The following is a 110323-nucleotide window of genomic DNA, read 5'->3' as shown; positions in this document are numbered from 1 at the left end:
AGTATACAAAATGTAATTTTCAAACAATAAAAAATTTATATATAATTACACAAAATTTTAGACGATAATAACGTAATTATCCCATAAATTTATGTTCAATAGTGATATTGATACCCCACGATCCTGTTGTGGGACTCGGAAAGTTGATTAGCCTGACAAGACTGCAACAAATAAAATCCTAATTGCTGGAAAACTACTCATCCCCTTTTCCGCAATAGCCTCCACCCATCTAAGTTATTTACGTGAACGTCTGGCCAGAAGCCCACACGAAGGCCCATTTGGAGGTCTGACCGAGGAACGTCGATTTGGAGGCCTATCAACCCCAATTCCAACCGTATTTTAAAGTCTATATACCATATAAGCATTTCTTAAATTACGTAATAATTATCGAATTAATTGAAAAAAATACTAAACTAATATCTAATTATTTTTCGAATCATTAAAAAAATACTAAATTACCTTAACACATACTAATCTAACTTTTTTCTTTTTTTTTTTTTTAAGGAAAAGTGCAGCTCTTTGGCGATTTTATTTTTCTTTTCTTTATGATTTTGCATCTTTTTTCAAGATTTTTCTGCTGACGGTAATTATAAACCTCTTTTTTTTAAAAAAAAAAAAAAGAAAAGAATTGCTTTATGTAAATAAATCCATGAAATTAGACCCACAACAGTCTGCAAGATAATTATTTTCTTCTGGATAAAAAAAAGATAATTATTTTCAATTTTTCAAAAAAAGAAAAAGAGAAAACCCAAAATATTACTTATTAACAATATAAATTGCATTAAGACCCAAAATTTATGTAACATCAACCTTCACCGACACTCTTTAAAAGCTCATCCTCCTATTATTTTCCCAAAGCGTGGTTCAATCGTTCTGTTAATTTTTAACATATTAAAATTCAAAAAAAAATAATATATTAAAATTATATTAATTGTATAAAAATACAATATATTATACAAATATAATAGTTCATTGTACAATTAATACAATTTCTTATTAATTGTTATAAAATTAATATATATTGTTAATTTTAAAAGTGTTCGGTGAGGATTGATATGACTTAAATTTTGAGTATTAATGCAATTTACATTATTGATAAGCAATAGTATATTTTTTAAAAAATTATATAAAAAAATATACACTATTAAGTTTATATAGTTTATTATATTTTTAAAATTAATACGATTTTAACATTATAATTTTTTTTATTTAAAAATATTGTTAAAAATTAATTGAATATAATTATTTTATAAAAATTAAAATTAAATAAAAAAATAATAATATTGAATTCAATCCACGTGGTGGATGGGATCCATATCGTGTATTTTTAAAAAAATATATATTTTTCTCCACCACTCCACATATTTTTATTATATATTATTAATAAATTATATTTATATAATTTTGTTTTTATAATAATAAAATAATTAAGCCCACGAAATTTTGATAATTGCGAAACCCAATTTGAAAAACGAACAATCATGAAAGGGGAATGGAGGCTCAGATCTGGAACCGAGATGGGGCAAGAGGAAGCGAACCCGCCATGGCTGCAAACACCGGTTGCAAAAGTGGACCTGCCATCCGGGTTGCCCCGCCAAGATACGGGCCGGATTTGCCCTACTTGCTCCATCATTTCACGCCAGAAAAATACCGAAATCATCATAGCCTTCTGTCTCACACACACACATACATACACATACACACATCACCGACGCAGAGCATAGGTGGTGGCGATTGGTAGAGTAGTACAGCGCATACTTCACGGAGGGGGTAAAGTGTAATTATCCCTAAAACACAGGGGAGTGAAATTGCAATTTTCCCAAAGTAAAAGGGCTGTTGGTGGAACAACGAAATCATAGGCAAAGCAGAGGGGGGCAACCACCCTTGAAGAAATCCCATAGCCTCTCTGATGCCTCATTCATTCTTTCACCTTCTCAGATCACTGTCCAGCACTTTTTATATGTAGAATATCACTGTTGAGGGTATATTGGTCATTTCAGAGGGAGGGCAGTGCATAGTGGGCTGCAGGCTTGGGTTTGACCAAATGGGAGTGTGGCCCAACTCCAGATGACGTCTAATTATTAATATTTGAATTTTATAAATAAATATTTTAATTATTAGGGGGAGGTAGGGATGGTAAATAGAGTAGGTAGGTTAGGAACCTGTTGCAAATACAACGGGTTGGAATTCAAACTATTGGGTTTAAATTTGGATCAGAGAGTCTGGCTCTTGACCCAATCTATTTTGTATATAAATATATTTAATTAATATAAATTTTTAATTTTTACTTAATACATATATCTGTAAGATAAGTCGAGTTTAATATAATATTTTATTATATGTTTATAAATAATAATTTTTTTATTTTTGAAATAAAAAAAATATTAATCGCATTCTACAAGTTACGCTCGTTGTGTCTAGAGTTAGAGCGGGTTGAGGTGAGTTTTAGACGGGACGAAAGTTTCAGATCCAACAAATGTCGAGTCGGGTGGGGTAGGTCCGAGTTGGGATGGGGCGTCCGATCAAACTCAGCACCCACATCGTTGCCATTCCTAGGAGGAAATAAATCAAATATGGAAAGCATGCACTATGTTTGGATTCATGTTTTCTTATTTTTTGAAACAAGATAAAACATACTCAATATTTATTTTTTTATTTTTACACCTTATCTGGGTATTTTTTTATTTTTCGACTTTCTATATAACAATATATATAATATAAAAGAGACATAATTTGACAATAAAAAGTAATTTTTGTCTTCCAAAAATACAACATTAAACATATAATATATTATATATATACATATTTAATATAAAAATATAAATAAAAGAGATATGATTTGATAATGAACAATTTATTTTTGTTTCCCAAATTCCAACATCAAACCTACATCACTTCTTTAAATTATCTCAAAACACAATTCAAACATACCATCTATCATCATCACACTTACTTATCTTTGTTTTTATTTTTCTATCTCCAGAACACAAAAAAAAACACAAATTCAAAATATATGATTACGTTTATATTTTTCTCATTTTGATTAATGGTATTTTTATAAAATTATAAAAATCTATTAGCCTCAGCTGTTTCAAACTGCGAAGAGTAAATTGCTTCTGTGACAAAGTACTCACTGATTCCCATTGCAATAATTTCAACTTCAACATAAAAATCCAAAGCTTCTGAGCAGCAAATAATGGGAAATGTATATAGAGTTTCTAATAGAGAGTATCTATAACATTTTCATCTGCCAAACCTTCATCTTCCTACCTCTGTCAACAGGCCATTATGCTATCATTAACCCTATCCTGCGAATCAACTATACACGCATCGTTATATGATGAATATCAAGTATGAAACTAAGATTCTCCCCACCAATTCCATAGCTAAGAACTCAAATACTAATACAATTCTGTACTTCAAATTTCAAGAATTAACAAACTCGATCACCTTGGCAACCAGCTCCGCGACCTCAACAGGAGCAGTAGTGTCGATTACAAGCTTAGGCACCTCACCCACGTCATAATCCCAACAACCACCATAACCCTCCAACAAGACCTCCATCTCCTGCCATGTTGACGGCTTGTGCCACCCTGAGCCGCCACCACCTCCACCTCTACTCTCAACCCGCTTGCGCCACTGTGCCTCATCCCCCGGCTTACACTCAACTACGACAACTCTAGCACCACTGTGGGATGCCATCTCCAGAAGCCGGTTAAGGTGGGCCTGCCTGGAAAGCGGAGAGTCAACAACTACGCTTAGCCCCAGGTTGAGCTGAGTTGAGATCACCCTCCACATGGCCTCATATGAGAGGTCGTTCAACAGTTTAGTGGCTGTGGCGGATGAAGTATGCATGAGGACCTGTTGAATTGTGTGTGTACAATCACGGAAATGATCCTTGTCTACTAATGGGAACTTGAGGGCCCTGGCCACTGCGTTTGCCAGTGTGCTCTTCCCTGTTCCTGGATGCCCTTTCATTGCTATCAGCATCTGCCTTTCTTCTCCTTTTCTCTCCATCATATGCGTGTATTCTTTAGTGTAGAAATGGTGAAAGTTGTTGAGAATGCTGTAGAGGCTTAGATTACCTGTTTTCTATTGGTGTGTGCAACGGAAGATGACAAAGACCGGTGGATCTTATCCATACCTTTGATAAGAGTGAGGTGTCTTTACATGCTCTTATCTCTACTAGTAAATTAGTCAAGACTCAAGAACATAAGCCTGATTGAAACACGCGATAAAATAGTAAAGTAAATTGAACTTTTTGCATAAAATAAAACTCAGAGATAGCATGGTTTTCATCAAAACTCTTGGTAAAATTAGAACCCACAAAGAGTTGATGACTATACAGACATTCAGACTCTGGGTGATCTTTCAAAATCCATTTGAAACGACTATCCAAAACTAAAGGAGACGGAATTACCAAGAAACAAGTCATTTTTTATTGAAATTTAAGGGGAAATATTACTTGGTTTTGAGGCTCAGACCTGTTGTCGGTCGGAGAGAGGGAAGTTGACACGTTATGCCAGCAAAAAATTTCATCTTCTCTACAATATTTCACTCTACTAATTTTCACTCAACTCTCAGTTGCAATGTGAGAGTTGAGTGAATTGCAGCTCACCCATTTAAGGGTGAGCTGCAATAGCAATACTGGCCGCGGCCAGGCTGCCAGCCCTTTAATCAAGAGTTATTTAATAATTTATTAATAAAAAAAAATTATATTATTATAATTTTTTTTAAATGCATAATAAAAATATGACGAGTCGCGATTTGTCAATAAATAAACTCAGAAAAATGCAAATTTAGCCAAGTCGGGATTTTAAATCCCGACTTGGCCACTTTTCCTTTTTTTTTCTTTTTCATTTAAATGTATATATATATTTATATAATATATATTGTAACTTATATATATGTATATATACATTATATATATTGTAATTTATATATAGGTATATATATATTTAAATAAATTTGTATAATTTAAATTATATATAATTAATTTTTAACAATATATTAAAATCCAAAAAATTATAAAATATTGTATTAATTGTAAAAAATTACAATTAAATGTATAAATGTAAAAGTGTACATTTTTGTATAATTGTAAAAAATACAAAAAATATACAATTAATCCTAACAACCCGGTACTGGCACATCTGATTGTGTTGAAGAATTTCTTTGTTGGGCTTGTTGTCGGGCACGCATTTGCGTCCAATCAATCTCGTTGTGAATACGTGTTGTTTCATTTCGACCAAAGCGCGAAGAGTAGGATCATGGACCAACTCAAATCCCGGTACATCCCAATAATCTTCGGAATGCACAAGTTCAAATGACTTAGAATATGTATTCTTATAAGTCATTGTATCGTAATAATCCTTCACTATTGATGCAGTATTAATCATGTATGTAGTGCATACCTTTTGAGCGTGACTGCAAGGAATACCAAATTGAGTCCATTTGCCGCAAGAACATTCTCGGTTCGCAATTTTGACAACATGAGTGTTGACTCCATTCCACTGTGACGTCTTATAATAATCGAGTCGGACTGTTGGAACTGATGGTATTTGGTGACGGTATGTTCAACAGAATTTTGATGCTAACGTGTGAACATCTTATGTGCAAAATCCGTCCACAGTTGTTTGTTGACCAACATTACAACACTTCTCCCTAACCTCTCACAGAAATAATGGACACTTCGCTGAAACGTCATCTCAACAATTGCTGTCAACGGTAGGCGGCGAGCCCCTTTCAATACTCCGTTAATGCATTCCGATATAGTTGTCGTCAGAATTCCGCATCGCCATCCACCATCATATGATGCTGTCCATTTTTCCTTGTCGATCCTACCTAACCACTGAAACGCCTCTAGTTTCTGGCTCTTTTTCTCCTCCATAATGCGATTGAATTTTCTAATCTGATATTCAGAGCCAGCTTTCCAACAAAGATCATTCAACACAACATTTTTGTATTTACTGTTGAAATTGCAGCACACATGCAACAAGCAATATCAGTGCAGGCCCTTAGGAGGTACGAAATCCGGATATTCACGTACAGCTCTTGTGATACTAGCATGGCGGTCAGAAATAAGGCAGATACCCGTCGCCCCCGTATAATGTGTCTGCTCAATTGTCTAAGAAACCACTTCCAAGATAAATGTGATTGTTCATCGACAATTGTAAAAGCAAGAGGGAGTACCTATTGATTTCCATCCATGGCAGCAGCTATCAACATCTTGTGCTTGTTTTTTGTGTATAGATGAGTCCCATCTACACTGATAAGGTTGCGACAGTGTTGGAACCCTTCAATACACGGCTTGAACGCCCAGAATACGTACCCTATCACATATGCACCAGTTGATGTGTCGCGGGTTTTGTGTTGTCATTTAGCAATCGTTCTTGGATTATATTTTTGGAGAGCTCCCAAGTATTCGGGTAGCTTTTGAACGGAACTCTCCCATGTGCCATAAACCATCTCACGTGCCATCTTCAAACTGTACCATGCCTTTTGATATGGTATATCGTATCCAGTATAGTCTTTCACAGTCGGGATGACATGCTTTATTCCGTACGACGAATTGAATTTTACATGTCCTAACAGTAAAGACGCAACATAAACTCTATCTAAATTACCGTGTTCAAGGATATTTGATTCAATATACATGTATGGTCTCCTCCGTATTTTGTTATTGTCCACCTTCCCATTTTTTGTTTGAAAATGCCTCGCAGCTCCAATATACACCACATATCTAAAAAAAATAAATACGAATCAGTCGAATAATTTTGTATGTTTATACATATACGACAAAAATATATATATATACCTTCGGTGCTATGCTTACACAATACTTTCCACTTGGCTTTTGAATTCTCAGCTACCCAATACTCGCATCGGGCATATCGTATTGAGTGATCTTTCACCGTCTCGATTAAAGCTTCTTTATTTTTTAAAAGCATTCCTACATCAAGTCTACCTTTGTTTTGGTCATAAAATTTTGCATATCTTAAGTTCGATACATCAATGGAATCCACTGGTACCTCCGAAAATATTTGTTCGAAAAATGGTATAGAGCGGTAAAATATTTGCTGAGTAGTTCGATGTGGCATAACCAGCTGAGAGGATGTTGACGTACCTTGTGCAAAATTTCGGCCACAACATTTATGTCAACATCTTGTATTCCATCATCCGGTGGAACTGGATAATCCACTTCATCCGGTTTAGAAGCTGCATCTGATTTATTAGTCAAAGTGTCCACAATAGAGTCTTCTGGCTCGGCAGTGTCTTGTGCAGAATTTGGTATAAAATGAAAAGTGGATGGAATATGTGAGTGGGCTCTATGTAATTAAGTTCAATATTATCGAGCCCTTGCGTAACAGACACCACATTGGGAGTATAACACTCTGTCTCATAATTCGATGTGTCTGCACCAAAATCGATGTTAGAAGTACCTGCACTGGAATTAGTATTATACGTACCCGTGAAATATTCGTAGTTGGAAGATGACGAAAACCCTTGGCTTGATAACATCGCCATGTATTCCCCCCACTGTTGACTCATCTGTGAGTTGTCATCGAAAGCTTCCCAATCTCGACTAATTTGTGGAGCATCGTCGTGGTGGATTTGCACAGTTTCGACAAAAATTCCATAAGTGGGAATCCAGCTGTAGGATCAGTGAAAAATGACAACGTATCGTCATCCTTTATTGATTTGAGTGTTTCCTTTATTGGCTCGAGGTATTGGCACGAATGTTTTGCAGATACATTTAGCGAAAATTGGGAGCTATCAACACCAATTTTTTTGAAGATTTTTTATAGAAATTGATCCTAAGTGGATGAATGAGGGATTCTCATCGCTGCAATGGGCGTCTGATCATATGTAACAGACCATCCATCACTCGACAATTCACCACCAAAATACACAAAAATCTCAATGTCAGAAGTTGAAGTACACATTTTTGTGCAAGTTTGTACGTAAAAATTTTGAAATGTATTTGATATGAGAATGGCGTGAAATTCTGTTGCTTGAAACACGTCGCTAATAGCATATTTATACATGTCCAAAATACCGCAGCCAGTAATGAAACCTACCATATTTATTTTTACGCGGGTACTCAGCGCAAAATGCGCTATAAAATTATTATTGGTACGTCACCTATCAGCCTTTAATAAGGTTGGTCGCCTACCAGCCTTTAATATATTATATATTTGTATAAGTATATATGACATATATTATATATAAGTTTATAATATATGTATATATATATTATATATATATTTGTATATATATATTATATAATATGTATATATATATATATTATATATTAATGGTTGGCAGCGCACCAGCCTTATTAAAGGCTGGTAAGCGACCAACCTTATTAAAGGCTGGTAGGTGGCGTACTAGTTTTAATTTTGCAGCGTATTTTGCGCTGAGTACCCGCGTAAAAATAAATATGATAGGTTTCATCACTGGCCGCAGTATTTTGGACATATATAAATATGCTATTAGCGACGTGTTTCAAGCAGCAGAATTTCATGTCATTCTCATATCAAATGCATTTTGAAATTTTTACGTACAAACTTGCCAAAAATGTTTACTTCATCTTCTCGCATTGAGATTTTTGTGTATTTTGGTGGTGAATTGTCGAGTGATGGATGATCTGTTAAATATGATCAGACGCACATTGCAGCGATGAGAATCCCTCGTTCATCCACTTATGATCAATTTCTATAAAAAATTTACAAAAAAATTGGTGTTGATAGCTCCCAATTTTTGTTAAATGTATCTGCAAAACATTCGTGTCAATACCTTGGGCGAATAAAGAAAACACTCATACCAATAAAATATGACGATACGTTGTCATTTTGCACTAATCCTACAGCTGGATTCCCACTCATGGAAATTTTCATCGAAACTGTGCAAATCCACCACGACGATGCTCCACAAATTGGCCAAGATTGGAGAGCTTTCGATGACAACTCACAAAAGAGTCAACAGTGGGGGGGAATACATGGCGATGTTATCAAGCCAAAGGTTTCCGTCATCTTCCAACTACGAAAATTTCATGGGTACGTATAACACTAATTTCGGTGCAGGTACTTCTAACATTGATTTTGGTACAGGCACATCGAGTTATGAGACAGAGTGTTATACTCCCAACGTAGTGTCTGTTACGCAAGGGCTCGATAATATTGAACTCAATTACACAGAGTCCACCCACGCACATACTCCATCTATTTCCCATTTTATATCAAATTCTGCACAAGACACTACCGAGCCAGAGAACCCTATTACAGACACTTTGGCTAATGAATCAGATGAAGTTTCTGAACCGAATGAAATGGATTATACAATTCTACCAGATGATGGAATACAAGATGCTGACATAAATGTTGTGGCCAAAAATTTTGCACAAGGTACGTCAACATACTCTCAACCGGTTACGCCACATCGAACTACTCAGCAAATATTTTACCGCTCTATACCATTTTTCGAACAAACATTCCCAGAGATACTAGTGGATTTCATTAATGTACAGAACTAAATATATGCAAAATTTTATAACAAAAACAAAGACCAACTTGGTGTGGGAATGCTTTTCAAAAATAAAGAAGCTTTAATCGAGGCGGTGAAAGATCACTCAATACGATATGCCCGACACGAGTATTGAGTAGCTGAGAGTTCAAAGACCAAGTAGAAAGTATTGTGTAAGCATAGCACCGAAGGTATATATATATGTTTTTGTCGTATATGTATAAGCATACAAAATTATTCGACTGATTCGTGTTTATTTTTTTCAACTATGTGGCGTATATGGGAGCTGCGAGATATTTTCAAATAAAAAATGAGAAGGTGGACAATAACAAAATATGGAGGAGACCATACATGTGTATTGAATCAAATATCGCTCGAACACGGTAATTTAGATAGAGTTTATGTTGCGTCTTTACTGTTAGAACAGGTAAAATGCAATTCATCATACGAAATAAAGAATGGCATCCAGACTGTAAAAGACCATAGCAGATACGATATACCATATCAAAAGGCATGGTACAGTTTGAAGATGGCACATGAGATAGTTTATGGCACATGGAAGAGCTCCGTTCAAAAATTACCCAAATATTTGGGAGCTCTCCAAAAATATAAGTCAGGAACGATTGCTAAATGGCAATACAAAACCCGCGACACATCAACCGATGCATATGTGATAAGATACGTATTCTAGGCATTCAAGCTGTGTATTGAAAGGTTCCAACACTATCACAACCTTATCAGTGTACATGAGACTCATCTATACACAAAGTACAAGCACAAGATGTTGATTACTGCTGTCATATATGGAAATCAACAGGTACTCTCTCTTGTTTTTTCAATTGTCAATGAAAAATCACATTTATCTTGAAAGTGGTTTCTTAGACAATTGAGCAGACACATTATACGGGAGCGACGGAATATCTGCCTTATTTCTAACCGACATGCTGGTATCACAAAAGCTGCACATGAATGTCCAAATTTTGTGCCACCTAACGGCGTGCACCGATATTGCTTGCGGCATGTGTGCTCCAATTTTAATAGTAAACACAAAAATATTGTGTTGAAAGATCTTTGTTCGAAAACTGACTCTGAATATCAAATCAGAAAATTCAATCGCATTATGGAAGAGATAAAAAGCCAAAAACTAGAGATGTTTCAGTGGTTAAATATGATTGACAAGAAAAAATGGACAATATCACATGATGGTGAATGGCGATGCGAAATTCTGACAACAAATATGTCAGAATGCATAAACAAAGTATTGAAAGGAGCTCACCGTCTACCGTTGACAGCAATTGCTGAAATGACGTTTCAGCGAAATATCCAATATTTCCGTGAGATGTTAGTGAAAAGTGCTGTAATGTTGGCCAACAACCAACTGTGGACGAATTTTGCACATAAAATGTTCACACATTAACATTAAAATTCTATTGAACATAACATCATCAAATACCATCAATTTCAACAGTCTGCCTCGGTTGTTACAAGACGTCACAGTGGACATGGAATCAATACCCATATTGTCAAAATTGCGGACATAGAATATTCTTGCAGCAAATGAACTCAATTTGGTATTCCTTACAGTCACGCTCAAAAGTTATGCACTACATACATGATTAAACTGCATCAATGGTGAAGGATTATTACGATATAATAGATTATAAGAGTATATATAATTTAAGTCATTTGAACCTATGCATTTCGAAGATTATCAGAATGTACCAAAATTTGAATTGGTCCACAATCCTATTATTCACATCTCTTCACGCTCTGGTCAAATCAAACAACACGTATTCACAACGAGATGGGTTGGGTGCAAACGCGTGCATGACAACAAGCCCAACAAAAATTTTTTTCAACACAATCAAATGTGTCAGTACCGGATTGCCAGGATTAATTATATACTTTTTGTATTTTTTACAATTGTACAAAAATGTACACTTTTATATTTATACATTTAATTGTAATTTTTTACAATTAATACAATGTTTTATAATTTTTTGGATTTTAATATATTGTTAAAAATTAATTATATATAATTTAAATTATACAAATTTATTTAAATGTATAATAAATATATATACACATATATAGATTACAATATATATATAATGTCTATATTCATATATACATATATAAGTTACAATATATATATAATATAAATATACATATATACATTTATACAAAAAAGAAAAAAAAATGAAAAGTGGCCAAGTCGGGATTTTGAATCCCAACTTCGCTAAATTTGCATTTTTCTGGGTTTATTTATTGACAAATCATGATTTCAAATTGCGACTCGTCATGTTTTTATTATGCATTTAAAAAAAATTATAAAAATATAATTTTTTTTATTAATAAATTATTAAGTAACTCCATTCCGAAGATTATTAAGATATACCAAAATTTGAATTGATTCACAACACTACTATTTGCATCTCTTCACACCCTAATTGAAATCAAACATTACGATTCACAACGAGATAGATCGGGCGCAAACGCGTGCAGAACAACAAGCCCAACAAAAAAATTATTCTACACAATCAAATGTGCCGATAACAGATTGTCAAAAATAATTGTATACTTCATTATATTTTTTATAATTGTATAAAAAAAATTACACTATTACAATTATATACTTAATTATAATTTTAATTAATACAATTTTAATATTATAATTTTTTGAATTTTAATATGTTAAAAATTAATTTTATATAATTAATTTATAAAAAAATAATTAAATAAAATTAAAAAAATAAAAAAAATGATCAAGTCGTGATTTCAAAAGACAAATTGACAATTTTTTTTAACTGCGACTCGTAATATTAATATTAATATATTAAAATAAATTATATTAATATAATTCATTTATTTTTATTAATAAAAAAATAATTAACCCTAAATATTATGGGTAATAGTTAAGGCTCAGATCTGTATTTCAAATCTGTGGCAAAAGGCGCAAACGACTCCGCCATGGCTGCAAAATCAGGCAGTTGCATTTAGGGGAAGGAAATGAAATTAGTAACCCTACCTCCCCACAAGATGCCATCTGGGTTGCCCCGCCAAGATACGAGTCGGGTTACGCCCATGCCCCCGCTTCTCCTGCCCTCAAGAAAACATCATCATCACAGCCTTGTGGATACAGAAAAGATGAGCGAGGAAGAGTCATACATAAGCTTAGCCAAACACACCCTTAAGTACACCCCAAAAGGGCCATGGAAGATACAGAGCTGTACGTACATACACACACACACACACTCTCACAGAGTGAGTGAAAAAAGGGCTGTTGGGTTTGAGGAAGAAGGCGAAATCATGGGCGAAGCAGAGAGGGGCAACCACCCTTGGGAAAATCCCTTTTCTCTGACGCCTCATTCGTTCGGAGCAGGATGCCAAAAATTAAGAACCATTTTCTCCTCATAAGCGCCGCCCACACACACACACAAGCCGACGGTGAGACCAAGACTATGGGATGTAATGGCAAACCTGGTCGAGCTTCTTGCTTGACCGACGACACAACAGCAACAATCGTCTTCCTTGTTGCCGATGGTAGATGGATTGGGGCTTGCAATCGTTGGTTTGGGGCTAGGGTTTTGCCTTTTAGGATTTAGATCTGGGAATTGGGGAATAAGAAAAAAAAGAGTGGGAAAAAAGGAGATAGAAATAAGAAGAATGGGAAAGAAATTAGAATGAAACAGACAAAGAGAGGCTCAGATCTGTAAACAGCAGACATGAGAAGGAGGCGCCGCCATGACTGCAAAACTCGGTTGCAATGAGAGATGCCATCCGGGCTTGCCCAGCCAAGATACGGGTCAGATCCGTCCCATGCCGACCCAACTCGGAGAAAATTCATCATCACAGCCTTCACAGTGAAAAAGAAAAGGGAAATTCGTGGTTGAAGGGTGCATAGTGAGAGTACAGTTGGGAGCAGGCAAAATTGCTATTTCCCGATATGGATTTCGATTTGGATTTCTGTTCTGTGGTACTGGAAAAGTCATTGGAAGCAAACTGTTTGTTTATGTTGTTGTTCTTGATAATGGTATATATATATATGTTTTTTTCTATATGTACACACACACAGTTACACACACTGGGAAGAATCCAGGGCATATACTGTGTGTGTGCGTGTGGAGAGGGTTGTTGGTTGAGGCGTCTCTTTGATGAAATCACTGGGAAGACAGAGAGGGGCAACAACCCTCCGGAAAAAAGTCCCGGCTCTCTGCTTGCCCTCATTCTTGAGTTGGGGATTTTTGGTAGGAGGAATCAATGTGATTGTTTTCTCATTTATGTGGGTGATGGTGATGATGATCAGTGCCTAAAGGGCTTTTCGGTAAATGCATTGAGAGAGATTGTAGGTAGGGGAATAGGGAAATATATTAGACAATGAGTGATTGTACGCTCAATTATGTAACGTTGTATTTGCATTGAGGAATTTGGATAAAAAAAATTTAAATAAATAGTAATAAATTCAGCAAATTTGTTTGAATAAATAATAGGTTGAATACATTTTGCATTGAGTTGTATTTATCCTTTAAAGTATTAAAGGTAATAAAAAAATTTCTAATTAAATAATTTGGCATTAATATAATTAAAATGCACTTCTCACTTACTTTCCATATATTTTATTTTACTCCATAAAATATATTTTATTAAAAAATTTCTCCCAAAATTACTTTTTGTCATCTCAATTTTTATTCAAAAAATAATATTTAAACTTTTAGCTTTTTAAAATTATGTAATAAAAAACTTTTACAAGCTCAATATATGTAAATATATTTTATAAAGTAAATTATTTATGTTAAAAATACACGTAAATATGTGTAAATCGTGATGTAACTATATTCATAATGTATATAATTTTATAAAGAATTATGTTATATATTTTATATTCAATTACATGTACACATAATTAATTAAAATATATCATTACTCAAAAATTACATAATATTATAGATTCATTATGGGTAATTACAAAAACAGGCCCATAACTTGGAGGGTAGCATGTAAAGTCCTCTAACTTTGACCCTAACAATTTATACTCCTTTTAAGTTCAAAAAAATTCAGTAATTTTTTCCCTCTGACTAAATCTAAATAAATTATAGATAATTTTATCTCTTTACAGCTCGAAAATGAGCAGTTTACTCCTATTTCACTCTTCTCACATTTTGATGCACCATGCTCAGCCAGAATGGTATCAAAGCCTAAGTTTAGTAAAAAAAATATTTGTTTATATTACATATTGATATTTTAACCACTGATGAAAGAGATATCCAAAAGCATAGAACCAAATGAAAGTTCGAATTACAATGATGACAGGGAATATTTCTAGACTCTAAAAATACAAAGAAGGAATTTCCTTGTGGAAATGCTTGAAAAAATCGACAACAATTAAGGATTGACTGGAATCCTCTTACAAATGAAAAAAGAGAGAAATTATTGCAAAATTACCAAGTCCGACAAATACTATTAGGGAATGTGGTGAGACGCCTACAAGCCACCAAGTTCCATGGTAGAATACCAATCAGGAGAAATGGAGTGGGTAAATTTTTTAAAACCTACAATTCTACAAATAATTATTAGAGGAACTAATTGGAGGAACTCTAGTCGAACACTTCAAAAATCTCTCAACATCTAAGAGAGATTCAAAAGACCATTCAGGACTATAGACATAATTTAATCAATTTACCAATGAAAATATATCTTTTAAGCCAGAAGATGGAAGAGATCCTTAAGATCCTTCCAAATCTATACAAGGATCTTATAGATCTGAAAGCCAATGTCACAGATCTAAAGAAAAGCCAAAAGAATATCCATGAAATATCCAAATCTCACTAAGAGTGTATCAAGACGCCTTCCAACCAGTACCCTTCTACATTAGAAGAGAAATGCGATGGAGATTCTGAAGCTAAAAATCAAAGAAGACCTAATCCTTGAAGCCATCAAATCATGACGATGAGGAGCGCATGGCCCCGAGGGGGTTGTCCCACCTTTTCTGGGGAGGAGGATAATCCTATGAGGGCTTCCCTCTCGGAAGAAATGATGTCGGTTGGAAGTTTTAATGGGAATACTACTACTACTCTAAGGAGGAGTACAGTGACATTCCTCCTCAAAGTGGGACCGACTAAATGATGCCAAAAAATACATTCAACCTAAGTAGAGGTCCAATTTGAAAGGAGAAGAAGAAGCCCCTGAATGTGCAAGGTCTAAATGGGAAGACCTCTTAAAAGTACCTTGCCTGGAGGCTGCTAGCAGGGTGAACAAATATGGGCCTATTATAAGCTTGTTGGCTTATGAGGGCCCCTCACCAGCTTGACTACCAAGTAGGACACCTCCATAAATGGCAAAAGATCATTCATCAACAAGAAAGAGAAGTTAGCCACATAGGTTGTGACAAAATGAGGAGATATAGACGAGTAACCCCGTCTCCCAACCACCCCATTGGGAATTCAAAAAATTATTTTTAAAAAGGTTTATTCTTTCAAGGTCCCCCTAGCTGGAAAGACTAATTGAAGATTCCCATTAATGGTTTTCGTGTTTGATGGGACATATCTACTGCAAATCACCGGTCCAAGTCTGAAAGAGACACACTTCGTCATCCGATGTGGAACCAAGGCTATAAAAGCAAGCCTTAGCCCTTCAATTAAGGGTAACACAAGTTTATACTAGCACCCATACGAAAGCACTATATTTAAAGCATTCAATTAATCATATTAAACCTTTATTACTATCTTGTCTTACTTAAATTCATCTTTCTACAATTGTTTACTGACTTGAGATCGGAGCGTTAAAGTTTTCTTTTTTTTTCCTTTTTACAGGCTCGCAAAGAATTAGACCCAAAGCTTTAAGTTTAAAGACTTTTCTAACGAGCGATTTCTGCTCGCATCAACATCAAAGAAACGAGTAAATTAGACATTTATAAATATAGCATAATGTCAAAAAATATAAAAAATGAGAACATACTCATATTTTTGGCGTGTGATATGCACTCTCTGTTATCTAACGAAGAGGGTGTATGTTGCTGCTTTTTTCATAACATAAGGGGATTTTTTATCTATAGAAATAACACAAGTAAATTTTATGTTATTTAACCAAAACACAGGGGTGTTATGGAATTTACCGAAAGAAAAATAATAATTGAAACTTAGTGGTCATAAAACTATTTTAAGTTGTAACGGCACTTTTAAAAGCAAAAGCTTTTAATATAAAAATAAGATTTTAGTTTGAGAAGAACGAGCAATAATTTCAACATATATTCAAGGGATAATTACACGTTCCTTTCAAAAATTTAGTCTAACTACATATAAATCTTTTGTAATTTGAAAAACTATATTTATTATTTTTGAGATTTTATTTCATTTAACAAATAAGTCCATTTGATAGTCAGAATTAACTGAATTTATTAACATTAATAATAAAATTTGATAATTACCCTCGGTTGACTTATTATGCACTTATTGTAGGTCTAATGATTATTTTCTAACTAAATTACCCTTATAACCGTAAAATATACTTTCATAAATGCATGAACGTTGAAAATGTATAAAAAGATGTATAATGTGTGAAGATATATACCATCTCAAATGCATTAATGTTTTCTAACTAAAGTATATTTGATCATAAAAGAATTTATTTAACATGTAATAAATCGATAATATGTGAAGATGTATAATGTTAAGTTAATCATTAAAAGATTTATTTGACATGTAATAAATTAGTAATAGATTCATCTAGGGTGAAAACAATTATTTAATTTTTTTATTAATATCAATAAATTCGATAAATTTTAACTAACGAATGAACGTATTTATTATACAGACGTAAGAGTAAACATCACTTTTGGTCCCTCAATTCTACCACTTATCCAGATTTTATCCCTCATGTTTCTCTTTCATCAGATATAATCCCTCAAATTTATAAATTTCATCATTTTTTGTCCCTTCGTTACCTAACCGTTACTTTTAACGAATTTGTTAAAATAAAAAATATTTCAAATGTCAAAAGGACTCTAAACCAAGACCTCAAGAACTCAACATCTTTACCACTCCATCAAATACACCACTATTAATGTTTTTAAATGAAATATATTAATATTTACTTAAAAAACTGTTTTTACTGTCAAGAGAAATCAAAATCGAGATCTCGTGTAAAGAATTCAATGCCTTTACACTCCATCAAATGAATAACATAGTGGTTTTACTAAATGAAATATTACTTATTTTACTGTAAACAAAAACATCTTAAAATGTCCAAAATAAACCAATATTAATCATTGTTATTTTACATATCTTGATAATAAAATTAAAATATAACCAATCAAAATAACACAACCACCAAACGATATCATAAATCAATACATAAAAATACATTAAAAAAGACATAAAAATCCTAAACAAATACACAAATGCGGTGTCACCAAATACACAAAAACAATCTCAAACATTTACAATTTTTCAATATAATTTTAAGATGTTTTTAATATATTTTTTTATTTACTATTATGTAATATTATATTTAGTAAATTGGCCAAGTTCTGCACTTTGATGAGTAGTAAAATTTCAAAAGTATTAGTTAATTTCTTTTATAAATAATCAAACCAAATTTTAAAAAAAAGACCGAAACTTTATTATAATTAAAATAAATAAATATCTCAACAAAACATTGGCTCTTTTTAGTAGTTTAATTATGATAATAAATAAATAAACCTTTGATATTGAATCAAATAAGTCGTAAAATTAACAGGGAAAACCGCATTTAAACGTAAGAAAATCACCCAAAATCGTGTTTCCTTTTGCATATGGAAAAATTTAACCCTAATTGAGATAGGGATTTCAGTATAATACCAATTAATGGAGTTTCTTTAAAATTTTCCAAAAATTAAAAAGAAAAAAGAAAATTGAAAAGAGAAAATCAGTGAGAGAGAGGCTCAGATCTGTAAGCAGCAGGCAAGAGATGGAGGCGCCGCCATGGCTGCAAAATCCGGTTACATAAGAAGCCATCCGGATTTGCCCAGCCAAGATACGGGTCGGATCTATCCCGTGCCCGACCCAACTCGAAGAAATTCATCATCACAGCCTTCACAGTGAAAAGGCAAAGAGAAATTGGTAGTTAAAGGTTGCAGAGTGAAAAGATGCATAGAAAGCAGGCAAAATTGCTGTTTCTCCATATGGATTTGGACTTCCAATTCCGTAGAACTGGAAGAGTCTTCTGATGAGTACTGTTGTTTCTGTTGTTGTTCTTGATAATAGTACATATATATATGTATCTATATCTATATACACACACAGTTACACACACTGGGAAGAATCCAGGGCATATACTGTGTGTGTGTGTGGAGAGAGGGTTGTTGATTGAGGCGTCTCTTTGATGAAATCACTGGGAAGACAGAGAGGGGCAACAACCCTCCGGAAAAAAGTCCCGGCTCTCTGCTTGCCCTCATTCTTGAGTTGGGGATTTTTGGTAGGAGGAATCAATGTGATTGTTTTCTCATTTATGTGGGTGATGGTGATGATGACCACTGCCTAGAGGGCTTTTTGGTAAATGTATTGAGAGAGATTGTAGGTAGGGGAATAGGGAAATCAATATATTAGATTAGGGGTGTCTATTTATTTATTTTTTTCTGATAAAAGTAAATTTTATTAAGTAAAAAAGAGTAACAATACAACTTGTTTCAAAACTAGGCATCTCCTCAACAGGTCAAGGAATCCACCATAAATGATAAAGTCTACATAAACTAACAGAAAAAGGTAAGTCAGCACTGAGGATCCTCTGTCGCACGTCTCCTCAGTAAGGCTTGACGCATCACGTTCCACTTTGTCAAACCGGCGGAGGTTGTGTTCGTATCAAATATGGTACACAGAAGCAGCCAAAAGGACAGGGTAGGACGCAAGATGGAATTCTTGCCCTTCCATTTTGTTGTTGCCCACAAAACATCGGTTGGCAAATTAGGGTTAGGCTAATCAAATCAAAGGGTCAATCGGATCACCTTTAAGCACTGCCAGGAATACCTACAATGAAAAAACAAATTTGTATATGTTTTCAGCGTGTCATCATTACATAAGATCCATGAATTGCCCAAGTGAGAGGGCCAAGGTTTGTCCGAGGTAGAGAGTTTCTCAAGAATAGTCAACCTAAGGACAAATGCATGTCTGGGAATTCGAAAGGGACCCAAGAGTAGTGAAAACCAGTCTATTTTAGAAAAAACTAACTATATTTTTTTTATAATTTATATATATATTAGGTTAGGAAATATTTAAATTTTTAAGATAATTTTTAATAAAAATTATAGATTATTGTCCAATATTAAAAGTTTTTGAAGAAACAATTTGGTATATTATTAAGTTATTTGTGGATTATCTGATTACTCGAAAGAAAGGTAGATTTTAATTACTATGGGGAAAGATATTTTTTAGTTATACAAAAAATAATTCAAGCAAAAATCATTATAAAAACATTCAACTTATTTACAAAAATATTTTAAATTGCAATAAAAATATACTCATAAACTTATAGCTTTTAGTTTATTTTAGAATAATGTAAGAGAAGCGTAAACACAATTTATATTTCCAAACACCTCTGTTAACTTAATTTAAATTATAATTCGAAAAAGAAATTAGAGATTGTTTAACTAAATTTTTTTAAAACATCTTATAAGCTCCTATATCTTATAAAATATTTTAGGAGCCTATAAAATATTGGATCTTATTTTAAAAATAAACTCTTAAACCGTTTGGATAAAATAAGATGCTAAAGCTCACATCTTATAAAATATTAGAATGTTTGGTATTATAAGATCTTTTATTGGTAAAATGACCAAAAAGAACATGCTACCATTATAATAAAATAAGTTGTTATTTATTGACATATTTTATATTTAAATATTTTTAAAATACTTTCATAAATAGTTCATATTAATTTCACTCCAAATAAAAATTTAATAAATATTTTTTTAAAATAAAATAAATGATAAATTATTACCTAAATTTTACTAGTCGAATATTAATATAAGTATGTCATTAATATTTTCTTTATCAATGACTGTTTCTAGTCATGTAATTTATAATATCTTGAATGTATATTTTTTAATAAAAATAATATTAAAATAAATTTTTAATGTTTAATTATAATAATTTATTATTAAATAATAAAATATTTTTTCTTTTTAAATGCACAAAAAAATAATAACAATGAAATACTTAAAAATTAGAGAGAGAGAGAGAAAGAGTATGTGTGTGTGTGAGAGAGAGAGTGTGTATGTGAGAGGGGAGAGTGTGTGTAGGTGAAATTATTTTAAAAATGTAAAAGAAAATAAGAAAATAGAGTGGAATTGAAATTATTAAAATTTTGAGTGGCACTGCGATGACAAAATGCGGTGCCACAAACTTTTTTTTAAAAAAAAAAAATTTCATCGCACATCTTTAAATTAAAAAGAAATTAGTGAAAAATTCAAAAATTCGAATCTTGGTGAAATATTGATGAAAATGAGCAAATTTGATCTCGTGGGAATCGTCTCGACGAGAGGATTCGAGTGATGGCCGTCTCAGGTCGCGATTCATCCTGACGGCGGAGAAACAACGGCAAACAATTTCAGCGCAAATATTAACGACGGAAATACTTTAAATTTTCAGATCTCAATAAATACTTGATGAAATTGAGCAAGATTGATCTTATTGGAATCTTCCAGACGAGAGGATTTGAACGGCAGTGGTCTCAGGCCATGATTCATTCTGACGGCGTAGAAACGGCAGCAAACAGCTTCTGTGCGAATTTCGGTAAAAAAATCTTCAAATTTTCATATCTCAACAAATACCTCATAAAATTGAGTTAGGTTGGTCTCATTAAAACTCTTAGGTCGAGTGAGTCCAATGGTGGTGGTCTGTGATCGTGAGTCGCTCTGGTGGCGGTGAATCGACGGCAGGAAGGTGCGGTGGTCGTGTTAAAAGCCCATTGTCTACGGTTGAAAAAATTTGAAATTGTTTGAGGAGAAATGTTCGTCTCATCAAGGGGAGTCAAACGGTATGTTTGATGGTTGACAACTCGCCGTGACGATACCAAAATTTTAACGAGAAGTTGACAGCAATTTGTCGCCGAACAAAGTAATTTTTTTAAAAAAATAAATTTAGTCACCGCGGTGACTTGAATAATATTTTTTTCTTTTAAAAGTTAATGGCACCGCGTTTTGCCGTGCCACTCAAAATTTTAACAACTTCAATTCCACTTTATTTCCTTAACTATAATTTTTTTTTAAAAAATAATTTCTCCATGTGTGTTTGTGTGCATAGAATAAGGATATTTTTATCCAATGACATATTAATCTTAAAATTTATAAAATATCTTGAAAAAAGTTAGAACATTAACTCTTTTTAAAAAAATTTATAAGATCTAAAATATTTTATTTTAAAAAAATTATCAAACACTATTTTGGAGCTTATAAGCTCTTACTCATCTTATAAAATATAAGAGAACTTATAAACTTAAGCCAACCACCCTTCTTAATCTAAGTTTATTTGCAAATTCCCCCTTAGAGAAAATTGGAACAAATCACTTATCGCAATGTTTCTGCAACTCTAAGGACTGAAGAAAATTCAAAGAATATTCAACAAGAAAACGTCTGAACAAATATCTGGCAATATCTCGAGAATTCCAAGGAGTGTTGAGCTTTATTCACGAACCCCAAGATCTTGAAAACATGCTAATGCATTCCCCCATGCCTTTGCACAATTCACAATATATTGGAGTAGGATCAGACCACTGACAATTTCCTTCCTTCATTACTGATGTAGTGTTTTATTTATTCTGAAAGTGAGTTTGACTTCACAGCTGCAATTTATTTTTAATTATTTCTACAATTTTATATTATGATGTTAAGAGTGATCGAGTTTAATATTTACAATTATCTTTAAACATTTATAATTTTGAGTCATTTGGTAAATTAAGTTATATCTAAAATAGATTATTATTATTATTTTGGATATGGTATGATTTATCTCATTATCTAGTATGGAGTTAATACTATTTGCTCGTCTCAACTATTCCTAAGTTTGTACATTGACCCCCTCAAATTAACAAGTGTGATGCATGCGAAAAACGAACATATGGAATAAATAATGCTAGTAAAAATTGTGGTGTTCGGTTCACTTGGAGTGAGAAGTGGTGAAATAAGTGCTAAAATATAAAAATAGTGAAATGAGTGAAGAGGATAGAGTTATTGTTTGATTTTCTTTATACAGTAGAGAAGATGATATAAAATGAAAGCTTTAGGTACGAGATTGCAATGCTCCTTTAACCTAATATGGTAACAAAAAAGTAGAAATTATAGTAGGTACATTCAAAGTGTAAAACATGTGTGAATGCGTCCTTCTGAACCTGTCTTTATGATATTTGGGGACTTCGACAACCACAAGGTTATTGGAGTAGGTCACGAATTTTGAAAAATCATGATCTCGAAATTGTTGATGATGTTAAATTCACCTTAAATTTGGTGCAGAGTCTCCAACAGCTAGCTAATCCCTCTCGAATTTGAGGGGATCCTCTAAATTTGAGGAGTAGCTAGAGGATCCCCTCAAATTCAAGGGAGGGGGGTGTTGGAGTCTATTGCGTATCTTCTAGGGGATAAGGCTGCATTCTCAAATTTCCAAGGAGGTGGTTAAGGAACCTTCTCCCAACTGAACTCCGATTGTTAGGGTTTTATAGCACTTTTCCTTGGGGGCTGATACTCCTTATCCAATTCGTTGAGGGGGACATCCAGAGGTCCTGCTAGCCGCCATCAAAGTCCTCCATGGGCACCATGTGGAGGGTCTTTGAGTTTGATTAAGGGACTTTATGTCCCTAAGCCTCCTTGTAGACATATAAGGCCTTTTTAGATTAGCAAGCAAGGCTAAATAAGTCTCTCTGCGTAGATCCTTGAGTTCAAGAATATTTAAAGAAGTTCAAGACGGAGATCGACTTGTTCGTTGAAGCTGCGCTACAAATTATAGCATTTAATTCAGGATTACAAGAACTAAACCCTCGAATTAGTGTTATAAACATTCAGATATATTCTCAAGAAGATCCAAGCGGTAAATTCACTTTCAAATTCTCAAGTCGAAAGTCAAGACTAGCATTTAATACGGGATTATTAGTGTTAGCCCTTGAATTAACGTTATAGAAGTTCAAATCAAATCAAAGGGAGATTTACAAGAAAATTTTGCCTTTGAATTCATCAAATTCATTCTTGGAGAGAAGAATCAGAGGATTGAACAGAGATTCTATCCACTTTTACCTGTCAAATACATATTTTCATTTGTAATAATTTTCTTATGTATCAATTTTTTAAAACGACAGAGGCAAGGCGCGAAGAGGGGGCCATTGTTTTTTAATTCCTACAAGAATGTTAGTAGCATAAGCATGCTTAGAAAAGAAAAGCTTACTTCATGCATGTAAGAAGCATGGCTTTTATGAAGGTGCCTCCATAAAGGACAGTTTAACGGGTGCCTTTTATGTCTACTCCTGTATAGGGCTTTATTTTTCTACAAGAGGATGCTAATAATAAAGATGTGTATGAATAGATCTTGTAGGAGCAAGATTATTGTGCCTCCTCAGAGGAGGGCTTATAATAGGGGCTTACTTGGAGTAGGACTTAGGGACCTCGCTTCAGGGAAATAAGGTATCAGATCAAAGTAGAGCGTAGGTGCCTGCATGGAACACTATTTACAAGTTCTCCAAAGAAGGACCTAAATGTCTGATCGAAGGAGGGCTTGTGTGCCTTTGTGAAAGATAGAGCTTTTTTCTGATAAGGATGGGAAGGTAGCCTGAGGGCAAAGCTTTATTTTGAGAAGGATGCTTGCTTGGGGGCAAGACTTATTTTCTGAGGAGGATGCCTACTTGGGGGCACGGTTTATTCTGAGAGGGCTGAGAAGGTGTCTGTATGACGGTAGGGCTTTATTCTAAAAAGGTGCCTAGGTGGAGTAGGGACTCATCCTCTTGTTCCTTGCATTTTTCTCTAAGGACTTCATTCTTGTACTCTCTAGCTTCCTCCAAGTTAATATATTATTCAACTTGTGCTATGAGATTGTAAAAATTGGGGGGGGGGGGGGGCTTTAGTTAAGGAATTGAAGAAGTCTCAATCTTGTAATCCTTGTAAAAAAGCACGGCTTAGTACATCAGATATAGTAGTGGGGACCTCTAGGACCGCTAAGTTAAGATATTGAAGATACTCCCTCAATGATACTCTTCTCGTTATTATAGGGGAAAAAGACTTATGATTGACTTTTGACATTATTTATTACTGGCAAATTGGTGGACAAAGAGAGAGTGAAAATTCACCGAACGATCGGGTTGATCCTAGAGGCAATTGATTGAACCATTGTTGGGCAAATCATGTTAAGGTAGTTACGAACACAGGACACTTAACTCCAATGGTATAACAGTAGCGAAGGGCAATATTCTCAAAGCATGATAGGTGCTCCTAAGGATCTGTGTTTCCATCGTACTACGACAGATTGGGTTTCTTCTAGTTGAACGGGAGTTCATCTACCAGGACTTTTTCGTTGAAGGCGGTACCCTCCTACTCCTCCATGGGGACCCAAAGACACACCTCTGGAAGTCTAAGAGTTTCTGCTTAAGCTTATCAATGTGCGTTCTTCAATCCCTATGGCACCTTATTGTGAGGGAAGGTGCTCTCTCATTTTCCCCAAAGGGATGTCCCATCTCATTAATAGAGCACATTAAAAATCGGATTAGTAGGGACATTAACATTAAGTAATAATAATGGTGGAGCTGTTGAAGTTAGGCCTTGAACAGAGGTAGTAATCATCTGTCGAAGGTCCTCCCGCATGAGGAGAACCATCCTTCTGGGGAAGTCATTCAAAGAGGTGTTAGCTCCGGCGTTGGTAACTTCCATTGTTCTCACGTCTTAGTTCTATCTTTCCACATATGACGCCAATTGAAGCGTGCAAAACATGCACGTATGAAATAAATTATGCGAGCAAAATTACGGTGCTCAACCCATTTAGAGCTGGAAATGGTGAAATAAGTGCTAAAAGATAAAAACAGTTAAATGAGTGAAGAAGAGAGTATTATTGCTCAATTTTATGTAAGATAGAAATATTGATATGAAATCAAAACTCTTGGTATGAGATTACAATTCTCCTTTAAGCTTACATGGTAGCAAAAAATAATAATTGTAGTAGGTAGACTTAAGAGTGTAAAACGTGTAATAATGTGTCCTTCTGATCGTTTAAGGTCCCTTTATTTGTAGGAAACCACAAAATTATCAGAGAAGGTCACGAATTTTGAGAAAACTATCTTAAAGTTGTTGCATAATGTTGAATCCCCCTCAAATTTGGATCCCTACAAATACATTTATTTTCTTCGCTATTCAATTAATATTTATCAATCGACCTAATTTCAAATGAATAATTTATAAAAAAATTAGCTATTTGTAAATTAATCTCAATAATTCTTTATTTATTAATAAATTATGAGTAAAAATAGAAAATAAAAAAAATAATTCAATTAGTACAATTTGTAAAAAAAAGAATTTGAAAAAAAAAAGAAAAAATATCCGATGTATCTACACCAAATCTAATCATCCCCATTGATACTAACTTTTACATATTTTCTTTATATTTTTTACTTATTTAAATTAATATACTCATTATTAGAAAAATCACCTAAATCCCCAACAAAAACAGAAAACAGCAATACAACCCAGTTTCAATCTCGTCAAGAGTGAAAGAATGAAACGCTGTAGGCTCAGATCCGGAAGTCATGCGGGCAGAGAGAAAGAGACACCGCCATGGCTGCAAAAACCCGGTTGCACATGAAGCCACACGCCATCCGGATTTGCCCCGCCAAGATACGGGTCGGATTTCTCCCATGCCCGACCCAACTCGAAGAGATTCCTCATCACAGCCCATTCACGCGCGAAACCCAAAAAGAAAGAGGAAGAAACGAAAAAGAGTAGTTTGAATGTTGAGGAAAAGATGAAGTTTCCATGGAAACAGTACAGAGAGATCTGTAGACTGTGAAAAGAAAGAACCAACAGTACTAATATTTCCACTGGTTTCTTGCGCAGCTGCTGTATATGATTGGCGCGCGCACAATCGCACACACTGGACGCTGTCCAGGACGGCAACTGTCGGCGATGAGCAAGGGCCGTTGATTTACAATCGGAGAAATCATTGGAAACAGAGAGGGGCAACGGCCCTTGCTGTGAAATCCCAGCCCTCTGTTTCCCTCATTCTTGAGTTGGGATTTTTTGCCTCGCTCTGGTTTCTTTGGTGGGTGGGCCTTGTGCTTATTATATTGACGACGATGTCGGCTGCAAGTCGAAAGCGCGTTTTGGTGAAAGTGGGAGCTTCAAGCGACTTATCAGTTGTTCTAATTTATAATCCAGTAAAATTCTTATAAATTAATAACGTAATTTATTAATTTTAAAAATATTAATTAATCAATAAATTAGTAATTTAATATTAATGTAAATAAATCTCTTACATTATTTTTTCATGAATAAAACATGTACTTTAAATTATGATAACATAAAATCAATAATTAGCAATGACTATTGATTGATAGGTAATGAACTTATTAACATAATAAAAGGAAAGCAACACGACGGACGCAAATTACATATATGTAAGTATTTTTTAATTTAATTAAGTATGATTATAATTTATAGGTTCTCAACCGTTATATGGATAATCATAACAAAACATAAATTTTAAAATTTTAATTAAAAAATTCAACGAAAATTAAGAATTTTGATCAAAATTAGAATGCATTCTGTACTATGCACCAAAAGATTTGGAACTTTTTTTTTATAAAAATATAAATTTTTAAGTTTTAAAACTAACAACTAAAAGAAGAGAAAAAATGTCATTCTCCATGCTTCGAGGTCTGTTTTTCAAATTGGATTAGTATTAGGTAAATAATGAAGAGGTATCTTCAAATTCGATATAATTATAAATATTTTTTATTTTTTTAGAAAATATCGATATTTTCCTAATAATTAGGTTTGTTCAACAATTGATATATTTTATTAGCTTCTGTTGGGATTTTATCCAAATTTCTATTGAATTGCAAAAAATGCCAGTTTAGCTCTTGAATGATAATGGGCATTACAATTAACACTACCTTGAATGATCTTGCACCCATTAACTATTTTATAGCATCGATACTGGAGGAGACGGCTATGGTTCATATCTCAAGACTAGAGCTAGGAAAGTAAGAAGTGAGCATGTGAGTGTGAGTTATCAGGTTCTAGAAATTGTGAGAGCAAGAACATTGTATAAATCAGCTGAGAATTTGCAGCATTAGGTTTGAGTAATAAAGAGAGCTCAAAATGGCAGCTGTTTGCTTGCTGTCAATCAATAACTAAAGCAGTATCTGAACTGCATGCCTTCATCCAGAACCAGCAAGAATGGGGGGCTACAAATATACAAACAAATCAAAGAAACATGCTTCTGGATAGAAATATCCAGAGACGAAGACGAGGAAGACTACATGACCGCCCTACCCCTTTGTTGAATCGATAGTTTGTGTTCAACTTCTCCGTTCAATGAAACAACGAACGTGACCTGTCATGTATGAGCATGTATTATTACCCCAACACTGTTGTTTTCAAACATGACAAGGCTTTGGAGATTTTTATTTTTGGTGATTGAATTAACTTCAGTTCTTGGAGTCCCAATTCTTCATTTTGCATTCATCTACTGAGAAACAACACAAGCAAAAATGTAGGAAATTCGGAGTTTAGCAGCAAGAGAGCCTATGCGTACCATCTCCAATGAGTTGACCCGATGGAGAAGGAAGCCGTTGACTGTTTCCCTGGAATAGCTGAGTACAAGGGGAAATTGTTTAACAATAGTCCCAAAGAATGTAAGAACCAAGTTTTGAAGGCGCAGTACTTCCCCAAAAATTGAAAAAAAAAACAAATTGAACCAGCACAGAACCACGCTTTCTGCGAAGTAAAAAAATTATGCATATAACACAAACATTTATAAATAACACAAATTTTAACAAGAAGAAATAAAATATATTTCAACAAGATACAAATACTTCATTTAATAAAGCAAAAATTTTCCTACAAATTCATATACAAAATCTTCACCTTGTGATATTTTTGCACTCTGAACCCAAAAAGGTCTCTGTTTTCAAGGTTTCCTTTTTTGGCTGGTTGAGTGAAGAGAGAAGGAATTGCCAGGGAAAAAATTCCATCAAAATGACAGTTCCTAAATGGAGTGGACGAACAATTTCTCGGTTTCTCTGTGTGTTGATGTGAGGAGGAAAAGTAAGGGGAGGGGAGCTCTGTGTGTTTGTGTTTGTGTATACTTAATTCCAGATGCGGTTCAGCCAAAATGTTCAATAATCTTAAAATGCGATATGAAAAAGAAATTGGGACTACTTTTTAATAATTTGCCTAATACGAGAGCAGAAGAGTTGTTATGGTAAGGCCAAGTATAAAATGTATCTTCACAAACACTAGGAACATAGAGAAAAACACTCACTCTTTAGAGGCCAAATTCGGATTCACAGCAGTAATATGAGGACCTTTATTCACTCGACCTATATCAGACAACCACATCGCTTCTCCTTGGAGGTGGCCAGCACACGTTTTCATGCTCATATATGCATCCTAAGGGACAAAACAAAAGAAGGCAGAAGCTGATATGAAACCGTGGTTGCATTTGCTTTGTAGTCTTTTAAGCATTTTACGAGGAAATGTGTTAACAATGGAATATATACACAGTTCTTTTAGTAACAATTGGGACAAAAGCAATAACATATTGCAATAAAGGATAATCTGATGTTATCTGCTCAGGATAAACTTTCAAAACTTGAAAATCTTTCATGCTTACCGCTCCATATTGCTGTAACATGGTGTGTAAAGGCTCAAAAGAGGTTTCTTTTCCTATTTTCTGGATATTATAGTCACAAGAGATCAATGGGTGGAATCCAACAACAATTCTCCTGCATTAGTTCAAGGTACAAGAATATTATGATTGATGGAATGAGCATGAGAGACATGAAGAATCAAAAGTGTAAAATTACATCACACTAACATGTAGATTGAATCTATATTGGAGATGTGGCCTTTTGTTAACTTAATTTTGTAAAAGGACTCTGCTTCCTAAATGTTGAAAGAGTGGGACTCAATTATGACAAAGAGCAATTAATTCGTTTCATATTCAATGCCAAACCAACAGGTTTCTTCGGTTGTCACTTGAAAAGTATTGAAAGTTGCATTTGCCGCTCACAAGGGAAGAAGTGAGTGAATAAAAGAATCCCAATAACTACTGCAAACTTACCAGTCACTGTCACTTTCTTTTAGGGTCTTCGTCAACCACAGGATCTGATCATTTCCGCGTACACTTGATGGATCCTAAATCATAATGTCAATATAGTTATAGAAGAGTACATTACTGGAAGCAAGAAATAAAGAACTAATGCAAAAACCTTTGAAGTCAAAATACTATGCTCAGCACTTTGAAGGAAGAAATGCGCCATAAAGGGAAAAAAGAAAGTGAGTGAGAGGGAAAGTAAAAATGGTACATATTAACTCATGAACTAAAGATCTCCATTGAGGCATTAGCATCAGAAAAGAAAAAAGATGTGGTTAAGCATTAGGAACTATGTCTCTGTATAGCGTATGACTTTTCACTATCCAGATAAAATCTTTGATTAATTGTCATCTTTACTGAAAGTACAGTGATTGAGAGGCCAATCTCCAACACATCTTATCAATAATCCCTGCAGTTACAAAAGTATACATGTGACTGCTTGCAGTTCTTCAAGTCTTTTCTATTCTTTGCTTCTCTCGGATGAGGTAAATTGATATATTAGTACAGATGATGTTTATCCCAGAAACTGTGGTAGTACTGTACTTGTATATGAAAGAGTACATGTCTCAAGCTAAAATACGTATATCAGTGCAATAGATCAAGAGAGAAATAGCAAATTATAGAAAATTCATTTCTGTCTTCACCATGGGGCATGGTGGAGATGATAGGAGTGATGCTTCATCAAACATATTCAACAGAAAAGTATATGTAAACTATTGAAGTGAAGCAGACTCATTCATTCGGTATAGATAAATAGCAACCATATACTCAGTATTAACCATAGCAGATTTGGAAGAGTAATAATGCAGTTGATAAAAGTCCATCTGAAGGTGTATAAACTTGGCATTTTTTCTTTTTTGATTAATGATATATTCAGTATTGTACATACATATTACAATCTATGTAACTCAAAGGCCAGCCAGAGGTCAATTTTAAATGTTGTCCAGAATCTCAAAATAAGATACCCACCTCTTAACAACTCAACTGGTCCACCTGATGGGGTCATCAAATTTTTACTATACCTGAGTAACAAATGCTCATAACTCTTACAACCGCAATATGCTGGCACTAATTCCTCATTTGACATGGTTACAACTTCATGACTCAGTGATTTTACCTAAATTCTGGGAGTGAAATCGTAAATGGGGAAAAAGATTCATGGCCACAGTCGAGTAGTGAGAGGTGAATGGAAGTGTGCAATTATATTTTCAATAATTGTCTCAGAGATGTGTTGTCCAACAACAAATTTCAAATATTATACTTGAGAACCATAGAAGAACTTTACTATTTTAGCTTTTAATATATCTTTCACCAGCTTAACAGAAAAACTGATTTTTGTTCCTCTGAGATTCTTGAAATTTACTAGGCTATTTTTATTCTATAGAGGCCTGTTTCACTTGAACTTATAGGTTGAGATTTGAAACTTTATTCCCAAGGATGACAGAAACTGGCAAAGTTCAACAGTAGTTTATAGTTTAATTCTTGTCAAGGGATCTTCCAATCGGCAAAGGTTTCAATTTTGCTAGTAGAAAGAGCTACACCATTCATAATGGAAGTTGAAATAAAGAATAAGCATGAAAGCAAGACATGCAAAGGACAAAATACGCTACCTGCTTAAGCAACCATGAGGAAAACTGCAGCATTTGACTTAAAGCAAGAAATCTATCCGCAAAGAAATTAATGAAGTAAATAAAAGAAGAGACTTACAAAACACATCTCACACCTGGAATAGCACGGTGTCCAATGCAATAAAATCTAGAGTTTGTCCATAAGGAATTTTGACTTTCTTTAAGAAGTATGGTTGCGCTTGTCCTCCTAAAGCCCCAGAAGTGTACCTAAACAGGTCGGGAATGGCCGGTTGTGAAATTGGAGAAAGTAGATTCAGACAGAGTACCGTAAAATGAGACTAACATGATGGGCCTAAAAACTAAAGACATATTCAACTGTATAAAGAAGCGGCTTACCAGGGCATCTTTTGCAAATCAGAAAACATCGCTGCCTGTTTACAAAAGACATGTCATATAGTTATTGATTCAAGTTAATGAAAACCAGCATATGTAAGGTTCAAACATAAAAAAATTAATTAAACAACCAACCAGCAACAGAGATTATAGCAAGGATAATTAAGTTCAAAGAACAAAACTATGCCATAGCAACAGCAGAGTAGTGATCACAAAATAAACACACATCTCAACGAAAACAATAAAAGCATTGTATCGTGATTTCGGACATGATTCTCTCTCAGGTAGACATAATGTTAGTTCTATATCTCCAAAAGTGGATGACATACTAAAAGTGAACAGAAAAGAAAAAGTATAAGAAAAAGGAAAACCACTTCTTTGGTTTTCAGGCATATGAAATAGAGCATGTGCAGGACCAGTAATATTTCATGGCAATAGTTGTAAGGACCGACTACTAGTAAGCTTATTTTTCTTGTCCCACATTGGCTACACATGTCTTTTTCTTTATACTCAATGATTCATATAGAGCCCTTTGCTACCTCATGATTTGAGAAGTGTAGGTAGGTGGATTTTGGTACAAAAGCCCCACATGGGCACCTGCCCGTCCCGTTCCGAGCAGGGCTTGGCCACGTGATTATAATCATTTTTTGTGGTAGAAACGCTGTAAATCCTACACTTTTTCAACTTTTATTTTTATAACTCTAAAGCTGCTTAGCCACATCTTTTTAGCCGTTTTTGACTGAGCTTAGTCTCTTTTGTTGAGGAAAATCTGAGTTTTGACCAAGCTCTGTGATCTGATTTTATGAGAGCCTGAGGCTGAATTATCTCAACAAACGGAGGCCTCTCTTCTACACATAGGCCTCGGTTTGGTTCATTTGATACACAACTCGGAACTCTTCTTCTCCTTTCTTTCTTTGCTACTATCCGTCTTCTCTCATGAGTTACATTGTCTGTTGTTCCAACTCTTTACAACGAGTGCATGTGTTAGAGACTGTTGTGTTAATCTTGAGGGGAAAACGGTTGTAACCATTGCACCACGACCTTATGGAAATTTTTGCTTTCAAGGCAGTGGTTATTCCGCGACACAACTTTAATCGTTTACTTTCCTAACAATAGTAATACATTAATTACAAAAGGGCAACATAACCACCTCATGCAAATTGACATATTATACCCAACTAAAACTATCTTGGACCCAGAGCTCAAAGAAGCATAAAACTCTGTATACGATAAAGTTGAGCTAGCAATTCAAGAGTCAAAAGATGCAAAGTCAAACAAATTCACATTTACAGTGCAATCAAAAGTGAAACTCACATTCTGCATGAGGGAATCAGATTCTCCAAGTTCACTAATGCTTACTACAAAACGCGCTTTGTAGGTCTTCGCCACCTTCATCATCTTCATTAGCATCAAGATTACAGTTACAATAGGGCCTCGCCGAAATTGCACAAACAATATAACAAACTAAAGTAGTTTGAAATCACAGGATAAACTCTTATAGAAGCAAAATGATCAATATCCATCAGCAAGAATGCGTGCTGCTTGAATATTTACATGACAATCCATGCTTAAATAAGCAAATCATACATTACTAACAATACTTAAAATAGCACATCCAAGAAGGAAATCACATTTTCTCCTCCAAAAGAAAAAAAAAATTAAAAGAAGGAAAGGAATTGTGAAGAACATATATTCAATCATTAAACAGATAGATCCAATAATTAACTCTCCAAATTGCAGAAACACACTTCAAGAGCAAAGAAATATCCAATCTTCTACCAAGAAAACAAGGACCCGTCAAAGAGAATGAACAAACTGACCTGTTGCAGCAAAAGGTTCTGTTCTTCAAGTGGCCTAAACCCTCCAGCAACACTTATAAAGTACATATCAGTCGGCCCGCCTACGCTGGAGATGCTACCATGAGTAACTTTCTGGGGCTGGCCTATATTGAGAGCTATATAAGCTGCAATGCAGAGAGAAAGCTGGGTGATGAGAGTGCAAGCCCATGATTTTTCCTTCATTTTTGAGTCAAATTTCTCAGCTCCGAACGCATTTCCTGTGTGATAATCTCAATTCCGATGAGCCCATCAACGAGAGATCTTAGCACATGGGATGGAAGTTTGTCTTTCTCAAATGAATATTATAGTTGTGGGCATGAAAATTTACTGCGTCGTGAAGAATTTCTGCACCCGGCAAGCTTCTATAGCGCCCCCTATACAATACTCTCGCTTTGGATCTTTGACCTACTCTCATAGGTAAAAACCTATTGCAAAGTGATTTATTTGGTTTCTCTATTGAGCTCAAGGCAAGAGGCAATCATATTTTTTTTAAAAAGTTTAATAAATAAAAGAAATAAATAATTCAAACTTTAAAATATAAAAATGAATAATTGGTTACTAATTTAAAATCTAATATAAAAATAATCAATAGTAAAAATATTATAGATAGAAAAGTAAATTTATTTTATGTTACTAACTAATTTATTTAAAAAAAATTGTAATTTTTTTAATAGAGTTAAACAATTATATTAGATTTACCTTGTCTTCTTGAATACAATATATGTTTGTCATTATTTTTCATGAACCCAAGTCATAGAAACTAAAATTGTTATCTCCTTTGAGAAAATTACTACAAAAAAATCATACAATGTAGTTGGTACTAAGAGAAAATATTCTCTTTAGACTTGGTACTAAACACATATGATAGTTGTTGAGTTGTAGCAGTCAATAAAGAAAGAATTTTCCAAATAAAAAAAGAAAAGAAAAAAAGAGTGGAGAATAGAACCATTGGATGGGATTAAGATGGTGTTTGGCTAAAATTGTTTAAAAAGATTAGTGATTGTGGTATACTCAATGCGTGGGGAAAAGTATTATTTTACTTTGTTAAGTATGCCTACTTTTAATTTTAGTTTGATAATTATGTTCATTTTTTTTTAGGTTCAATAACTTACGAAATTGCTTACTTTTAGTCCTCTGGCAGATTTTCGGATAATTTTACCCCTATGAGTGCATATGGACTAGAACTGCCTTTCAAAAGTTGCATAGAGGTAAAATCATTCGAAAATCAGCCAGAGGACTAAAAGTAAGCAATTTCGTAAGTTACTGGACCTAAACAAAAATGGACATAGTTATCGGACTAAAATTAAAATTAAGCATACTTAACGGACTAAAATAATACTTTTCCTCAATGCGTGTATAAGAAATGACAGAAATTTATTTAATATTTATAAAAGTATATAAAATTAATCTGATATATTAAAGGTAATTTTTTTGTTATAACTGGCCTCTGGAATTTTTAAAAAAAATAAATATGGTAATTATCATGAATTTGATGAACGTGTTTAGAAATATGAAATTTAGAGGATAAAAAGTACAACACAATGGAGAGGAAAGAAAACACAGAGAAAAAAAACTTTATGGAGTTTTTTTTCGATAAAGGTAATTTCATTAATGTGAAAAAAGTACAATCATACATTATAAACAAGTATCATGAATTGGGGTCTCCCTCGACAAGCCAAGGGATCCGCCACAATTTATAAAGCCCTCATGTACTAACAGAGTGAGGTAGCTCAACACTAATAATTCTCTACCTAACTTCCTCAAAAACTACGAATCCAAGTGTAGAAGTTTCTCGTTCAGTCTGCTGAAAAATCAATCTGTTTCTTTCCTGCCAAATGTAATAAATGAGGGAGGCCATTAGAGCTCGATACGCCGTGCTAACAACATGGCGTCTTCTCCATTTTGTTGATGCCCATGCGATATCCTCCATCCACTCGCAGTTTGGCCATGCATAGCGAATTTGTTGTCCAATCACCACTAGGCACTGACGAGAGTACTGACATCTAAATAAGAGGGGGGAATGAATTTCGATTTGTCCATCTATGTATAGAGTACACGCCCTACCCAAGTGTCCAAGCCAAGGTTTGTCCATAGTAGACAATTTACCCAATATGGCCAAAGGGGCCTAAGAATAGCGAAAACCAACCTAAATTACGCCCGGATGGAGAGAAGATGGCATAAGCCTCCCTTGAGGTGAAATCGCCACTGTTTGACCTCCAAATAACTCGATCACGGCCTCCATATATAATAGGGAGGGAATGCATGCTCCAAACAGTCAATATCGATAATAAGAGGCCATTGTCATTGCCCATCAATTATGATAGTGTGGATGGAGCCTATCTGCGAGCGAGGTATTAGTAAGCCGTTGTCCCCGAGGGAATCGCAGTAGAAGAGGTCCCATAGAATGCTATGGATCCTGCCAAAGAGAATAAATCTCCATTCTCAATCCTATATTCAATATATGGAAGCAGAAGATTCTGTAAGAGGAGTTTCCTCCATCCCCATGAGCGTACTCGGTGACTCACCGTCCATATGGGCTGCTCCAGCAAGCGGACATGAAAGATCCAGTCCACCTACATAGATGAACGTTCCCTCTTAATGACATCCCACATATATCTACTCATAAGTGCTTTGTTTAGTGCAAGGATGTCACGTATTCCTTGTCCCCCTTCCTCAATCGGTCTGCATCCATTCTTCCATGCCACCTTTGGGTAACCTATTCCAGTCGCTTCTCCACCTCTTGAATAATCCCTTTGGACAATATGAAATCCATTGCCCAGTAAACATTAAGTCATAAGGATGTATCTGATAAGTTGCACTTGGCCAGCAAACGATAGCTTGATCCCCTCCCATCCCTTAATGCGGCGAGTATCAATCTTCAGCAGTAGAAGTTTGCAATCAACTATAGTCAAGCGAGAAGCAAAGAGAGGGAGGCCAATGTAACAAACAGGAAGGTGCCCTTCCTAAAGGCCTAGAACCGCGAGCAAGCTGTCCCTTATGCTGTGAGCAGATCTAGAGATAATCAAACGGCTCTTGCTTGAGTTAGCATGCAACCCAGAAAAGCAAAGTAAACAAGTCAAGCCCCTTCTTAAAGATACTGATAGAGGCCACATCGACTTTATAAGATAATAGTAGATCATCCTCAAAACAAAGTTGTAAAGGACCTAAGTCCTAAGAATGCCACTGAAAAGAAAAACAGCCCTCCTGCTCAATCAATTGCTACAATACCATGTGAAGCACCTCCATAACAAGAACAAATAAGTAAGGGGACATAGGATCCCCCCTGCTAAAGTCCTCTTTCTCCCAAAAAGAACCTATGCAACGTACCATTAATACGCATCGAGAAGGCCGATATAGTAACACACTCTTCAATCCAACGATATAGGATTGCAAGGAAATCCCATTCCACAGTATCTTAGGCCTTACGAAGGTCCACCTTTAAGATACATCGTTGAGGAAGCTGTTGTTGATTATAACCTGTGAGTAACTCCTGTACTAACAGTAAATTATCCCCTATTGAACGGCCTGGAACAATGCATTCTGAGAGGGACTTATGATTCAATCCAAGATTGTACTCAAATACTGAACTAGTATCTTCCTAATCACTTTGTAAATAACATTACAATATGATATGGGCCTAAAATCAGCAACAAGAGTAGGAGCTTGTACCTTAGGAATGAAAACAAACAGAGTGGAGTTTACTTACCTCAACAGTTTTCCAGTGGTAAAGAAGTCCATAATCGCTCACGTTAATTCCTCCCTCACAATAGGCCATGCGGCCTTGTAGAATCCTGGCGAATAGCCATCAGGGCCCAACAATGTGTCCTCAACAATGCCGAAGAATGCCAGTTTTATCTTAGAAGCAGTCACCATCTTGAGGAGAGCGAATGAGTCCTCCTTGGTGATAATATATCGTGCCCACGGACGTAGGAACCTCAAGTCAAGGTATTGATTCCTCCACTTCCCCCCTAATAGCCTCTGATAGAAAGAAATAAACTCATTAGTTACCTCCGTTAGTTCTGTAAGTGTTCGTCCTCCTTCATCTTGTATATGAAAAATCCATTTAGAGGCTCGTCTCATGGAAACCTTGTAGAAGAATACTCAGGTGCACTGATCACCCCTATTAAGCCACTGTATTTTTGCCTTCTGTTGTAGCATGATTTGTGCAAGCTTCATCGCCTTCATAAACACTAATCTGCAGCAGTGCTCCAGATGCAAGAGGAAGCTATTATGGTGATCCGTCAGGAGAATGCTTTGGGCAGTCGCCAGGAATTCCTTTGTCAGCTTAACATTTAGTGAGGTCCCACTTATTCCTCCTTTGCTGTCTAAAAACAGGTTTTAGGGCCTTAAGTTTGTTAGTAATTGCATACAACATTCTGCACAGAAGTAATGAAACCCGATGATTGGGCAAGATAGTTATCAAATCAAAACATACTTACTTGTTGAGACGGTGAGTCATCTCATAGAACCAACGGAGAATGGTCAGAGGCTCGAGGGGTTAGGCTCAAGTAGTAAGTATTCAGCTAACTCTATACCCAACGATCATTAGACATCATACGATCCAGTCTTTTTCATAAACTCCATTTATCATGACTGCAATTGTGCTAAGTAAATAGTTCCCCCCTGCATTAGGAAGGTAATGAACCCCGTACAGCAATGTAGTCTCAAAACTCCTCCATGGATACTTGAATGTCACCGGAAGTAGCACAAACATCACTCAAGTCGAGCACTACATTAAAGTCATGCAAACAAGCCACAGTTCATCAGCGCTATGCCTAGCCAGGGAACCAAGCGCCTTCCAGAGCTCTCGTCGTGTACCCACGTCATTGACCCCAAACACAACTGTCACTAGAACATTCTCATGCAAAGCTCAAATAAGGATCCGACAGTGTATGAATTGAGTACCAACATCCAAGATATCAACCGCAATATAGTCATCATCCCAAGCAATCCAAATATGATTGCCAGGCACAGAATGATCACTTAACCATTTCCAACTAGGCAAAACATTAAGATGGACTCAAGAAAAATATATAGGAGTTATTGTTCTCCAAGCAACCATCAGACACAATCACTTGATGATCCATACGGTTCAGACCACACACATTCCAAGTAGCTGAATTCATCATGTGTCATTGGACAACTGGCTGTTTGGTGGCCAAGACTATTACAAGCGTTGCATTTTGGAGGGATCCACTCATACTCAACATCCACTTGGCATAGGACCTCTCCCCCATCATCCGTTGAAACCATGATGATAATATGCTTTGGTAGTTTGGACGAGATGCCTAGAATAACACACAAACGAGTGAAATCCAGTCTTGTGCATGCCTTCGTGTTCGCATCCTGATAAAGTGGTCGACCAATACCACTTGCCACAGTACTAAGTCCCTCATTCGTCCAGTATTCAACCGGCAAATGTTGGAGTTTTACCCAATTGAAACCTGCATGTGTTTTTATTTTTTGAATGCCATGCCAAGCTCCCATCTCTGCAGAACGATCGGTTGTCCCCAAAATAATCATAGACCACCCTCAAGTACCTTCTCCATCACCGTCTCGGTCTTAAATTGAAACCATTTTTTGTGGCGATAATATTCTTAACTTCCAGCCAAATCAATCGCACATAATCATTCAGATGATGATAGTATGGTTTCTTACTAAGAAAATAACCCTCCGCCGTTGCCATCAAACAGCTGGAACCATCTCGGACCAAATCCAACAAGGGACGAACAATTATCTCACCATTTTGAATCATAGGGGGAATATACAATAACATTTTTCGAGATGAATTATGAAATCCATCAGCAAATTTATCAATTGTTTCACTATGAGCATAAATCGCAAAGAGAGACACTTTATTGATAGACTACCCATTGGTGGAGGACTAACAGTGGCAGTATCGGGCAATGAAATAGGGTCAGTCATCAACAAGGGGGGTCGTCAACGTAGTCATGCATGGCTTAGAAAAGGCCGAACTCAAATCTCTCGTGGCGTTCTTTGAAACTGGAGAAACGCTCCTTGGAGGTGGCAAATAATCTCCCAATGGTATAGACATCTCCATGAAGATCGGAGAAGATGAAGAAGGCGGCGCATGTGCTGTCAACAAAGAAACCCTAGCCGCACTTTCCGTATGTGGATCAAGAACCCTAGGCAAAGTGATAGTTGGCGGTGGCACCTCACTAGGAGAAACCTAGAGACGGCGCCATAGCATGAAGTATAGACATCACCTGTTCCGTCTTCTGCAGACGGGGAAGCCGCCTTGTTGGCTGTAAAATAGGCGGAGGGTGAAGAAATGGCGTTAGTTGATGCAAAGAGACGACGCGCAATCCATCTCGGCTCAATCGATCATGGGTGCGATCTTCTCGAAACTTCTCAAGCTACCTCGATTTCAAATCAAGCAACGCGTCCATCGTGACTCGATGACCATTGTCAATCACCTTCGTTGCCAAAGCAAAAAATTCCATCAAATTGAATTCTTATTGAATCCTCGATTTCAATTCATCCTCGATTGGATCATGGTTTTTTGATCGCGTGTCCAACAACATCAAGCCATCATTGGCGTCTTCTGTTACCACATTGCCGTCCACCATCGCCAATGAGAAGAAGAATTGTCGCGTGAAGTAGTGTGCGTATTAGGTGTAGTGTATGAGAGAGAATAGAGAGAATTAGAGTCCATCATGAATAAGAAGGTTGTCCTTCCACCTTGGCATTTTACTTAGGAAACTATTGTTGAAGTAGAAAAATAGCTTTATGAAGTTTGTAAAAAAATTAAAAATGAATTAGGAATTCCTTACTTTTTTATAAAAGAGCTTATAAGATATTCTTAAAAAACTTAACCAAATTGATATGATAAATTCAACAATGAATAGTTAGAGCATATTTTTCATAATTAAATGGTATTTTGGTTATGATATGGTAAAGTATATAATTAGATTATATTTACCATCACTAAGAAGCATGATTATGTCTAGTGTATAAAATTTTGAAACCAATACAACTTCAAGGAGATAATCACTACAAGAAAACAGGGTATCAGAGACCAAAATTTAGAGACGGAACAAAATCCGTCTTTATCAGAGACGGATTTAGAGACGGAAATCCTTTTTATGATAAATTATTAATAATTTCTATTTTACAGACGGATTTAGAGACGGATTTATAATTTCGTTAAATTCCGTCTCTATTTCCGTCTCTGATACTGTTAAATGATTGCTTAAAAATCAAGATGGCTGAGATTTGATTATTTCCGTCTCTGTTTCCGTAGCTAATTTTTTATTTAATTTAGCCACGGAAATTTCCGTCTCAGATGGTGTAAATAGAAATTTTTTTATTTATTAAAATATTAAAACACAAAAATAAGAATTTTTTTATTTATGTAATAATAATTAAGTTGTAATTATATAACATGATAATATATATATTTGTATAATTATAATGTATTTTTAATTTTAATTAATTACAGTAAAACTAAAAGTAAACTTTTTATTATTATTTTTTATTTTTTATATATATTTTTATTTTTGAATTTTTTATATATTTTATTTGATATTTAATATTTTATAAATTTTATAGTCAAAATTGACCATATATTATAATTATTAATCAATATCATACATTTTATTTTGGATAATAATAGTGATGGTTGAATAATTTTAATTATTATTTTATTATATATATAATGAGATCAAAAAATTTAATCAATAATTACGATATCTTAAAATCTGGTTAATCGATTCACACCAAATTTAAATATATATAAGACCTTGTCCATTAGATCATATCAGACGGTTTGATTTAAAATCACATGGCCTGATTCTACGATACACCGACTTGAATGATTATTCTTATGTTTTGAATACGATATCTTGAGATCCGTATATCAAATAAGTCTAAAACTTTACCAAGTGTATTTTTCTATATATATGATCATATCTAACGGTCTGATTTGAAGTTTGATGGTCTGATTAACCTTTGTTATTTAACAATGCAAGATAATAGTTACATCAATGTAATACTAACATTTATAAATATATAAATTTACTACAATGTAATTTCTATGAATTGATTTAATCAATAATTACGATATCTTAAAATCCAAGCACCCGATTCATACGAAATTTAAATATATACAAGACTGTATCCATTAAATCATATCGGACGGTATGATTTAAAATCACATGGCCTGATGCAATGATACACCGTCTTGAATGATTACTCTTATGTTTCGAGTACGATATCTCAACATCCGTATATCTAATTAGTCTAAAACTTTACCAAATGTATTTTTATGTAAGTTTGATCATATCTAACGGTCTGATCTGAATTTTGATGGCCCGATTAACCCATGTTGTTTAATAATGTAAGATGATAGTTATATCAATGTTATACTAACATTTATAAATATATAAATTTTACAGATTGTGAACATATATTAATTTCAACTATATCTATATAAAAATTTGATGATTCGATCTCATAATTCAAAATAATAATAATAATAATAGCAGTAGTAGTAATAATAATAATAATAATAATAATAATAATAATAATAATGATAGTAATAATAATAATAATAATAATAATAATAATATAATAATAATAATAATAATAATAATAATAATAACAATAGTAATAATAATAACAATACTAATAATAATAATAACAATAATAATAATAATACTAATAATAATAATAGTAGTAGTAATAATAATAATAATACTGATAATAATAATAGTAGTAATAATAATAATAATACAATAAAAAGTCAAAACCTATCTCTTTCTCTCTTTTTCTCGTTTCTTCTTTCTTTTTCTTTCTCTCTTTCTCTTTCTATCTCCATTCTTTCTCCTCTCTCATTTCTTCCCCAAACCAATCTCTTAGAACCCTAGCCTCAAAATCAAGGCAACAAGGACAGTAGCTGGAAATTGCCCATTTTGTCAAGTGGGAGATGAATCATAGTTTCATTAAGTATCAATATTACTCTGCTATTCTGTTCATCTAGCGATCTCTTATGCACCGATGTGGTCTGTGCCTTTTTTTTTTCCACTTTACCTGCCTTGTTTCTATGGATATTAATAGCCCCAAAATCACGGCAACAACGACGGCAAGTCGGCGACGAGTATGGGTTCCAAGTAATTCTTCTTTTTCTATTGCATTTTACTTATTCTTATTTTTCTTGGGTTTGAGTGCTATTTTCTATAACCAAAACAAGTTGAAGAAAGGGTGAAAGTTGTAAAAGTTCATGACTGTTGTAGCAGTTTATATGTAAGATTAAAGTCAATATCTGTCAAGTTGAAGAAAGGGTGAAGGTGTTTGTTGAAATGCCTCATTGAACGCCTCTATTCGAATCGTTTTGACTTTGCAAAGTCCGAAGCCCAGCGTACCATTCAGCTTCAAGGTACTATCTTTTATGGTCTTCTTGTTTTCCGAAAGAAAGTTTTGGTTTTGAATCGAAATTTAGGGTTTAGACTATTTATTATCTACCTTTGCTTTTAATTCGAGAAGGCTTCTCTATAAATTTTCTTTTCTGTTAGCAAAAGCCAAAAAGTTTGGTTTTTACTGTTAGTGAAGTTTTTTAGGTTGTTGGCAGTTCTTGAATTCCCTTGATTTTTCCTTTCGACAGAGAAATTGGGAAAGCTTAAAGGGGAATTAAGAGAAGCTGAGGATGCTTTAGTGAAGGCTCTTGCTGGTATTGTTCTATTCTTTTTTCTGGTTGTTCGTTCAGGAAAATGATATTTCTTTTTTTTTTCCTCTTTTGCATTTGTAGATAGTGATTAACATTTTGGATTTAATTTTCTGCAATGAAGTTGAAAACTACAAATCTTGTCATGTAAAAAGGTGATTAGGAACATTCTATATGTTATTTGCTTCAGACCTCCAAAACATTCATGCAAGGCCCTAAACATCTGGACGTTTCTTAATTGGAGTAATTCAACATAGTAGACTTAGTTTCTGCATTTCACCTGTGTATTGAGTTACTCAGTTCAAAGAACGAATAATATTTTTCTATGTTCTTTAGATGGCAAAGGAGACTCGGTGTCTTTCGCCAGCTAATATGCCATTAAGGTGCTATTTTTTTAAATGACTTACAATTAAGTGTTTCTGTTTCACATTATACACTGGCATCTCTATCAGTAACTGAAATAGATGGTTCGATAACAAAACACACTGGTGGTTCTAATCCTGTAGGGGCACATAGGCCAAAAAATGGTAAGTTTTAAGTATAAAGCTTTTAGATATCTTTTATGCAATTTATTGACATATAAATTAATATTGTTTTGTAAACTGTAGGAAAAAGAACTTGGTAAAGAAGTGACTAATCTTGAAGAAGCTCGAAAGAAGGAGGAAGAGGCTGGGAAGAGGGAGGATGAGGCTAGGAAGAGGGAGGCAGACCTACAAGAATTAGTTCGAAAATTACTTCAAGATGTAGGATACGCAAACCATCAATTTGCTGGTGGGTCTGGACAACAAGAGTAACAACATTCCAGGAAAGATAATTAGTTTATTTTTTATGTTGGTTGTTTATGACTTAGTGTATGTTGATTTGATATTATTTGGTAATATTTGGATGATGACATCAATTATATTAGTGTTATTGTATTATAAGTATCTTTTTTGTTAATATTTGTTGTTCTTGTTTGGGAAATTCAGATTTTGGTATTGATGAAATGTATATTTGATGGTATAATGACCAAGATATTAATTTGGATGCAGAAATTAAAAATTTGCCCAAAAAAAACCAAAAAAAATTAGAGAGGATTAGAGACGGAAATTTGTAAGGTTTTAGAGACCGATTAGAGACGGAATATTTTCTTCATTTCAGAGACGGAATTAGAGACGGAAATTATTTTACCTTTATCGACGGAATCAGAGACGGATTACCAACGGAAATTAGAGACGGATTACAGTTAAATTTTCTTCTTTTTTGTCGACAGAATTAGCGACGGAATTTTCGGTCTCAGATTTAGCGACGGAATATTTCCGTCGCTAAATTATTAGCGACGCGGCCTTCTGCGACGGACTTCAGCGACGGATTTTTCCGTCTCTAATTTGTTTTAGAGACGGAAATCCTACTTTCAGAGACGGAAATTTCCGTCTCTGATACCCTGTTTTCTTGTAGTGAATGTAGCTGTTACTAATGAAATGAAACCAATGAACAAAACTTAGAAAGAAGTGCATGAGGACCAAAAGTGCCAATTTTTATAATTTAAGGGACTACAAGTGCTAATCCCATAATAAATATCACCAAAAGTAACATGGACCTAACTTATGGGACTAAAAATACTAGTTTTTCAAAAATTTACAAATGCCTCCTTGAAATTAGAATTACCCTAACAAATACCTCCTATAATGAGCTGTCACAAGACAGTATTTGTTAGGGTATATTTGATTTCAGGAAGGTATTTGTACTTTTTCAAAGGATAAAAATTGCGATCTACCTACTTGTGTTATGGAAAATAGGCAAACAATCCCTTTATAAAAAATAAAATAGCAATTTATCCCTCTGTGTTTTTCAAATATAGCAATTTATCCTTCTATATGTTAAAAAATGAAGCAATTTACTTTCATACCTAAAGAGGTAAATTGTTTCATTTTCTAAAACACAAGGATGTAAATTGCTATTTATTTTTAATAGAAGGGTAATTTGCTCATTTTTCATTACTATTATTCACCCATTTATCAAATAACGAGAAAATATTTATAATTGTGATAAATTTAAGGAGAAGTCATCATAATTTATATATTTTTATTTTTAAACCGTACACCTAACATCTTATTTTAGTTGAAACAGCAAGAATACTTCGTCATATTTTATACACAAACTCTCAAATATTTTATAAGATATTTAAAAATTTATAACCTCGATTATACACCCTGTAAGATAATAATTGAACTTCTGTTATCTAGATTTAATATATATGTTTATTGAGATTCAATATTATATTCAAAATAGTAGTAAAAGAATTAGTGATGTCAAATTGTTATTTAATAAAAAAAAATTAAGAAAAAAGAGAGAAATTCTGCAGGACAATTCAACATGCAAAATGGATCAGTAGGAAACTATTCTCTATAAAACAATAAATTAAAGTCATTGTTCTCTATTTATTAATGGGTTAATTACACTTACATCCCTTCTAAAAATATAAAATTAAAATTTTCTCCCAGAATATTTTGAAATTATACTTACACCTCCTTAAAAAATTCTCTATTTATACCTAACCGCATTCTCATTAGGGTTTGAACGAAAAATACTAACGTTAGCAAAAAATATTATGTAAATTTTAAATTCTGCCCTCATTTAACATTTACACGTATATCTTTGTACTTATAAAGAGATAAATAATATATATATAGCGAGATTAATATTATTATATTTTTTCCTCATAAATACAAAAATATTATATGCGAATGTTGAACGAAAGGTAAAATTGAAAATTTATGTAACTTTTTGCTAAATTCAATATTTTTTGTTCAAATCCTAACAAAAAGGATACAAGTATAAACAACAAATTCTCAAAGAGAATATAAATATAATTTAATTTTTTTTATAAAAAAATGTAATTAGTTAACATATTTAGAGAGGTCTAAGTGTAATTAACTCTTTATTAAATGAGCAATTAGAAAAAACATTTTAAAATCATGCATGATGGATGTAGGTTTCTAAATTCACACATTAAAATATAATATAGTTGCAATTTTGAATAAATTGTAATATATAAATATGATTAATACTGATGTATGTATGTGTTTATTGAGGAGTGTTGTTTTCTTTGCGAAAATCAGTGAATATTTGAAGGTTAATTATCATGACAGCTACATCACATCTATAAGTGACCCAATTCTGAAAATGAATTATTATGGGAATTACTTATTGACTGATTTGAAATGACAAATCTACAGCATTTAGAATTATAATTTTAGATCCTCAAGAAAAGACGTAACTCCCTCTCAATTTTGTCCCAAATTTATGATGGACTTTTTCCATCTAATTTTCTGTATTTTTTTTTTGAATGAAAGTAGATCTAGACTCATACAATATACAGTGGAATTCAAATCTATCTATGATTTGGTGGTCATGAGGATTTAGTTTTGTTAATTACACTAAATGTTATTACATCTCAAATTTCTATAGTGTTTTTTTCGTAGTGTTGAAAACAACTTTGATTGGTATTGAACATATCATGAAGCAATTGGCCAAATGTAGAGCTGGGGCTCAATAAGTATTCGAAGAGAAACTCACTCGCAGGCGAGACGCGAGTGAGGGAGTGAGGGTGATTTTGTAATTGGCCACTGTAATGTATGGGCTTTTCTTTACGTCTACGAGCCATAGATTACAAATTGTGGGATAAGTTATCCTATTTATGGAGGTGGAATGAATTATTGCACCCTCACAATGATTAAGATTGGGCCCGTAATTTTATCACAAGTCACGGACCCACAAAATAAATGAGGAGTTCCTGGTTGGTGTTGGTAAAGCGATCTTAAAGATTAAGAGCAAGTACTACAAAAAAAAATATGAAATTTTAATGAGAATTAAAAGATCTTTTTATCAATTTTATGCTCTACAAAACCTAATTTTCAACTCATTCATCAGACAACTTTTAAAAAATATAGTAGATTTATTATGTCACATCATATAGACAATGTATCGTCTTTTTCCAAATTTGTCTCTATTTCTCTTTTTAAAAAATCGCAAAATAAGGGTCAGTACCGAAAAATCAATATATTAGGTTTTTAAATATTATATCTCATTCAATGTAATGATGTAACACAACAAATTATGAAACACAATTTCGGACAAGATGAACAAATGGTATCTAAATAATTTTGGATCAAGAAATGTTTTTATTGATTTCTTCACTTCTCAAATAAGGAAAGTAGCATTTCAGGAGGTAGATTTGGATCAGTTGTAGGAAATGTTTGATCCTGACAGGTGGAGATGTAGGAAATAATGGTTAGTTTATCCTCTCAAGGTCACCCTCACCAACAATCTGACCACTTCCAAAACTAAATCCAAGCATAATAAATAATTGTGTCGCATATAAAGTTGCACGTCCAAAGCTGATAGAAAACCAGATCCTAGATTGAGTTGGACATTAGTCCTTAAGTTGAAATGCCGTTGACACTTCCTTCCGGCTATGGTAGCAACCACAAGTGGATGAAGAAAAATATTTTTTGATATCTTCCACACTAGGTTATGCATCTGATCGACACAACTTTGACATCATGCACATTAAGAAAATTGTGTTTGACAATATTTTCAACATGGTCATAGACATCAAGGGAAAGACGAAGGATAATTTAAATACACGTCAGGATTTGAAGATCATCTGTAACCACCCGTAGCTTGAGTTAGATGAATGTAGACCGAACATTATGCCTAAAGCAGTCTATACCTTGATGAAGGAGCAGAAGATGAGGATATGTGAATGAATTCATGGCCTTAAATTCCTGATGGCTACACGTCTAACCTTGCCCGCTATGTTGACATGATGGAATTGCGGATGCACGCCATGAAGAGCCACGACCGTCATGTATTCATGTAGAAATTGATCTCGACCACCTTCGTGAGATGCTTCCCGAGCATATATGCAGTGCATTAACGGAGGTTAATCTATTATTCTAAAGCATATGATCGACCATGCTTGATGTCGCCAAGTTACATGAGTTAGAAAACAGTGTTGCCATCATACTGTGCAACCTTGAGAAGATATTTCCTCTAGCTTTTTTCGACTCAATAGAGCACCTCATTGTTCATCTGCCATATGAAGCTCGCTTAGGGGGCTAGTGCAATATAGGTGGATGTACCCATTTGAAAAGTTTCTATATAAGTTGAAGAAAAAGGTGAAAAATAAAATATATGTGGAGCATCAATTGTCGAGGCATACATTGTTGAGAAAATTGGTTTATTTTCTTTACAGTACCCCTGAAGTGTCATTATTAGGATCCAAGTGCATAAGTGAGGTCAGTCCCTTGCTATTTTGTGAACGGGTACAACTTCTACATGGAACATCACAATGCCGGCAAGTCAACCATGAACTGTGGGGTGTATGTCAAAAGTTCATCGTATACAGACGAGGACAATGACTTTTACGGTACCATCGAAGAGATCATTCAATTGATATACCCACTTATTTCGAACTTGCACATTGTTCCGTCCAAGTACCGTTGGGTCGATCTAGTAAGAGGCATGAAGGTATACCCACGCTATCGCCTCGTTGATGTAAAGGAAAAATTAAAATTTACGTCCCATAACTTACACTATTTGTAATTTTGGTCCCATTGTTTTACCCTTCACCATTTTAGTCCCATAAGTGTGCAAAAAATTTTAATTTATATTCCACTCACATTTGCCATTAGATTCTTGATGAAGGATGCACATGCTCCATTAACTTAACCAACGTTTGACTGTAATAGTGTGAAAAATTACAACTTATGTCCCACAACTTACACCATTTGCTATTTTGGTCCCATTGTAGTATAAGTTGTGGGACATAAATTGTAATTTTTCACACTATTGTAGTAAAAAACATTGGTTAAGTTAAAAGAATACGTGCTTTGCACGTGCTCCTTCCATCAAGAATCTAAAAAAAATGTGAGTGGGATGTAAATTATAATTTTTTGACACTTATGGGACTAAATGTAGTAAGGGGTAAAATAATGGGACCAAAATCGCAAACAATGTAAGTTGTGGGGCGTAAATTGAAATTTTCTCTTCATGTATACTTCAAAAAAGTGTACCAAAAGGATGGGTCATTCATAATGGCACAACAAGCAGTGCAAGTGTACTACACTGAGTACCCAAGTATGAAGAGGGACAAAGAGGATTGGATGGTTATCTGCAAAACCAAGGCACAGAGAATTGTTGATGAGTCCAAGTGGACTGAGATCGCATATCAGCTGGAGGAAGTCGTACCAGGACATTCAGGTTGCCACCCCCTCCCACATCTGCCCCACCACCACCAGCCACTCCTTTCCTCTCTTTTTTTTATCTCTCCTTCTCTCTCTCTATCCCTCTGTTCACCTCACTTCGCCTCCTTCTCTGTCCGCCTCTGCCACATTTAGGAGGTGCTCTTTTATTTTCTACTTTTTTAAATGTATATATATATATATATATTATGTTAATTGTGTATTTTGTTAAATTGTATTTTCTATTATTTTAAAATTAATTGCCGAGTTTTACAAAATACGGGTGGCATTTTAGCCTATTTCGAAACACATGGGAAGTTTTAACTATTTTAACAAAATACAGGGAGATAAAATGCATTTTAGCCCTTGTTTGGTATCTCTTCTTTCTTTTTTTAGTTCCATTATGAGGTTTTTCTCTTCTTTCTTTTTTTAGTCCCATTATGAGGTTTTTCACTTCTTTCTTAGTAGTATCTTTTGGTATCTTGGTTTCATTCTTTTTAATGGAAAAAAATGTATAAAATCTTTCTGTGTTTTAAAAGTATGCAAAAAAGCCCTTTTGTTATGATAATAGGCTAAAAGCTCCCCCGTATTTTGTAAAACTCAGCTCAATCATCCCCTCTCCGTTAAATCCAACTAACAGTGTTAATTTTGTAGAAAATGACCCGTAAAACCTTACTTAATATATATTATTCTCATTTTAATGACCATTGGATCTTTTTGGATCAAATATTGATCGTTAGATTTAATCAATTAATTTCAATCGTTAGATTTAATCAATTAATTTCAATCGTTAGATTTTAAAAAATAAAAGGTCTAAATTCAATAAATTATTTAAAATCTTAAAAATATATTATTATTATATATTAAAAGAAATTGCCGCGATAAAATTTATTAAATTCATCGTATCTCCATAAATTTTTTACCAAATTAAGTGAGGCTGGTCTCATTAGAATCGTCTTGGAGAGACGGGTCTAATGGTAGTGGTCTGAGATTAAAATTCGACTGAACGGAGATGAATCAACGAAAAATATGTTCGACGGTCGTGGCATGAACCCAGTCTCTCTGATTGGTGAAAACTCAAATTTAAGGTATGAAAATGTTTGTTTTGAAGGGAGGATTCGAATGGTACCTTTAGTCGTCGGAAACTCTTCCGGACAAGTTTTCGGCGTAAAAGGGGCGAAAGCGTTCCTTTTTTTTAGTTTTTAATTAATTTTAATTATATTAATTAAAATATATTTTAGTTAATTAAGAATATATTAAATAATTATAATATTTATATTTTTTAGCTAATTAGTAATAATTATAATAATAATTATTGTAATTAAATATTATTTTAATTAATTAAAAATAATTTTAGATTTAACAATTAACAATTATAAAATTATTTGAATTTAAATATAATTTAATTTAATATTTAATATTAAATCAATTAAATTATTTTAATATTTTCATTTAAACTTAATACGAAAAATTTAATACCTATTTTTTGAGGGGGAGAAATGGCAAAAAAAAGACAAAACAAGTAAAAAAGCCCTTTATAATTATAGAGTCATAAAGGGGTATTTTAGTCTAAAGTGTCATTATATATAGACTTAAATCGCAGAAAATGACTACCAAACACACCAGATGCGCGTATCTTCCACTTTCCATTAGTTTTTAACAGAATGGAGGATTTTTTGTTGACTAAAACAAAATAGGAGAGGGTTTTTAGTCTATTCTCAAAATAGAAGGGTATTTTTTACAAACTTTTTAAAACAGATAGAAATTTTATACATTTTGTCCATTTTAATGCAATCCAAGAAAAACAATTAAACGATCTAATTAAATGCATATGTTGTTTATGTACACAACATTTTTGAAGGTCCGTTTGGCAGCTCTTTTTGCTCTAGGCACTGCCTTTGATGTAGGGTTTACCTACATTTTTTTTTTCTTTCTGATTTAGGGTTTACCTACTTATTTTTTTACGATTCTAACCATAAAATCAGATAACATTGTTGCAAATTAAACTATAGACAAGTTGCGATTGAAATCTTTTCCTTTTTTTTTCTTTCTTTTTACCCCAATAAATAATGTGATTAGCTCTATAATTGATAATCTCAAAATCACTTTAAAAACTTAATTATGGTGATAAGGACGTGAGAGAACTTACATTTAAAATTATTGTTAGTATTTGAGAGGCGTTTGACAACCCCAATGATAATCACTTTTGGATTGTTGAAACATAATAATTTGAGTTTTATAAAAGTTAAAATTGGGAGCTTTTGACAAATATCAATTTCACAAAATCAATAAAAATTAATTAAATAAAGATTAATTGCTTTGTTATCAATTCTTCAAAAGTTAGACCAAATTCATCCTAATACTACTTCAAAAACTTGGATACATCATTCAGTGGGGCTTAATAAGTACATTTCATCAAAATATAAGGGTGGTATATGTTATATGTGCGAAATAGGAGGGGGTAAAGCAAATTTAGCCGATAGAATACATAAAGTGTGAGTTCAAAATACAAAGAGAGAATGAAATCAAGACAATTAGTTGAAGTACTTTCGTATAGATTCACGGACAGAAGACCGCAACTCGAACTCAGTCGAACACCGAAATTGGATTTGAGAGAGAAGGGGTAGGGAGAATGATAGGAGTTGGGAAAATCAAGCCATACACAAATGTGCTCGACAGACCCCTCAGCAAAGGAAAACAAGAGGTATTTTTGCATATTATTCAGATCTTCACTTCCATCTTTTCATTTGGCTTTGCCGTTCAATCACCTACAGACTTGATTTGCTTTTCGAAATTGGAGTAGAGGGTTTTTTATCAAATTTTCTATGGGCGAAAGTTCACGAACCCGTCTCATATTTTTTGAATCAATTTTTTTTTTTTTTTTTTTTTCTGGGGGAGCTGTAAAGGTTTTGCCTGATATTTGGTAGAGTCAGTCAGTTTATTGAATATAAGCTGCAAGGGGTTCTTGAGTAGTATCATTTGATGGAATTACGCCAACTTGAGGTTGAGTTGGGAATATTGGTTTTGCACAAAAGTTTACAAATTACGTGCTGTGTTGATCGAATTGATTGAGGATTTGTTGCAGGTGAGTTTGAGTGCATTTGCATTCTTGTTTTCCGAGCTTGTTCAGTACAATCAGACGCAAGTCGACAACATAGCAGAGCTGGAAAGAAGGTGAAAGGATAAAACTCTGAGTCACATAAATTGTAATTGAAAAATGCTAACATTGAGTATGATCAATCTGGTCTGGTGATGGAAATATAATTTGGATTACCTGAAATTGGGAAAGGAAACCTTTCAGCTGGAACCATCTAGTTATATCAGAAAAGTTGGGAAACTTGAATTTATTTTTCTGATTATTGATGGTCAATATCTTAGACATGACAGTTGAGATCTCTTTTCACTAACTGAGCTTTAAGGCTAAAAGCGTAGATGAGATTTGTCTTGAATTTTATAGAAGAATGTGCGCCTGAGGTTAATTTGAAGTCTAGTCTTACATGGAATTCTTGATGAAGCTCTTGAATCTGGATCAGGTTAGAGGATGCTGGCTACGCTGTTGGAGCTAGGGTTCTGGAACTTCTTTGTCACAGGGAGAAGGTAGGGACATTATGGTAGCATTAACATATTTAAGTTGTCAGTGGTTCCTTTCAAGGAAATGGGCAACTTTTGTATATCTATTGCACTATAATGCCATCATGAGCAACAGTTGTCAATCCCACTTTTTTCTTCTCTCAACTTTTCATATATGTTAAAACAATTTTTCTTGTAGACAAGATTATCTGTGAGTACAGCAGTTTCACGTGCAAATAAAAAAATATTAAAGATGCATTTTGGTTCAGGAATAAGTCAGTTTTGTTGCAACATGTGATTCATCCTGAATTGATCACTAATTGCCATACTTTATGCTTGATAGATTTGATCTAGGCATTTTCGCAAGCACTTCTTTTCATTTTCTTCCTTATCCAAGTGAAAGCAGTTCTGATAACTCGTGATAGAAGTTGTCTGAGTTATTAGACGGAAGCTTCTAGAAGGATTAACTTCCAATTGGGATATGAATTTTTATATAATGGTGGAACAAGTAACTTTTTGCGTTCCATCTAGAAAGAAAGAAATATTTTCCATATCTGTATCTTGTATGAGAAATTAGTTTATTTCTTTGTAGAGTTATCTATAATTGTAATTTAATTTGTTTGAGTAATGAGCATAAGCATGCCACTTAAATCTTCAAACCAAAAGAGCTGACATGTATTCTTGCACTTCTTGAGTATCTCAGATAGTGCAATCTAGTTCTGAAGTGCCCGATCATGTATTACATTGACACATCTACCTGGTGATCTTCTTTTGATGCTGTAGGGTAACAGAAGGGAGACAAGACTATTGGGTATTTTATCTTTCATACACAGCACGGTGTGGAAGGTCTTGTTCGGAAAGGTTGTGATACACTTTAGTCTTTTTGTACTTCTTTCTCCTATTTTTGGTTTCATTTCCTTCTAACAAAGATGCTTTTTATTTCTATCGACAAACAACTTATGACTGGACAATTATTTGTTTAGCAGCAACCATATACATTGTTAACAATTATTTTCATGGATATTTCTGTTATATCTTGGTAAGCTTCCAGAATATCCATAAGAAATGCTTTTCACCTTCCTAGGCATTTTTGTATTTCGGAGGAAGATTTACCACGTGATCATGAGGATACCAAAGTCACAGTGAAAAAGTATCATTTTTTATTATTTCTTGTGAAAGCTTGGTCTCACTGACGAGCGAGATATCTGTAAACTGAATCACAATGTTAAACCCCAAGCTTTTCAGAATCCTCATAGTGATCGATCATTCTGGAGCTGGTGCTACAAGTGAGCATTATTGTTTAAGAAGTTGATAGTCAAGAAACAATCCTGTCCCTAAATTTGCCTGTAAAATATTCTAGATAAAACAGATTTGGGATCTGATTCTACAGGAAAATGTTAAAACTCTAGGTAAATTTTCTTTGTATACTGTCAACCCAGGTCATTTTCTCTCGAGTTTCTGTTCTCTAGGAGGCTTTAAGCCTGTTTTCTGATTTATGTTGATGTAACATATCATAAGGTATTATTATAATGGAAGTTTATCTCTAGATGAGATCTCTGATCACACTAAAGTTCAATGAAGTTAAAAACTGATTCTGAATAGATTATATGGATATGTAAATGGGTACCTGATGCTGAGATCTCACAAGCTTAGAAGTTATCTCTGTTAGCTAGAATACTTTACAGAGACGAGTAAGCTTCGAACCCAGAGTAGTCAAAACTTGTCCAACCTAAACCTGTAACATAGTCCTGCTACAGTTTGACCAAGTTCATGTTATAGCCCCATAAATTGAGTAGAAACTTGATAATGTTGGCTCTTTAAGTAATATAATTTATGGTGTTTATCTAAAATCTGATTGCAATATCCTGCTGAGTACGTATGTTGGTGATTTGATGGATTATCTTTGACTATGAAGTTCTTTACGTGATGTATTTCTGGCACATCGTTAATGCTCACTTTTATATTCATGACCGAGTTATAAGTATTGCTTACCTAGTCGAGTGTTTGTAGTGACTTGAAGGTTTCTGAGATGGAAATTTAGTCTTCAGGATGACTACTTGCTTTGTGGATTAGTTGGAGTGAGGGCCCAGAGCCTCTAATAACACAAAGAGATGATACTATGCACCACATATAAGTGGTGCAAAAAGAAGGGAAAGGTTAAAAAGGTGAAATTTTATGAGAGATGTAACGAAATTCTTCTAGAAATGCGATTACTAGAATTTATTCACTTGTTGTCTAAATATGAGATACGAAAGAAAGTCAAAGGACGAAGGAGGGGGAGAGATAAAGAGTAATACAGCTATGTACCTGAGTTGCAAAGTAGAGAAGTCAACCAAGGTGATTTTCTCCTGCTAATTGTCAATGATTCTAAAATGGGTTATGAATCCCATAAGTCAAAAAGGGAAGAATCAGGAGCCCGTGATTTTTTGTTCTTAGGAGTCTTCTACACTCGAGAATGCTGCTAAGAGTGACTTGAAGGCGTGCAAAATAGAAGATAGAGATCGCTATTTTCACACCTAATCACAGATAGATAAACCCAAGGCAAACTCTGTAAAGTTGATAAGTTTATGCCAGAGAATAAGAAGGTTTACACCTGCAAATGGGTAATGTCTGCATCAGATCACAACAGGGAGTTTTGGTGTTGAATTGAATTCCACATATAGTGGGCTGTCATGAGCTTGGGAGTGCTGATTGTTGCTGGATGTGCAGTTTTCAGACTCTCCAAACTGCTAGTGTGTAATATAGGAAAAATTAGTGGTGTATATCAGGAGACCTGTGGATTAGATGCTAAGTGATGCTTGACTGCAGCAACAGAATGTGGGGCCGTAGTGTGTTCCATGGAAAGTGGGGATCCATTTACGTACTTGCTGAAATGTTGTATCTTTTATATTTGGGAGCTTGAGAAGAAATAAGCAGGTGAATAGTTTTCTCCTTTGCTGTTATCCACAAGGTTTTCATGGATTGCCATAAAATGCACTCCTTTGATACAGTTACTCATGGTAATTGACCTTAAACTGGAGAATTTTAGCCTTTTTTCTGTGAGCATGGCATGCATCATCTCGAGTTATATAAATTTTTTAAACCTAAATCTGTGGATATTAGTTATCAAGTGATCTGTTCCTTCTCTATTCACCTTCTGATCCAGGCTCCAATTTATTGCATTGTGTTTTATTGTTCTCTTCCTTGTATACCTCACTGGCGATTGTACATACAGTTGATCTTCTTAGGCATTAAAAGTATATAGAAGAAATTAGGGAATTCTTGACATATCATACTTGATTGGCCTGACCATGTTACTGGACAATGTATGATACAAGTTGCAGTTGGTTTTTGATCCTTCTTGTACATGTGGTGCGGTTGGGACAGAGGCCCGTCAGCCTCAAAGCTTATTTCTTGCATGATTTTTCTCACTTATGCCTTTGATATTATGAACAAATTTGTCAAGATTAACAAGCCCATAGTTTTTATATTATGTTGACATCAGGTGGCTGACTCACTTGAAAAAGGTACTGAGCACGAGGATGAGTACATGATCAGTGAGAAGGAACTTCTTGTCAACAGGTTATACATTCATGTTCCTTTTCATGTTGTGACAGGCCAATTTATTTTCCTGTTTTCTTTGCATCTGCTGATTTGGGAATTTTATACCGTAGATTTATCTCAATACCCAAAGATATGGGTGCCTTCAACTGCGGAGCATTTGTTGCTGGAATTGTGAAGGTACATCCTGCATCGTCCAAGAGCTTTTTAAGTGATAGTTGTGTTGGTTTGAGGCTCTAATGATTGATTTTTTCCTTTTTGAAGGGAGTCTTGGATAATGCAGGTTTTCCAGCTGTTGTAACAGCTCATTTTGTACCTGTGGATGGGCAACAGAGACCGAGGACAACCATTTTGATTAAATTTGCTGAAGAGGTATTTCCGAAATAAACTTATGACAATACTTCTCCTAGGTGGTGTGCTGTTGTTCATTGCATAGTGGTTGTCCAAATAACAATGCTTGGATATAATGGTTGTCTGGACAACAATGCTTGGATTAATGGTTGTCTGGGCAACATTGTTATAGTTTGAATGCAAGATTAGCATTAAGACCTCCATAGGTAGCAAAAGAAGTAAGTGGAAGATTATCTCTGTGCCAAATGTACATATCTTGCCTGGCAGGGGATATATCCTTGAGAGTTGGTGAATATTATCCCCTATACATCCTTCTTACTATCAACTTTGTACTAGATAGAGATATACATGTGTTAGACCAGCTAAAAAGGGAACCTGATCAGAGATGAACAGGCAAGAATGTGAAAACCTCTAATGACTTCACTGGTTGGGTTTTGGTCAGAAACAAAGTTACTCCACATCATGTTCAACATGACTGAATAATGAGATAGCTTCTTTCTGCTCTAGGGATGCAAGGATTACTCCTTAATTTGAGAATGAGCAGTTTCCCCACAATGACAGAGGTGGAGTCCATTGATTGATGTTAATGCTTATATTAGTGTTTAGTGCCTCATCTGCAGCATCTTATTTGTTATGTAGAAATAGTGTCTACTTGTCCATGACCCTGATTGTCCATTGAGTGTGGAGAAAAAGGTAAAATCTACTCTTTTCAATGTCATGCTTGCTTATGGAAGAATAGAGCTATAGCTGCAACTTAGACTTGTCATGACCATTAGAAACTTATTAGTATCTGTGGAATCCAAATACTCTGAAGTCCCCAAAAAAGTGAACTCAGGCAGGCTGGGTTAGGATCTTGGTGTAACTTGGATAATACATGCAAAGGTGCTCGCAAGATTCGCGGAAGCCATTAACTTGAGTAAACAAAGTATCATTAGTTTGTGCTTTAAAGCCTTCAATAGAATTAGTATCATTGTAATGTGTGAGGCTGTTGTGGTCTAATTTTATTCTTGAGTTTCTGGAATCTAACGTATGAAAGCTGTGTCAGTATCTGTTTTCCTACTACTTCGGTATAAGAAACCAAGATTTCGTCATAATTTACATCTAAATCGTATATATTTCTGTTTCGAAAAAACACCTCACTAAAACTTTCTTGCTCTTTTTCTCCGTTAGGTACTACAACGAGAAGCGAGATTAGGCTAACATTGGCTACTGATTTTAAAATCAGTTTTTGGAACCGGGACCACCCTGGAAAACAAAATATATTGGTTGAAAAAGAGCTGCTCTTGGTCTCCAAGTTCGTTTACATATTTGCCAGCTTTTGGCAAATTTGATTGTGGATGAACCAGTTGAGTTGCTGGGAAATTACATGGATTTTAGTAGTGAGATATTATTATGTTTGAGCTGGAAACCCAAATTGAGCATTCATTAGGCTGTATAGAAACTTGTTTTCAACTATTTGTGTGGAGATCTTCTTAAATTAATCTTGGGTGTTCAGACTTCTAGACTACCATTTTATGGTGCATTCTGCATTCTGCGGTTACCGCCCACCTTCTCTTTGAAGGATATGTATTCATACCCAATCCATCTTCCATGGATAAATTTATTTCTAAAATAACTAAATTGGTAATTGATTTTCTAATTATATTTGCTGATGTATATGCATACCTGATTTTATTTCGAAAAATATATGTGCTTCATTTACATTTTTGTATCATATTTGGAAACATAAATAATCTGTACCAGCTATCCAAGCATGCTCGGTCTATGGGCTCGTTTGGTTTATATGATAGGATTAGACGTGATGGGATTGGGCAGGATGAAAAACTAAATGATAAGTAATCCCACCCTCATTATGTATTGTTTGGTTTGAGATACTATATATGTGGTATCTCATGTGATAGTATAATATAGTATTTGGTTGAAGGGATTATAAAATATGAGTATGTAAAAAGACTATTAAGAATATTATTTTTAAAAGTTTATGATTATAAAAAAAAATCCTAAATTATTTATTGAAATAAAGTTTTTAAAATTAAATTTAATTTAATTAGTGGAATATTTCAATTTTTTCTATACTCATAAGAAACATAAATTCTAAATACACATTTAATTTGACAATTAATCAAAACTCCAATATTTTTTAAAGTCCCAAAAAAAATAAATTAATATTTTTATTATATTTTATTATCTAATTATTATAATTTTATAATCTTTTTAATCATTTAGAAAAACGAAGAACGCTAGGTTTTGTTTGAGACGAGTCATTTCGTTATTGTTCATTGGAAGAAGAAATAGATGGAAAAAAAACAAAGGGAGAGAGGAGAGAGAAGTAAAGATGGGAAGAGAGAGAGAGAGAGAGTAGGGAGAGTGGAAGGACAAATAAGAAAAAATATTTTTAATATATGTTTATAATAATTGTAATTCATTATTCCATAAATCTTTATAAATAAGATCGAGTTTTCTATTAATATCGAGCTTTAATAATATCAATCAAATATGTGATTATGCATAATAAGTAATTTTATTATTCCTAATCACACGAACCAAACAGAGTTCATGTATAATTTTAATCTTTATTATATTAAGTTAATTAATTAAAGAGAAGAAAATATATATATATATATATATAAACTAATATTATTAAAGGGAAAACAAAAAGAATATGGGCATTTTGTGTAGGAGTAAGTATATCAAAGAGATTTTTGTAAACAAAATTTCTATCAATTAAAAGTAGCTATTAACTCTCACATTTAATTAAATAGTACTTGTACATTCGATACATATGCATAATTTAACTGTATAATATTTTTATTTAAAGAAAAAAACTAAAATAAGTGGAAATGATTGGTATTTTTTAAATAATAAATTTAAACATGTATAATAGAATAGAATATTCTTGATAGAAAATTTCAAAGAGGTTATTTTATGTAAAAATAAATATGCTTGAGTGTATTTCAATCAAACCATACTTTGTCAGTTAAAATCAGACCAAGCTTATGATCGATTCTTGAATAAATCGATTGAACAAGCTAGTCCCGTCCGATTTTAAAAACCATGGGTTCAACTGTTTTTAATCATTATTTGCTCTCCCAATTTTGTTTTCTTTTTGCTATTGCCTTGGAAAATTTTTCCAAGAAAATATAGAAAAAAAATCATATTTTATGTTTGTAACTTATTTAAATATATATACTTATACCTAAAATTTTATTCCATCAAAGTAGAGTGGAATATGCAAAGTAAAATTGATGTGGTAATTCGAACTGCCTCGGAAACACATGAAACTTTTGTCGGCGGTTTGTTGCTCTTTCAAAAGCATGCATCACAAAACAACTTTACCTTTATTACTTAGTTAATGTTTTTGGCATAAATTGTATAAAATCTTCGTGTGTTTTCAAAATTTAGTTAAAAATTCTTATGTTAAAAAAGAGTAAGCAAAAAATTTTCTATATTTTTCAAAATATTGCATGCTCTCTCCTTCTGTTAGATATATCCTAATGGCGTTAATTTTTTATTAAATTGATCATTATACCCTTCTATAGCAATCATTGATCTTCAATTATAAAAAATAAACACTCCACATCTTAAGTAATTTAAATATATTTTTTATTTATATACATACTATATACAATATATATATAATATAATATAATTATAATATATATATATATATGTCTTTCTAGCGGCGAAGGCCGCCGCCTCCCTGGGCGGTGAAGCCATCGCCCGCGCACAAATGGGGCGACAACAACGTCACCCCCACAAGAGGGGCCGACCTTGCGTTGTCCAGATGCAAAACGATGTCGCCTCTAATGCCCAAGTTCTGGGTGACAGAGGTTGCCCAGAGAAGAAGGGCGACCTCCGTTGCCGACTGAGAAGAAGAAGGTAAAAAAAAAAAAAGTGAAATTATTTAATTTGATAAAATTTATAAATTATAAAAAATTATTAAATATATATTAATAATTTTAATATATATTTTCCATAAGTTAAAAAAATTGATATAATGTTTAGGTGTTTTTATATTTAATTAGTATATTTTATAAATAAATATTAAAATATATTTACATTAAATAATTTTAATTTAATAATAATATATAATATCATAAGTGATTTTTATTTATATTCATGTAAATTTTTAATTTTAAAAGTGAACTTTTAGTATATTAATTTTTTCATTGTCTTTTGTTGATTTAAATTATGTGCATACTAAATTATCAAATAAAAGGAATAAATTGGACATTTGCCCACTTAAAAAACCTCAAAAGTAGCAAAGAAGAAAGGGCAACTCGTATAAACCGTTCGTGTGGCTCACTCTTCGTTAGTTTCTAACGGAGATGGAATATTTTGCAGTACAATACAGGATATTTTTAGCCTATAAATATAATACAGTGGAATTTTGTGCTATTTCCCTAAAAAACATGGGGTGTCATGCAATTTACCCATGTTTTCTTATTAAGGGTTAAGTTCTCTAATACAAAAGGGAAAAAATTGTTACAATAATTGGCTTTGACGCGGACAATGACATGGTGAATGACTCAACAAGTTTTGCTATGTGTAACAGATATGTTGGGGATTTCATTAACATATTTAACTACAAAATATGTTTCACGAACGAACACTGAAGGTGTCATTTTGTTACGCTTCATAATTTAAGGGCGTGAACGCGATATTGACCAAAATTTATGGATGCAAAATATATTCAACTCAGAATTAATATATGCAAGTCTCCCTATTACATGAGACTCGCCTCATATTCAGTGTCTTCCCAAGTCAGTCCAACACTATGTAGACAATTGTTATGGCTGATAAGGTGCTTGATATCATATGTGATTGCGAAAATCTCAAAAATAATTTGTTATAATAGAAATGACAAGAAAAAAATGAATTTAGACTTAAGGCGTGAATAACATATACTTTTTTTAAAGTGATAATTGCTCTCACTATAACTTGCTATCAAGTTTATATGACAAATAACTTCTAGCAAGCCCCCTGAAGTTTGCGAATCATAACTTTAAAGACTTCCCTCAAAAACAGACAAAAACAAATTTATGCGAAAATAGGATTCAAGAGGTGAAATTTGCCATTTGACACTTAGTATTTATAGACATCTGAAACCTTTTTCCGAATCATTTCAATTTTTTAATTGTAAATTGATTCATAACCATTACAATATTTTATGCAGAAAGCTGCGTAACTTTTCAACCATTGCGATGTTCCATGTTATGCAGAAAAACTGCATAATTTTTCATAAGATATATTACAGTCAAATTTTTTCAATTTTTGCTGGAAAATTCAAAATTCAATTTCCATATTAATGAAAAATTAATTTCAAAATAAATCAATAGATTTCTTTATTTCATTTCAAGCACAAGCACGTGCCAAGTATATTTATAATAATATAAGATATAAATATTTATTTTTCTTCCCTCCTAATTTTCCTCCAAGTTCTATTTTGAAAGTTAAGCAGACATATCTCATGATAAATCATTTTAGATTTGTTTATTCTACCAATGGGGAGGGAAGACATACCCATTACCCATATTTTTATTACAAGCAATTTCCATCACAATATCTTATATGTTTCTCCAAGAATCGAAACTCTCCGATGAGTCAATAACTTCAATAGGTACGCAAAGTCATACATGCCTTTAAATGTCGCCCACTGCACTTCCTCATTCAACACCATCCCAGACAACACCATGAGCTCGCTAAAGCGCATTGCATTGATGCCCTTTTCGTTGTCTTCTTGACGGCAATTTTGCTATTTCTTAAGAGCTCAATGGAGTCTACAACATGGTCATCCTAATCGGTGTTGAACTCAAGAAAATTGCATTGCCGGATATACTTGTTTCCACTAGGTTCAGTTATAGGAAGAGTGAGTTTCAATCGAATTAACTTGAGAATCTCCATATTAGCTCTTTAACATCACAAAATTGTGCTTATATCGGCTATTAAATGCATCTCACGAAAAAACTCTTTGTTGAATGTGCATTCGACTCTTTAATTAGTATTAATGATGGAGATTACGCGATCCAAATCTTGCTATATCATTTTCTCCAACTCCCAAGAATTTTAGAAACAAACTATTCAGAGTTGGTTAAATCCATGAGCTTGAATGGTCCAGCGTTCTCTCCCTTTATATGTTCGGAAAATACACGCACATTGTGCATTAGGCGTATTTTTTTTTTTTGAATTTTTTAATATTTTTGTTCTTATATCATTCTTAGACATTACCTACAATAGTACATACACACACACATATATATATTCATTTTGAATTTATTCTTGTTTCATAATAATTATTTATAACTCAAATTTCTAATATTTATGTATGAGAAAAGGAACAAATAAATCAAGTTTTTTTTGAAAATTTTTATGAAATTTTGTATACTAAACTTGATTATTAAGAATGAACTCTTACGCAATATTTGTATCTTTAAGTGAATGGTGAAGTCAATCTTAATGGAGTGGTCAGGAGCTCTGAAAAATTATTTTAAAAATATTTTTTGAATGCTATAAAAGCTTCAATATTTATGTATAGAGCTTTCTTAAAACTTCACTCAACTTCTATTATATTTTTTAAAACCTTACATCCACAAACTTCTATATTTATCTAAAATATTCTTTTTTTATAATATTATTAAATCCATGCTTCATTCAATATTTTGTGTATTGTGCTTTTAATATTAACTTCTAAACCTACATAGATTTCGTTGAAACATGTCATTTTAAAAGTTGTTCGTACATGTACATCTCACTTTATTCTTTTCTAGAAAAATAAAAAAATATATAAATATTCTATCACTTCAGGAAGTCTAAAAATAAAAAAACACTAAGCAATGTACCTAGTGAAAGATAGGAAAAGTGATATTCATTATCAAGTTTTACTTACCATTCTTGCTTTATTTTATTCCAAATCATTACTAACTTGAGCATCTGTTTTGCGGATTAATCCTTCGATATTCTTAGAATAATTAGAAGATTTCTTGAAATTGTATGGTGCTATTGGACCTCGATAAGCATCAGGGTTATGGAGTAGGATGTTCTATATATCCAGATTACATCTTCTACTCCATTTTATATGTACACATCAGCTATACAAAAGTTGCGTTATTTATTTTATTTAAGAAAAGATTGATGAGGCTAAATAAATTAATTACTTAATTAAATAAGAGCTTAAAGAAATATTAATTTTGCATGCTTTTTTTATTATTGTCTGTAAAAATAGAAATTCAAAATTGACAATGTTAAATTATTACTAAATTGAAAAGTCATATAATGGAACGAGTATATTTGTACGTAAATGAATGTTTGTGTTTTGTCTATTACGACCAATGAAAATGTAAAGCATTTCGTAAGAGATATATCATAATAAAGTTATATACATCGAGTGTGTTCAACCTGCTAGTGTTATTTATTAAATTCAAAATTTAGAGCAAAATTGAAAAATTGTAACTGTTAGAGCTAGAGGTGAATGTTCGGATTGAGTAGTTTTGGCTCCTGACTTACTCGGGTTTATATGGTAATACAATACTCGACTTTAAATATTAAATTGGGGTTCAAATAGGATTCTCTTATCTGAATTATTCGATTGAATATTCGATTTTTTTTTATTTAAAAAAAAAGAGAAAAAAAATATGTGTAAAGTAAAAAAGTGTTTGAGACTAGGATTACTTACCTCACCCTTAAATCTTTTACTCCCCTCCCAACCCCCAATAAAAATTCATTTTATTTCTCTCACAAAACCTCTAAACTTTTAGAATGTCCCAGAAAGAAGATCCAACACTTAACTCTATTTTTCTTCCAAATAGAAGTGAATTGTCATTCAACTCCTTGACATTTATCTCTGAAATGCAAGTGCATCCATGACTAGTCTCTATTTTATTTCAAAATCCCTTTGTTTTTTCAATTTTCTTTTCCCAGTACAAAATAATAATAGCCACTATAAAGCACAGCAGCTCTTGTAGCTCAGTTGGTTAGAGCACCCGTTTAGTAAGCGGGAGGTCTTGAGTTCGACTCTCAACAAGAGCAGTCCATTTCATCTCTTCCAATTTTCGACTGCATCATCAAATTCACGGCTTTTGCCATTTTTCATTTTCGATTCTTTTTTTTTTCCTTTCAGATACATTACATGTTTGTCGCCACAGTTAAATTTAATGCAAACATTACATATATATATAATTACCGATGGACTTAATAATGTGATTGTTTAAAATAATTGGCATTTGTGTACCTTTAGTAACAAGACATATAAAAACATACACAAATTTTGGTAAATTACAATGGCTTTTCTAATTTATCATAATTTTATATGTCGTCTTACTATTCGAAAAAATATATTACCAGTAAAACAAGTACCCCTCGTGATAGTTCATTGTAAAAAATATTTGTTATATTATCGTTAATCCATAATAAATATTTATAATTATGATAAATTTTAATGAGAACACATTGTCGTGATTCTTGTACTGTACATTTATTACAATGAGAAAATTTTGGATTAGAAGCTAGTAGCTACCATTGATATTGTATTCAGACACAAAACTCATGACGTAATCTGTTCGCTCATAAAGAGGTTCTTCAATTCATTGCCTGCATTGCTCCTAAAATTTCATAGTAAACTTTTTCAATGGTAAGAAACCTACACAAGTTTTTACAACTATTAATTCACCAGTAAGATCTTGCCTCAACAGTAAAGTTGCAATCTACACACTTTTCACTTAATAAGGTCATGGTGATATGGGTAATTTTTTATAGGTAAATTTTCTATATTTATTAGGTTCGATATAATTCTATATTTATTTATGCATTTAATCAATCTTTATTGAAATCAATATTTTCTACCACACACGTATATAGATAGATTGAGAGAGAGAGAGTTAATTCTACATAGGCCTCCTCTGAAAGTACAAAATTATATTTTCTCTAAAAAAGTTTGAAAATTATACTTACGCCTCCTTTGAGAATCTTTATTTACCCTTGACCCCTTTACGTTAGGATTTGAATGAAAAAAGAATTTCATCCCTCATTTAATAAGCATATATATATATATATGTTTATATTTATAAAGAGATCAATACAAAATTCATATATGCAGTGAGGTAAAAAATTGTTGCATTTTTCCTCCTACAAGTACAAAATTATTGTACGAAAATATTTAATAATAGCTAAAATAAAAAAAATTATATAATTATTTCACTAACGATAATATTTTTTATCCAAACCTTAACGACAAAAGGTCAGACATAAACGATGAATTTTTAAAGAGGCTGTAAATATAATTTCAAAACTTTAGGAGGAAATATAATTTCACATATTTAAAAAAAGGGTAAGCGTAATTAATATACTCGTAAAATCCCTGCCCAAATTGATATAAAGAAGAGATTGCAAACATTTGATGTTAATTTGTTTTCATCTCTTAAAATGGTTAAGCACTATCGATCATTCCAAAATTGTTGCTAAAAAGTTATACAAGTTGCTATTGTTGTCCCTCCAGTTAAAATATGTAACTTAAAGTGCATTGAACAACTCCAGTTGCATCCCCCCAACATCAAACTTCCATTGCAACTCTCATTTCCCAAATTGGAAAAGGATTTCCAACAAAAGGATCTCATCCACTTCATTCTTGTTTTACTTGATCATGTGTGATGTGCATGCAATAAATTGTTAGGAGACCTCTTTCTTTTTGTCCTAAACTTCAAAGTGTCAAAGGTTACTTCTTCGTAATGGAGTTGAACTATATGCATGTAAAATGATCAATATATGAGTTCATGTATCGCATCTTTATAGAGGGAGACGATCAAAACAAAGCGACATGGACATCAGCGTAGATTTGGTGTGGAAGTATACAGATGAAGTGGAAGTGGGGAAGGAAATCACACAAGGTAGAAGGAAAATAAATGAAGAACAACACTGTATTCTCATAGAAAGTTGAATAGCAGCATATGGTATTGAAGCCTTGCATTCTATAGATGTCAAATCAACTTAAAGGCCCTGATTCCACAACAAATCTGCACAGGACATGGTAGAATCATAATCTCAGGAAGGTAAAAACATTCGACGAAGCATGTCAATAGTTGCCTCGCTATTCACTTGAGATTAGTAAGAAGACAAAGATCCCATTCAAAATCACATATGTTTCTCTTAAGTAGCAATAGAATCTTGAGCTAGAAGTATCCATGGAATCAACTTCTTTGGGAAAATAAACAAAGCTTGAAACTCCCCAAACTTAGCAGATGTACCAAATGCTCAATCTCTTCTATGATCCACAAATTAACATAGGCTAGTGCAGTGTGAGATTAAGAGTTGGACAAATGGAGAACTTGACAATGAGTGTGACGTTCCTCAGATCATTAAACTTGAGTATTGAGAGAGATATCTTGAGATGAAAGTGTTGTAACATTGCTTGCATCAATTTGTCCCCCAGCATGATTACTGTGACCACACCATACAACTGTCTATCAACTATGAATACCCAAAATGTTTCAGATTATGACCATCGATCAATACACTTGTGTTGCCGGAGGAAGAGGGGGTAGGGGGTAGGGGGAACCTGGGAAATCAATCCTATTCAAGAGCAATGAATGTCCTTTAGACAGCATTACAACATACTTTATTTGAAAAATATGGACGGATCACAATTTTTGTTAATACATTCAAATAAAAAATGAGCATCATGAATTACTAACAAGAAATCTCAGTGAAGCAAAGGCAGACATATGCAGTCAGAAGCAAACACTTCAATGGATTAATGTTTCTGTTTAAAGCCAGCCATTAAGCTTGGCAAGAAATACCATTATTAAACTAATGCCAGAAACAGATAAAAGCGCCTTTTCAGTTGGTTTTCTCGTATGCTCGATATCTGATAATTCACCTTGGTTCTGATTACAAACACAACCACAAAAGCATGATTACTCCATCAATTTTCTATTGTGCTACTGCACTTGCCAGAATCAAAATAACTAAATAAAAGAAGAAATCATCTGTGGCAAGTCAAGTTTAAGAAGTTCATTAATAACCCCGGACAGAACAATCAGTATAATAGCTACAAGCAATGACAATCTTCAGATACAATACAAACAGAACACTAACACACCTCCAATGCACCAGCTAATCAGTTCCGACCAAGTGGCAACGATCTGCAAGTAAATGTCTCCTTGAAATCCGATTTCTTTGATGAAGTAAAAATAGAGGCATACACCTCCTTGGTTGCATTTGCTGGAGCTATGACTCCTGCTTTCAACTTCTTAGTCGACCCATTCGCATCAGTTTTTGTCCCATTCCCTTCAATGCCATGTTTTGTCCCCGTCAATCGCCCCACTTCCTCTCCATTCACATCCCCATTCCTCAACTTCTTAGGTTTCTTGCCGGTATCCTTAACTTTCAGTTTTTCCTCCTTCACCTTCTCCCACAATTCCTTAACCTCCTCCTCACTCCCATTTATCACAATCTTATCACTTTCCACAAATTCCTTATGACAAATCAAACAAGCAGAAGACTTCACCTCCTTAAACCCCTTTGCGCTGAAAACATGCCCACAGCTTTTGATCGCATAAAACTTATATTTCCCATTAAATTCCAGCCCAGTTATTGGGCACTGGAACTTCACCTCCCCACTCTCCCTAGCTCCCGGAATCTCCGCCAGTTCAACCGAGATCATATCCTTCAAACCCTTAATATACCAAAACTCTCTAGGCATATTCTTTTTCAACAAAGCCTCGACCAAAGCCTCCTTATTAAACAAATTTCCCAACTTATCAATAACCACCGGGTGCCTCAACGGCTCGTTGGACAAACTACAGTTGAGCCATTTAGAAAGCCTCATTTCATTCGGATCAACCTTATCAGGCTTCTTAACCGCGTACATATTCAAATAACAGTCCCGGGACTCCGCCCCCGTGGCGCCCCCATCTCCACCGCCGCCGTGGAACCGAAGGTGGAGGGTTAGAGTGGAGAGCGGGGCGATCAGGGAATTATGCAAGAGGCGGGTGGAGTCGGCAAGCGGTTTGCCATTAAGAGTGAAGAAAAGGGAACCACGTGGAACCGACGCAATCGGAAAAATGGAAGACTTCAGATGATGGAGGGTGAGATCAGGGCTAGGGTTTTGGAAAATTAGGGCACGGGTGGGGATTCGGAGGTCTGGGGATTGAACGAAAATCTGGAAATTTCGTGATGTGGGTCTCATAATTTGGGAGAAATAATCAATAAAAATTTCTGAAGAATAAATATGAAGCTAGAAGAAGTTGTGAATTGGGGAGAAGACGGAGAAGATGAAGATATGTATATATATATATATATATACCGTCGTAGAGGAGGAGGTGAAGACGGGGCATGAAATAACCCACTTAGAATGAGTTCGGGGTGTCCGGGTCCGGTTGGATGTAATAGATATGGGCTACATGGGTCTCAATTGATCCTTTGGGCCGGCCTACTATTCCTAATTTTCATGTTCAATTTGATCTGACCTGGCTCTATATCAAGCATGTACAAAATTAGGGGGAAATTCTAATCAAACTAATTATATAATAACGGTGATATATTTGCTATATGATGATCAATTTTTTTTAAATTATATATTAATCACACAATAAATATATCATACTTGTTATATAATTAATTCAGATTTGATCAAATTTAATTTGAATTAAGAATTTTTTGAAAATTCACAGGGTGTTTGGCTACACTTATTTGAAATAAAGAATAACAAAAAATGCATAAAACTCTACTGTGTTTTAAAAGGTTGGCTAAAAACTCTTTTTTATTTTAAAAATAGGCTAAAACCCCCTTATGTTTTGTAGAACTCAGCAACAAACACCCCTTTCGTTGGTAATTAGCGGAAGGTGCATTACACGCGCTCTTTGTGCATGTGGGGGTATTTTTTTAATGATTTTTTATCTTTTTCTTATGTATTTTTTATTAAAATACTCTTTTTTATTTTTGTTTTATTTTTGTACTTTTTTATAATTTAAATTGAATATTAAATTATAGTTAATTTATTTAATATTTAATATTAAATTATATTATATTTAATTCAAATAACTTTATAATTATTAATTGTTAAATTTAAAATTATTTTTAATTAATTATAATATATATTCAATTGTTATAATTATTTAAAATATTTTTAATTAATATATATATATTTTAATAAATATAATTAAGATTAATTAAAAAAAAAGAAAAAACACAAGAAAAAATGAGTTTGCGACACTGGAAACTTAGAGACAAGTTCCCAACGCCGTCTAGATGAGTTTTTGGCTGCCAGTGGTACCATTCGAATCCCTTTTTCAAAAGGAATATTTTTATACTTTCAATTTGAATTTTCGTCAACTGGAGAGACTAGGTTTAAGCCACTACCTGCAAACATGTTTGTCGTCGATTCATCGCCGTTTGGTTGAATCTCAGCCTCAGACCACCACCATCAGACTCGTCTTTTCAAGCCAATTCTAATGAGACTATTTATTGTGGTAAAGTATTTGTGTATATTTGACAATTTGAAGAATTTACGTCGATTCTAAAGCGATGGAGATGGTGGAGGAGTGAGGGGTGGGGTGGGTAGTTAGTTTTTATATATATAATAATAATATAATTTTTTAGATTTAAATTATAAAATTATTTATATATAATATAAGTTAAATAATTTGTTAAATCTAAATCTTTTTATTTTTTTTAAATGTAACGGTTGAGATTAATTAATTAAATCTAATGATCAATATTTTGATCAAAGAAGATCCAACGATTATTATAATAAAAATAATATATATTAAGTAAGGGATAACAGTCATTTCTTAAAAAATTAACAATGTTAGTTAGATTTAACAAAGAGAGGGGCGATTGAGCTATATTTAATAAACACAGGGGGAGATTTAGCCTATTTTTAAAACAGAAAAGAATTTTTAGCCAACTTTTTAAGGAATTTTTATACATCTTGTCCTACAGAATAAGCTTTTAAATATTTGAAGATGTTTAAAAGTTTAAGAATGTCGAATCTTATTTTAAAAATAAATTTTTAAGGTGCTTGAATAAATAAGATATCATAATTTAGAAGGTATAAGAGATGTTTGACATAATAAATTCTTTATATTAGAGTAAATATCTAAAAGACCATAAAATTACTAGAATTAGAATCATATATAAATAAATATTTCTACTTCAGTGAAGAAAATAATAACAAACTTCGATTATGTGAATAGTAAAAGTAGAATAGTAACAAAAAGTGAGGGTTTGTTCCTCTCCCTTAAATGTAAAACTAAAATATCTTATAAAAAGAAATAAACTGAATTCAATATTTTAATCAAGAGCTTCAATTCAAATATCTTACACAATATTTTGAAAAATTTATAAACTGAATCAAGCCACCACCTTTTGGATAATAGTATAGAAAAAAAATAATTTTTGTATATTGATTTTTGCTAGAAAAATGAATGTAGAAAATAGTTGATTTTACCAAACCACAATTCACCAAAAGCTTACTAAAACACAAATTATTGGATTAAATTATCATAATTTGAGTGATCAAACACCTTGGATGTGCACAATGAATCAAAATGGTGAACAAGCTAGCGTAAAAGGGGAACAACTGTAGCCTAACGAGGCACCCAGAAATGGATAGGCGCGAGGGTTGAACACAGCTTCAAAGAAAGATAAAGCTCCCCGTGGCTAAAAGCCCATATTCGTAAGAGTATCAGATGTAAGCAAATGCCTGCCCAAAGGAGAGTACTATCCGCCGAGAGTTGGTAATAAAAAGTGCGTGATCAAGGTTCCTAAACATGCTCATGATAACGATAAAAGCCAAAAACTGGATACCTTTCTCAGATCAAATTCGAAATTCAAGAAGACACTAAAAAGATTTATTTCTGTATAAGTTGGAACCAAGAGTGAGTATGGATGGATTGATAGCCTGCAACAAGTATGGGGTTTCTTGATTTAGGTAATAATATGTAGCAATTGCCATGGTGGCGCTGGATGTGCAACACAAATTCAGACTTCTGCTTAATGAGTACAGAACAAGTATCAGTGTAGCCTGAAAATTTTTTGATACACAAAAAGCAGAAAGTTGATGATAGGTACAAACTGCAAGAGTGATTGAATCACAATGTATATCACTCCGTTACCTGAGAATCTATACGAGCTATTTACTTGTGAAACTGGACAATAATGGTGAACGTGGAGGAATCCTCATTTGTATGATGAAAAAGCAGCAATGTGACTCAAGCTCCGGTAGGCTAGCAGCATTTTCATCTCCAAGCAAAGGTACCATTTCTATTTTCTGCCAGGTTATTGAACTCCTCCACTCTCGGCCTACAAGGTCATTCAAGTACAGAAAAATCCAGGTAAAACTGTTTGATGGAGAAACATACGAAAATGAGAGTTGTATTGGTTAGCAAGTCAGTGAACAAATATAGCAGAGAGCGTGTGGATATACATCTCAATTCGAAAGGCCATGCTCCTTCAAGTTTCTGGGTGGACCAAGTCTTGGTGTTTGCATGTTCTGCTCGTGTTTTATCCAAAAAGGAAAGAAGATGATGTAATGGATGTTTCTCGCCATTGTGGAGGCACACATCTCCATCTTGATAGATCCTTGGAACTTCGCTTCTGGTGATTCATTAACCTGAAAATACATAGTTTCATTAAACGTATATTCATTGTGCAAATCGCATGGTCACAACATATCTCAATCTTTGAAGGAATTTTCAATAACAATATGCATTTCCAAGACTGAAAAATTAAGTGCATCAACTTCTTTGCATTTATAATGGGTTCATCATCTATGCAGAATAGTGATATGAGAAAAATCAGAAAAATAAGGAAAAGCAAATTGTGCAACTGAGCAACAACTTTCTTTTATTTTCTTTTTCATGATGACTCTTGCCTTATATTCAAGATCTTCAACAATGAGTCAGATAATAGACTGAATAGCGACAAAAAGCAATGCAAGGAATTCAAGAGATCAGCGGCAACCAGGTCATCACGTCTATTAGACGGACAGTTGAATGAAAAAAATGATTTTACAAATGTGAGAGTAGAGTGCTGGTAGCTCATTACAATTTAAGTAGCAAGGAAAGCATTGGATCCTTTTAGTAAGCATTATTTGGCTAGAAAACAAAGAAAATGCTCTAATACCCTGTTAAGAATGAAGATTAAAGTCATAATACGTGGTCCAACTAAGATGCGCTCCATGTGCTCAGTGTCTAGGTTGGTGCTTCATGATTATGTACCAAAAGTTCCAAGAATCAATATGCTGAAGATATATGGCCATTAAATTAAGTTTCCAAAGAGCGGTACAATTTTGTCCTTACGGTATGCTTTCAAGCTCTATGCAATAGAAGATACATCCTTAAATTTGGAAAGAAACCCAATAGACATGCGAGAGTACCGTCCATTTATAGCTTGCACTTCTCCTTCAGATACCAAATAGTCCTCCACAAACGCCCCTTGCCGAGCCCCCAGTTTTCCCTGAATCCATTGCCTTCATTCTTGGGACTTTGACCCCTTGGATTGTGTACTGCATTTATGACTCATAAAATGGTTTTCGTAAGATGGTTTTCAAGGCCACATGACTTCTGAACCCTATATCCTAGGTTGCATGATTTTGTTTATAATTTTCGGTCCCCAAAATCATCTTTTATCCATTGCTAAGTAACGACCCTTGAATGCTCTAGTACATTAGAAAGTTAATTCTTTCTTTTAAAGATTTAGTCAGTTTTACTGGCAGAAGGCCGTGGCTTATCATGAAGAAGTTGAAATCAAATACATTGTTGTATTTTGGAGAAAGTGTTGCTGCAAGCATTATACTGTGATTCTTAGTACCTTAGCCCATATTATACATGGAAGATTCCCTCTTAAAAGAACAAATAAATCAAGGTATTGCAAAATGCAATAATCTTCAACTCTGCAACTAGATGTTATCAGATTAAGAATGAGATGAGTCATGGACAAACAATACATGCACTTAACAACCAAAATGACAAACGATAGAAGATAACACATCTAAGAGGCGTGTTTTCTGGAAGATTTACCAACAAAATCTACGGCAGCTTCCCAAGAGTTGATAAGCAGTGAGTTATAGATACAGTTGCAGTGTATCATTCTATTCGAACTTGCAAACATATAAATTGCAGCAGAAGTGGATGGCACTAGCAGCGTATTTACCTGCCTGTAAACAATCAACTGTTCCATATGTTTTCACAGGATATCAGTCAACATTCGCTGATATGCACTTTATTTTCCATCAGTCTTTAGCTAGGGTTCCTATACATTGATCTCTACGGGCATCCAGGCTATGTGAACAATGGAGATACCATAAGCAAAAGTGAATACCCGCACAGTGGCTCTGGGGAAGTAAATAGAAAGCACTTCTACCGGGATTAAGAAATCTGTTAGAAGAACTCTGAACCTAATGTTTTCATATCCAACGTGTTTCTACCGACTACAATAAATTCAGTATGTTAGCTTGATCACCATGCGTGACATTCATCAAACGTTTCCACACCAAACTACATGAAATCTTTATCTTATTCCCACCATCCTCTTGAGCATTTCAGAATTCTCGACTTTCTGAAGATAGAAAGAAAAGAAGATGCAAGAACACTCTGGAGTCCCATATCACATTCAGAAGAAAGAGCTTTTCAGCATCATATTAATCTACATCTAAAACTCAAGTCCACATTTTACTCTATCTTTTCCTATTTACATATCTTGCAGTTGAAATTCACTATCTTAGACATCACATATTATTAACATGCCCAGCAGCGAAACATTCGCAAAGGAAATTACACCAAGAACACTAATTTTCCAAATGCCATGTTCCCGAACAAAAAATATATGAAGAAATATACTGAATTACCTTCATTACACTTCTAAATCAACCATTAAAAAACCAAGTACCTAAATATGGTCTGCCTCAGGAAGTTCTCATTCTGAAGTACATTTGCATATATATACAAATCAACTATGCATGTTATCAAATAGTTTCTACCTATTTTGCCAGCATAACGAGCGTCAAAGACAATCGAAGCCACATTAACCAAGAATCCGAAATTATTAACAAGGTTTCCGACGTCCGCTTCCACCCTCAGCCGAAGGGTTTCTGCCCTACACCGGCACCAGCTCCAGCTGCAAAGCCTAATCCTCCTTTGTTCACCGTAATGAGTACTGATAACAATCATATATACACTTCATCAGCTCAAAAATTCACTCAAGTATGAGAAGAAGCCGAATAATCGAGAAGCAATCCAAAACGAAAGCATAAGAACCAAGACAAACTAGATTAAAAATCGAAGATACAACCATCACAACCAACTCAAGCAAACCCTGAAACACTTCCATCCCGCAAAAATCAACTTTCTCATCCACAAAACCTGACTGAAATTTCTCAAAAAAATTTGGACCATTTCTCGATTTATGCGTGTCATCCTTGCGCAGGGGCCATGCTAATCTTCTCTGTATCGTTCCAATTTTATCGGATGTCCCCGAAGGGACGAACGATTGTCGGCACACGCCTCCTCATCTACAACAAAACTGTTTGATATCTCTGCGATGTGGGAATTGGAGTTGAAGGGAAGTTCGATTGAAGGCCACGATAAGTGGGCCTATGAATGCTTGGGCCGCATTGTAAAGTTGGTTAATGGGCTGGGCTGTATATATGTAAAGTTGATGAAATACTTTGATATTTTATATATATATATATATATTTTTACTTTGAAACTTTTGTTATATTTTAATTGATAATATAAAATAGGGAAAATATAAAATATATCAATATGAAAATTACATAAATAGAAAATTATTGCTATATTAATTAATCAAACAGATGATTTCTATAAATAAAATAAATATAAATAAGGGTATTTTAATCAATTCACGTTTTTTCAACAAAAAATAATTACTCTGATACCTTGAACCTTAATAAATAATAGTGCGTGACGTACACTCGAATGAGTCTGCAACAATTACTTAAAAATCTTAATAATTGAACAAATTAAAATTATTAAAAAATAAAGAAAGATAAAAGATATAAAAAAAATTTAAAGTACGTGAAAATTGAGAGAGTGATAAAAAGAAAAATTAATTAATAATAGTAACAATTTTGATAAAATAATATTAAAAATAAATAAAATGACGTGTCAAAACTCGAGGATGCCTAAGGACACTTCTTCAGTAATAATAGATGATAGATAAGCATGAACCATTCTATAATAACAAAACAACAACTCATAGCTTGCCTCATTTTGAGGTTTCAATCACTCTGCATTATCATTACGGCTTAAAAATTATAATAAATTAACATTATATATTATGATAATATAAGATTAATATAAAAATTTAATTTTTGATCCACATTTAATCAATATTAGCCATAAATTTATCTGTCTAAAATATTTGTTATGATTTTTAGCTGTAGTAAATGGTTTGAACTCCATTACAGAACAACGGGTAATAGCACGTTGTGCAGCCATAGTTAATTAGCTATAATTTTTTATTTTTAATAATAATTTCTTTTTTAAAAAATATTTAATCATTTATATATAATATAAATTACATAATTTGTTCAATCTCAATCGCTCATTTTTTAAATTTAACGGTTGACATTAATTAACTAGATCCGACAACCATTATATAATAAAAAAAAATTTCAACATTCATTAACATAAGAAACAATATATAATAAAAAGGGCATAACGTTCATATGAAAGAAAAAAAAATTAACACCGTTAAATCGATTTAATGAAGAGGGGCAAGTAAGCTACGTTAATAAAATAGAAGGGGAGTTTTCTCGCATTTTCAAAACACATGGGTATTTTTAACTGAAGTTTTAAAATACTGGGGAGGGGGTTATGCTATTTAGCCTAAATATAAATATATATCTATTTCTAAAAAGTTGATTATATTTTTGTTTCTTTAGAATGTATTATTTAATATAAAATTATTTATATAATTCATTTAGCATGATGTGGAGTAGTTTATAACTCATAAAAAATACACAATTTTTCTCAATTTTTACCCATTTCACATCATCTCAAATCATTATTACTATATATGCTTGTAGGTAGATATGTGTGTATATATATTAATACTGTATTTGAATCGATGAATTTAAATTTCAAACTTTATATTATGATACCTAGTGCATTAATTTTTTCCAAGACAACTGGTGCCTTATGAGCCTTTAGTTGATAGAAAGTCGTTCGTAACACAAGAAGGCCCAATAGGGTCATTTCATGTAGAGATATTTAGAGTTGAAAAATAAATCAAACTATTTCGATTATAGATTGATTAGTAAAAGTTTGTTCGAGTTGTTAAACTAGAAAAGAAATTTTTCCACGGTTCGGATTCGATTTAATTAATGCAAAAATAATAAAATATACTTAAAAAGAATAAGTTATTCAAGCTTGACTAATGTTTTGATCCAATTAAAGATCGTTTAAGCTCAATTAAATCAATAATTAAACTAAATTCAAATGTAATTTTTGCAGTTCATTAATAATTCAAACTTGTTAGAACAATGATATGTTCGGCTCAACTCGAATCATTTACAACCCCAGAGATACTATCCTATTCTCCAAGGGGCACAACAGGCATTGCGCACATGTGAAGCGACTTGAATCATTTATAATCCTAGAGATAATATCCTATCCCTCAAAGGGCACAACAGACCATGGTTGACCAATGATGTCATAATAAAAATTAATATATATAAAAACATATAAAAAGAATAAAAATACAAATACAAATTTTAAGTTACTGTAGGAATTAAAAGAATTTTAAAATTTGACAATAAAAATGACGAATTGTTTACCATTATAATTATAATTAAATAAATAATTAGCACCTCTCATTCTTAAAATAATATATAAGTCTTATTCTATTAATCATAGATTTAATTAGCAATTTACATGATTATAAGAGATAAAATATAGTTGAATTATGGGTTCAATGAATTTGTTCATTATTATTATATAATTCTATAATGTGGATGTTGATTTATTGGCATGTCTCCAAATTGCAATAATTTTTTTTTAAAAAAAGCATTATCTTCTATTTTAATTATTTTTACTTCTATGTTATAAGTTGAACCCATAATGAATCTATATTAGGTCCATTAAGAACTCATATTAACTCCTTAATTACTCATATATAACAGACTTAGTAGTTTCACAAATACATATTGAAATAAGGGCTCTCCTAAGATAGACACTATCTGATATGGAGTTTGTAGTCCTCCAAATGTTATTCAGATATAAACTCCTCTTAAGGATAGAGTTGAATACACCTGTACATGGTTGTCTAAAAATTATACAGAAACACAAGTGTGATATAACAACACAACACTCTCCCAGAATATACTCTATCCAAATACTCCACGCATCTCTCTATGTTTATTTTTTGGAGCATTACCATAGCTCCTTCTATTTGAAGTGTGTAAACGAGTAGATTATTCTAATAGTAATCACCGCAACGAGCAAAGCGTGTTCGTAATTTGCACAATATTTAGAATAAGATTCAACGGGGAGTGATCTTGAAAATATTCGTGAGGTGATCTCCAATATAATGAAAAAAGATGAGTATTCGTAATCCAATCAAAACATGGGCTTCTAGAAAAACTTGATCCGGATGGATGGATTGCTGTACTTCCGCTGTTATACGTTAACTCGAACCACGGTTATGTGTCTATACACCTGTTATTCATTTATTTTCTTCCCTCAAATTGAGTTGAACATCCCTCTTATCGAACGAAATAAATTATTAATTTGTGTAAACTGAAATAAATTTTTAGCGCCTGATCTCAAATTGCGTATCAGACAATTAGATGCTTTAGTTTAATTCCAACATATGATTATGTTTGGCTAAGTTTTTTTAAAATATATTATAAATTTTTATATTTTATAAGATGTTGGATCTTATTTTTAAAAAAATAAGCTCCTAAAAGTGTTTGGATAAAATAAGGTTAAAGCTTATAAGATCTGAAAGTATCTTATAAAATGTAAGAGATTTGACATAATAAGGTCTTTATAATCAAATAAATTGTTATTTCTTAACATATTTTAAAATGCTTTTATAAATAGTACACATTAGTTTAACTTCAAATAAAAATTTAATATATAATTTTTTTACAATAGAAAAATAATAAATTATTACATAATTTTTTGAATAAGATAATTATATTTGCATTCATTCTAGATGAATATTAATATAGATATACAATTGACATTTTCTTTGTTAATGCAATGACTATTTTTAGTGGTATAATGTTATGAATTTATATTTATTGGTAAATATAATATTCAATATCAATCTTATTTTTATTTAATTATAATAATTTTGTTATTAGATAATGAAACCTTTTCTCTTTTTTGAATGTTAGAAAAATTAAATAGCAAAAAAAATTCTTTAAATTCTAGAGAGAGAATGGATGTGTGTGAGAGAGAGAGAGAATGGGTGAGAGAGAGAGAGAGAGAGCCTGAATGAGGATATTTTTTTATTTTATGATATTAATTTTAGAGTTAAATACAATTATCACCTATAAACTATCCACCCACATGATGGAGAGATGTGAAAGCGCCAACCTTGGAAATCAACCGCCATCACCAACGGCCAAAACTCAATTCTATTAGAGAAATCAAAGTGATAAGCGCGTTGACGTTTTTTTACCCCCAACGTCAGCTCTTTTTTTAAAAGCGCTTTTTTTTTTTTTTTTTTTTGATGAGGGGGAAAAAAACGCTTATTATTACAACCATTTTTATTAATTTTTACCCTCCTAAATTCTTACAAACTTAATTCTTACAAGCCTGAAAAAAGTAGACCTGTTGAAAACATCGAAAACTTGAACAGGACACCGTCATAGAGAAGTCTTGAGGGGGTCCAGTCTGTCAAACTGAATCCACTCAATTAATCTTTTTCTTGAGGAACTTACGTGTAATTTTTTTTTTAAATTTAAATTTCGCTTTTAGCTCATATATTTTAATGTTTGGAATACTTTTTTCTCCATTAATACTCAATTTTTCATCAGAGTTAAACGTACATGTTATGAGAGGTTCCCAACATATATGCAGTTACAAAGTATTAATTAATTCTACAATAAAGGGAGCTTACAAATTTTAAAAATAAAATACAAAAGAAATTCCTAACTTATTTTCAAAATCTACCAAACTTCTTCAATTTTAGTTATATTAATTAAAAAATGATCATTATCAACTTCCTATAAATCCTATAATGTTATTTTATACTAAGCTTAAAAAATCATTTCCATTGTGATGTTATGGGATTTTCATTAAAATAGGTTAAGGTGAATATTGATAGAATCGCATTTTTTACTTATTTCATATAATATTTTAGCCTATTTTATGATCAAATACTCCTAATTAAATATTATTTTGCAGCATTAGGACAAAAGAATTGGAAAATGAAGAAAAACACCAAAATGGAAATTCAAACAAGACTCAAACTCAAATTCTGGCAAGAGTTTGGAACTGCTTGGACTACCTCTGATGAAGGAAGAGTTTAACTAGGATTATAATTTTATCTTTATAAGTCTTTTAGTTCAACTAGGAATCTACTTCTAATCCTAGTAGAACTAGGTATCTAGCTATTATAAATAGGTGATGTAATTCACTTTAAGGGACAACTTTTGAACTCTTCTATTTCTCTACGTTCTTATATTATTTTGCTTTTCATGCGTTCTTCCATGAGCATGTCTAGTTAAATCTCTTATTCCGGTTGAAGACTTGGTGAACGCTTAAATCCAACGGGTTGTGAGATCTAATTTATGCTTTCTACTTTTATTCATATTGGTATTTGTGTTGTTCTCTATGCTTTTATTACAAATAATCTGATTTATTGTCAAGAATATTTGCCTAACCAATTGAACTTTCAAATCCGTAATTGTTTATTTAGTTCGATAACTAGTGGTAACACAACATAATTGATTATGTAGAAGTTTTCGATTATATTGTGGGGAATGCACAATCTAACTTAAATAAATCCTCGTAGGAATTTATTGGTTAGAATTGGGCCTTTCTAGTTCTTAATGCTGTCGGTAAATTAAATCTTGAGGGCGTTCCCAAGGTTGTTTATTGATTAGGGATTTAGTCAATGGACGTTTCTTGGCTATCCACAAGGTAAGGAAAGGTGAGGTTGTTAGGTCGTACCAATGGCCATAACCAATTTATCTATCATAAATAATTGTTATCCTTGCATCTATGATCAACCGTGGAATTAAGCGTGATCCTGTCTTTGACTGGAATACTCTTCTCTTATATTTATTTCTTCTAATTTTTTAGTTTTATTCTTTTTCACAATCAAAACTCCCCCTAATTATTTTCGTTTTTGAAGGAATTAATTTAAAACCAATCTCTGTGGATTCGACCCTACTCACACATCTACAAAAGTGTTCGTAGGAATTATTTTTGGTGGATTCGAGACCCATCAAATATCGTTTTAGTCAAGTGAATTTTTCGTCCCGGTAAACAATACCAAAGTTTTAAAATAAATTTCAACAGGTTTTCTTGAGGTTTACTATAATAATAAAATATTTTATTGTTATTTAAAAAATTATAAATACTTCCTGAAGCTAATGGACGACTAACAAATATTTTTTATAATGGGATGTCATACGTTTATAATTTTATTATCTTTTAAAAAATGTCAGCAATCCGTTGTAGTCTAGATGGTTAGGATACTCGGCTCTCACCCGAGAGACCCGGGTTCGAGTCCTGGCAACGGAAATTTTTCACCCCTTAAATCTGTACTACACATGTTTTATCCAAGAAGGAAATGAAATAAAGGTAAAGGAACATTTCTCACCATTCTTGCAGCAAACATAACTTGTACCTGAGCCTCCTGATCAGTAACCTAAAAGATAGTTTTGGTTAAATGTCTATTCATTGTGCAAAATTTCATGGCCACAAAAAATGCTTAGACTTTGAAGGATTCTCTACAAGACTGGAGAAAGTTTAATGCACAGCATCTTCTTTGCAAGGGATCGATCATCTATGCAAAATACTTAAATGAGAAAAAGAAGAAAAACAAAAGTGTAACTGAGAAGTACTTTATATTTCATTATTCTTATGACTCTTATAATCAAATTCTTGAAGAATGAATCAATGAATAAATTTAATAGCAATGCAAAATGATCCCAATAATTTAAAGAGAGAGATCATCTACATAACCAGCCAGCGCCGTCTTCTAGCAACTTGTCACGACGTTTATTCGATTGGATATATTGAATGAAAAAATGATTTTACAATTATGAGAGTGGAGTCTCGGTAGCTCATTACAATTTAAGTAGCAAGGATGCATCTGGTGTTTTAAGTAGGCATTACTTGGCTTGGAGACAGAGGAAAACCCTGTTAACAATGAAGATTAAAGTCATAATACTTGGTCTAACTAAGATGCACTCCATGTGGGTCTGGGTTGGTGCTTCATGATTATAAAATAGAAGTTGCAAAAACCAATATGCTGAAGATATATCTCTGTTAAATTAGGTTTCCAAAGAGCTTATAATTTGTCCTTATGGGTGTGCTTTCAGACTATCTGTAAAAGAAGAAACGATCCTTAAATTTGGAAATAGAAACTCATAGACATGGTATTGCATTGTCTAGTTATAGCTTGAAGTTCGCCTTCAGATACCAAATAGTCCTCTACAAACTCCCCTTGCCAACTCTGCAGATTTCCCTCAATCCATTATCCTTCATTCCTGAGACTTTGACCTTTTGGATTCTCTGAATTCTGAACTATCAAGTTCGCACATTTTTGTTTATAATTTCCAATCCCCAAATTCATCTTATATTCTTAATCCAATTTCTAAATAATTACTCTTTACTAAATTCCTTCGGTGTATTAGAATGTTATTTTCTTTTCAAATTTTTAGCTTAAGCACTCAGTTTTACTGACCTGATTCTTAGCACCGTAACCTACTTTACATGAAAGCCTCCATCTCAAAAGACCAAATAAATCAAGATAATGCAAAATGCAAAAATCTTCACTCTGTCACTAGATGTTAGAAGATTAATATGAGAAGAGTCATTGCGAAACAATACATGCACTTTACAAGCAAAAAGAGATAGATAAATGATAGAATAAGTCAATCTACTGCAGCTTCGTAAGAGTTCATAAGCAATGAGTTATAGATACAGATACAACATATTGATTCTATTCGTACTTGAAACATAAAAAATTGCAGCTGAAGAAGAGACCTAGAAGTATCCTACCAGCCTGTAAATGATCCAACTGTCTGCCTATGTGTTCATGGTATATCACTCAAAATTCGCTGATATGCATTTTGTTTTCTGTCTTTAGCCCTTTTTTCTATACATTTATCTTCACAGGCATCCAGGCATGTGAACAATAGAGATCACAGTAACCAAAAGTGAATACCAGACATGGTGGCTCGGTAGAAAGCACTCGCTCTACCGAATTCTGAACATATTGTTTCCGTACCCAACATGCTTATACCAACTACATTAAATTCCAGTAGGTTAGCTTGATCACTCATGCATGACATTTCTTAAAAGTTTCCCCACGAAACTACATTATATCTTTGTCTTATTCCCAGTCCTTCGAGCATTTTAAGAGTTCTGGACATTCTAAAGATAGAAAGAAAGAAGATACAAGAACACTATGAGTTTCTGGGATTCAGATTAATCTGCATCTGAACCCAATTCCACATTTTCCTCAATCTTACAGTTGAAACTTCAGACATCACAGATCAATAACTTGCCAGAGCAGCGAAATGTCAGCAAAAGAAACTACAGCAAGAACACTAATTTCAAAATGCCATGCTACTCAATGTTCCCAACAAAAACATATATGAAAAATTATGCCGTATTACCGTCATTATACTTCTACATCGACATGCTTCAAGCATTAAAAACCCAATGAACTATATATAATGTCTGGCACTTAAGAATGCATCACCTTCTCATTCTGAAATACATTACCCCATCTCTCCAAATCAACTACGCACTTTATGAAATAGTTTCTTACCTATTTTGCCAGTCTCACGAGTGTCAGAGATACACGGAGCCACATTAACCTAGAATCCGAAATTATTAACAATGTTCCGAACTTCTGTTTTCTCCAGAAGGGAATTTCGGCTCCCCATTGACACCAGCTCCATCTCCCACTCCCAGGCCTAATCCTCCTTTGTTCGTCACATCGAATACTGATATCAAACTATCTATATACTTCATCAGCTCAGAAATGACCGAAGAATCAGAACTCAGAAGGAACAATCCTGAATCAATTCATAAAGAAAGCATAAGAGAAAAAAAAAAAAAAAAAAAACCTAAAACAAACATGTCCACAAGTTGCCATCAATCAAACCCTGAAGCACTTCAATCCTGAAAACATCAAGCGTTCTAGTTGAAAATTTTGGGAAAAAAACACAAAAAAAATTTGGACCATTTCTCGATTTATGCGTGTCATCCTTGCGCAGGGGCCATGCTAATCTTCTCTGTATCGTTCCAATTTTATCGGATGTCCCCGAAGGGACGAACTACTGTGAGCACGCCTCATCATATTAAGAACAAAGGTTTTTGATATTTCTTCGATGTGGGAATGGAGTTGAAGAGAAGTTCAATTGCAGGCCACAATAAGTGGGCCTATAAAATTCTTGGGCCGTAATGTACAATCAATTAATGGGCTGCTGCACTTATGTATCTAGGAAATGTGTATCAATTCAGCTATTCAGGAAGAGCAATTAATAATAATGAATATAATAGAGTTTGCGGAATTCAGAGGCGTGTGGATAATTAATTAAAAGATTAATTGTTATTTTAAAATATTCGAATAATTTAGAAAAATAAAAAATAAGGAAAATATAAAAAGTTAAAAGTACGTGAATGTTGGGAGATTAAGAAAATTAAAAGTTAATAATAATAATAATAATAATATAGATAAACACGTTCGATAGTTGACATTTCATTATCTCATTATTTCTTTTGAGTAGTTTATAATTCGGAAAAAAAAGAAAACATATTTTACCCATTTTCTCTAATATTGCGCTCGGATCCAAGAATTTGAATTTAAGAATCTTAAGTTTGATTTGTATTGCATTAATTTTTCCCAGGTCGCCAAACTGACGAGGCCCATACAACAAAAAGTCCAAACTCATCAAGAATGAAACTGGTGGTACAAAATCGGAATGGATTTTCTATTATAAAGACTATTAAATCATTTATTTCATTCAACGTACAAACTTCACGTGTATTAAAATCTTTTCAAAATAAAATAAATAAATATAATATCATCTTTATATACGCGCATGTGCATGTTGAATAGAATAGAATATAAAATACGGTCTACGACAGAAATTCTAATCCAATTAGAAACCCCCATGGGAATTTCGAAAATAGTAGACTTCCTTGCTGATGTAGATACACTTTCGAAAATAGGAGATTGTTTCATCATCATGGTAAACATGGATTACTGCTGACTGATCCTTAAATTCTCTCATTCTCCTATGAAATTAAAGGAGATCAACTAGATCAATATGTTTGGTTTATTTTTAGAGTATTTTGTTATATTTTATGAAAATAGAGAGAGAAAAACATAGATAAATAAGTATGTATTAAAAATAATGTATATATTTGAATTGAAGATAACTTAAAATAATGTAAAATAAATGTTGTATGTTTGGTTTTATATCATGGACGACAAAATTCACTGTTTATTGATAAATTATGTCTCTTTTTTATATATTTATAATTGTGTATATATATATATTGTTTAGTTTGCAGGTGGATTGAGTTATTTATATATTATTGACTGTTTGGTTTGTATTTGGGAACGACGCAATTAAGCTAAAAATATCAAGATAAGATGTCTCATAACGATCCTAAGCATTAAGCATGTTAATTAACAAACATAGTGACACTTTGTTTTGGTTTGTATGGTCAAGGAATCAAACTTACATGATAAATTTTTAATACCCAAATTTCAAGTTGAGTATCAAACATTTACATTCATATTTTAGTTTAACTTCCACATGACTAAGTCTTAATTCTTAACAACTCTGGGTTAGTTATAGGTACTGATGCATATGGCTCGAAAAAATTTGGCCCATGAAAGAGCGAAAGGGCTGAGGACCTCCCATAGACGATTCAACAGCTCATGAAGGGAGTCACCAGTGACGACCGACCCAAGATCTATGTTTAAATACCCCTACGGGGTATACGTGGCATACACTTGGACCGCCAAGTGTACCCCTTAGCCAGCATGAAAGCACGTGTCGAAAGAGATTCCCTCAAGAACTCAAACACCAGGATAAGAAGGACTCCCTGCAGATTAGAGAATTCTCACCGATGAAGGATCCCCTTAATGTGAAAGTTTACTCAAATAGAGTACTCAAATATTATTTCTGTTTAACAAACAGATCTATATATTAATCAACATTCACTAAATTTATTATTATTAGCAAAATAATTGAGTAAAAAATTATATATTTATTCCCAATTGATTTATTATAGATCACAAATAAATATTTTTTGACAAAAGAAAAATTTATAAGAATAAAGATACACCTCTCACATGCATTAGCGTGTGAGAATATATAAAAATAGTTTGGTCGAAAAAACTTTGCTTGACCTGCAATAAGTTACCCGACGGTAAATATAAATTGTTAATCAATTTTTTTTTAATATCAGTAAATTTAATTATTATTTACTAACCAAAATGTCCTACGTTAGACAGAAATAAATATTAAATCTAATTTTCAAATCACAACAAGTTTACGTATAATAACTCTAAATTTCATTATATAATAGTGTGACATTCCCTACTTTAATTATATTGTGGCAAAACATATAAGCAGAAAATGGTGAGAGCAGCTACTGAAAAGTCCAAATGAAATGGGCCCTATGGGCTTCGGCTTTTCTAGTGATTAGATGTGGTCCTATACTTACCCTTTCTTTTACCCATTTGGTGGCCTTCAAAATGTGGGCATCATAAACATTTTGTGGCTCTCTTTCAACAAATGCACACCACAACAATCCAACTCAATACTGTCCACTGCTTCACTCAACTACCACTTCCCTTACTTCACTCTCCGCACTTGCTGTTACCTGTCACATTCTTTCTTGCATCCGACTGCCTGCTACACCCTACCTATTCAAAATTCCGACCAAACATTTATGACGAGGATGTATTTTTGGAACATTTGAATCAACATAACTTCTATATGCAGTGCGTGATGGTAATATTTCAAACGGTCGTAAGAAAGTTGAAAAGCGATCTGTCTATGCACACGATTAGCTTTTTAAGTAGAACTTAACTCTTCGGTGTTATTGTCATAAGGGGCTACCGTTCATTGTGAAATTCCATCAATTTGACTGCTATTTGGATGTTTTGAGGGTTTTGTTTAGTAGACTTGTATTTTATCTTATATTTTTTTATAGTTTTCGTTTGGACATAATATTTTACCGCGTTATTCTAATATGTTGGGATTTTCTTTTGACCAAGTTTCATATTTTCTGAGTTAGTTTGAAACTTAGTCGGTTTTAGAATATGTTAGCTTAGGTTACGACTCTTTCTTTTAAATAGATACACTCGATATGTGTACAAAAATATTTAAAAATTTATAAATAATTACTTTTTTCTCTAAATTTTATTATGTGTATTTATTTAATTAATTTGTATATAAATAAAGGAAAATAAGTATTATTTTAAACAATTTAATAGAGAAAAAAATAAAAGAGAAAAGGATAATAATTTGATATAAAAAAATAATTTTGAAAGGAATGGTTTTAATAATATTAGAATTTTTGTCAACATTTTTTATCCAAAGCTTGGATCAAGTTTAAATACGGAGAATTTTCAGAGGGAGTGCAAGTGTAATTTCAATATTTTTTTGAGAAAAAATATAATTTCGTATTGTTTGAGGGGGTCTAAGTGTAATTAACCCTATTTTTAATGACAATTTGAAAGTTATTACTTGATATTTTCATCGTTAGTATTATATTTTTAATATTTTTTAATTTCTTTTTCAAGCACGTGTCTCGTAAAATTAAAATATCATTTAACTTTTGTGGCTCAAACTTTTCTATCTTGATATTATTTCCATCCCTATGGAAATTTGTCTTTGTTTTTCTTTCTTTCTTTCTTTTTTTTTTTTCTGGTTTATTTAATTCTACTCATACGAAGACGTATATTCTTTTAAATTGTGCTTTCTTATTTTAATTTAGTCACGTGAGACTCGAGGGGCGGCCTTTTGTTTAGTTTCCTCTTTTTTTTTTTTTTTTAATTTTTCATCTTACGAAACATTATTGAAGTACTGATAATTTATAACACACTCTACACATACACTTTTTATTTTTTTTTAATTAAACCACCTGGTGTGGGGAGCTTTTCGAGGTCCCCGTCCATTCTTTATTAAAGTTAGGAGACGAGCAAATTTACAATGGGGAGTACTGACTCCCTATCATGCTTAGAAAATGATGAGTACTACTCCCTTACTAGTCTACAGATATATAATTCTTCAAACTAAATAATTTAAAAAACTATTATTTATAAAGTATATAAAAATAATAAATTAAAAATATTAAATTTATAAAAAAGTAATAATAAAAGAAGACGATGATATAAGTTAGGGCCAAATCGAAGTAATAGGCACGAATTTTTGAGAAACGAAGTCATAGGCACCAAATCGAAGTTATAGGCACGAATTTTTGAGAAACGAAGTCATAGGTATGTAAGTTTAGGGCCAAACCGACTACACCAAGTGCACCCAACCATAAATGGATTATTGGTACAAATAACATAAAAAAAACATAACCAACGTTTGTTGAAAAAAGCAACTCCAAAGATTTGGGACCAAAAGCAGTTAGCAGTGACCATGGAATAGGTTTCTTTAGCTTGAGTTGGGTAAAAAGCACGGAATGTATTTGCACCATCGCCGTCTTCAAATAAAATATTTTTTATATAACACCATGAATAGCGCATAGCAAAACAGCTCCCAGTACAGGGACCACTCCCAATAATATGAAATGGGTTCAGTGTCCAATTTGAAAAAGAGGATGAATCGAAATATAGCTGTTGCACTAAAACTATGTGCAAACCAACAAGACTGCCCCTAGTGGATAAATCAAGAATACCGTAACAAAAACAACAATTGGACCGAAGAATGTGATTGCATTATAAAGTCGTAATTGAACAGATCGAGCAAGCTCAAATTAACGTAACATGAAATCTATTAGTCTGGAAGTGCCATGCAGAGCTAACTATGTGTATTAATTGACTAAAAATTGTATTTCTCACAATAATAATTGTCTTATTGTTTTTGCCTTTGTTGTTGGTACACACACCGTTTCGATTAATAAACTTAGTACAATAAATTGATATTATAATAAATTCATATTAAGTTAGATAAAATACATTATAATAAACTTACATTAAGTGAGACAAATACCTACACGTCTGGTAGGGTTCGATCCATGACCTTCAACTTAGTCATGGGACCTCAGCATTAGTAATTTTTCTAATTTTAATAATGATGAATATTCTGTAAAATTTATCGCTAGTACAAAAAAGTTACATTAAAAAGTATTATTATAAATAATTAATGATACGTGTATAATAACCATTTAACAATAACAAATTATTAGAAAAAAAAAATCCGTTAAAAGAGTTTGATCATCAATGCAAAAACATCATCTGTTCACAACAGATAAATTGGTTATGATCATAGTTATACCTAACAACATATCATTCCTTAACTTTTTGATTAGTCAAGAAACGTCCATTGACATATAAACAATAATGTAACGTTGTCAAAATGTAATTTACAAACAATATTAAAAACTAGAAAGGCGATCAATTCTAAATAACAAATTCATGTGAGGATTCATTTAAATTCAATTGTGCTCTCCCCACAATATAATCAATTATTACGACATAATAAACTATATTGTGTTGCCACTAATTATTGAACTAATCAAACAATTCTAAATTTGATAGTCAAATTAATTGGCTAAATAAATATTTATTTTTTTATAATAAACAACGGTCCGAAGCATTCAACAATCCTATTTAAATTATAACTGATGTGACGTATAAATAATATTAAGTAAAAAAACATAGTAATTATAATCTATGCAGTATACATTTTTTTAATTACTTAAATTTATTCTGAAATATATAATGAAAAAATTCTCACAAATAATCACATATTTTATCAAAGAAATATTTTATTGGATGAATTTGACAAGCAAGCACAGTCATAGTGCCAAATTTGAAGCTGCTCGTGTAAATTTGTATACACATAAATTGTAAATTATTGGATTAATACATTATGATATATAATGATATCATTATAATTACACTATCATCTATTGATATTTGGTGTAATTACACATAGACCTCCCGTATTTAAAAAATTACATTTAGCACCTTTAAGGTTTACTTCCGTCTAACAAATAACTTCATTTATTAATCAAAATTTACTAAATTTATCGATATTAATAAAAAAAAACTAAATACAAAAAATCTAAATATAATTACACCAAAATTCAATAAAAAATTATAAATTATCAATTTAACGATTCATAATTAATATGAATATAAACTCACACGAGAAACGTAGAGGAGCTAACGATAGTAATACATGAGGATTCCTCCGTTTTGCGTTTCCCGAAAAAGAGAAATGAGAATGACGTTGAGAGAAGAATGTTTTAAAGTAAAGTATGGCGAGTCCCATGCCGTCGGGCAGGAAGGGATAAGCGTGTTCGGGTATTACAGCCCTACTGCACATATCAGAGGCTCCATACTGTTGGGATTGCAGTGCGTACAGTTCCAACTTCCTGGGATATTACCTCTTTCAAAATGATAATATCACTCTTTTTCTTCTCCTCTCTTCCTTGCCCACCAATTCTTTGGGTTAATTGCACTTTTACCATTATAAGGATATACTAATAAGTATAAAATTTTTGGGTAAAAGTATTTTGTCTTCCAAATTATGGTTCGTTTTTTACTGTTGTTTTGATGTAACTTGTAACTCGATTGATGTCCTATTGTGCGAGGTATTTTCCACTTTAATTTCATATAACTCTTATGAATTTGTCTTGAAAACGTGATTCGTTAAGGAGCTGAGGCATCGAGACTTATACGTTACTCAAACTCCTCATCGGCAATCAATGTGCCCGCTTGCCTACTTCACATTTAAACATTTATTTTTATGTTTTAATTTGTCATACTGATTACACGAGTTTTGCAAATTACCACCTCAGACCACTTTTCAGTGGAAAATTTCACCAGAAAGTGGCCACATGCAACATGCATATGTTATTTTCCCCCATAAAAATCTCAAATTTGATTCATTTTTTCACCATATGCAACGCTCATGTTATTACAATAAAAAAAAAAATAAAATTCAACATAAAATTTAACAAACTCATGAGTGGTGCTTTAGAAATAAGAAAGATATAAACATGTGCACTGCATGTGACTATTTTTATGGCACCGAAAAATGGTCGAAAGTGGTAACTTGCAAAATTCATGTAATTGGTATAACAAATTGAAATAAAAAAAAAAAGATTAATGACAAAGTACAAAACAACAATAATTTAAAGGACAAAATGCTTTTTATCCAATTCTTTTCAATAACAATAACTATAATAATAATGAATAAATAAAATAAAATAACAATGTGACCTTGAACTTTTGAAAAAAAAAATTAAAAAGACTTTATTATTTATATATATAAAGTGATAGTAATTTTTATTTTATTATGAACATAAATTACAGCCATCTCCCTTAAGATTGAACATAATTACAAATAACTCTTTATTGTTTAAAAAATTATAAATACTTTCTGATTTGAAAATTGCTCTAACAATGATCATTGAGTTGCATTCCTAGTTTTTTATTCATTTTTTTTTATGGTGAACTGATCAAAGTGTCATTATAATTTTATATATTTTTTAAATTTTATTAAAATATTTTTATAGATTAATGTCTTATTAATAATTTACTTTACCAACACTCATTTTCTTTTTTTAAATATTTTGTTCATTTCTTAAAAAAAAAACACCAAGGATAAAGTAATAATTTACACATTAGCGTTTAACAACTATATAATTATTTGAGATAATTACACTCTCCTCTCCTGAGGTTTGATTTAATTACACATAGAACCCATGTGGTTTGAGAAATTACATCTAGCATTCCTGAGGTTTGCTTTCGTCTAATAAATAAGTCCTACCTTTAGCCAAAATTAACTGAATTTATTGATATTAACAAAAAGAAGAATGAATAAAAATTTAATATTTACCCTCAATTGACTGATTACTTTTACAGGTCAACAGTTTTTTCAATCTAAAACTATCCTTATAACGGTGAAAATAAACCTCTTCATATGCATTAACGCGTAACGTATGAGGGTAATTTGATCATAAAAAAATTATTTGACCTGCAATAAGTCATTAATAAGTCAATTGGGATTTAATATAAATTATTTGTCTGATCTTTTTTGTTAATATCAACAAATTCGGTGAATTTTGACTAACTGAGGGACTTATTTGTTAGACAGAAACAAACATCAACGGTGCTAGATGTAATTTCTCAAACTATAGAGGGTTTACGTGTAATTACACCAAACCTCAGGGGAGGGGAGTGTAATTATCCTTAATTATTTTTAATTTGAGAAATGTATTTGTCAATTTTCAAACAATGATGACGTATTCATGATTATGTTAAACCTCAATGGAGGTAACTGTAATTTATCCTAAAATGAAAATAACTTATAAAAGGATACCCCTAACGGTGTTTCGGTACTTAATCAGACTTAGTATTTTTTTCAACAAATACCATATTAAATTATCACATGGGATTCACTCATCACAATACATAAAATCAAAAAACATATAATGAATGATAGGACTAAGGGATAATTACACTTCCCTCCCCTGAAGTTTTCTGTAATTATACGTACAACCTCTATGGTTTGGGAATTCTACTACCCTTGAGGTTTACTTTCGTTTAACAAATTAGTCTCCTGTTGGTCAAAATTAACTGAATTTGTTGATATTAATAAAAGAACTGAATGCAAATTGATATTTACCCTTGATTGACTTATTACAGGTGAAATAATTTTTTTTTTCAGAACTACCCTCATAATGAAATATATACTTGCTCACGTGCATTAAAGCGTGAAAACTTATGAGGGTAATTTGATTATATATAAATTTATTCGACATGCAATAAATTAGTAATAAGTTAATTCGAGGTAAATATAGATTTTTTTTATTAATATCAATAAATTCAATAAATTTTAACTAACAGAGGGATCGAACGGAAGCAAACCTTAGGAGTCCAGACATAATTTTCCAAAATATAGAGTTCTACTCGTAATTACAACAAACCTCAAGAAAGAAAAATGTAATTATCCCTATAATTAACTATCATTACATTTTTCATCCTATTCAATCCTATTATACTTAATTCTATCACACAAACCAAACCAGCGCATAGAAACCCATTACGTTGTAAATTAATATGTGGGTAGGCAGCAGTTATTTTCCGGCGTTGCTCATTTATATGTAGATTTGTATATTGTAATCTATGTGTAGGTAGGAGAGTGGTTGACATCACCTATGCTGCCCATTTAATTAAGGTATAATTATATTTTTTTTTCTATAACTATAGATCGTTACGATTTTTTATCCTATAACTTATTCTATTTACATATTTACTTTTTTTTTTAAGATAAATTTAGCCCTGAACATCTCACGTTTGCTCTTTTATTGGCAATTTAGTTCTATATTGATAATTTAGTGCTAACAACCTATAATTATATGACCAAAAAATTAGATCTATTCCAGTGTAAAGGAAATCAAAATTATTAATATAGAACTAAATTTGCCAAAAACGGATTAATGTGAAATGTTGAGGACTAAAATTTGTCAAAAAAATAAATAATTAAATATATAAATAGAGTAAATTATAGGACCAAAAGTATTAATAATCTATAATTACATGACCAAAAATATAATTTTACATTTAATTAAAGAATTGTCTTTTTTTTTTAAAAAAAAATAGAATTAAAATCGGTTCCCAACTCCTTCCTACGACCTTTTCTTTTGAAGGTACTGCACAAAAACAGTTGGCTTCCTTAGTTTCGAATTTTGTGAGATCAATTGCATAAAATTTTAGGGTTAATTGCACCTAAATCTTTTTTTTTAAAATATAAAATTATATTTTTCTCTAAAAAAAATTAAAATTTCACTTATGTTTCCTCCGAAAATTCTCCATTACACATAACTATCTTTCGTTAGGGTTTAGATGAAAATTATTACACCATAGAACTTTTTGGCACAAACAACATCGTCATTTTGGCGAAGTTGAGGCCCCGCCTTATGCGTGAGATGTTGTTTATACTGCATAGTAGGTATTATTTCTACTGTAATAATATGTGTTGGTTAGATTTAATTTATTTGATATTATTGATCATTGTTAAATGATTTTTGCTAAATATTAGTATTCGATAAGAATGATTGTAATCGATTTATTTCAATTAATAATAATTCATCGCTCTTACTTCAAAAAAAAAATGGCCACCGAGAGTATAGGGAGTTTTTTTATCCTTTTTCTTTGTGCAAATAATTATAATCAAAATCTAATTATCCCGTCCGGATTTTTATACATGTATTAAGACTCTGAAATTTATATAAATATTAATTTGATTATGTTAAAAAAAAAATAGAATTACAAGTATAACTACATACTACAAAGTTGTCACATTAAATTTAATTTTATCGTAATTTTTAGGATTTAATATATATTACACTCCTGAATTATGCATAAAGTGCACTTATCTCCCAAAATTATAAAATGTAACAACATGTCCCCTTAAAATATGTTTATTACAATCATTCTCCAAAAACATAATTTGAATTATTATGAAAATTTAATTTAAAGTAAACATTACCCAAATTTATGATTTATATAATATGTATGACTAGAATATGTGTAAATTTTATAAATTTACAATGCTTATAATTTTTACATATTCGTTCAGAAATAAATTACATAATTTTTACTTGTATTTGTTATATATATCGAACTATTTTGAAAATAATTATCAATATAATTTTAAAATATTACATCAATATATATATATATACTGTAAAATTTGCAAATTATACATATAATCAATCTATAATATTCTACAACTTTTTGAGTAATGATATAATATATATATAAATTAATTATGTCTATGTGTAATTGAATATAGAATATATAAGTTATATAACATATGTTTTTATAAAATTATATGCACTATGCATATAGTTACATCACAATATAATTTACACATATTTAAGTGTACTTTTTAACATAAATAATTTATTTATAAAATATATTTGCATTAACTCAGCTTGTAAATATTTTTAATATCAAATAATATATAAAAAAGACTATAGATTTTAAGTATTAGTTTTTAAATAAAATGTGATTAAGATTTTAAAGGGTAAATTGTATAAAATCCCCTGTGTTTTCAAAATTTAATTAAAAATTCCTCTGTGTTAAGAAAATAGGGAAATAACCCTCTGTATCTTTCAAAATGTTGCACACTATCTCCTTCCGTTAGGTAAACCCTATTGGCGTTAATTATTTACGGACTTGTCCGTTATACCCTTCTTATATCAACCATTGATCTTCAATTGTTTACAATTAATGGTTCATATTTTAAGTAATTTAAATATATTTCTTTACTTATAATATTTATATATATACTATACATACACTATATATAATATATATTTAAAATATAATATAACTATATAATATATATATAAATATAACACATATATATGTATTTCTAGGAGGTGAAGTGTCGTCTCCAGATTGGACGACGGGAACATCGCCCGCTCTGAAAGGGGTGACCTCGCCCCCTCTTCTGGAAGGGGCAGTGACCACCCACCGACTAGAGAAGAAGGGCGACCTCCGTCATCAGTTACTATAGTGGTTGGCGATAGAAAAGAAGGTAATTTTTTAAATAAAATAAAAATAAATTATTTTTTTTAAGTTTTAAATATTAAATAATTTAAATATTTATTTTAAGTGTTATTTATAATAAAGATATAACTTAAAATAATTGATATTAATTTTTGAATATTTTGAGATGTATTAGTATTCATAAATAAATAGAATATATTTAAGTTAATAATAATTTAATAAAGTTAATAATATACAATTATTATAAGTGACTTAGATATTGCATATAAATTTTTAATTTAAAAAGTGAATTTTAGTATATTAACTGTATTGTATTTTCTAAATTCTAAATTTTAATTTTTATAAAAATTATATACTTTTTTGGTATTCTTATATTAAATTAATATATTTTATAAATAAGCATAATTTATTATCATATATTTGGACTCAATAAATAATTTACATTAATTAAATATATTTAAATAAAATAATAATATTAATAAACTATTTTAAAATGCATTTAAATGTAAACGAAAGGGGCAAAATGGATATTATTAACTTAAAGTAATCCCAAAAAAGGCCAAAAAATGAAGCTCAATAGCACAATAGGCGAGTGTCCCACACTCTCCATTAGTTTCTAACGGAGAGGGGGTCTTTTTGTTGTATTTTATAAAACACAGGGGGTTATTTACTTATTTCTTAACACTTGGGGTTTTTAACTAAATTTTAAAAACACATGAGGATTTTATGCAATTTATCTAATTTTAAAATTACTAAAAGTAGCTTCTGGAGAGATTTTTTAATATAATATATATTTGCGAGCAAAATAAAAAGTATAGAGGGTAAGTGAGAAGGTGCCTTTGTCCTATAAATGCCAAGTTATTTTGTCAGTTTTTTTTGTTATATCATTCGTATTTTCAGTGGCTAAATACGACTACATGCATAATTCATGAGTATAAAATATATTTAATCCTAATTTTTATTACATCTTCTATTATACTTAATATACATATATGGTATATATAAATATTTTCAAACACAATAAATTTCAATATTCATTGTTTATATCTATTATAAATTTTTTCTAAAACTTTTTTAGTAATTATGAAACCATATTTATCATGAATATAATTTTATAAAAGTAAAATTTTATGTTGTTTAAAAATTATATATTTTATATCCAAATACATTGATAAATATTTAAAATATATCATATCTTCACACACAAAATTATTGAATATCATATATTAATTGTATATATATAAATTACAATACATATATGAGCACATTATAAATTCCAGAATAGTATTTACAATATTCTATAAAAAACTTATACACATTTAAATATTAAATGTGTAACAACAAGAAACATAAAAATTGTAAATTTTCAACCAATTATATAAAAAAAATAAGGACTGTAAATTTATAGAGTTGTTAGAGGTTATTTTACTAATTACAAAGATTATATATTTCTAACAAAATTTACTTTATATGAAAATTTTATAATAACACAAAATGGTTAATTTTCATTCAACCAAATATTGTCAGTATTATTGGAAATATTTTGTCATTTTTCAATTTTAGAAGGTGAACGCGACTATAAATATATTCCAACGGTGGAAAGTTTATCTATTCCTAAAATTCGTTATAAAAACTTCAGTTTGTGGACATGTGTACCTTTTCCTCTTTAAAAAAGAGGATAGGCTTTCCTCGTGGACTGTGCTAAGCAGAAACGTGGAACTGCCATCTTTCGATCTCTCAACAAACGACAAAAGACAACTAACTCCACGGTTATCTCGTAAATTCTTGACAAATGCTGTCAAAATTTTGGGTATAGAAAAATATAAATAGTAATATGTCCTGAAATCTGTTTTTTTTTTTTTGTTTTTTACTTTTTGGTTGATAATTGTCTTGAAATAATATTAATAGATAGATGTTGAATTTGTGCAAGAAATATTGATGAATGAAAAAATGTGGCTCACCTTCCTCCTGCTGAAAACAACCAGTATTTATACTCCTCCAAAGCCAAAACCTTTACCAGTTCCAAGAATATCAACTGTTTGCTCCTCATACCATCGTCGCTTTATCTCTCTGAGAAGAGTAGGAAAGAAGTGGAGAGAGGGTGAGTGGGAGTGAGAGAGAGCTGTTTTCAGGGAGTAGCAATGGCGGGCAGTGGAGTTTTTGGCGAGATAATTGATGGGGATGTCTTTAAGTACTATGCTGATGGAGAGTGGAAGAAGTCTTCTTCTGGGAAGGCTGTTTCGATCATTAATCCAACTACAAGAAAGACCCAGTACAAGGTTCAAGGTAAACATGTGTGTGTGTGTGTGTGTATGAGAGAGAGAGAGAGAGAGAGAGAGAGAGATCATCAAAACTTATTTCTAGAAGTATCTCTGCATGTATGTGTTTATAATGTCCATTTGGATGTTATTTTGTAGTTTATTGTTTGGATGGTGAAAACTAGCTCTAATTCAAGTGTTTTCATTTGATGTGTTCTGGGATTGTGGTGGACTGGGACACTTGCATAATCTTTAAGGTCCTGCTTGAGATTTGTCTGAATTCTTGAGTACTTTTGCAAAATGGCTACTGAAATCAGAGTTTTGACATGCTTTTTCATGCCAATTTCCTTTTATTAGCTATGTGAAAAGCCAATTTGATGACATATTTGCTTCTGATTCCAGTTCCCCTGCAAAGAGTAAGAATAGATCTTTTACAAAGTGGCCTTTACTTCTCTTGAACCATCATGGATTGGATGCAAAGGGGGAAAAACATAAGTAGAACCTTGTTTTTTCCGAAAAAGCAGATGAATACTCGGATCTTAATTGCTGTTCGTATAAGTCTAATCAAATTTGGCGCCTTTGCTTTATTTGGAACTTTATCATGTAGATTTGCTGTTGGTGACTGCAAATTTAGTCGACCGATATATCATTTTACTCGTTATGCATCTGTCTCATTTTTGTACAACAGCTACATGTAATAGAATCCCATTGTGTTTTTATGTGAACGTGTTGAATTTTTATGAATTCAAGAAAAGTTGTATAAGTTTTCTGAAGTGTGTTTGCTTAATCATGATCAGCTTGTACACAAGAAGAGGTCAACAAGGTCATGGAAACAGCAAAAGCTGCACAGAAGTCGTGGGCGAAAACCCCGCTGTGGAAGCGTGCGGAGCTCCTCCATAAAGCTGCTGCTATCCTAAAAGAGCACAAAGCCCCTATAGCCGAGGCTTTAATAAAGGAAATTGCGAAGCCAGCAAAAGATGCTGTTACTGAGGTTGTAATTGTTTTCAATCTTTTCTGAAGTGATGATATCAAATGTTTGCTAATTCTTGTATTCGGGGAAAATTAATCTAGTGTTCTGGGGTTAATGCAGGTTGTGAGGTCTGGAGATCTGGTTTCTTATTGTGCAGAGGAAGGTGTCAGAATTTTGGGACAGGGCACGTTCCTGGTATCTGATAGTTTTCCGGGAAATGAAAGAACCAAGTATTGTCTCACGTCCAAGGTACAGATATAAATCCTTGCATCTTGTTTTGCGATTCCCGTTCTGTGAATTTGGATATGGTACAATGTGCTGACTAGAGTTCCAAAAATAAAGAATTTTGATAAAATCAGTATAAATGTTAAGACCTGTGGAGTAAATCTGTGAAACAAGATCTGCTTATTCCTATGTGATCCTAGTTAATTAGTCACAATCGTACTTGTGTTTTATAACAACAATGGGCTAACTTTGAGAGTGATTGCAGTGGAACTCTTGTTAATTTGTGTATGAAGGAAACAGCAATTATTTCAATAAGCACCGAACGATTCTACCAAGTTTCTTTATCCTTTTGCAATAAAATTTACGATTTTGCTTCTTAAACTGATTGTGCTGCAATTGGAATTATATTATGAGACGAAAAGGCAGCTTCCGGAGAGATATGGTGGCTTTATTCTTACTGTGAATATCGATTCTCATTTGCTACTTAATTTACCAAATAATGTGTTGGTCCTACTATTGATGTTATAAATATCTGTTTCCGACTGTTTCTCCTACGAATAATATTTTTATGAAAAAATGATACTTATGGATCTCCGATGACTTCGTTTTGCAGATCCCGCTTGGTGTTGTTCTAGCAATCCCACCTTTTAACTATCCTGTCAACCTTGCTGTCTCTAAAATTGCACCGGCTCTCATTGCTGGGAACTCGCTGGTCCTCAAGCCTCCAACTCAGGTATTCTTGCTCCATCTGAACTTAATTTATGTCACTTACTTCTCCCACAGCTTCTCTGCTGAAACTCAACCATAACTCAAATATGCTAGCATGATTTGATCATTACTTTAACCCAGCCTCATTTCGCACTAAGTCATTTGAACACAGGGTGCAGTTGCTTGCCTCCACATGGTACACTGCTTTCACTTAGCTGGTTTTCCCAAGGGGCTTATCAGCTGCATCACAGGGAAAGGCTCTGAGATTGGTGATTTCTTGACAATGCATCCCGGGGTGAACTGCATAAGGTAAATGAGTGCCTCACTATTTATATTCTTATAGTCCTCGATATTCTCAATCAATTTTTCCTCCTCGCTCCCGTTACTTTCCTGCTTGGTGACAATTTCACTTGCTTTTGCCCAGCTTCACTGGTGGTGATACGGGAATTGCCATTTCAAAGAAAGCGGGCATGATTCCTCTGCAGATGGAACTGGGAGGCAAAGATGCTTGTATTGTGCTCGAGGATGCTGATTTGGACTTGGTGGCAGCTAACATTATCAAAGGGGGATTTTCTTACAGGTAAGAAGTAACAGTTTTAGACCTTTCTGGTACTAGAGAATTATTGTCATGATAGTTGGCTCCGATTATATCCATAGTTGACGGAGGTACTTGTCTCTGTTGCCGAATGTGCTTGTCATAAACCAGATATCTGTCATAAAGATGCTAAGAACTGAAACGGTACAGTATCTAACTTCAATTATGCCTGTAGTGTCTAGCGCTTTGCCCAGTATTACTTTTCTCAACGAATAAAATGAAAAATCAAAGAGTTTCTAGAACTCTAGGTAGGATGAGGATTGAGGATTATCAAGAAAGGAACTTCGGCCAATTGTCTGATTCTTTCTCCGTTCCTTTTGTTTAGAAAGGAAGGGTCCTAAAGGATCTATCTTCCTTTACTGGTTGAATCTGAATGATCATAAAACAAAGCATAAAACTTATGCATACAAACTATAATGTTCCCTCGTCCAATGGAGCTTCTCAATTTCTGTACATATGCAATGCACGTCACTAAAATTGACGTTTATAACAGTGGTCAGAGGTGCACAGCCGTGAAGGTGGTCTTAGTGATGGAATCCGTAGCCGACACTCTCGTCGAGAAAGTGAAGTCAAAAGTGGCAAAACTGACTGTTGGTCCACCTGAGGACGATTGTGATATCACTCCGGTTGTTTCGGAGTCGTCTGCCAACTTCATTGAGGGACTGGTAATGGACGCTAAACAAAAGGGCGCAACGTTCTGCCAAGAGTACAAGAGGGAGGGCAATCTCATCTGGCCGTTGTTGTTAGACCACGTGAGGCCGGATATGAGAATAGCATGGGAGGAGCCATTTGGACCAGTTCTACCTGTAATTAGGATTGGCTCTGTTGAAGAAGGTATTCATCACTGCAATGCCAGCAACTTTGGCCTCCAGGTACTACTACTCTGCCGTCATCTCCTACTTTCTCTTGACAAGTCATTAAGGAAATTCATTTGGTGAAGTGTGGAATCTGACCCAATATTAGACCTTTGCGTTTGTGAGAAGCATTTAACATAGCCTTTTTCCAAGGAGCAAATCTTGAATATATATATATATATATATAGTTGATGAGTGATAATCTATTAAAATTGTCCAATGCTTATTACTTTTTCAGGGCTGCGTCTTCACCAAAGACATCAACAAGGCGATGCTGATAAGTGACGCAATGGAGAGCGGAACCATTCAGATTAACTCGGCTCCTGCTCGTGGTCCAGATCATTTTCCTTTCCAGGTGACTAAGCTAGAGCTCAATAAAATTGCGTCTGGTTTCCAAGTTTATTATTTTCGTGCCGCTTATGGTTTTCTTCGACAGGGCATTAAGGACAGCGGAATCGGGTCGCAAGGCATCACTAACAGCATTAACATGATGACGAAGGTCAAGAGCACCGTAATCAACTTGCCGAGTCCTTCGTACACTATGGGCTAAAAGGATCAGCCTTTGATTTATCTGCTAATTGCTTTAGCTTCTGAGTTGGTTTTAGTTGTAAGCAGAAATAAAGTGTTGTTCATGGCGGATTTATGATGATAATCTCCTTTCTAGGCTTTATTTACATGTATCTTGTATGTATTTGGCTTACTCCTTGTTTTTATAATCATAGAATACTGCAAGAAGTTTTTTTTTGCTTTATTTGTAAGATGACACATTTGTCTTTTTTACATTGGAAATATGGAGGTGTTAAAAATAAAAATATTTTGTCCAGATCAAATGAGAAGCGAGATTGTGTTAATCATATGACAAGTATAATCATATCTGTGAAGTGATTGGTTATTTCATTTAATTATGTGTTAAGTAACCGTATCTTAAGGAATTCTTCCGGCCAAGATAGCTTTCAATCAGCTAAAGGTCTCCCAATTAATTTCAAAACCTTCCAAAATTCGCCTTTTGGACCTTCCTTCTTGAAACATATTTCCGCAGATTTAAGGGCGCGCACGCTTAACCTTTTCTTCTAATCTGTCGAGTATTGATTTTTGGTTTCTTTCTCCCTTTTTCATTCCATCAATCCACTATGAGCTAATGTTAGAATATGATACTTAATTAGGGACATAGGCTACAAAAGATAGCAAAATACCACTTGAAATTATGATAAAATGGGCTCATATCAGCATAGGTTACTAGTAAGTGCACTAGCTATCAAGTAGTATATAAATATCGATCCTACGGGAATTTAAATAAAATAATTACCGAAATTATGACTAATCTGTAATCATTTGGATGATCGAGAATCAAGTGATTATTATGAGTACGAAAAACAATTACTAAAGAGAACAAGATAATCAAAAATATTGGAGAAGAATTGATAATGAAAAAGATGCTATGGCTATAGATCCACTTAATTGATCCAATGAATGCAAAATTTAATAGATTAATCTAACAAGCAAGTTGTTCATTTACTGAGGTTTTCCCAAGTTAATTTGATGTATTCTCTCGAACTATACCAAATCTATTATTAACAAGGAAATAATAGATCTCTCAAATCTAAAACTCGTGACAATAATGCATTAAGATATGAACAACCTGTACAACCAGATGAATCATGCCTATGTGTGTGAATATTCAATTCACTTTACAAATTACCCTATCCACTATGCCAAATTCTCTTCCAATTATCAACATAATTAATTCAATTTAGAGATGATCAGACTCTCAAATTATAAGAACAAGCACAATAATTTGTACAAATATAAAAACAAAGTTGTAGATTAATCTGATAAAAATACTTAAAACATTGTCTCAATTAAGCTTCTCAAAAGCCTTAGCAAAAATTAATTAGTTCATCCTATCTAGATCAAACACAAAAGAAAAAAATATATAAGAACTCATGTAGTCGAAAGTTGGGCATGAACGGTCTGTCACTCCGGTGTCGGATCTTGCTCCTCCACTCCTCCACTCCTCCACTCGTCTTCTCGTCTTTTTCTTCGTGCTTCTCTCCCAATTTTTAGAATTCTCCAGCCAAAAGTTTGTTCTTCCTTCATCTCCTTCTCCCTTTTATACTAGTTCCTAATTATGGTAGGATGAACAAAGAATTTGCCTTTAATCAAACCTTCTATTTCTTTCATTTTTAATTCTATTTCTATCAACCTTCTCAAAATATTTTACAAGGAATAAAGTAGCTCCACAACATGTTTCATATCAGCACTCAACTTAGGAGTCTTCAATTTCCACCTACTGCATGACTGATAGCCCGTGGGCACGAGTAAAAGTAACACCAGTTTTTGTCTTGCTGATTTCTGATAACTTGTGGGTCATGGGTTATTTTGGCAGCGTTGATACTTGGAATAATTTTTTTTCTTTTTTTCCCAATTGGTCTGAATCAATAAGGGTTGTCTACGATTGGGCTGGTTCATTTTTGTAGAAGGGCTTTGGTTTGAAGCAAGTTCAGTAGGTATCACCTTCGGGCCAGACTGAGGTAACGGGTCCATTCCAACACAAGAGCCTATTAGATCCAACTTTGCTGCTACATTTGTTTCTCCTTCTTCAATTACCTCTTTCCCACGTTCGTTCTACTACCTACATGAATCCACTAAAATCTCGTCATGTTCACTTTGGATTCATGACAGTTGTACACCCCAACCTCAGACACCACCTCGGAACCGGCAGTTGAAATCAGCCATGCCATCCCCGCCATCAATTGGCCTCTACCAGAAGTCAAATATCCTAGCACCTCGCCGTCCTTCAGATTTACCCCATGGAGCAGTAGATCTTGAGGAATGTCTGGCTATCCTGTGTCTTGCAAAACCTTGATTCACGTATGGAAAAGTCATTCCCACAAATCAAGATTCCCTTACCCAAGCACCATATTCCGATCCCACTTTTGTAGACAAAGAAGGTTCCTCGACACTTTCGGACAATCTCTCAGAATGTGCCGCCAGTATGTTGCACCAGTAATAGAAGTTGGGAAACCTTTCATAAGTGAACACGACGATCAACTCCCCAGTGACCACTCTCAATCGTAAAACTCACTTCAGAGACAATCTGGTATCCAATTCCACACGAAGTCGAACTGAAGCGCCACACTATTCTGGTACCTCACACATCATCATTAGAATGGGAAGGCCATGAACATGCACTAAAATGGGCACCAATACAGTTCACTGAAGCAGGATTTTCATCGTCGTTGACCATACGCAAAATAATTAAGTTTCTGTTGAAAACCCATGGACAACCCATAAGAGCCCTATTTTGGTCAACAACTTGATTAAAGCGGAGTAAAACTCGATGATCTTCTATCAGACGGACTTCTATCCCCCTCAATGGTCTAATGATTGACATCAACGTACTTCTCAGAACATCATACCTAAATGCCTCGGTGTAAGAAGTTGACCCACCAACAGAAAGACTTGTCGGTTCCTATCCTCTGCCTTGTCGGAACCAGGACATCAATACCTGCCTCTTCATCCTCCGTCATAACCAGCGTTCACTTTAAGTGTTCCAAACTCGTCTCCAACGGATTCCAATGCTGACTAAGTGTAAGCTTTGACCCCACTAGCGAAACCCCTCAGAGAACCTCTTCCAACCCGCTCTCACCTGGCCAAGCAAAACAAACAAATAAACAATGAAACGAAGGATAATCTGGCACACGATTGAACAAAGAAAGAACAGAAGGATACAAAAAGCTGAGTACTAAACACCACTGGATAAAGACAACTAAAATGAGTAAACATTAGAAGGAAAACAGCCTATCAATATTGCAATACCCATGAACTTGGCCCAAAGCCATTAAGCTTCAGTTGGCCCGATGACTTCATAATTGATTTAAAATAATTAATTTTTAAAAACCTGACTATAATGTTTAAATTCAAAATTTTATAATTAATTATGTAGATACAGATTGTAATTAAATTTCACAATTTTATAGTAGGTAATTAGATTTATAATTAATTATGTAGATACAGATTGTAATTAAATTTCACAATTTTATAGTAGGTAATTAGATAACTGAAAATTGCAATGGAATACAAATTTTAGTTTTTATCAAAATATGATCGGGATGCGAGGCAAACACCCCCCAACTTTTCTATTTTATTTTTTTTTATAAACCTATAAATTTTGATGTTTTTTTATATATTGGCCTTCTCCAATTATTTTAGTCATCCCAATAATATGATAATATGAGTCTAAAGTAACAAAGCCTAATATATAAATGAAAAAGTTTGAAGGTATTTAATTTATAATGTACATATAATTGCTTAAGATATGAAAAGTTGCTCTTATTAGACATATCAAATTATTATATTTATTAAATTGAAACTAATCGAATTTCATAAGCAAAAATATTATTTTAATAATTTTTCGAGTTCCTCAAACTTTCTATTCTGAATTCGTCCCTATTTAGATGGGATCTAATTCCAAGTATAATTATTAAAAATGAATCAAACGAGACAAAAGAGAACATTATATTTGCACTTGAAACGCAAATTTATGATTTTTTTATTTTAATTATTTCATTATTTTCAATTTCGCATATTAAATTTATGATTTTTTATTTTAATGAAGTAATAATAATATTAATCAATAAATCATCGGTAATTAATTTATTGCATCAAATAATATTTATTAGTTCATATAGTTTTATACAACTTCTTCCATTGTTTTACGAAAGAAAAAACACAATATTTGTGAAAAAAATATTAACTGAATATAATTTTAATATTATTATTATATTATTTTCAATGACAAGAATTGTATACAAAATTGTTATTATAGATTAGCAACACATTTATACGATAATTTATTAATTGACAAATGAATATTTATTGTTACTCGATCCCACTATACATATATCGCTAATTGTTTTTTAGTACAACTTTAAGAAACATTTGTTATATAATTGCCACTGTCAAAATTATAAAATTTATTACCGTGATAAATCAAATTATTATTTATTTTAAAATTTCACGTATTTAATAACTAAACGATAATTTAAAAAAAAAAACTCGACAAAATTTATTTATTTCTTTTAATTTCTAAAAAATGTCAACATGTCATCCTTCATGGAGTGGAGGGATAATAACTGAAATAATTAAATATGCTCAATGAGTATTCGCAATTTTAAATATAATAATAAATAACAAATAATTGACCATTTCTTTTTCTAAAAGAAGAAATCACAATTTGGTGTCAGGTGTATTACTAATTAAAGAAAATAATATTCCATAATTAATTCACTGACATGACTGCACTCATTCCAAATATGATTGGCCAATCAAACTATTCTCAAATTAATACTACTTAATATTAGTCATCTCCTACTACCCACTTTCAATGCTCGCAAAAAATCCTCCTTTTATATAAGTGATTTTGATAAAAAAAAAAAAGGAATGATTTTTATATTAACCGTGCCTATTTAGAATGGTTGGGGAACAGTCTTGTCTACTTATAACTATTCCTAATATGAATAATTTTTTTAAAAGAAATATAAAATTAATCAATAATTTTTACAAGGAATATTTACAGATGTCTGATTACAAAAACACTGAACTTTCAATCATAATTATTGTCTTCTTCAGTCTCGTATTCCTTGTCAAAGCTATTTTGATCAGACTAGTCATCAGATTTAAAATTCCCGATGGGAGATTGTAAAGTGTAAGTATAATGGGCCAACATTTATATGTACGACCGTATTACCTGTGCGGTGGGAACCTATCCGTGCACTAACCTAGTCTAACATTACGGTGCTTTGCTGCAAAATCGGGATATGTCCGGTCAAAATGCATCCATATCTCTGCATCAGACGGATGGCACATGGATCCCTCCTCCATCTTATGGTTGGCATGCCATGTCATTTGCTCGGCAGCAGCTTCTAATGCATACAACCTCTGCAAACGAGGGGTAAGAGACAGGTACCTAAGAATGGCATACGGGGTCTTCTTGGGGTTAGGATTCTCTCCCTCGTCGGCTTGTACCTAACTTATCCAAAAAACTTGCAGTACTTCAGATTATTGTCATCCTTCCAATACAACATGCAACCTTCTTACATGCATTAATTTTCTTAACAGGTAAACCCAAGTCTCTTATCAACTTTTTCGTACTATAGTAATCGAAGGGCAGGGTGTGGTCCCGGGGTAATATATGATCTGCCCACTAGGATATTCGGTTACATATTCGCTAAGAATTATGGCCCTCGGTCTTTATATTCATCAACTCAACAACAGATGTCAATTGAGATTATGTGCAATCATTCCACAACGACTGCTCAACAGCATACATTATAGCGTAAAATCGATCTGCGAGCCCAGGCACATAATTATAGGGGGCTCGCCGTAATATGAACTAGGCTCGGCATCAGTAGGACATGACCTTGTACCATCATCAGGCACACCATTTTAGTTATAATTAGAAGATCAGAAAATAGGTCCAACGGTATCGAAAACTATCCTCTGCACCCAATCTATCTGCGCCGCATCACCCCAATGCGTACTGGTACCCTCCTCCATAGGAGCAGCGGGAGTTTGCTCCTCCTGCAAAGGGGCACGGTGATGGGCTCAAAGTACTCCTACACCCTCTCCTCGCCATGTGAAGTCTAATTATAATACTCCGACTTAAAATCTTTCATATACAAATTAAAATTTACCTCGTTGGGGGTTTTGAAAACTTAGTTTTTGCACTTCCAATAAGGACAGTTAATTTTCTCACCGTTCATATATGCATGTTGAGACTTGACCCATTCTATAAATGTAACCAGACCATCTTCAAACTCCAGAGTAAGACCCGCCCTCTTTGGCAAGTTCTTCTCATACATCTATCTACTTAAGTGTCTTAACATGATGGGTCCTACACACACACATATATTATTATAACATTCTATTTAATTGACAAAGTACAACAAATATCAACTGACTAATAAATTGTTAAAGTTGTTACTTGATTAAAATAACTTCAAATATCAACAAAAATTCGAGAGAGATTGATGAACGAGAGTATAAAAATATTAGTGGGATAGTGAGAGATCAAGAAAATTCAAGAGAGGTTGAGGAAATAGAGATAATATAAGAAGAATGGAAGAAGATAGTGAAATTAAATGGAAAGAGATGAACATATATATATATATATATATATAGGAGAATTTGGAACGGTTACTAGAATACATAAATAGCCGTTAATTTACATTCCGTGATGGTTATAGGACCACACATAGGAACGATTTTTTATCCCTTGAATTATAGTTGTTAACTATCTTTAGAACAGGCTTAGTAATACAATATTAATAATATACAACAACCATTCCAACTTGAAACTCATTTAGCCACGGTCGTTGTAACATATTAGGTTTTAGGTAGAACTAATACTTCGGAACAGTTGTTGTAATATTAGACCAGCTGAACACTTAAATAGTTCTAAATTGTACTTCATTTTGGAATATATTTACTAACTGTCATTTTTTTTCATCAATTGTCTCATATATAGGAATGGTCAACTCAAGGAAGTCCCTAATTTTAATAATGTGTTCGAAACAGAGTTCCAATTGTTTATAGTTACAAGTTTTGACCATTCTTAGGAATAGAAATTGTAACTATTATTTTGAAACATCATTGGTAACGATTTTGCCGTGCCAAAACAATAACACATAAAGAATGAGGATCATGACGTCATCGACTATTTTTCGTTCCTCATGCGTGTCAATACCCACTCCAATATGGCACGGTCTGTGGAAGGGTCATCCAAACTGTGCCAAGTTCCACTTTTTTTGAAGTAAGATTTATAATATTTATCATAAATTACAACGGGATCCTCAAAATTTGATATCGTTATGAATACCCCTTTATTATTTGAGAAATTATCAATACCCTTATAATATTTGATGAAATTATATAATCTTTGGATGGAGGCTTTGAATTGTCAGCTTTATCCCCGTTTTTTTCCTAAAAAATTTGAAAATTTGTAAAAGAATTGGAACAGGTGGACGGAATTTTTTAAAAAATTATCCACCTAATCCATAAAAAAAATTTAGAGAAGTTTCAAAGTAAGTAAAAGAATATATATTTTATAATCTATAAGGGTATTTTGGTTAGTGTTCACCATAAGAAATAGATAAAAATCTTATAGAGACTAACAAATTCAGCTATAATTGTTAGATAACTGTTAAAATTGAGAGGGTATTAATAATTTCACAAATAAAAATGAGATATTTATAATTATATTAAAATTCAGAGGAGCTCATTTTAATTTACCCTAATATTTAATTAAGTGAGATTAATCCTTTAACTAATGTACTACACTGCAAGAAAACTATAATTAGCTAAACTAGGCACTGTTTGATTGATAAGGTTGAAGTTTCACAATTAAAACATTATGCGAGCTCCAGTCCCATAAATGTGGGTATATATATGTACTTTTATATATAATATTTTATTGTTTCTTTATTTTTTTTGAACGTTTACGTTGATTTAAATTATTTTGATATGTTAAATTAATATTTGAATTTAATATATTGAAATTGCATAGTATTATTAAAGAAACCATAATTAATTATAACAATAGAAAATTAATTAGGCTGGTCTCGAAGTATCTGTAAGTTGCAGAATATGCTGTGGATTGTTACTACAGATGCCCATACACTATAACTAAACATGTTGTCCTATTGCAATTTTATTTTATTTTTCATGTATTAATTAAATTGTGTAATAAATGTTAGTAAGAAAGTGTAAA

General features: G+C 32.8%; 5 protein-coding genes, 3 long non-coding RNA genes and 4 other non-coding genes across 18 annotated transcripts; 5 read left to right on the top strand and 7 right to left on the bottom strand.

Annotated features, from left to right (window-relative positions):
* Positions 1-3180: 3180 nt before the first annotated feature.
* Positions 3181-4769, bottom strand: LOC105166406 (uncharacterized). The gene has a single exon (XM_011085744.2). It carries the CDS (start codon positions 4018-4020, stop codon positions 3427-3429), a length of 594 nt encoding a protein of 197 aa, XP_011084046.2. The 5' UTR covers positions 4021-4769; the 3' UTR covers positions 3181-3426.
* A 22985-nt stretch (positions 4770-27754) lies between these two features.
* Positions 27755-34060, bottom strand: LOC105166369 (Calcineurin-like metallo-phosphoesterase superfamily protein). 3 transcript variants are annotated; one of them, XM_011085705.3, is made up of 9 exons: positions 33619-34059; positions 33113-33196; positions 31802-31836; positions 31561-31672; positions 29805-29878; positions 29355-29466; positions 29004-29131; positions 28275-28332; positions 27755-28073 (listed from the first exon to the last, which is right to left on the bottom strand). In XM_011085705.3, exons 1-9 carry the CDS (start codon positions 33817-33819, stop codon positions 27996-27998), a joined length of 882 nt encoding a protein of 293 aa, XP_011084007.1. In that variant the 5' UTR covers positions 33820-34059; the 3' UTR covers positions 27755-27995. The 3 variants fall into 3 exon arrangements, with proteins under 3 accessions (XP_011084007.1, XP_011084008.1, XP_020550975.1); XM_011085706.3 differs by lacking the exon at positions 33113-33196; XM_020695316.2 differs by lacking the exon at positions 27755-28073 and having other exon boundaries at positions 28318-28456; positions 33619-34060.
* Positions 34061-42410: 8350 nt separating this feature from the next.
* LOC105166368 (uncharacterized) lies at positions 42411-44257 on the top strand. 4 transcript variants are annotated; one of them, XR_016066323.1, is made up of 3 exons: positions 42419-43033; positions 43259-43845; positions 43927-44257. It is a non-coding gene; the product is annotated as an uncharacterized LOC105166368 (long non-coding RNA). The 4 variants fall into 4 exon arrangements; XR_016066324.1 differs by having other exon boundaries at positions 42421-43033; positions 43259-43324; positions 43655-44257; XR_016066325.1 differs by having other exon boundaries at positions 42425-42767; positions 42894-43033; positions 43259-44257.
* A 7801-nt stretch (positions 44258-52058) lies between these two features.
* LOC105166367 (Transport protein particle (TRAPP) component) lies at positions 52059-58645 on the top strand. The gene is made up of 8 exons (XM_011085704.3): positions 52059-52249; positions 52631-52719; positions 53079-53142; positions 53899-53976; positions 56600-56676; positions 56769-56835; positions 56920-57027; positions 58177-58645. Exons 1-8 carry the CDS (start codon positions 52178-52180, stop codon positions 58204-58206), a joined length of 585 nt encoding a protein of 194 aa, XP_011084006.1. The 5' UTR covers positions 52059-52177; the 3' UTR covers positions 58207-58645.
* A 6312-nt stretch (positions 58646-64957) lies between these two features.
* TRNAT-AGU (transfer RNA threonine (anticodon AGU)) lies at positions 64958-65031 on the top strand. Its single transcript has one exon. It is a non-coding gene; the product is annotated as a tRNA-Thr (tRNA).
* Positions 65032-67983: 2952 nt separating this feature from the next.
* On the bottom strand, positions 67984-69321 carry LOC105166366 (RTF2 RING-finger protein). Its single transcript, XM_011085703.3, has one exon. It carries the CDS (start codon positions 69182-69184, stop codon positions 68114-68116), a length of 1071 nt encoding a protein of 356 aa, XP_011084005.1. The 5' UTR covers positions 69185-69321; the 3' UTR covers positions 67984-68113.
* A 2640-nt stretch (positions 69322-71961) lies between these two features.
* Positions 71962-75557, bottom strand: LOC105166365 (uncharacterized). Its single transcript, XR_016066319.1, has 3 exons — positions 74019-75557; positions 72425-72610; positions 71962-72300 (listed from the first exon to the last, which is right to left on the bottom strand). It is a non-coding gene; the product is annotated as an uncharacterized LOC105166365 (long non-coding RNA).
* LOC148787527 (U6 spliceosomal RNA) lies at positions 75378-75480 on the bottom strand. The gene has a single exon (XR_016066539.1). It is a non-coding gene; the product is annotated as a U6 spliceosomal RNA (small nuclear RNA).
* Positions 75558-81649: 6092 nt separating the features above from the next.
* On the top strand, positions 81650-81722 carry TRNAE-CUC (transfer RNA glutamic acid (anticodon CUC)). The gene has a single exon. It is a non-coding gene; the product is annotated as a tRNA-Glu (tRNA).
* Positions 81723-83071: 1349 nt separating this feature from the next.
* On the bottom strand, positions 83072-84534 carry LOC110012298 (uncharacterized). Of its 2 annotated transcripts, none has more exons than XR_016066352.1 (2): positions 84400-84534; positions 83072-84232 (listed from the first exon to the last, which is right to left on the bottom strand). It is a non-coding gene; the product is annotated as an uncharacterized LOC110012298 (long non-coding RNA). The 2 variants fall into 2 exon arrangements; XR_002287397.2 differs by having other exon boundaries at positions 84322-84514.
* Positions 84388-84490, bottom strand: LOC148787526 (U6 spliceosomal RNA). The gene has a single exon (XR_016066534.1). It is a non-coding gene; the product is annotated as a U6 spliceosomal RNA (small nuclear RNA).
* A 13351-nt stretch (positions 84535-97885) lies between the features above and the next one.
* ALDH11A3 (aldehyde dehydrogenase 11A3) lies at positions 97886-102304 on the top strand. Its single transcript, XM_011085701.3, has 9 exons — positions 97886-98229; positions 98999-99192; positions 99292-99420; positions 100010-100129; positions 100277-100413; positions 100529-100684; positions 101193-101571; positions 101792-101908; positions 101990-102304. Exons 1-9 carry the CDS (start codon positions 98085-98087, stop codon positions 102101-102103), a joined length of 1491 nt encoding a protein of 496 aa, XP_011084003.1. The 5' UTR covers positions 97886-98084; the 3' UTR covers positions 102104-102304.
* Positions 102305-110323: the final 8019 nt, after the last annotated feature.

This window comes from Sesamum indicum, linkage group LG7, assembly GCF_026168435.1.
Source record: "Sesamum indicum cultivar Baizhima isolate 11 linkage group LG7, ASM2616843v1, whole genome shotgun sequence".
Classification (NCBI taxonomy): domain Eukaryota; kingdom Viridiplantae; phylum Streptophyta; class Magnoliopsida; order Lamiales; family Pedaliaceae; genus Sesamum; species Sesamum indicum.
This window is presented reverse-complemented; position numbering and strand designations above follow the sequence as displayed.

Excerpts from the sequence above, each read along its gene's own strand:
- LOC105166406 (XM_011085744.2), bottom strand. The coding sequence starts at position 4,020 with ATGATGGAGAGAAAAGGAGAAGAAAGGCAGATGCTGATAGCAATGAAA.
- LOC105166369 (XM_011085705.3), bottom strand. The coding sequence starts at position 33,819 with ATGAAGGAAAAATCATGGGCTTGCACTCTCATCACCCAGCTTTCTCTC. Across the intron at positions 29,467-29,804 it reads AAAGAAAGTGACAGTGACTG|GAGAATTGTTGTTGGATTCC; the intron begins GTAAGTTTGCAG and ends GAACTAATGCAG. Across the intron at positions 28,074-28,274 it reads GGGTCAACTCATTGGAGATG|GTCACGTTCGTTGTTTCATT; the intron begins GTACGCATAGGC and ends CATACATGACAG.
- LOC105166367 (XM_011085704.3), top strand. The coding sequence starts at position 52,178 with ATGATAGGAGTTGGGAAAATCAAGCCATACACAAATGTGCTCGACAGA. Across the intron at positions 53,143-53,898 it reads TTCTTTGTCACAGGGAGAAG|GGTAACAGAAGGGAGACAAG; the intron begins GTAGGGACATTA and ends TTGATGCTGTAG. Across the intron at positions 56,836-56,919 it reads TTGTTGCTGGAATTGTGAAG|GGAGTCTTGGATAATGCAGG; the intron begins GTACATCCTGCA and ends TCCTTTTTGAAG.
- LOC105166366 (XM_011085703.3), bottom strand. The coding sequence starts at position 69,184 with ATGAGACCCACATCACGAAATTTCCAGATTTTCGTTCAATCCCCAGAC.
- ALDH11A3 (XM_011085701.3), top strand. The coding sequence starts at position 98,085 with ATGGCGGGCAGTGGAGTTTTTGGCGAGATAATTGATGGGGATGTCTTT. Across the intron at positions 100,130-100,276 it reads TCCTCAAGCCTCCAACTCAG|GGTGCAGTTGCTTGCCTCCA; the intron begins GTATTCTTGCTC and ends ATTTGAACACAG. Across the intron at positions 101,572-101,791 it reads CCAGCAACTTTGGCCTCCAG|GGCTGCGTCTTCACCAAAGA; the intron begins GTACTACTACTC and ends TTACTTTTTCAG.